The 121,093-nt window shown below is 46.5% G+C and overlaps 2 protein-coding genes and 1 long non-coding RNA gene across 3 annotated transcripts in view; 1 reads left to right on the top strand and 2 right to left on the bottom strand.

Moving 5' to 3' along the window:
- Positions 1-19,235: 19,235 nt before the first annotated feature.
- Positions 19,236-23,758, bottom strand: LOC144180560 (uncharacterized). Its single transcript, XR_013324457.1, has 3 exons — positions 23,527-23,758; positions 21,933-22,055; positions 19,236-19,382 (listed from the first exon to the last, which is right to left on the bottom strand). It is a non-coding gene; the product is annotated as an uncharacterized LOC144180560 (long non-coding RNA).
- A 22,226-nt stretch (positions 23,759-45,984) lies between these two features.
- LOC144180559 (endothelin-converting enzyme 2-like) lies at positions 45,985-88,307 on the top strand. The gene is made up of 10 exons (XM_077708888.1): positions 45,985-46,110; positions 50,131-50,341; positions 59,042-59,350; positions 68,613-68,936; positions 73,678-73,843; positions 77,575-77,673; positions 82,660-82,947; positions 83,585-84,021; positions 85,781-85,924; positions 87,737-88,307. The coding sequence occupies exons 1-10, from the start codon at positions 46,079-46,081 to the stop codon at positions 88,082-88,084; spliced, it is 2,358 nt and encodes a 785-aa protein (XP_077565014.1). The 5' UTR covers positions 45,985-46,078; the 3' UTR covers positions 88,085-88,307.
- Positions 88,308-113,382: 25,075 nt separating this feature from the next.
- LOC144179991 (uncharacterized) overlaps positions 113,383-121,093 on the bottom strand; it is a 21,923-nt gene continuing 14,212 nt past the window's right edge. Inside the window, exon 4 of the mRNA XM_077708404.1 lies at positions 113,383-113,536. Coding sequence (XP_077564530.1) covers positions 113,383-113,536 — 154 coding nt within the window. The remainder of the gene's footprint in view (positions 113,537-121,093) is intronic.

Raw genomic sequence — 121,093 nt, 5'->3', positions numbered from 1 at the left:
TGTGAAACGCGTTTACAAAGGTTTAACTGCCGTGTACACTTTTTGCGGACGATATCCGGGTGGGTGCGCTTTCAGTGGACGCCAGCTGGGAGCGTGCTTTGGCCAACGTAGCCAAGTAACTATTTCGCATTAAAAGAGCTATTTTTTACCCGCACGACTGTGGCCATATAAATTGTGCACTTCCTCAAAGGGGAATTGAGATGGACCCGGAAAAAGACGAAATAACAATGACAGAAGGCTGAGGAAACGCGTATGGAGAGGAGAAACGGGGATCAAATGCCGCGCAACCCGGTTTAGTGACGTCCGGGCGAATTTAAAAAAAAAAAAACCAAACAAGCAATAACAAACTCGGCATACAGAATCGCTGAGCATCGGCAGGTGTACATCTCTAAACCCCGTCATGCTCTAACCGTGGCGATTTATCAGCTATGAAACGCATATGAGTGAATACTTCCTTACGTTGTGTGATAGCGCTACCGCGGACACTGCCAGTGGTGACAATCTGAGGGCACAAATGAGAACGCGTGATTGTAATGGCAAACGGGCAGTCAGCCAGAATTATTGCGTGTGAATTTTTCTAACTTACTGCTCGCGGTGAAAGGGGACAGCCACAGAAACAACAGTATTATCAATCAATCAATCAATCAATCAATCAATCAATCAATCAATCAATCAATCAATCAATCAATCAATCAATCAATCAATCAATCAATCAATCGATCGATCGATCGATCGATCGATCGATCAATCAATCAATCAATCAATCAATCGATCGATCGATCGATCGATCGATCAATGTCGATGAATTGCCCAGGGACATCCGGCGCCTTTACCCGCCGCGTTGGCTCAGTGGCTATAGGCTTGTGCTGCGGAGCACAAGGACGCGGGTCCGATTCGCGGCCGCTGTGACCGCTCTTCGGACGGAGGCGAAAAACAAAAATGTCCGTGTGTACGAGATTTCGGCGGACGTTAAAGATCCCGAGGTGGTCAAAATTAATACGGAGCCATCCACTACTGCGCGCCTCGTCGCCTGCGTTTCGCCGGCACGTTAAACCTCACAATCAATTAATCAATTAATCTGTCAAACATCGGACGCCTTTGTCTTGGCGCAGGGATACAAGACCGACGAAGGCTAGGTTGACAGCTGAGAAAATACGCACGTAATAAACAATAAATAACAGGTAATTTCTGAAAATACAATGACAGCAATGAAATAAAAGAAGAAAAAAAACATTGCGCGAAATAAAGGGAAAACCGTCATTCAGCTAAATTAACCAAAATAATTTTGAAGCTGAAATGTTTGAACGCTCTCGAAGAATATAGTACCACGGGCACGTAATGTGAAGCAAACGCTGAGGTAGAAAAACACATTTACGAGAGCCTGATAATGTAGTACTGCAACAAACCATCAGTTTATCAAACAAAATCCTAGAAACTGTTTATAAGTATAGCAATTGGAGTACAGGAAAAAGTCAAGCAAAAACTGCACTCACCTCGTTCTCGACTCACTGAACGATAAAGGGTCAAGTGGTGTGCTACTATATGTAAAAATAATTACATAAGTAATGCTCACAAAATGAAAACCAATTAAAGTTAAATAACAACAACCAACATGCGTGAACTCGTGGTAGTCGTATGGGCGATCTATTAAAAAAAACACGCAGTGAAAATAATGTACAGCGGTTAACAACTTGTTGCGTACCTACTGAAAGAGTGTTGCAAGCTTTTCAGGACTGCACCCTTCGGAGAGTGCGCTACGGCAGTAAGAAAAGGGTAGTTTAATATCGTACTTTTGCGGAACGCAAAAACTGATAGGTGCAAGCTGCTCCTGGAATGAAATTAAATGACGAACACTTCGTATAGAAAAACAAAATCTAATTGGGTTCGCAGGCAATCTAATGAGGCAAGAATGGGGAACGCAAGAAAAACGATGCGTAAATCTTTCTTTGTGTGAATTTGGATGGTGCACTCTCGATGGGGAGACCAGTAGATTTACAGGTTTGTACCACTCGAGGGATGCATAATTTAGCGTAACTAAATAAAGGCTTTAGAGTATCGGCACTCTTTTCTCTCATTGTTATGTGCCGCCAAGATTTTCATTGGTCGGTCGACCCCACGTGATATTTCTTTACATATGGGCGCAGCCATTTTGTTTCTGGGCGCTTCTCCTCTCTTTCTCTGCTGCGCGGGCGCTAGAGCGGCCGGTGACACTCGTCCCGTCACAACCTGCGGTGGTTTTGTTGGGAGAGACGGCAACATGGCAAGCCAGAAACAAAATGTCCTCCAGAAGCTTCCGGGTGCACGAAGTGGAGGTATTCTTAAGCGTAGCTTATTGGGGGATGCTAGCATAATCCAATCGAGGAATACAAAGTGCGGTGATGAAGTGCGCTGACCGGATGTTTTTTGAAGACTTTTATACAGCCCCGAGAGGACGACGCACTCGTCGCACAAGTTTCCTGGCATATTGTAAAAAGGTAAGGCGCTTGTGAAGGGCACGCCTACGTTATCAATTTCGTCAACTCGAGGGAGGGCGCCACCATTTTTAGTGCAGGGCAATAAAAAGTGGTACCTTTTTCTGCTATAGGAAGTGACCTTTGTATTTGCTCTGCCCACACTTAGGTGTTGGCTGCGCACCATTTAGAAAACGAGGAGAAATCTCTCCGGAGGGCAACGCACACCTCAGTGGGCTCAAAGCGTTTCAATTTGTTTTTATGCATCAGCATAAATTGTCAAGCAAGGCTTTTGGATTGCAGCTGATACATCGTTGTTAAATGTAAAAAAAAACAAAAAACACAAGAGAGGACGCAGCACGAAGCCTTAGGGAACATGACTAGTCGGATGATTAGTATGAGTGATAATAATATTATCATAAAAACATATTACGAGTTCACAATAATGATATTACGTTACCAAATTATATTATTCCTTTTCTTTTGCACTCCCCTCAGTTTACCAAGAAATAATGAGATAGCGTGACACTAAAGTATTACTAGAATGGTAGTCTAGGCTAATACAATCCGGAAGGTGTGAACAATATGGCTGATAACATTCGAACAAAAAACTGAGGTCATTACTGAAACAAATCTCCCCGCGATGAAATTGCGCACTTATGGGTAGCGCACGCAGTCAATACAAAAATATCGGTTGCTGGTTGTCATTATACAGGAGACGGCTAGCACCCAGGGAAGGCCAAGAAATTTTCTTTACAAAAACGTTAGAAATCAGAAGTGCAATTTCTCTGCAGTGTATATTCACAGTTCACGTGTTTCAGCACAGTTTTCGGGGCAAAATGAGAAAATATGGAAATATTGGACACTTTGTTGCTATTAATACTCAATCATTAACAATGTTGCTGCGTGCGACGTTGCGTGGACAAGAATATTCTCGTGAAAGCACCGCCAAATTAGACGCAAACCTTTAAGGTTTTTATATATGCGCATCCTAGAGTTAGATAGGGAGGGGATATACACGGGTCGGGGTGGTGTTTTTCAAAAGCAAGGAGTCTTAAGAAGCATACTTCTGTTGCAACTACCTACGCATAAGTCTGGAGCTTAACTATACCATGTCCTCGAATAAAAGAAGGAAGGAAGTTAAGGTGCCTTTTAGAAAAGCCATCCAGCACGTGTTGGAGTCACACCACCTTTTTGATTGCTGTAGTTGTTTTTTTTTTTTCCAGCGCCTTGGCTCCTGTTGCCGACGTGCAAACAGCAGCGAGGATACTTTTATTCGCTTTCGAAGCACGTCGAAGGTGTCCAGGATGGACAGCTTCTGCAGTTATTTTCTTACAATGAAGTTGCCTTTCAAATAAACAATTTTCCAACATTATTTTTGCTTGTCCTAAAAAGACAATTGCGATTTTGCTTACAGAAAAAAGAAGCGGAATAGAACACGCGTGGCGAGCGCGTACCGCGTGTCTTTGCTCCGGCGTGTTGTGGCGCTGCTGTGAAGTAAAAAACAATGTTTTTTTCGTATATTGTAAATTCGGAATTTTGAGTTTTGCACTAGTGCGTGTGCTCGTAGAGTTAGAATACTTGCGTGATGATGGACGTGGTAAAGAGCAGTTGTTACCAACAGAGCACAAAATGTTATAACTTTCAAATGTAGGGTGTGAATAAAACGTCACTTCCAGTTGAACGCTAATTTCAACACCAGATGAACCCTGATTGCAGTAGGAGCACTTTTTTTTTGTGCAATACAACAACAGAGAATTTGCCCGCTTTACATGTACGGATATCATGCTAGGATCATGCCAATGCTCAAAGCAGAATGCTGTACGTGTGCACAAAACGAAGAAGTTTGACTACACGGACAATCACGTCGGACGGGGACGCGATGCACACAATGAATGTCAAATATAAAGTGCTCGCAAAATATCGCACAATCAGTCATGTTACGCGCCAGTACCATGTGTGCGTTGTCGAGCCATGGCGGCGGTCGTCGAGGGGGACGGTCTCAAAGCTCCGCAGAGCCTTGCACGTTGGAGGCATCCACACTTGAACGTCGAGGCAAGGAGTCAGCGATGCGATGCGATGAGGCTTTGAGGGGGGGGGGGGGGGGGGAGGTAGGAGGAAAAGGCTCAAGGAGTCAGCAATAAAGCGGTCGGAGCCCGAGCGAGGAACTGCCAAAACACCGCGAACTGAGGCTCAGCAGGAGCAGCAACGCAGGCTTGAGCCGGAGTGGAACGACATCCTAGCGCCTTGAAGCCATTCAGCTCCGTCTAATTGGATTGGATTGGAAAAACGTTTATTCGACCTGCAGTAAAGTAAAGCGCGCGTGCTTTAGACGTGGCCTACGTCCTCTTCTTGGCGCGCCTGCAAGTGTCTCGACTCGCCTTTTCAGGCTCGCCGAGTCCCTGCCTGGCTAACGCCTCGATGCAACACCTGCTCGATGACCCGCTGGATGATCTTGAGTTGCGTTTCTTGGTCTTCTGCCCGCGTCGCCCATTCAAGCGACGGCGGGAACATCCGTCTTCGTGCTTCATCCGGATGCTTTTTGCAATCCCACAGAATGTGTTCTGTGGTGGCTCTTTCGTCACGGCACACCTTGCACTTGTCGTCTGGGTACGCGTCCGGGTACACCTTCTGTAGTACTGCTGGTTTCGGCAGCGTTCTCGTTTGTAGCTGTCTGAACAGGACAGCCTGTCCCCTGTTTAGGCTCTTGTGTGGTTGTGGCAGTTCTCTCCTTGAGGCCAGGCTCAAGCGGTATATCGCGTTGGCGCCAGATGGTGATCCTCTCGGAATCCAGTGGCGGGTCGCGAGAACGTATTATGACTCAGAGGTCCGCCACTACACCGTGCCCTGTCCCTGTCGTGCTTGAACTTCCGAGTTCCAATCTGCTTCGTGCATTGCAATCAATTCTTCTTGTTCACCTTGTGCAGGAGGGGGAGGTTGTTTCATTGAGTGGCCGCTAACTTCACCAACGGCGTTATTTCATTTTTTTTAAATTTTATGGGCTCTTGACTAGGAGCTGATGACAACTGGGACCCTCAGGGCATACATTCGAGCTTTGTTAGAGTTTCGTTACTTTTCCGCCCGTGTATCTACCGTTACAGCATCTTGTGGTGTGCGTGCTAACTAGGCTCGGCATTTCTGTAAACGTTTTATAGAAATGCCACTGATTGTTCCTCTAAGCTTCTCAACTTTACGCTAGGACTGGAAGAACTCTTACTGAAATGGTCATCTGCATCCTGAAAACCCCTCTCTAAAATTTAAATATGTAAAGCCTTAAATGTTTGGTTGGCTGTTGTTTGGTGTAGATCGATTCTACGTCATTGATGTGTTTACACGTAATAAATATTGCATGATGTTCTTATAGATGTCCAATGTTTTCTGAGCAAACCTTGCCTACTAGTGAAGGCCGAAACAGAGTGTCCAAGGCAAAAATAATGGACAAAAGCACTTCACTGCACAACTGCTGCTGAGCACGAGGTCGCGGGTTCGATTCCCGGCCGCGGAGGCCGCTTTTCTGATGGAGGCGAAAAGTAAAAACGCACGTGTGTTTCAGACTTCGGCGCACATTAAAGATCCCCAGGTGGTCAAAATTAATCCGGAGCCCTCCACTAAGGCGCGCCTCGTCGCCTGCGTTGCGCCGGCGCGTTCAACCCTACAATCAATCAATCAATCAATCAATCAATCAATCAATCAATCAATCAATCAATCAATCAATCAATCAATCAATCAATCAAACAGCAGAACAACTGCTGCCAAATATCAGATGTAGCGACCAGCGAATTCGGTTCAACACCTTCAGTAGACACAGAATACCACGCACGTTCTGATAGCCATACTTACAAAGATCTAGATCCCTAGAACATTCATGCAAAGAATCCTACTGGGCCTAAATACACAGAGTCCACGCCTAAGTATGAAGCACTAAAATGTCCAGACACGCGAGGAACATAAAATGAAAGGACAAGTTCGAGACGGGATTGCTTGTTTAAGTATACAAATGAATAAAGTTATGCTTTGAGCTTCGTGTGCCTAAGAATGCAGGAATTCGGAGATTTTGGAAGAATATATATAATTGGCAGGCAGCGCCCTTATCGCGTCAATTACACAGGATAAGGAAAAATGATACATTTATACTACATACTTATACCGGAAACCTTATGCAAATGCAACTAATTCTTCCTGAAAATAATTGGGATGGGGTTGTGTTGCAGAACCGCTTCCTGAAGTTAAAATTTCATTTCTGGCGTTTCCTTATAATTTCCGTACATTCCGGGTATTTCCGCGGTTCTGTCGCAAAACTAAAAGCCAGTGGTAAAGTGCTAAATAAAATAAATCTGAAGACGTCGGCGCGCTGGGACCGCGAACAGAATGGGGATGATTCGGTCGTTTGCGTTTGTTCTGTTTTGGAAAACACCACAGGAAATATGTACTTCGGGTATATTAGATTTCCGTGGAAAGCTCTGCATTGGCGGGACCAGAAAGAATGAAATGTCTCATTATGAGATACTAAGCGAGATGGGATGGGATAACTTCCCACGCGAGCAGGAAACAAAAGCCATGGTACGTACTCGTGTAACTCAAGAGTTAAATTTCAGTTCGCCTAAGACGCAGTTTTAAAATAAATAGAAAATTGCAGCTCTGAACTAAACAGGTTTATCGCCGCTATAGATGAAGCTACTCATCAAAGACGAACTGTTATTGACGAAACAAATTTTCGCCACCCCACGCTGCGAAAGTGGATGTCCAGCAAAGCTCTTGTACACCAGTATACAATTGGTCATGGAGGAAGATCTGAAATGCTTCTCGTCGTCTCGGTGGGCTTGTCACTTGATCTTGGCTTGTGTCACTAGATAAGGGCGCACAGTATCGGCACTCGTTTCTCTTATTCTTGAGTGCCGCCGCCATGATCATTTGTCAGTTCGCAGTACTTGACGATTGTTTACACTGCGATGGTTGATGGGCCCGCCATTTTGTTGTTTTTGGTTTTAGTCGGTGAACTCGGGAACGCTTAGCTTGTCCTCCCTGCTCTGCGGCTGCGCGCCACTGACGTCGTTCTGAATTCGAATCAAAAGTAACGCATGTAAAAGCATTTCAGCAGCAGGAGTGTGTCCAAACATACCGTTTTGCTGCATCTGCGGCAGTGTTAAACGACCGGTCGGAGTTAACGGCGAGGCTGTAGATGCGGCGATCTCTCAACATAGATAAACAATAAAGCGGCCACCCTTGCTGATTTGCGTGCCTCAGTGGTGTTACTCTAATAATTTTTCTACTGACAGTAGGCTCGGCTTCTCTGGCGGCAAATGCTGGGTCCTGGCTAGGCTGGCGCATGCGCTAGGCGTCTTGGGCAAAAACTGGTCCCTTTAGTGACACTAGTCCTGCCTATCCCTCAAATATAATCTGCAAACATAACCTTTCCAGGAACAGAAGGTAGGGAGTCCCATTGTACACAGGTGCTTTACCATCCATAATGAAGTTCTGATCCTTGTTTTGTGGTTTTCCTAAACGAATTCTGAGCTCTATGCGGTATGCCTGATTAGCCTAACGCATGCGCTGGGAGTCTTAGGCCTTGGTCGCGTGCCGTGTTTACCCATAGAGATCGTTTTTGCCCACGGCGATGAAACCTTTCGTTGCAGAGATATACATATTTGCAGTAAAATGAGGTATATAATGTAGGAACACTGAATGTGGGACATGTTTCGAACAAATGAACGTGGCCGAAATCTCTGTGACGTGAATATTTAATAAAATCAGCGCCTGGCTATTTTTTTTACGTAATCTCTTCCATAAACAGTTTGTTAGGAGTACTGTAATTTAGTAGTATTGCCTTTTCGGTCTCATTTCTGGGGCTTCTCGAAGGAAAAATTGCAATAAATTCATACCTAAAAGTGTTACGTTATATGTGTTCAGGGAGCTTTCTTTTCATACACTGAACATTGGAAGAAACTGCCAAATGTTTTGTAGTTTAATGGTAGCATATATTTTTCGTTTTTATGAAGCAGAACAGGCTGGAAATTAAATTGTCTTTAAAACGGCAGGACATATCAGCATTTGTATCTGCTGTAACTGATACAAATTGGTCTCCGAATTTTTCGTGAAAGCTATTACTTGGGAATTCAGCAAGTAAAAGCAACCCTGGACGAGCAAATTTTCACCTTTGTGAGCCGTGCCGTCATTGCTCGACACGCCAATCAGAAGAAAAGGCAAATAATTGAGGTGGCTGAGATAACACGCATGGGGGACAGTCGCTTGAGAGGACCGTCTGTGGCCTTGTCTGACAAGAATATTTTCTATCTAAAAGGAGAGTGGGTTTTACGTTAGCCAATTCCTTGCGCTGCATCTTTTGTCGTCACGTCATTGTACAAGTTATTTTGTGTGCGAATTTTATGATGTCTTGCTTCTGTTTTCTTTGTTGTGTACGATATTGTCCCGCATCAGTAATTAAGTTCGCGGATAACGTGCCCGTCTCATATTTATCTGCTTGTTGGTCGTTCTTTGCTATACATGAAGTCATGGATCACCGATATCATTCAGCCCAAACTTACACTCTCGATAACCGCGTCGTAAATATTAATACGTCGCTAAGCATCTCACATGGTTCTCACGCCTTTATCCTGCGGCCACGTAACATTTTTACTGTAAGGTGCAGTATGTGTTCTACTCTTTCCTTGATTGATTGATTGTGGGGTTTAACGCGCCGACGCAACGCAGGCGATGTGGCGCGCCGTAGTGGAGGGCTCCGGATTAATTTTGACCACCTGGGGATCTTTAACGTGCGCTGAAATCTCGTACACACGGGCGTTTTTGCTTTTCGCCTCCATCAGAAAAGCGGCCGCCGCGGCCGGGAATCGAACCCGCGACCTCGTGCTCAGCAGCGCAACGCCTTAGCCACTGAGCCACCGCGGCGGATTCTACTCTTTCCTGGCCGCCCAAGCGTCGTCTCCTCTGGTCTCCTGTAGCTGTGTCTTGCAGGCTCTTAGATCGCGTCGGCATGCCCTAGCCCTGGTACGTCAGACACATGAACGTTAGCTATACCGGTGTCCCCGGTGTATGACCATCCCAGACCAGCCGAAAGAACCCCAGCCGCGGCCTAACATACGACGATGCCATTCCCCTACCCCCCCCCCCCCCCCTACCCCGTTCTCCGCCTCTACTCCAAGTGCTTTAGACGATGCTTTATTGCGTCGGCGGGCATTGTTGTGGGGGTCGACGGTGCACGGCGCGCCGAAGGCAACGCCGCTGCTGCGCGCTGAAGGCACTCTCCTTTTTGTTCCGATGTCTGTGACAACACATTCACAGTCTTCATCAGGGGCGCGAAGACTTCTTCAGTGCGTATTTTCTTGTCGTCTTTTGTTCTCACTACAATTGCCTACGAAAACAACGGCCTTGTCGGGTACGGTCGTTCTCGAGGAAGGTGCTCTGCTGCGATATGATGAAGTCGTCTGTAGAACATACCGCTGTGGTCCACACCATTTAGGAAGAAGCTTCCTGCGCGTGTAGCCGGCGCGAGCTCGCTCATTACCCGCTGCGGTGTCTTAGTGGCTCAGGCGTTGTGCTGCTGAGCACGAGTTCGATTCCCGGCCGCGGCAGCCGCTTTTAATTCCCGTGTGTACGAGATTTCGGCGCACGTTAAAGATCCCCAGTTAATCAAAATTCATCCAAAGCCCTCCACCACGGCGCGCCTTATCGCCGGCGTTGCGTCGGCGCGTTAATCTCCACAATCAATCAACGAATTCAGCTATTTCATTGCCACCTAGTAAATATTGTAAATGCATCGCTCCTCATCGACTATAGTTACCTAACAATATTAAAGTAAGACTGACTGCCAAGGAAATTGAGTACAGACGCAACTGTTCTTAAGCTCAAAGCTTCCGGAGTTTCAGTTATACCCCTGTCACACAGCAAATCTAATGTCACTCAAACTGAATGACATTAGCTGTAAACAGGGGTGTAAAGCGAGCTCTGAGACCGTACGCATCGCGGGCGCTGACATGATACAATTCCCATGGTTGTCAGATCAATTGTATTCAGCCTTCTACAAAATTGTTCCGCAATTATTTCACTAAAACAAATAACTGAAGCAAAATAGTTACAAATAATTGCCTCAGTAAATAAAACTAGCTCTATAAAAAACGTTTAGTGTAATTAAGCTTTAATTAGCGGTGAAAGAGTAAGTGCATAGTTCAGTTTTGGTTTCGGTTTTCTTTAAGTGTGCTAGGAAGTGGCGAGGCCCTTGCGCCTGACTTGCGCAGTGTGTGTGTGTGTGCAGTCTCCAGCTCAGATCTGCGTGCGTACAAAATGTGTACAACTGGTACAACTCGGATGCACGCGCTGAGCAAGTGCCTCCCCGGGCGCTTGCGAGGCATCATTCTTTCTTCACGTTAAGCACGCCGGAACAGCGATTCCAATCTGACCTTGACTACCGCAAGTTCACTACAGGCTACGGAGTGGCAGCCAGCGATCGTTCCCGTTGGAAGAGAAATAAAAGGAGCTTTTATTATCGTTCGGTTCCAGTTGTTTTATTCGTGCAACTTCTTAAAGCTCTTCGTGCTCCGAACTTTCGCGCAAGCGTTCGTGAAGGTATAACGAAAAAATAGGTAACTAAATGCGGTTTCTTTTTTAATCAGTCACAGTAAATCAATAAGTCAATGTTCTCTCCTTGCGCGCTCTCTGCGGTAAATTACTGTCCATTAAATAATACGCATTCAGTCCCGCAAGACTTCCCTTTGAAGTTGTGGAAAGCAGCTAGAACTTGACGAATAGAGACAGAAAGGAAAACGGGTCACGCCGCGGACTGTATTTCGCATGCATTCTTGGCATGCATTCTGCCACTCCGTTGGCCTGCGATCGACCGCGCTCTTCCGTTCCTATATCGCCGCGACTCACCGGCAATATCAGCGTTGGCCCATGCGATGTTTTTTTTGTCTGTGTGTCAATAAATGTTTTACATTGAGCTAAAGCCACAGTTCACTTCACTTCGTTTGAAAAGCATTTAGCGACTCGCAAAATGTCACAGAATGGCAAATAAAGCGGTACAGCGCGAAAATGCACGGAGATCATACGGAGATTCATTTTTCTGTGCGCCCAGTGCGGATCAGCTGACTCCTTGGCGTCCTCGCGCATGCGATCAGTCGCATTCGAGCTTGCGCTCAAAGTGTTGTGTACGCGTTGCCACATCTTGCTCAAATAACCTCAGTACATATAAGTCACACGTACGCTAAACCGAAAACACGTCGGTTACCTAGCCACAGGAGATAAACTACGCAATGCTGTCGACGCCGCCTACACAAAATCCGCCTGGCCAGCGGTCCGCCATGTTACAATTAATCCCGGCATGCTTCGCTAGCCGGACGCGGAAACGCCACAGTAGCACGTTGCCAGATTACAACCCATCGCTTTCGCCGTTTTTAGTAAGTAAAAGCTCAGCTGGAAACCTTCAAATCGTTGTATCATGTCTGCCACTGTGTGTCGTACGGTTCCAATGCATTGGCTCAGCGGCGCGCTTTCCCTCTAGAGTCAGTATATTATCTCTATGGCTGTAAATGACATTGGGCTCGGCCGTGCGGGTCTACACGGCGGAACAAATGTCATTTCATTGTGATAGCGGTGACGATTAGCGATCTCGCAAAACCGCAAAATTACATTTCAAGCGCATATAGAATGTTTTCACACGTAATATTTTTTTTTAAAACGTAACAAAGGAATATTTTTTTCAAATAACAACAAGAAAACCACCGATTTCGGTGACATCAGTAGACATCACAAGCTGAGACAAGTCTGCAAAAAATCCGGATTAGGGTAGCGCGCGCACTGGGGACGAGATTTTCTTTTTTGTTAGTACTTGCTGGTCTTTCTTTATTAGAACAACAATACAAAAAAGAAAATATAAGTGTACTGACAGTTTTTAGAAACAGTATTCTTTGGTTTGTTACTGAATTTTCCTGTCTAGGGGCGCGCTACTGCTGTCGAGGCTACTCATTCGGCCGCCAACTGAGGTGTAACTGAGGTCCGGGACCTCAGTTAGCCGGTTAATGTCATTCGCCTTGAATGTCATTCGGTATTCTCGTGTAGCGCCGAATTAATGACATTTAGAGCGAATGACATTTGCTGTAAATGCCATTAGATCTGCCGTGTGACAGGGGTGTTAGAGACATTTGTTTTCGCGGTAACCATGGATGTTGTTGTGTACGAGGGAGTGGCGCGTGGTTTGGCGAAGGAAAGAAACAACTTTAGGGGACTTGAGACAGACTGACTGTTTGCATGCACCAATCTCGCCATCTTTGACGGTGAAACCGTACTCAATTAAGCCACTGCATCTGTAGGTCGTGCAACCCTCCGACAAATATTTTGTTATTCTTAAGTATAAAGTGCGTTGCTGCTGTTATTGCGTTTGCTCTATTGGCGATGCAGTTTACTCCTACGAGTGCAATAAACAGGCAAGGCACGCGACGGGTTTCTTGTAACAGAATGCTGGAACGTTTCCTAGCTCGATGGACTCTCACTCGAGTCGAGGCACCGAGCGGGGGCGGAACAGCTGGCTCCACCTGTGAACGATGGGGGACAAGCGCTGAAGCAACTTCGTGCTTCACCGAAAGGCGGCTGCACAGGGAATAAAGCGGTCGAAGCAACTTCCCTCCTGCACCGAAAGGCGGCTGCAGAGGGAATATTTCAAAGTGTGGTGAAGTGCGGGAGCATAGAGCATACAGATGGAGTAAAAATTCCGAGTTTTGTTACCCGCAGTGATCCCGAATTTCGCGTGAGGGCACTTTCTCTCATGTCTGCCGCCATTGTTCAGTTGATTATTATATCTAGTTTTTATCTGCAAAGAAGAATTGAAGTATGTTATTGGAAAAAACGGCGTCTATTGTACAAACAATGTGACCTCTATGTGGCACACATGAGATGGGCGACTGCGCAAAAGCTCGTGGTTTTCTCCTCTTCTTCTTGAAGGTTTCCTGCAGCAACGTTTTCGCTGGTGTTTTTTTCTGTCCAGGCAAACGCACAGCACCAGCGGTCTCCGCTTTATGCGTACACAGGGTTAGGCCGGAGGAGGGGGGTGTGATCGCGTGAGCAGGCATCGCCTGTTCTGTGACGTTCGTGGGCGTGTGCACGGCTGCTGAGTGAAACCCACAGTGAAACCCTGCCACGTGGAGCTACATCGGACGAGCGCGCTAATTCAACAATTAGCAATGGGCGAATTGCAAAGCTGGTCCAGACTAAAGCCATCTTTTCTTCATGGTGCGAACACACTGCTGCGCGCTAAATCATGCGTCACTAAAAAACACTTTCTAAAAAAAAGACAGAAAAATGAAATAATAACGATAATAACATGACAACATCAGCCCGTTCTTATTTGGAGACTCCTGCTTTTGTATTCACGGCATCATTTGGAGTACTTAGGTGTCATCGTAATTTTTTATTGTGCACGTGAGGCGGGTTCACACTGTTGCCGCAACCGTAGTAATAACTACAAAGAATGACGTAATTTCCCGTCTCAGCCAACGGAACTGCGTGACATGCCGTTTTTTTACGTCCATAGATCACGACGTGGATTTTGCGTCGGCAGTCTGTACCTAGCCTTATAGCGCAGTTGAATAGGCCGTGACTGCTACGCCGCGACCACGTTTTTGGCGCGCTGCCAACTATTGTCGCCACGGCGCGATTCTTCAATGTTTGAAATATATGCTAACGCTTTAAAATAATTCTAAATTCAGCTGAAGTTCTGTTTAAATTCACTCCATTAAGCTGAATGGGATTCGTGAGCGTTCGAGCGTGGGCAGTACCGCTTAATTCGGCATGGTACCAGGCGGCATGCTTAGAACAATTTCGCCCACACTTCCGGACACCGACCATCTTGGCGCCACAGTCCGTCCTAATGCTAACATCTCTAACATCTACATTCGCTGGACACCGGGACATGAGTCTCTAGAGGGGAACACCGCAGTTGATGTTGCTGTACTCGCGCTTGTGTACCGGGTGTTTCCCTCCAACTCTCCAACGTCGCCGCCGGAAGAGTACCATTCTGCGCCTTGAAATATAAAGATACCCTCAAACACTACCGCCTGCAACGCCGCACCATACCTTCGCCCCATGACAAGGTCACTAAGGAGGAAGCCACCGCCTACCGCCGCTTTCAAATCAACACATACAAGCCCCGCACCCTCCGCCACACCGTCCACCATAATTCCTACTTCGCCACATGCAAGAACTGTCCTCAGCCCTGCACACTCTACCGCCTTATCTGGCCGTGCTCTTTCCCCGCCTCGCCCCCCTTATCACCTCCTCAACCATGAGCAGTGGGAAGGAATGTTAGCCAGCCCGGACCACGGCGGTCAGCTTCGGACGATTGAAAGGGCCCGCCAGGCATCGACCGCCCAGGGACTTCTGGACACAAAAAACACGCCTCATCACCACGGATCCCAAATTGTGATTCAAACAAACCGTATTCCTCCTCGACTACCTCCTCTTTGCTCGATTAACTGGGCACTGATCACTTTCCCACCGTCTCGTGAGTTTTTTTCTCTTACTCTGCTCCCGAATTTGTCGCCAGATGTCTCCCTCACGAAGACCCTCATTTCCTGCATGCTCTAGGATTTTTTACAATAAAGTGGCAGGCAATGATAGTGTGACGTGCGGTCTACACTCTCTCTTCCGAGATACCACGCATAGTCATTAACCAGCCCTAATCACCACTGCCAGATTGCCTCCTTTTCTTCATAACGATGGACGGACCTTCTCTTTTTTTCTTCTTCCCCTTCCCCAAGTACTGTCATATGGCCTTCCCCATCTCCAGGAAATTTTTTTCCATTATATTCTTGCTCGCGGCAATCGTTCCTTTTCTGACGTTGATTTGCTGACCCGCTCCGACACAACGACGTTTCCTATCAAAGCCTTTTCTTTGCTGAGGCCGACAGCTTTTGCCGGATCTTGTCAATGAGTTGTAACACGGAAAGATTCATTTTCCAAAAACACGCGTCATTAAAATTTTTTCACTGATTGACTGAACTTCATCTGCAATACACAGTTGGAACAACAAAAGTTCAGAGGCAAAGAAAGCACATGACCATTGCTGTGTTTGCGTCAGATATAGTTATTTATGTAACTATTATTTTACTGTTTATATATTCCTAGTTTATATTTCTATAAATATTTCTCGCTGTTGCTTCGGTATTTTCGGCGCGCTCGCGATGTCTTCAAGGTAAATCCCTATAGAAGCGCACTCCTCTATCTTCGATTGTTCTTGCTTGAGTGAAATGGTGGAGTCAAAGCCCTTTCCAACGCACCTTTAGAGATATGTGCCACACTTTGGTTATGTAGCGCTGTGCTGGCATCATACATTGGTGGAGGGCAATGAGTTTGCCCACCGACAGGCCCGCGCGTTAACGTACCGGGCAACGCCTGAGGAGGAGGCCAGAGGTGAACCTATGGTGACCTACAGAGAGATAGTGCGGCACTATCGAGAGGATAGGCAGATACTTCCTGCCCCGCACCCAGAACTCACGCGGGAGCAGCAAGTACTGTATCGACAGATTCAGTCAGGATCTTTCCCTCACTCTCGCTTACTGAATAGCATATTCCCAAATCAGTACGACAAGACCTGCCCGTTATGCAAGCAGCTCGGTACTCTTCGCCACATGATAGGAGAGTGCGACGTCAGCCCAAAACACCCATCCCTCATCAGCAACTCCTCCACTAAGAACCCCACCCTTACCCCTAGCGAGCGATGGGAGATCTTGCTGTTCAGCCCGGCCTTGGAGGATCAGCTACGGCTGGTTACCAGGGGCCAGGTGGCGAAGGCAGCATATGGAATCCTGTGAAGAGGGATCCACTCTCATCCAGCGCGTTTAGCGCTGACATGTTGTGCAATTAAAGTTATTCCTCTTCCTCCTACAGGCCGGCCCATCATACAGAAGGAGTCCAGTCCTAGGTCAGGCAAGCTGGTACCTAATTTGAATTTGCGGCATTCCAAGAATGTGAAGACCGGCATAGCTGCACATTTTTTACGCTGCATTTTGCCAAGTCGTGTGTCCATCGGTACGCCAACAGTTTTTCTGAATAAATAATAAGGCTGACATCGACCGCTTACAACAAGCATGTAATACGTCGTGCCGTCGCAGAGCGGTAAAGTTTGTGAAATCTGGTTCCGTTCCGCATGCGTGCAGAGAAGCTGAGCGCAGAAAAAAAAAACACACACACACACTGGTAATGCGTTATGTGCACGTGTTGTCCCATGGTTTGATGAATGCAGATGAGACGTCACGGTGTAAACGTCCTTTTCTCGCCGCCACACAAATTAGGAAAGATATGTAGCGCACTATATAGGGAGTTGTCAGATAGAGCTACACGTGGGCGCCGTGGTGCTAAAACATGTTTGAAGTTTTGTTTTGTACCTCGTAGTGTCGGCGTGGCGTATCGAATTCCTTTTTCCTGCGGCAAAGTTTTTATTAAGCTAACAGGCCGATGCCTCAACATTCGACTGACAGAGCATAGGCGTTCCCTTAAGGGCGCGGAATATTCTTATACTGCACAGCGTTGCAGAAAGTGTGGCTGTTTCCCTGTCTTTAAGGATGCCAAAGAAGTCGTCAAACATAAAGACCAGCATGTCAGAGAGATGTTAGAGGCTTTTCATATTCGAAGGAACGAGGGTAGGTGTGTTAAGTGCTTTAGTGCTTCTCCTGAGCATTACTGGACAATGAATTTTAACACGAAAGTGTTTTATTTCGGGATTCAGGAAGATTTCACTTATGTCATATCCGTCACGGAAGCGATGCCATGTACAACGAAGCAAGTGGCATGTAAAGGGTGCACCCCTGCACACAAGGTCTTGTTGCGGAGAAGCGACCTTATAAACTAAGGAGTACGTTTCACTCCGGGTTGTTCGATTTCAGGTTTTATATTTTATCACGAAAGTGTTTTATAGGGGGGGTACACCAACATTTCACCGACGTCATATCCGTCATGGAAATGACGCAAATACACCTTTTCCGAAGCGACCCGCCAGCAGGACTTTGCTCGCCAAGCACACCCACGAGACAGCCGCCGACCTGCAAATCATGGTCAGCTGCAGATTTCACTGCTCATTTCACTATCCGGTTTTACCGATTCCTATGACAGAGGAATCAACCACTTTTTTTTACTTAATATCCGCCAGCAGAGTGTAATCACTTCCAGACTGCGGAGCAACGTCACGTGCCCCACGGTTTGAGGATGTTAACTTGTGATTGATTATATGCACTCCCCGTGATATCCACTCACGCGATTGTAATTTTGTGTATAAATATGCCTTCCTTCTGTAATCAAAATTTTGTTGTGAGGTCAGCGCTCTGCCGCCTGGACCTCTTCTTTCGTCGCTTAGTTTTTGCGCTGTTTTTAATGCGTAGAATGCTTCACCGAAGCGCCCTAGCGGCCGGGACCGAGTAACGCCCTGCATTTCCACAGTAATGCAGATTTCGCTAGAGTACCACCTTTATTCCTTAAAATAGCGCAAATGGAGATAATTGGTCGAAGAGAAGTTCGAGAAACTAGAAAAAGAGAAAAATATTAAAAATTGCTGAGAATGGCCAACCTTGTAACGCCTGCATTTCCACAAAAATTCACATTTGGCGGAAATAACACCTCTAATCGCTATAATACCCGAAATGAAGATAATTTCTCGGACAGAAATTAGGAAAACTAAAGGAAATATCTATCACAAACAACTTCACTGTTGACAAGCGGCATAACAATAGTACGCATCAGCAGAAAACGCTCTGAATTTCTTGAGATTTTTTTCATATTGAATTTGAATCTGAACCCAGTAGCCCAACTTGCCATCTTAATCCTGCGAGAAGCAAAATCACTACCGGAACTTCATATCCTCGTTCAATCAGTTACCAGTCACTTAAAGGAAACGATGCGGCACACGCCGCTGCCAGTCCTCATTCACACCGGGCTGTTTCCCCAGAACGAAGGCAACACTGGGACCGGAACTCTTCAACTCCAGGACCACTCCAAACGTACTAAGACAATTTAACCCACTACCAGAACGACCACCGTCGCTTCCCAACGCCTCATTCTCAAGAAGCGATGAAGGCGCCTACAAACCAATCCATATACCCATGCCACCATAGTACACGCCATGTACGCTACCCAATACCCCGCTACCTGTAACATCTGCGCTGTTGCTGGCACGCTATAGTGCGTGGTATGTAAGTGTCAGCGGACCCCTACTTCAAACACTTATCATGAACCTGTTTATTAGTAGTGGGTGGAGCAGCAGATATATAGGTTCGATCTCACTGGTTGATTGTGTGGTTAAACACGCCGAGCACCGAAGTCTCAAACACACAGGCGTTTTGCTTTTTCCCTCCAACAGAAAAGCGGCCGCCGCGGCCGGAAATCGAACCCGCATCCTTTGGCTCAGCAGCACATCGCCTTAGCCACTAAGCCATCGCGGCGGCTACAGCTGCAATCTCTCGAACCTGCGCCGACTCGTGGAGCGGGTTTGGGCGACCGGCCATCGCAATGGCATCTTGAACTAAGGATGCCTCTCATGGGTTGAGGCCCTAGAAACATCCTCCTGCTTACGAATCTATCACATGTTAGTCTCCCTCTCTTTCTCAAACTTTTTTGCTTATATCCCAAGGTACCTCTGTTGGCTAAATACATTCCTGGTTTCTTACCTGGCTTCATGAAAATTCTTCGGTACCGAACCCTTTTATGTTCCTTCTTGAAATTACGCCAACAAAAACAATGGTATATTCACCCTTCTTCCCAGCATAATGCGTTTTTTACGCAGATAACAAAGACAACACTCTTTTGATTTATATGTTTATTCGGCGGTGGAATTGGCGCAGCACCATTTTCCAAGTGGGCAGGTCGCACGCTCGATGATTTTGCACCTGTGCCAAGGCCAACGACACGTGCCTCCGCGGTCCTCACAGCGAGTCGATTTTGCTGCGATATATGAATAATTCAGAACTAGTCAGTTAAATAACGGTGACTTAAGAAACGAGATAAAAATTAACGAGAACTGCCGGAGCACGTTATGGCCTCACTGGCGTCGAATCCTGAACAGATGTCGACACAGAACGGCATCTCTAGCCAAATATTTGAGGGCTTTGGATAAATCTGCATTTCATTTACACGGCGGGTGCACTGTGAGTGTAGATACGGGCTAGCCTCTCACCACCCAGTGCTATGTTGTACTTTTTGCATTAATGTTATCTCTTGTGCGTTTTATAGTGTAATAACAGTCGACTACACTGTTCGGACTGAATCGGCGAAGCCCACTTTATCTGTCATGATATCAGGCTGCAAAACGGCTAGGTGCCCTTTATTCTATTTCTTTCTGGGCTCAGTTTTGGCCACACCACAATGCTACTCGCATATTTTTACCTCTCATAATTGTGAAGCTTTCGCCCTAGTCTATCTGGCACCCATATGCTATGCAAGTGTTCAGGTGTCTCAAGCCGTTACGTTATGGATCTGGTTCCTAGATCGGCCGGTGCCTTGTGTGTCCACATTTTTTTTTAAATGGCGCATCTCTCGTTTTCGATATTGACTGTGTTAAATGGTCTTAAATAGACTCCATATAAAATTAGCCTTGAACAAGGAGAAGTTGTTACGAAACGGCAACGAGAAAAACCAAACAACGTAAACGCAATTGCGTAACAATATTTTCGGAAACTCCTTCCTCCCAAAACACCAATTCCATTTAGTTGACACACATAACACCTAATGTAATCAGAAGTGCAACAAACAATGCTTTGGGACGCACGGTGAAGTGTTCGATAGGCGGTTGGGGGGCGGCATTTTTCGCGTCAGGTTTATCATGCAAGCGCGAGTAAAGATAAGCCCAAGAAATCTTTCCGCATACTGTGAAACTTCCGAATACTCTGCAGCCAGCGCAAAAGCACGTGAGTGCGGGAAAATGCGCAGTGGTATGTACGCCACGAATGCCGAGTGAGTTGGAGGGGCGACTGTAGGGCGAAAAAAAAAGGCGCAGGTTTACCGTCTGAACATAAATAAGACACGCCAAAGTAAAGACTATACACACAGTGTTTTATGAAAGTTCGCCGTTGCTTGAGATTTAGCAAGCCTATTAAAAGTGGTTCCACTTTATTTAACCTACCGTCTAGCTGTATCTACCGGATGATTGGATTCCTTATTTCGCTTGCCCTGAAAGGCACGTACAGACCGCACAGCCCGCGCGCATTCGATAAAAAGACTGACCTGGAACCAAGCGCCGCACAGCAGCCGGAGAAGCAATGCTTTCGTATGCGTGCAAAAGCGGCCGCGGCTGGGAATCGAACCCGCGTCCTTGTGCTCAGCAGCGCAACGCCTTAGCCACTGAGCCACCGAGGCGGGTGCTAAACTCTATAGTGAAACTGCCTGTATGAAACAAAAACATGACCTTCTTGGGAAATGGAGGTAATTTTACCTCCGCGCCAGGACTGTCGGTGCCATTTTTTGTTGATAGCACGCGGACTAAGACGCGCACACGAACGGGCTTCAGCCCTTCAGCCGCCACCGCTTCATGCTTTAAGACCTATAACTCATGGACGGTTCTTTCCTGTATGCTATGGCATAGTAGACTGTATCTATGCTGCTTGCGGTTTTATGAACTCGATTAAAAGCGCCCTGGAAGCTAGCGGCCTGCGGGAACACGACGGCGGATATTTCTGCATATGTAAGACATTCAGGAAACGTTTAAAAGAAAACAACCCAATAAATGAGCGAAGTCCGGTTTCCGGACATTATTTTTTTTCATTTTCGCTGCATGGCTTCTGGCATTCCCTGCATCTAATAAAGATTCTCTTTTTCCATTTTGGCTATAATTACCGCCGAAAATTTCCAGAAAATGATAATTCCCGCACAGAACATCTCAGTGCGGGGGAATGAAGAGGCGGCGCGCCAGCCGTAGAAAGACCAACAAGCGCGAACGGAAATAGACATATCCAAACACCTAAAAGAGACCGACCGCGTTCTACTTCAGTGGGCTAAGTGACACAAAATAACCAAATTAAGGGTGGTAAGCTACCGCACCTACTGAACGTAAATGCGTATTGTCGTTCTATAATGCTTACTGCTTAATTTTTGCTTCATGTTTACGCCAAGACTCAGCCAACGGAGACGATGCAAAGCTGTCACGTCTTACAACCTTGCACGTCATCACAGCTACTGAGTTGCTCAGGGCTGCGGCAGCGTCGGTGCGTCTAGATCTCTGCTCTGGGTGCCTGGTAAGAACGCCGCTGGAGTCGTGTGTGGACGGGAAGGGAAACGGCATAAAGTGCTTCACAGAAGCGGCGTTGCCCCAAAGACTTACGTTGCTTTCATTGGACTACAACTTGGTGGCACCTATAAAGATTGTGGTGTCAAAACATGTAAAATAACTTCCGCGGACGCTTACTGTGTTTGCTGCTCAAGTAGGTTTTTATCCAGGACCTAAATTATGGCCATCGTAGTGACTTTTCTGGGCTTTGGCGTTATTTCTAGCAAACTTACAGACGTCACAGCAGACAATGTCTTCGTAACATCCACCAAACTGGCCCTTGAAGTGTTCACAGTGTTGGTGATGTGTGCACTTGTAGCCTTCCTGTTCGCAGTCGCCAGCCGCACGGACACAGGCTGCAGGAGAAAGGAAGAAAAAGAAGCCCCAGAACGTTTTACTGACTTAGAGAGTTTCCGACAGTGCCACCACTTCTCATTTTTTAAGCAGTTCTTGTTACGAAGTGGAACTGTAGTTTTTAGTAAAACAAAGGAATTGATGTTCTACTAAATCTTTCTGAACGGCGACCCTCTTTTCGCCAACAAGAGAAGTGCTCTCCAGCTAAATCAACAAAAATTAAATACGTACTGTAACTTTCTAGTTACGCGCACTTATCTATATCTGGGTGAGGCATTCAGAGACACCCTCCTTACTAAACTATAACAATGCTACCGTACTCTGCACCCACAAGCGGGGGCGCTACGGAATAACAACGGGAAAACCTACAAATGGAATATGAAAGTGCTTGAGAAAACAACGGGATTCACTGAGAAGTATTGACCTCGATTTTTTTCAAGGCAAGGTAGGCAACTTCCTTTACCTAAATTATGGGATGTGATCAGAAAATAGTAGTTTTCATTATGCGTGCTTTCAACAGGGAAAGAATTGAGCAGCGTTAAATATAGAACGACTGTCAGAGCAACAGGAATTATATTTTTATTGCTGGAGATAAATGCGTGTGTTGAGAAAGAAATACCTTGGCATGAGAATTACGCGAATAAGTTAGGGAAAAACTAGATGGGAACATTCTCAGCGTTATTCACACTACCAACATCAAAAGTGGGAAAATTTATTGCATGCCCCTTAAAAGTTGCCGGTTTTTCACATACAGTGTCGCCAGCAGGTCCAAGATGGGAAGGATATCGCGGTGTGGGTCTCCAAGCACGTTTTCTGTACTGACCTTTAAAAAGCAAATTTCGTGGTTTTAAGTCCCAAAACTGCACTTGGGTTATACACCACTTTCGATTGGTGCAATGTCTGTGATCATCACTCGTGAAAGGTCTACCGCAACGTCCTCAAACAAGTACCTTTACCCCACGGAAACGCGGTGCATAAGAAGGAGTGCCGGAAACTTTTGGAGGAATAGAATCTGCCATGTCCTTTGCTTTCGAATTCACTACATCATGACCAGTGCTTCGTTGCACCAGTTTTTCGGCTAAGTGTTGTCAAAACAATTATGCTATTTGCTAAGCCCAAATTCTCAGAGTGACATAATATGATTTAGGCATTGCATGCAGTGTGTAATGTAGAGTGTTTTATTTTTAACCTTGGATTTTGCAGTAGCCTTACGGTGTAAGAGTCAATAGGATTACGGCATGCCTGTAAGTTTTAGGAGGTCACCGTTTATTGTTGAAAAGCACATCAATGAAAATGTACATTATTTCCCTACGCTATTACAAAATTTTGTTAAACAAGTTCTCAAATAGCCCTAAGCTAGGAGAGAGAGAGAAAGACATAGAGAACAAATGCACCAACGACAAGTTGAGTATTCGGCAAAATAGATATGGCAATTTTTACAAAATGAAAGGCTTGAATAAATGGTGTACTCACAGAAAAGCAGAATAACACAGACGACGGCATACAGACCAAGACACGCCAATGTAGAAACCTGCTTCTGACATGCCTTCATGGCTACAATTCTTGTTGCAGGGAAGCTGCGACACATTTAATTTTATCTATTTTGTGCCTTTTAGGCAGGATGCACTGAAAGCGAAGGAATATGTCAGACACGCTGTATGAAAGCATGTTCGCTGAAACGCCTGATTGCTTGCGACGGTAAGAGCACCAGCGCCAGTTGTTTGCTTTCCAGTTTGCAGACAGCTGTGCCGTCACACTAGCGTCATGTTCATTGAAGGCTCCTTTTGTGTTGCAAAAGAATGATGTTTGGAAATGGACTCTGTGAGTGACATAAAAAGAAAGCGAAATATAAAAAAAGTAACAGCTTGCACGCCGCTGTTTTGTGGGCTATGACTGAGTTAGCTGTCTTGTTACTCCCTGAAGTCCCGTAACGGCACTACTCAGCCACTAAAACAACTAGCGGTGGTTTCAACGTTTGCAGTTTACACATTATTTATGTCTTTATTTGATACCTTATTTTCATTACGAACAAGAGACTCTATATTGCTTTTCCTAAAGGAATGCCAGCAGTGAAGAAAATGGATATGTACAACAGAAGTGAATATTTCGTTTCAAATGAAGGGGGCAATTTTAAAAAGTTTGGAGCAAGGGTGGAGGGTAAACATCCACGGTTGTGTATCAGCAACCCTAACCTTTAGACGACATGTTCAAACGCGGGGATATCTCTTCCCATTTGACGCGATGCTCAGGTTTAAACGTAAAAGCATTTTAGGTGACCCCCTAGTAGCGTGTCTGCTTTTCCTTTACTCACCACATCAGGAAACGCCGCAGGGGACTTTATCATGCGAGGACCTCTGATGAAAAATTCCTCCTCTACTCGTCTGTCCCGAGCTCATGAAACGACACGCTCCATTGCAATAGATACACCAGGCCACCAATGTTCTAGCATTCTTGGGCTTCTACACTAATAATCTGTCTCCATGGAAGTCCTTCCATCTACCAGGAACGAACATAAGATGCGTTTCTTAAGCATTCATGCACCATATGGGCCATACGAAAGGTCGTTTAGATGGCATCTCATTCCACAGTAGTTCGGATCACGTGACTGAGAATTCCCCTTAGTCCGTGAAATGGTGTGGCGTTTTGTGTGTACGTGCGGTGGTCGTACAGGACTTTGTTGCTGACAAGTTGGTTCATGACAGACGAAGAAATAAGTAGTGCGGGAAAGACGAGGATGAACAAATTAAGGCGGCAGAACGAGGGCAGTGGGGATTTGTGCGGTGATTTGCAGGAAGGAGCCCCTCACGTAAGGGTAACAACTTAGGTGCACGCGAGCTCCTGGTACAGCGTGTATGCTGAGAGTGAACCGCGGGAAAGAATGCGTGCGTGCGCACCGTGTGAAGTCTCCCGCTGTAGAGTGTCTACGACAGCCAACAGCCTATATACAAACACACACACACACATACCAAGGTTTAAGGCCAGCATCATTCGCGTTTTTGCGGCATCTTTACATACACCAGCCCCGCGTTCTCTATGGGACGCTTACCATGTTACGAAAAATTCTAACGAAGGTTTAGCTCATGCTCTGTCGGGAAGCAACAGCCAAGCGGAGTTCATTAAAGACTGCTTCAAGATGACATACTTTCACAAAGCATCTCAAGGAAGAGAGGACAAACGTCTTCAGCAGGCTCCCCAAAGTGGGTTGTTAGCCAGTGACCTTCTCTGAACCAAGGTTTTTGCTGCGATCCCCAGATAATGTCGGACAGCTCCGGCTGACCAGGTGTTCACGTCGTGGACACAGCGGATGTCCCGTCACAAGGAAGGGAGGCCTTACGCTTTGGCCGAAACGCCGCTTTCGCCCTTGTAGCACTCCTTACGATGGCGTTGTCAGCCAGCGCCTTAGCGTTGGTTGCAAAAGACGTCGAGAAAAAAGAAAATATAGAACCTTCCCCCTACTGTGCGGATGGAATACCAGCTAAGGTGAAGTGGTGAATAAATATACTGCCTTATGTATGGTGACCTACTATATTCATCGTCTGAAGGTACATACACACAATTTCCTCTGAAATATTTCTAAATTATTTCTCATATAATTTATCTCGTAACAGCGTTGGTAAAACCAGTGTTTCCGCCGTTTTCTGCTGCCCTATGCTCCCGCAGTATGTAAAGACGGCAATGTATTGACAGCAGACGGAAATTCCGTAACGTTTCCACCCTGACTGTGAACTAGCTATTTATGACAAGTAAGTGAATTCGGCTAAACGACGGAGCTGTGAATGGTAATGTAAATTGTTTCTGAATGCTTTTTATTGAAGCAAGAGGTACTGCCATTTCCTGGAAATATGCTTCCTCTGTATATGACGATGTATTGGCCGCATACCGTTTTTCTGCAACGACTACAACTTCACTGTGGTCTGATTGTCACACGTGAATAAAGCTGGGAGTAATGGTGAAGTCGTCCGCACAGAACACAAACAACCCAAAACGAGTAAATGGCTTGCGCGTAACCCAATCCCAAGTCGGAGTATACTATATTGCTTCCGGTGAGAGTATCGCATTACTCCCAATATCTCGAGAGTTTGTGTAGTTGTGTATAGCAATAAGGTTTTACTGCCACTAAAATGAGAATTTTGAAGGGGGACAATTCGGAGTATATTATTTTCTCTAACTAGGAGTTTTTAGGAGGCGCGTTCGGAGTACTAATAAGGCGCATTCGACGTATTTTTTTATGCTTTTTAGGTGCTTTAAAGAAACACTGTTGGGGAATTTATGACTGCATTTGGAAGTTGTTATTAGGCACACAGTCCGTATTTTGTTTTCTTTCAGGAGTGCCGAGGAACTGCATCTGGCGTAATCTTTTATTTAATTTTCAACCTTTCAATTCAGAAACTTGTGAGGTTTGTTTTGTGCGCACAGAGAATTAATTGCATAGGAATTGCATAAATACAAAATGGCGTTTGAACACGTATATAACAACACAACAAAAAACCCTCAATCGAAAAAACACGCACATCGAGAATACAAGGTATCTTGGTGATAACTTTATCTACTACAAACATTTATTAAGAAACAGAAACATACGGTGCAACCTGCCCCGATAACCCAACTTATTAACAGTCACACAAAATTGTCCATAAAAAATAACAATCTACATCAAAATAAAACTTATTAGGTAAAGTGCGCGCCGTTGCCGCCGCAAATTCCGGCTCTTCGATAGGTGCGAATCCCTCTCGGATGATTTGCCCCCTTAGAACGACAACGTGAGCAAATCTTGTTCAGCCGAAGGGCTTTGAGGGCGACATTTTCGCCATTGTATTTCACGTCCAAGCACGAGAATATAACCGGTTGCCGGTTTGTGCTAGCGCGGGTAGAGAGTGGAAGGATGGAGGGGGATGCAAGAGAGCTATAGGTTTCATTCCATCACTTATGACATGTCCGCTGTGCTGGCGGAAGGTTTAAACGCGGACGTCAAACGGGCAATGCAATTTGTCCAGTGCCCTCAATGGTCGAGTGAATAAGCTCTTCGTTTTACAGTCCGGTACTCACCGCGGGCTCCCAAAGCAGCAGACCCAGTTTCCGTTCCGGTGAAGCCGCTTCACTCGGCGCCGCTCCGGCGTACTTTCTCGCTACCGCCGACTCCTCTTTCCCAACTGTTATTTGCACGAATGCATAATTGGCAGAAGTAACTAGTTGAATTTGTGTAATAGCTGAAATAGAGGTGATTTGTTTGAGCTGAATTTCAAAAGCCGGAAAATAGCAAGAACATGGAAAATTCTGAAATAAGTTTACGAAGTAAAATATGTAGATCTTATACACCTCCCTTAAACAATAAACACATAGGTAAAAAGATACACAGTTGCCCTTCTTTTATACGAATCGTCAAAACACAAAAGTGAAATGTGCCCTCACAGGAACATTAGAATGTTTGTTGTGCATCGATATGAATTTGCACATCGCTATTTACATTTCGTCGGTATTTTTTTTTTTTGCGAAAGATTCCTCTACGGCGTAAAACAATATTCTCATATGTACAACACTGCACCCGTAGCACGCAAAAATTTGGTATGGCACCGTTAGACACAACAACATGAAACACTGGATTACACGCGCCGGAGAATCGCGTAAATCCGACTGAAAGTCCAAGCGCTCTCAAACCGTGCAAACGACACCGAACAGGGTCTCAGCGAATCGTTTGGTGTAGTCACGGTCCGCTGCAGAGAAAGGAGCATACTTGTTTGGTCGGAAGCAGTCCTGTCGGTGTGCTTAGCCAGCGACGTCCTGCTAGCGGGTCGCTTCGGCAAAGTTGCGACCACAGCGGTCCTGCTCCGTGGGGTGTACGGCCGTGGCGTTCCACAAGCTGAGCGGCGTTCCACATAGGCGCCGGATGGATACACACAGCAGCTTCCGCTGCTATACGCTGCCCTGTCGAGGCGCCAACTATGGGCGCTCATTAGCCTCATGACGCACTACTTCGTTTCACCTCCCCGATACGACACAACCACCTGAATGGAAAAGTCAGAGGGGAGGAGATAAGGTGCGTTCGTGTACAGCTATCCGGGCCTGCCTTCATGGCTCAGTTGGCAAGCGTTACACACCTCCCGTTGCGGTCAGACTAAAACCTTAGCGCTTCCGCGCCAATGGAACTGTTTCTGGTGATGTCATTTCCGTGACGGATATGACGTTGATGAGGTTTGTGTACCCCGGCATAAAACACTTTCGTGTTAAGAAAACCGGGAAACAACTACGTACACACGAAAAAAAAAAGAAATCGAGAAAGCGGACCAACACTGCAACGCTTCGCTTTTGAAAATGCGCATAATTGGGGGAATAAACACTTCATACAAACACATCAAATCGTTATAATGGTGTAAAGAGAGATAGCTGTTTAAGCAGGATTTTAAAGAGCAAAAGTGTACGAAACATATCATAAAAAACAGAGGAATTGTATAATGACTTGCGAAATAAAAAAACTATAAATTGTATACACTTCTCCGAAAATTAACACGAAAATACAAGCTCAGAAAGAGTCGAGGAAAACACACATGAATAATCGTAGCAACGAGCGTTAGAGCAAAATTTTACAAGTGGTGAAGGCTATGGACTAGGTATCTATACCGATGTAATAATTCAAACGCACATTATTTTCAAAAAAGGAACTTAGGAAACCTCTAAAGCAATACAGTTAAACCTGGCTGTAACGAAGGTGACAAAAGTTCACAATTTTTCGTTACATGGAAGTTTCCGTTACGTGCAGGTTTCGAGTTTAGTATCGCGGAAAAGAAGCAAAAACGAATTAATCCAAAATGCTAGACATCAGTGAAGGCGAACTCGCCCTTCAAGGGTTTATTTTATAATAAAAAACTCCGCGAGTTGCGCCTGCTGCTTTTGCACATGCTATGGAACTACACGACTTTCCAAAAAAGCAAGGTCACTTACCTCCTATTCACAAACGTAACTTAAGTATCACTTTTGCGTTTTGACACTCTTTCGCTGCCTTAACGCGTTTCAAGAATCAAACGTGTGCTTAAAGGGTACCTTTTCCGGGAACTTGATGCTCTTTTCCGCCCTCAAAATCGTTGCGAGGGTGCTAGCTGGGATACTCTACCAGGCGGCGACATTATTGTTTTCACCCGCGCAGACGGCATTGAAAATTGGGAGAGCGTCTTTTCGTTTTGTGTCTGCTGTACTGATCACCGACGCACAGATGCACCAGACAGCGGTGGAGATGCTCGACTATACGCTGACAGGGCGGCCTAGCCCCTCGAAAATTCAGTCGCGAAGCAACGCCACACTCGCACATCGAAACGCACGTTGCGGTATGGTCAGAAAAAAAAGCGAAGTCATAGAGAACAATGTAGTATTGTTACTCTTCTACCTGGTGTGGTGCCACGCTTCACAAGCATAACCCGAAGCGCATGCTAGGTTAGCCACGAGACGGCGTAAGCCGTTTCGTTCACAATCATCATCACGCTGTATTTCATTTTTACACGATTGTGGACGTTTTCTATGCTTCTGGCGCCTTATAGTGATGCTAATATTAGCTAAGTTAATTTCTCTGGCCCACTTCTCAGTAAAAATAAGAAAAATAATAACTGAGCAGCTTAGCCACTTCGGTACATCAAGGCTAACCGCATAAAGGTTTTCGTTGCAAAGAGGTCGCAAACACGTGGGACTCAATGGGGGTAGCAATTGGGAATTGAAAAACTTCGTTAAATCCAGGAATTCGTTACATCGAGGTTCGTTACATCCCTGGGATAATTGTAAAATAATCCATTGCATTTGTCTACTCACTGCCAAATCTGGCCATAGAAACTCACAATGAAGACAAGCAGCACAAGGATGCTGCGCATTAGTGGACAATTCTATAAACTTTTGCACAATTTTTATCTCTGCTCAACTCTATAAGATAGTGGCCACCGTGCACTACAAACAAGGTCAGAGAGCGCAAAGATTGGGAAAGCGACCGCTGCTGGTCCATGCCCTCTTACGTGGAAAAGATAATGTAGACGCATCTGGGAGTACATCGCTTCAGAACTTGTATTAAGAGAACCGTAGCAAGCCGCGTAAAAATACGGCGCTTACAATCACCCTTCCAAAATAAAAGGAAAGTACTATTGGAAAAAAAAATTGGCCATGGCCTGGACGCCGCTGCGCCCATGTATTAGCTTACTATACTACAAAATGAAGTGCCCTACTTACTGACTGACTGACTCGTAAACGCCCAGACGTGGGGGCTCACTAAGGTGGGCTTTCAGAAAATATGCCCTTACAGAGGAATAGGGGGAAATTGTGTTTTCCCAAACTCGTGATTTTGTCGCTCATCCGTTAAGATGCTGAAATACGTTTTTCTGAATATAGCCAGTGAGATTATCCAAAAACAAATTTTACGATTTTGCCCTCATGACCATTATGGGGTGAGTCTGCAGTTCGAAGTAAATTGGGTGTTTTGGAAGATTCATAATTAAATGTTTCACCGCTTGGGCATACTGTTGGTTTTTGCTGATAAATGTTACTCGATCCTACACATGCACCAAACCAATTTTATGGATTTCACCTTGTGGTGCCGCTAATAGGTCGAAAAGGACTTTTTGAAATTGCACCAAAAAAAACGGGTCCGAAGGGCTAACATTCCATGTTACGTCAAGCCAAACTTGTGGCTGTAGAAACTTCAGATTTGGAGAGCGCATTCTTAAAATGGTAGAGAAGCTCAATACGAAAGAGGTTTTTAAGAAATTACACACCTGAGATAGTGAGAACCACTAAAAGTTGTACCACAATTTCATTTATCGCTTTTTGAATATCGACTTTTTCGAATTTCCGACAAGTTTTGTTGATATAGGTAACCAATACAAATGTGTATGAACTGCTTTGCCTGATATTTTCTTAACGGCCACCTGATAGGGTGAAACAGGATTTTATGGAAATGACGCGTTTTTACTGATTTCTCACTAACTCTTCAGCCGTTGGTAGCACTTCTTTTTTGCTTAAAATTCTGCCCCTACAAATCTGCAAAAACTACATTTCACAATCTTCTCCCAGGAAGCAAACAAAGAGGCGCATTCTTAAAACTGCACCTTTGAGGTAGTGAAAATCAGTACAATATCTGCGCGCTGGAATAGCGTGCGCCATCTCTGTGAACTTTCTGTAACCACATGGCCCCGTAGGAGCCGATGTTCTATATTATAAACTGCAGTATTTATCCAACGTACTTACTCCCATCACTACCATACACCACACCTACTTTCTGTACACTTACCATGGCTATATATAGAAAGAAATAACATGTATTTGACATGAAGTATTAGGGCACATAAGGCACCGAGCTACATGGGTCGCGACTACATCAGCCGCTAGAGTGACGAGCTCCCTATGGAGTTGCGGTCTGAGTGGCCCGATGCCTCCATCAACTGGTTAGGGCAAGTAATAGGAGGGAATGGGTCTTCTGCTGAGACCAACATTTGTTGCTGAACCCCGCCCTTTTCATCGCAGGGGCAAGGGTACGCAGTCGTTTGAGCACGCTATCTTGGACCGATTTCTTTCAGGATAGTTCCAATTAAACACTTAATCCAAGCATTTCCAAAAACCGTACGCCTCAGGTAGGATCCCAAGCATTGACAGAACGTGGGAGTCCGGAATCGTCTGAATATGCACGATGAACTAATTATGATAAGTCAGGTACAACATAACGTGCTTACCCGGGCATCACCGGGTACTACCGCTACTACAGTTATAAAGCTATTTCACCAAGTGGTCGGTGCGGAAATTACCAATATGGACTAGGCTCCTGTTAAGACGAACTCCTCTTAACCATCTCCAGTTTTGGCGAAGGTGAAGAGGAGACCTCCGTCTGCATTCACACGTCAGAGCACAAAGCGCCGGCTGTCGCCTTCACGGGGACAAGGCAGACTTTGAAACCTAACATTATGAAGAATGAACATGTTGGCATGCCATACTGTTTTTCCGTAGCAGCCAGATGATAGTAGCCATTTGGGCACATTTTTGTCTCAGTTTTGGTGCAAAAATGCAAATTGTACTGTAATAGAAATGTTTTTGGCACTAATTGTTCGAGGCGGTTCTTTGTTAAGGTTTTGCAGACCACCATTTACGAAGTAGGTTCTATGGCCTAAGACGTATTTCGGTTCGTAGAACTTCTGGGGAAGTCATGATTAAACGTTGTTCAACCCGGGGACAAAAATAAGTATTGTATTTGAAAAAACGCAATTGCACAATAGACGACGCAGTGTTTTTAGCAGTCGTTGTAAAGTTAGGAGGATGCGTGCAGCTGCCCGATTTTGCATTGTCTATCTTATGGAACTAAGAACGGAGATGTTTTTATCACGCTGTTGAGGTAGAGAATTGCAGGAAATACATTTTTTCAACTTGCTTGAGATTGCACAAGTTGGGTTACAGTCACTGGAACTTTCATCTTCAGCTTAAAAGAAGAATGGCTGAGAGAAAATATTGACGCAAAACAGCATTGTGGCCGTGTTTTGTTTTCTTGGCCGTCCTTTCTTTTTTTTTAACGTTCAACTTCAATTTCTAGGAGATGCATTAGTTCCGAGTAACTCAGAAGAGCCCCACCTTTCTTGAAAACCGTGTGTCAAACTATACACAGAAGAACCGTAACCCTATGTCGGAACCAGTTGCTCCTTCCGCGGTATGGCTTCCGCGTACAGTGGCCGTTAAAATAACGCGGTGTTTGTAGGTACACCAGATGTTCTAAAACAATAAAACAACGAATTAAACCCGTAAATTAAGCAGGCCATCGCCAGATATTTATATCAGTGTGACGCACTCAATTAGATCTTATAAAGCGTTTGTGTTCTCCGTCAAACTCTACAGCTTTCAACCGGGAGGCTATCCCCTTTTATGGCCAGCATGGACTTGTGTTCGTTTTATCGAGGAGACAACGCAGTTTGCTCAAAAGAAACACAGCTTGATTGATTGTATTTATTTAATAGAAAGCGATTTTTTGTGTTATAAGCCATCGGCACAAATGCTTTTGAGCACTTGTAGTGGCCACCAATTTCAATAGAAACGGTACGCAATAAAATGTAAACGTCAATCATAAAATGAACCCCATGAGTGAACTGGCTTTCTCTCTTCATGATCTAGGAAAAAATAGGTGCAACAGCTGCTTTTGTCATTTTTGGGTAACAAGCGCTTTCCGTGGATGCGCTCATTGCATTGATGCTGTCGCTGTATTGTTCGTAGTAAACTGGAGACCATCGAACACATTTTCTTGAACTGTTCTGACGCAGTGTTCTACTGGAACCTTCTCCAGCGGACATTAAAGAAATAACTGCCGGTATCTCCGTACGGAATACATTCTCCAGCGGACATTAAAGAAATAACTGCTGCCGGTATCTCCGTACGGAGTACGTTTCCTTCCAACACGTAATGATGGAAGCATGCCACTGGACACGTTTGCGACTTGAGCCTGCAGATTCTCCGGAAACCTCGTAGGGCCGTGCGACATGCAGGCCCGGATGCACGACCACCAATGAAATATTTTATTGAAAGCATTGGTTATATCAGGGATGTAATGATAATACAATACGAGCAACCAGACCGGGCTAACATCTTGGATGAATTAGTTAAACTGAAACGTTTTAATACGCACCACCCAAAGTAGCCGGAGGGTTTTTATCATTATGTGGTGTTGGAGCATGTGCCATTGTTTTGTTTGTGTTTTGTTTAATGTACGAAGCCGGTAGTAAGCAAAATTCTAAGCGGCTCAACTTTCCTAATGCTGAGGGCAGTTGCCTGTCATAATCGAGCCGACACGACAAATAGAAGGCTTTCCAGACGGAACGCAATGGCCCCTTGCTGCTCACCTGGTGTTCATATTGTCGCGTTTTCGTGTGCGTGTCGAAATTACGATTGTTCTCTTTCTAAAGCACCACGTTTTCAGGTTTCGGATTCATGTTCCACTGGTGCTTCTTTAGTGCACATTTTTATTCCTTTGTTCAAAGTTTTCACTTCCTTCTGCTTCCTGTTCTAGGTGAGATCGCATCGGAACAAACAGTACAAATGCGTACTCAGCAGAAACTATTCCATACGAGGTCAATGTAATAGGTGCTTGGTAAAGCGAAGCTTTCTAGCTTTGCCAGGACAGGGTTCTTTCGTGGCGTGCGGGGCAACAAACCCCCAACGCGGCGGAGGTGGCGGTGGTGAGGAGGAGGTTGGAGGTGGTGGAGGTTTTCACTCACGGAACCCACTGTGCATGGCGCGGCGAATTTACCCAGCGTTCTTCGCAAGGAAGTGCCTGCTCGCCGGCGGTGGCGTCGGCAGTACGGCTTTGACGTGAAGCATTGGTTTTCAGGGGGTGGGAAGGGGGGGGCGGAAACAAAATGTACAAACCACATACAGACATCTGGCTGCTAGAGAAAGGCTACCATTTGCGCACTGCTCGCCACGAATGGGACTCCGTTTGCTAAATTGGTGAATACAAATTCGGTTGTGTTTTCACAGGTATTACAAAAGGCGAAAGTAGCAACTGGTTCTGATAAATAGCGATTATAAAAGTTCCGTCAGCTTTCTCGCAGTTCTCAAACTCACCTACTAACTAGTTTAAATCGGTATCAACGGGAATCACTAAGCTCCCATGCCGTATTGTTTCGGTGTCTACGCTTGTGTCGCGCGGTGGTGTAGCCCCAAGCTAGCACAATAGGATGGCTAGGTTCCGCTGTCTCACCCTTCACAAAACGCTCCGTTTTCTTTCTGCCGTATCACGGCCGGGCTACAGCGGCGGTGTCCGTCTCTCTAGCCCCGCCGTGGCCGGCGCTCTGCTGTGTTCGGGACGCCGTACCCGCGAATTCCAGGTAACGGCTGGCAGAATCTCTGGTTCACTCTTTGTAGAGCCACGTGCGCGAATTCAAGTTACGTCGCATGGGCAATTGTTGTGGTTGTCGTTTTAAGCTTTGCTTTCCAGCCCAGTTCACAGCGTGAATTGTAGCCATTTTTTCACATAAACAGAAGTGTGATAATATCACTTATCTCAGTGTAGGAAAAAGTAATGTAAAAGTTGTGTCTACTGCTGAAACCTGTATTTCTACGTATGAAAAAAACATTTTCCTTCGGCAACGATCGTGCCAATGGTCAATAATTTTATGCCCTAGAAAATTTTGAACGCAGAAGCAAAGAATGGATAATTTATCAGCTTGCATTTGGCAAGAATTAGACCGTTGCCTAATTTAGGAACCCACGTGACGCCTTAAAAGCCACTCCCGAAATTATAAAACGGGCACGCTCTTTACCGAACGGATTTACTCGTCGAACATTGGTACATATAAGAAATAAATCCCTGCGTATTTTGGGAACATACATGAATTCTAAAAAGTCGCCCCAAAAATATGAAACGGGTACGTTCGGACCGGACAGACTTAAGGGCCAAACAGTGGTACACATGTTGCATATCACGTTCCGGTACAACCAGGTTCCGGTCCGTCGCTATAGGCAGTTCTTGGAAACAAAATTACCGTAAGGAATGCGGCGGGCTTGTGTTCAATTGGATTGCGTTCACCAGGAACCAATAAAGACTTATCACAATTAAAGAGGAAAAAAATGGCCAGACATGTCAATCCTCATGCCTCGTGTCAATTGATCAACTGCAAAACAGTTAAAGAAAATATGACTTCAGCGTACATTATAGTCTAAACTTAAGTAAGGAGCGTGTCAAAATTGTTACACAAAAGGTAAATGCTAGTAACTACAGCTGAGCCATGATCGCAAATAATCTTCTGCGCACATTTACGGATACTCGGTCATATTTTTCAGGGCAAACTTTCAGCCACCTACTCAGAACCTTAGTAGTATGAGGCACATACATAAAAGCTGTTTTTTTTCTTTCTTTCCAAATAACATGGTATGTTCCAAAAAAACAAACTCAGGGAAACGATGTGTTTGTTGAGGCATTATCTCTTTTAGGTTATAGATAGTTTTTTGGGCGTCCTCTAGATCCTCGCGGGATGATTCTTTCACACGAGACAGTCACCTGTGTTCAACAATACTGTCCAGAGAGAGTTGCGTATAGGGACTCGGAGCCAGGTTACATGCCGTTTCAGGCTTTTTTTTCCTGGCTGCCTCCAAACTGGTCCCGGTTACCATCGGCGGTACAAGCGCTGTCGATATTTATTTATTTATTTCCAAATACTGTTAGCATTTCGGCTGTTATAGGGGTGGAACATACTAAGAATGTCAAACATCAATACATTCAAATCATACAGCGATTTAAACAGCAACACACCAATATTGAGATGTCACATGGAATGCATTAGAAACACCGACATTCAGGCTAAAGGAAAACAGTGCAGTCGTAGTAAGCACACAAACAAATTACAATAAATCAAAATAGTAGACCATGCTTACAGAAAAAAATCTTTGAGCCCTTCCTCAAATTTTTCCACTGAATCACAATGCACCAGTGGTACTGGCAAAGCATTCCAGTGAAAAATTGTTTTTGGAAAAAACGAATTCGCATATACATTGACACGTTGTTGCGGCACTTCGTATGTGCAATAGTTTATACCTCTCAAGTTTCTTCCGCGGCGTGGCGTTAAGTATTTTGTTGTGTTTATGTTTAGACTTTTTTTTTGACAATGAAAAGAACTTCATTCTTGCCAGTTGCCGACGTTCGGCTAAAGTGGGAAGTTGAAGAGAGCTTACAGTGGATAAATTTTGCCGGAAACCATGCTGATTAGGAAAAAATATTTTTGTACCCTCAAGATACGTATACATAGCTTTGGATATAATATGCTCTAAGAGCTTGCAGCATACACAGGTAAGGGAAATTGGACGGTAATTTTCCACCTTTTGTTGAAGCGTGGCACCTACGAAGACTGCATGCGTCACGCTTCAGAAAAGTTCCCTGCAAGAAATTGTGGCTGTGCCGTACCATTTTGAGCATTTATGGACGCACGCGAGAATTCTCCGCGTGAAAAAAATTTGTCCCCATCCCGCCCAGTGATAGTGGATGTCCAGAAATTAAAGCCGTTGTGCACCACTAGAAATGGTGATGGAGGAGGGTATCAATTATTTCTCGTCGTCTCCCAGGGCTTATCGGCTGCGCTGGGATAGTGTCACTAGATAAGGGCACATAGCATCGGCACGCTTTTCTCCTATTGTTACGTGCCGCCGCATTGATCTTTGGTCAGTTCGGGCACCTTGCGAACCTCACTGGCGGTACTCTAATAACAGCGCTACTATCGACTCCCCTGGAGGGAAATTCTGGGTCCTGCCTAGCCTGGGTCCTAGCCTGGGTCTGGGTCCTGCCTAGACTGGGTCCTGCCTAGCCTAGCGTCTTGGGAATGAGTAGCTCTATTAAGTCGCACTAGCCCTGCGGAGTCTGCAAAGATTACCTGCAAACGCAATCTTAACCACGAACACATGATAGAGGGGTGCTATTGTTTACAGGCGCCTCATCATTCATAATTGGGTTTCAATGCTTGTTTTGTGGTTTCTTTAAACGAATTCTAAGCACTATGCTGTATATCTCATTAGGCTGACGCATGCGCTCGGCATCTTAGGCCTTGGCGCCATCGCGTGTTTACCACGGAGATTAAACCGCTCCGAATACAGGCGTACAGCATTGCTGTAAAATGTTTCGGCGAGTCGTTCAGCGCTTTCATGGGACGCAGCTACTCATCCTCGCAGAGAGGGAATGGGACCATCTGAAAAAGCCACAGATAGGCTGTGCCAGTTACGTTTAACCTTCCCAAAGCTGCATAACCTTTCCGTATAAATTGCGGTCAAATGCCTCACTGTGGGTTCGCGGTACTTCGTTGGGATGTACGATTTGAGGAAAAAAAAGGTGTGTGTATGTATATATATATATATATATATATATATATATTATAGTGGGGTTTATTGGCAGGAAGGCAAAGCAAGGCCTGACTATCGCGGAGTCCAAACGCCTCCAAGCGAGCTCTCGGGTCGGGGCACCAGTTTCGCGCACAGCGCTCTCGATGGGGCTGTCTAGCCCAGATTCAAGCACATACCCACTTGTGGTGGATTGTCCCATATCCAAGTACATACATCGTCGGACGCGAGACGTGCACGGCACACACCCATTTAAGGAAGTGGCCATGATATCTTCATTACAATCACCCCCCGGCAAAGAGAGGAGCCATCCTGGCGACTCAAGGGGATGCGACGACGAGGGGGTCATAGTAGGGCTTCATACGCTGGACGTGCACTGTTTCGCGCCCTCGGCGACGAAGATCGGTCGTGGCAGCGATCAGCTCAACTACGTAATTGACGGGGGACGTTTTCTCAAGAACTCTGTAGGGTCCATGGTAGTTAGCATGGAGTTTCGGTGAAAGACCGGGCGTCTTGGACGGTATCCACAGCCACACGAGAGATCCGGTGGCATAGGTAGGCGAGGTGGCTGAAGCGTCATGACGAGATTTTTGGCGCCCTTGATCCGCAGCGGTAAAGGATCGAGCCAGTTGAAGGCACTCTTCGGCATGCTTAGCTATCTCGGAAATGGGCCTGCACTCGGAGGCGTCGGGTCGGTAGGGCAGTATGGTGTCTAGGGTGCCGGAAGGCTCACGCCCATAAAGTAGAAAGAAGGGCGAGAAGCCCGTCGTCGTCTGTGTCGCCGTATTATACGCATACGTGACAAATGGCAGAACTAAGTCCCAGTTTGAATGATCCGAAGAAACATACATTGAAGGCATGTCGCCAAGCGTGCGGTTAAATCTTTCAGTCAACCCATTGGTTTGCGGGTGATACGCTGTAGTTATTCTGTGAACAACTTGGCACTGGGTCAGCAGGGCTTGTATTACGTCCGACAAAAAGACGCGTCCTCTGTCGCTCAGAAGCTCCCTGGGCGCACCATGGCGTAAAACAAACCTCTGAATGAGGAATTGTGACACGTCATGGGCTGTAACGGTGGGGAGTGCGGCTGTTTCCGCATACCTAGTCAGGTGATCCACTGCAACAATAATCCAACGGTTGCCTGCAGTTGTGGTGGGGAGAGGCCCATAGATGTCGATTCCAACGCGATCGAAGGGCGCGCGGGGCTTGGTAGTGGCTGCAGAGGTCCTGTAGGATGTTGCGGCGGAGACTTGCGGCGCTGGCATTCGGGACACGAGCGGATGTACTTCGTAACAAACGTGTATATCCCGCGCCAATAGTAACGGATGCGCAGCCGCTGATATGTTTTTAGGACGCCAGCATGGGCGCATTGCGCATCAGCGTGGTAGAATGAACAGATGGCAGAACGCAAATGACGGGGAATAACTAGCAGCCATTTGCGGCCCTCGGCGATATAGTTGCGCCGATATAGGAGGTCGTCACGAACAACACAGTGTGAGGCCTGGCGACGCAGTGCACGGGACGCCGAAACGGTGGACGGACTCGACAGGTAGTGCAGTATGGACGCGATCCAGGGGTCTTTTCGCTGCTCTGCGGCCATGTCGTGTATGTCAAGTGACGCCAGGGCGCAGTCCGTCGAGGAAATGCAGTCATTTCCGACTCGACGGGACACCGAGAAAGGGCATCAGCGCCCGTGTGTCTGCGGCCGGACCGATACACAACGCGAATGTCGTACTCTTGGATGCGAAGAGCCCAACGACCAAGTCTGCCGGACGGGTCTTTCAGTGACGAAAGCCAACACAGCGCGTGATGGTCCGTGACAACATTAAACGGGCGTCCATAAAGGTAGGGGCGGAATTTGTGAATCGCCCAAATGATCGCCAAACATTCTTTTTCCGTCACTGAGTAATTTCTCTCCGCCTTTGTGAGAGTACGGCTGGCATAAGCAATTACGTACTCCTTGGCGCCTTCTCTGCGTTGTGCGAGCACAGCGCCGAGACCGACACCACTGGCATCAGTGTGTACCTCAGTTGGCAGGAGGGGGTCGAAATGTCGCAGTATTGGGGGTGACGTAAGCAAACGCCGTAAAGATACGAAAACTTCTTCACAGGCAGGCGACCAGTCGACAGGTTCTTCACTGGATCCACTGAGGAGTTTCGTCAAAGGTTCGATTATGGTGGCAAAGGTCCGTACGAAACGCCGGAAATAGGAACATAATCCGACGAAACTTCGGAGGTCTTTTTTCGTGGTTGGTTTCGGAAATTGGGCGACTGCGCGAAGCTTCTCCGAGTCGGGAAGGATGCCATCTTTTGATACGACATGACCCAAAATGGTCAGTTTGCGAGCAGCAAAGCGGCACTTTTTCAAGTTTAGCTGTAACCCAGCAGATGTGAGACATGTTAAGACCTGTTCTAGGCGCTCCAGGTGAGTGGTGAAATCGGGCGAAAACACGACAATGTCGTCTAAGTAACAAAGGCATGTTTTCCACTTGAGGCCTCGTAGAACACCGTCCATCATTCTCTCAAATGTTGCGGGCGCGTTGCAAAGTCCGAAAGGCATGACGTTAAATTCGTAAAGTCCATCAGGTGTCACGAAGGCAGTTTTTGAGCGATCAGATTCGGCCATGGGGACTTGCCAGTAACCTGAGCGTAGATCGAGTGAAGAGAAAAATTCAGCGCCTTGCAAGCAATCAAGAGCGTCATCGATACGAGGTAGTGGGAAGACGTCTTTGCGGGTGATTTTGTTCAGACGCCTGTAATCGACGCAGAACCGGATGGACCCATCTTTCTTTGTGACAAGCACGACGGGCGAAGCCCAGGGGCTTGAAGATGGTCTAATTACGTTGCGCGTGAGCAGGTCAGCGACGTGTTCGTCAATCACGCGTCGTTCGGAAGGTGACACTCGATAAGGTCGCTGCCGCAGAGGGGCGTGGGATCCGGTATCTATTTCGTGGGCAACAGTCGACGTGCGGCCCAAGGCGGTCTGATGACTGTCGAAAGATTCACGGAAGCGATCGAGAACGGCAAGAAGTTGGTCGCGTTGTGCTGGGGTGAGATCTCCATCGATGGATCGTTGAAAAACATCGGGAGTTGCCTTGCTAGGATGAGGGCTCAGGACATTCACCGAAAACGCGGATGATTCCTCCGGGACGGCCATGGCCAGAATGGGGTCGGTGCTTCCACGTACCCGAGACATTCCCCACGATATAATGTTGAAGGGCAAGACGACGGGTTGCCGACAAGCATCACACTGGACCCACATTGGACGTCGAGGACAGCAGCGGGCAAAGGCAGGCATTTCCGAGACGAAAAAACACTCGATGGTGTGAAAACAACTGTTGAATCAGGCTTGACGTCACAAGAAACAGGCACAAGCACGGAGGAATTGGGCGGAAGGGACGTGTCGTCCGTCACGATTAACCTGACGGGCAGGTCATTCGATGGCGGTTCGCATGACGGAAATAGTTCGACCTGAGCACGAGCACAATCAATGATGGCGTGATGACGTGAAAGTCCCATCCGAGGATGATGTCGTGAGAACACGAGGGAAGGACAATGAACTCGATGATGTACGTGATGTTTTGGATAGCTACACGAGCGGTGCACATGGCCAATGGTTTCGCCTCTTGCGCGCTTGCGGTTCGGAGAGTAAGGTCGGAGAGTGGCGTCGTCACTTTTCGCAATGAGCGGCAGAGGCGTTCACTTAAGACGGACACAGCGGCACCAGTATCGACAAGCGCTAATGCGGCTACACCTTCAACAGTCAGTTCAATAACATTGGCGGGTGAGGAACGAGGACTTCGGCATTTAGACGTCGTTGCAGTTCTTGCCTCGGGAACTGCAGCCGTCAGTTTCCCTCGGCGGGTGGATTCTGGCGAGGGCGCATGGGGGAAAGGGAACGGGTACGCGGGGACGAGGAGCGGCGGCGTGAAAAGGGCGGTTGGTCCGCAGGGTATGAACTCGGTGCCGCGCCCGTGTCAACTCGAGCGAAGTACTTCTGGGGTTCATAGTTGGGCGCTCGATGTGGGACGTCGTTAGAAAACGATGGCCGCCGGCGGCACATACGGGCCACGTGTCCGGGAGTGCAACATGCGTAGCAAATGGGGCGGTTGTCGGGAGTGCGCCAGGGGTTCGGTGTTTGAGGTGGCAGTCGGTTATACGCCATCGTCCGCAGATCTGTCGTGCGGTAGTAAGGCTGGAAAACGCCTGGTTGCAGCTGTCGGACTATTGCAGCATAACTTAACGGTATCGTCCCAGGAGAGGCAAGAGGTGAGGCCACCGGTGGCGCAAGGGGCACTGCCACCTGGGGTTCGAGTGATGCCGCTACGGATGGCGCGAAGGACACCGTGGAAGGCGAAGCAAACGGGGCTGCTGCGGCGCGGGCACAGGCGCGGGCACAGGCGTCGGTTGGCCGATTGAAGGGAGCGTCTCAGCAACCTGCTCTCGGACTAGGCGGCGCACATTCGCAGGAAAAGGACAGGCAGGCTCAGAAGCACTGGGGAGCAGGGACAGCTGCCGCGTAACTTCTTCGCGTACGAACTGCTCAATGTGGGGCAAGAGGCACGAAAGGTCAGGAGGCCAGGTTAAAGACGATAGCGACCCTCGAGATAAGCCATCATCCGGCGACGGACGCTGGCGTGTGAAAACGCGCTGCTTTCGCAGTTCGTCGTAGCTGAGGCACAAATTTGTAACCTCGCTCACAGTCTGCGGGTGCTTTCCCAGCAGCATCTGGAAGGCATAGTCCTCAATGCCCTTTAAAATGTGCTTGATTTTATCGCACTCGGGCATCTCCGGATTCACTCGCCTGCACAGGTCCACGACGTCTTCTATATAGCTTGTGTATGTCTCGTTTTCTTGCTGGGCTCGCGTGCGTAGGCGTTGCTCAGCGTGAAGCTTGCGGACAGCGGGTCGAGCCAACTCCGCCAAGAATCGGGCCTTGAAATCCGACCAAGTTCGCGCATCGGTTGTATGGTTACGGAACCACATTCGGGCTAATTCGTCCAGATACAAGTCGACGTTGTTGAGCTTCATGGTGTCATCCCATTTATTATGAACGCTCACCCTTTCGTAGGAGGACAACCAGTCCTCTGCGTCGGTATCGTCCTTGCCGCTGAAGTGGGGAGGTTCGCGTTGGGGCAGAACACCGGAGCACATGATGGGCGCGGGCTGCGGCGACGCCATTTCCTGGTCGATTCGTCCAGCTGCGGGTGTTAGCACTCGCTTGCTGCGTAATTCCAGGTTGGGGACCTTATAAGGTGTACGACCTCCACCAAAGTATAGAGGGGTTTATTGGCAGGAAGGCAAAGCAAGGCCTGACTATCGCGGAGTCCAAACGCGTCCAAGCGAGCTCTCGGGTCGGGGCACCAGTTTCGCGCACAGCGCTCTCGATGGGGCTGTCTAGCCCAGATTCAAGCACATACCCACTTGTGGTGGATTGTCCCATATCCAAGTACATACATCGTCGGACGCGAGACGTGCACGGCACACACCCATTTAAGGAAGTGGCCATGATATCTTCATTACAATATATATATATATATATATATATATATATATATATATATATATATATATATATATATATATATATATATATATATATTGTAACGCTACATAACTTGTTAAATGTTGTGCACAGTAGATGACATTGACTATGTCTCAGGCCAATCCCGCCGGTGAAAACGCCGGGGCGACGAAGAGAAGAACGAGGTGCTTTTTCGCGTATCCAGGCTCGGACACGACGCTCAGCGACGGTCCTCACCCAGGTTTTTTAAATAAACCCTCAGCTCACCCCTCAACGCCTGAGCGTCACCGTAACAGTTTTTGGTGAGAGGTATGGGGTACGACGCCGCGGACAACAGAGTCCCAGGATCTGCGTCGAAGCCGTCGCGTTGCTGGCCTCCCGCCCATCCAAGAAACGATGGCTCCGCCTGCAGGCAGTTCCAGACACCACTGACGGGCAGCTGGCAGCCCCATCGGGAACACCGGTCATTTTCAGGGAAGGCTGGAGAAGACGTGGATGAATGGCTCGCTCATTATGAAAGAGTGAGTAAATATAACCGCTGGGATGCTGTGGCCCGACGCGCGAACGTCGAAATCTACTTGGCGAGACAGCACTGACGTGGTTTGAAAACCACGAGGCAGCGTTGACCACATGGGAACGGTTTGTTAAAAAGAAATTACGAAGGGATTTGGTGACTCGATAGCGAAGAAGAAGAGGGCCGAGCAGACGCTTCTCCAGAGAGCGCAAGTGCCCGGGGAAACATGTACAACTTACATTGAGGAAATCCTCAAGCTGTGCCGGATCGTTGACGCCAGCATGCCAGAAGGTGACTCAGTTGGGCATGTCCTCAAGGGGATCGCAGAAGACGTATATAATTTCCTTATCGGCAAGGACAACTTGAATACCGTCACCGATGTGATTTGCCACTGCCGTGCGTTTGAAATCTTGAAGGCGCGCCGGATTACGCCCAAGTATGACCGACTGGCCGACGTCACAACGGTGGCCAGCGTTGACGTCAGGTCGTCTGCCGACCTCTCTGCGACTATCCGACAAATAGTTCGCGAGGAGCTCCTGCGGCATGGAGACGTAACTCGTTGCTGGACACCCTCTTGCGACGGAAGGTTCCTCCGCGATGCGTCAGCTACTTGTTGCCATTCAACAACACATTTTGGCTCCTCATCGCCGTCGGTCAACGTTGCTGACGTGGGCGACTACCAGCGAAGGGGCGTGTACACTATGGCGCCCCACTACCAGCCACGGGAAGATTTTCATCGTGATTCCCATCGTACACAGGGCGTCTACTACCCGGAAGAGCACCATCGCCCGAGTTTTCCAAGAAGGCAATTCTCGCCTGGTCAGCAGTAGTCCCGTCGCGAACCACCCACCTGCTATCGATGTGGACTAGTCGGCCATATTTCGGCCACAGGAAGTTGGTTTTCCTGCCGGGCGTAGCGGCGTTCAAGGGCATCAGTGAGACACTAAAGCTTCGCTTAAACAACTAGATTTCAGGAAGCGCGGTGCGGGTGTAGATACGGACGTCGCTGCGCGATGCTCCAGTGTCGCGCGTTCCCGTGGACGCCGTCATTGCGAAAGCGCCTTCGAGGCTGGTGATCAAGTGAACAAGTATCTTTAATGGTCTTTGATTAGACAAAAGTGAATCGTAAAATCCACACGTTATCTGTCGTACAGAAAAAAACGGGATGTTTTCTGTGCACACAGAGTTAGAGTGGATGACTGCGGAACACGGTTTCCTTTACTTTACGGTTGCCACGCAAGTGTAAATGTTGATTAAATGGGCTGGAACTGCTGTTGTCACCGTCTTTGCTTGGATGGGTATGAGTATAGCTTGTTGCAGTAGACGCCAACTTTCGTATGACGCTATGTATTCTGGATGATGAGTTTGTAATTTGTCTAGATGAAATAGGAAGCACGATTGACGTCACGGGAAAAATTTAACTTCCCAGCTGCTTAAGTAACGTTCAAACATGATTGAACTGCGTGCATTACGTTTACCATAATAATTTTGCACAGGTGGGTGTGACAGAAAAAAAAAACCAGAATGGAAGTCATTCGGCGCACTCATTTTATACGGGCGTTTTTCTAATAAAGCAACCATTAATTTGTTTGTGTAAAGTAACCCAGGATACCTTTATATTTTGCTGCGCTTCATCACCACAATATAACACCGTTCGCTCACGTGCAATAAATCAATACGAATTCTTTTACTTCTCTGTGAGAATGTGGCGAATACTTTCGCTTAAAAATATCGTTCATTTGTGCTTACTTAAGACATGGATCCTCCAAAAACTTTGCTGACATTTTTTACACCTGTTTCACATTCCATCTGTGAATCTCTGCAACGGAAATTTTATCCTACAATTTTGAAACTGCTTTGCATCGTTTTGTATATTCTTAGCACTTGCTACTTTTTCAGATTACTTCCCTGATAGCTTCAGTTTCCCTAAATGAAATGCACCAAAAGAAAAGTCATTCAAATTGAGGCTGATAATACCATCGCAGATATTTGGCAGGACGTGATGGTCGACCCGGTCGACGGAGTTTTTACCAAAACATAGTGTAGTCTGATACTCCGCTTTTTAGCGATGCCAGGTTCGACGGTATCTCATGGGCTAAATGTCTCGGCAATGAGAAGGAGAAGAGGAAGAAGAAGAAGAACAACAACCCGGGATACGTCGACCGCATCATGAGTTCGCTTGAAACACCACTGCCGAGGAGGTAAGATACCACTTCGTTCAGCTTCAACAGTGAAGCATTTATCGCCTAAGCCGCGACGTTGTTTCGGAAAGGGAGACGATATCACTTGCCAAAATAAAACTAATTAGACACACCTGCAGGCTCTTAATGAACGAAAGGTGTGATCGGGAATAATTGGAGTAAAACATTGGAAACTCTCCGCATTTGCAACAAATTGCAAGCTTTTAAAGGTCACTAAATAGAATTCCGAAGGCTGGCCTAGACCTTTCCCCCTCTCCTCGCGCCTGAAAGCGTTGTGGATGCTACGGGCTGATAAGCTCGGAGCAGCACAGCCTAGAGACACTTGTTAGGGCCCTTGGTCTCCGAGTTAGGTACAGCTATTCGCTCCGCTCAGCGTTATGTCAGGCTTTTTTGGTGAAAGCCACATTGACCTTGTAGATGGAGTTGCGCCGTGCCCGAGAAATCGATCTTGAGGTGATACCACTTTGAATCGCTGCCGCTGGAAGTGCCGCGCATCACCGAGCGGCAAGTGCTGCCGCCGCTCCAGTGCTGCCCCTCCTCCCCCCTTGACGGCCCGGGCGCATGAAGGGAGAGTGAAAAAAGCAGGAGGACGAGCGCAGTCGAGGCGTAAAGGAAGGAGTGAGGACGCCGGTTGACATGTGCCAAAGTTGTCTGCGCGGTGTCAGTGGTGAAGGCATTAAGCTGCTTCGGCTCATCGTGAAATGTGCCGCTGGGCTTGGTAATTTCTTAAGCGAAAACGTGAGCACGACTGCGCTTAGCTAAGGCTAAAACTAGTTAAGAACGGGAACTTCCGCGATCTAGTTGACGAGACTGCTTTTTCCTATTAGGTAGCCTTCTTAGCTGTTTGCTGAACGAAGGCGCCTCCTTGTTACATATACTGAAGGCGCCTCGTTGTTACATAAATTTTGCGCAAATAAATGTATTTTTCAGGTCGTTAACTTTGTTTTTAAAAGAGCTTACAGTCTTCTTGAACGGTGCGCGCATCAAAGTGCGACCAAAAATGTCCAGGAAACAGCCTAGTTTCTTGGTAATCGTTTCAATGTCTGTTCTTGAGTAGTCGCGACTTGGCTGGGTTGAGGTAGTGATGTTGCTTAATGGTAGATAGATAGATAGAACTTTATTTGAGCCCTTGAGGTCACCGTTGAGGCAGCCTCCGACGGGGCGGTCCCTTATTCACAGGGCCCATAAACGGCCAGCACTCCCAGGCCCCGGGCCACTAGGGCCGCGTGGGTCGTTGCGGTGGGGCTGGACCGTAGGATCTCCCATCGCTTTTTGGGGGAAGGGGTAGGGGGGTGGTGGTTGGGGATGGGATTTGTGGGATGGGGGCTTTGAGTGACGTACACTCGGCGATGACGTGTCGCAAGGTGCCTCTTTCTTGGCGACAGAAGGGGCATGTGTCTTCATATTGTTGTGGGAACATGGCGTGTAGTAATTTTGGGTGGGCCAGCGACTCCGCTTGAATTCTTCTTAATATTGTATGTTCCTTCCGTGTAAGTGTACAATGGGGTGCCGGCAGTGCGCGCCTCTCCTCCCTGTACATCTCTGTTATCTCTTTGAAGCTCGTGACGGGAGTCGGGTCGTCTTCTCCTCTACTCGCCTCCTCTTGTGCCCGGCGTGCCATCTCTCGGGCGTAGTAGTCGGCAATTGTGTTGCCAATTAATTAGGAGTGAGTGGGTTTCCATACAATCTCGACTACCCTTTCTGGTGGCTCTCTCTTATTCATAATGTGTGCTGCCAAGGAGGAGATCGTGCCTTTCCGGTAGCTGCTGTAGGCCATCTTGCTGTCAGTGACAACGACCTCGACGCCGGGTTGAAGCAGCGCTAGTGCCATGGCCACTTCTTCCGCTGTGGTTGGGTCTCGTGTCCTCGTAGATACTGTGGTAATTAGTCTGTTTCGAGACGTTACGGCCACTGCTGTTCTGTCGCTTCCCTGTAGTAGGGATGCGTCCGTGTACAAGACGTGAGGGTTGTCGCCGAATCTCCTCTCCAGAGCTGCTGTTCGCGCCTTTCTTCTTCCCTCGTCCTCTCCCGGCGTCATATTACGTGGAAGGGGCTTCGACGTGATTTTTGCTCGCCAGTGTTCTGGTATGAGCCTGGTGTTGGCATCAGCTCTATCTTCCATCCGATCTTCTGGAGGACCCTTCTGCCGTGTTCGGTGCAGTTGAGTCGCATCCTCTGGTTGGACAGGTGGGCTTCCCCAAGCTCGTCCACGGTGTTGTGGACTCCCATTTCATGCAGCCGTTGGTGCGTTTATAATAAATGAGAGGAGCCAGTGGTTTCTCAGACCGGGTAAGTATGAAATCAGGGAGGCAAGTTCCGCACGTCATAGTTAATATATAATCCACTATATCAGTGGCTTCTTGTGAGGTTCTAGTCGGTTCAGAAACAGGCCGGGAAAAAGAAAATAAAGAACAAAGCTTCATGATTTCAGTACTTTGAGATGAAGGTGTGTTGTATGTGGGGGCTACTGAAGACCAAGAAATATGCGGGAAGTTAAAATCCCCTATAGGAATATAGGACCAGTGGGGTGTCGTGCAGAAACAATACTCAGGGAATCGTGTAGTTCAGAGACAAAGTTTGGGGGATAGGAAGGTGGGTGATAACATACGCCAAAAACCAATTTCGGGTGGCCACTGTCAACGCAAGACCGTACAGACTTTAGACCAATATGAATGTGAATTTAGTGAGCTGGATAAGACTTTTTGACAGCAAGCAATACACCACCACCTTGACGCGCGGTTCAATCCCAGCAATAAATGTTAAAAGAAGATAGGTCGAAGATTTTGCTATCACAAATATGAATCTGCACTCAAGTTTCAAGGACTGCTACGATATCAGCGCTTAGAGTGTCAATGTCAGAATAAAGGGAGTCGTGTTTGCGAGTTGCACTGCGAGTGGATAGTTACTGAGACACATGGCATCAATGACCAGCTCCCTTCGCATTTTCCTTGCTGGTCGGGTTTTCCGACAGAACAAGCGCGCACTCCAAAAGCGGTGCTGCGGACGCAGTCGTTGAAAGCGGTGTAGTAGGCGGTGCCTGTTTGACTTATTTGATGCTATCAGATCCGGTATCTTACATGAAGCACTGGCCTTTTATGATTAGTTTGTTATTCCCTAACTGGTATTGGGGATAGTGTGGTTCACCTTTGCCGAATTGTAGAAGTTTCAGGGGCGAAACTCATCAGGGGCTCCAGCTATCGGCGTCTCATGTCGTCGTAGTATCCTCTAGTCCGGTACTAAAACAACAGGGCACTTGTTTTTCAATGCTTCGCTCAAGAACATAACGCGTACTAAAAGAACACACTGAGACACTAGTTTTTCATCACCTCGCGCTAGAACGCTTCGTGCTTAAAAAACACGAGACTTACAGCAAAGCTGTATACCTCTACCCCCCAATGGTTTCATCTCCGTGGGAAAAACGCATAAGCGCTGAGAACACACTTATACACTGCATGCTTCGCCCCTCCCTAGGTTTCCCGTTAGTTGAAACGACGCGGGATTTTCTTTTCTAGCAAGCTTAGTTGCGGCTGAGTAACATTCCGAGACCACAATGTCTAGTTTTTAAGCACCGCGAGTGGAAAGTATCGCTTCCTTGATATTGAAGCTGCGAAAGTTATTTATCACAGGACAAGATTTGAACCGTCACAGGTGCCCATGCCGTGAATGCGATTGACATCGATTCCAGAAGTTTACTTTCCCATCGCAAAAATAACCGCCTCGTGTTCGTACAAAGAAGCTCACACGAATAGATCGTGGATGAAATAAACTCGCTTAGAATATTTAGGGTTCAAGCCTTGGTTTGGTGCTGCAAATTCTTTCCATTGGTGCTGCTTGTTTGAAATGCTATATCGACAAAGAAATTCATGCTGATTTAAAGCACCTTACACATCAAACACGGGCGAAGTGATCTTTACTGCAAATGGACAAACATGCGTAATGTATCCGAAAGAAGTTTGCCTGCCTTATTGCCCACGTTCCTCTTATAGCTCTCGATGAAACGTGCGTTGCCTTCGTTTTCAGGGGCCCCGCACGTGCTAGAAACGTTGTGGTGGATGTGGATAACGAAGCGTCGCAAACCAACGACTCCTCGGAAACGTTGCACACGAATGGTCACGAGAGCACTCGAGCATATTTATGCCTCTGTTACGGCGTATACTTCATCTGCGGAGTTTTACTACTCGCCTTTATCTTCATCACCACCATTTTTGTGATGAGAATTGCCGACAAAACGGTAAGCGTTGGCTGCAGTGAGATTTGTTGTTGTTATATTAGTATTAGTATTTGTAGTAGTAGTAGTAGTTGTAGCGGTAGTGGTGGTATTAGTAGTAGTAATAGTAGTAGTAGTAGTAGTAGTAGTAGTAGTAGTAGCAGTAGCAGCAGCAGCAGGAGCAGCAGCAACAGCAGTAGTAGTAGTAGTAGTTGTAGTAGTAGTAGTAGTAGTAGTAGTAGTATCAGCAGCAGCAGCAGTAGTAGTAGTACTAGTAGTAGTAGTAGTAGTAGTGGTGGTGGTAGTAAATATAGTAGCAGTAGCAGCAGCAGCAGCAGAAGTAGTAGTAGTAGTAGTAGTAGAATTAGTAGTAGTAGTAGTAGTAGTAGTAGTAGTAAGAGGAGTAGTAGTAGTAGCAGCAGTAATAGTAGTAGTAGTAGTAGTAGTAGTAGTAGTAGTAAGAGGAGTAGTAGTAGTAGCAGCAATAATAGTTGCAGTAGTAGTTGTAGTAGTAGTAGCAGTAGTAGTAGTAGTAATAGTAGTGGTGGTAATGGTGGTGGTGGTTGTGGTGGTGGTTGTAGTAAATGTAGTAGTAGTATCAGCAGAAGTAGTAGTAGTAGTGGTTGTAGTAAACTTTATTTCGCCCAAAAGTTGGGGTGATCGTAACACTGAGTTATTCATACAGTTATGTTGACAGCGGGGCTCCCGATGTTTTGGGAGCTCGGTGTCTTCAGCTAACTGGGGGAGGGCTTCTTGCATAAAAGCAGCTGGCTGGAGATGGCAGCCTCCAACTCTTGGAAGGACAATATGTTATCAAGGATGGGTTGAGTTCTCCGTAATGCCGGTATGACTGGGCATAACCAAATTATGTGGTGAAGTGAGGCCCATTCAACAGAACACAAGCGTCAAGCGTGTTTTTGTATTCCGCTGGATATAAAGTTGACATAAGATGTGGAGTGGATAATAATAGTGTTTGAAGCTGTTCGAGAATGCCTGAATGCATGCGAATGAGCGATGGATGCGGTGGTATGAAACAGGCACGCTTTCGGGTTCGGCATACGCAACAAAGCACACAGCTAAGGTTGCACTTGGTTTATATATCTCTAAATCCTTCTACACTGTGCGACACTGGTTATACTAGAAATGGTGAACAAGAAAGGCTTCAGAGAACATTCACTCAGATTCCATTAACCTGGGTAGTCTAGGAGCCCCTCAAGGATCGGTACTGACACCTTTCCTGTTTAACCCCGCCATTAGGGAGCTTACGGCTCTCGTCTTGTACCTACCCCACCTACATCATTCCATCTATGCAGGCGTCATCACCTTGTGGGTGGACCAGGTTTTTATTCGCAAAAGAACTCGTGCGGAATATTTGATGTCCTTCCTTTCCAGAGCACATGTACTTAGCACAGGATGTCCCAGCTATCATGCACCAAGATTTAAAAAAAGAGCAATGGCGTTACTCAAAGAAAACCAAATGCGTAATGTTTGCAGCACTGTGGATAAGCGGGCATTATTTTTTCATTAATGAGACTTAACTTATTAATTGTAATTAATTATCGAACTCGAAAAGTACTGTCCTAATCACTAAAGTTTCGATGAGGCACTTGTAGGTACCCACGAAAGGCATCTAACTGCGGTAGCTTCAGCGACGAACTAATTGCGTACTCGTTTAAGCTGACTGATAAAGAAAACCCGCGAAATATGATAAATACCACGGACGGCGCCTCCTCGCGCATTAGCGCGCATCGTAAAGCAATGCCCCCAAACAGGCGGCCTCTGAGTTAGCCAGAACGAAATAAACAAAAGAAAGAAAGAAGAAATTGCGACTGAGTTTCTGCCTTATCTGCACATGCACGCCGCGAATCTTGCTGTTGCTGCTCCTTCCATGCATGCCATTATCAAGGTGATGCGCTGTCTCTTCGGGTGGGTGACAGGCGAAGCAGTTGCTTTCAATCAGCATATTTGGGGACGCTGCTTTACAATGCGCGCGGAAGCGCCGTCACGTGGTATTTTTCATATTTGGCGGGTTTTCTTTGTTAGTCCGAAAAAATTGGTACGCAATTAGTTTGTCGCTGAAACTACCGCAGTTAGATGCCGCTCGTGGGTACCTACAAGTGCCTTGTTGACACTTCAGTGATTAGGACAGTACTTCTCGAATTAGATAATTATTTACAAATATTATGTAAGTATCATTAACGAAAAAAATACTGTCCGCTTCTCCACAGTACTGCAAACATTACGCACAAGGTTTTCTTCGAGTAACGCCATTGGTATTTTTTTAAATCTTGGTGCATGATAGCTGGGACACCCTGTATAAGCGTCGTGCTCATACAGATTAACCTGCGCGGAAGTAACGACACACGCAACCTCCTAACGTTTCTAATGAGTTAAAATGCTGCATCTTTCTGCCTCTTCCCACGCATTGATAGTATATATTACACACAAAAAGACGACGTCCCGGCAGCATTTTAAATGAGTGATAGGCCCTCCGAATAACAAAACACAGTGATGATGATCGGCCACAGTTCTGGTAAAACTAGCTTGGTGCCACTGCATGAAGATGTTGATTTCACCATGATGCAGGGAAAAACGTGGTGCAAATACGTCAAAACACCAATTATCCAGTCTGGGTTAAGTGCGCCGCCTGCATATTGTTACGGGAAGCAGAAAAAGGACAGTGGCACCTAGCGCTCGGGGATCTACGCCGACTACGATGAAGCAGTGTGTGGCACGGACTCAGCTCGAGCTGTCATGGCTGGTCGTACATGGTTCATCATGTAAATTGATCGCTGCTCCATCGTCCAATATTCGTCTTGTCTTTACCTTGTCGCCAAGTAACATTTTGGTGCAGGGTGCGGTCTTCATCTCCATACTGGTCTCCAGCTTCACCCCGTCACGGCTCCTGAAGTGATCGCCTCGATGCTCTCGGATCCCTTGTCATGGCTTGCATCGGCTTGTCACGATGACCCAACTTCGGAACACCTCGGTTACAGCCGCACACTAGCACGATTACGGGAGAACTACTGTTGGCCATATCTTGCCAAAGCAGTCCATCGCTACACCAAAACGTGCTGAGAATGCCAGCGACGAAAGAAACGACCAACCCATCTTCCCGGGCTTCCCTTCTAAACCCGATCGAACCCAAGACCTCTGTGTAGCAGGTGTGGAGAGGCGCTATCCGTAGTTCAGATACCCATTGAATGCAAGGCACTTGACACAACACGTCGCAAACACTTCCCACAACTACACAGACTACACGTCCCACTAACCCAGCGTTTTTCCTGTCTGACGATCCCATTTTTTCTATCAAGCGCGGTTTTAAATGTTTAGAAGAAGTTAAATTTTTGACCTAATTTCGTACCACGCATGATTACTCCCTGGCCTTATACACCAGCCATGCTCATTGTCGGGTTCTGATGTTTTTTTTTGTTGACTTATTTTAGTGTTTACGGTTTCACCTCGAAATATAACAATTGTTTTCGTTCTCTTTGCCACAGTTGGCCTTGCGCCATTAACATCAAACCATCATCATCATCATCATACACCCTATCGAACCACCGATGGCTCCGTATCAACATGTGGGAATGGAGATTTCTTGGCCCTGTGTCAACGCCAGACGCAAGAAACCGCTGGGTCATCGTTCCGACTGACTACTTGACTAGGTTCGCCGAAAGGAAGGGCGCTTCCATCGGCTACCACATCTGAAGTAGCATCATTTCTTATGAAGAAAATAGTTCTTCGACGCGGTGCGTCTTAGGTTATACTCACCGACCGCGCTTATGTGTTCTGCACCAAACTCAAGTTATACTACGCTTGAGCCACACAACCCAGCGCAGAACTACGGCATATCATCCGCAGACAAATGAATTGACAGAGGGCCACACAATACAATTACGGATATGATGGCAATGTTCGTCGACATGGAGCACCGTACTTGGGACGAGGTGTTACCGTCCGTGACCTTCGCATACAGTATCGCCGCCCACGAAGCACTGGGATTTTCTCAGTTCAAACTAGTCAACGGCCGGCAAGTGACCACATTGTTCAATGCTATGATGCCACTTCTCCCTGATTACGACACTTACGAGGGTGCTCAACTCGTTTCCTAACGCGCGGAGGAGGCCTGACAACTGGCCAGGTTCAGAATCACGGTTCAGCAGCGCAGAGACGCTTGCCCGTATAATGTTCCACAATGTGACGCACACTTTAATACGGGAGATAGCGTTTCAGTTTGGGCACATGTACGGCGCCGCAGACCTATTTAAAAGCTTCTTAAGTGCTATTTCGGGCAGTATAGGATACTGCGTCGTATCGGGGGCCTGAACTACGAGGTGCTCCCTGACGGAGAGCGTGTATCGGCCGCCGGCCTCTACGCCCAGAAGTCATTCATGTTGTGCTCCTTGAACCGTATTTTCATCGTCAGAAGGCGGCGATAGCTTCCCAGATGCGACAATTATTCCTACCGTTTAGCAGCACCAGGAAGATGCTACCTCCTCTATGAGGGGGGTAATGGCACAAGCCATAACCAGGTGCTAGCTTCGTCAGAGAAAAATGGCCAATTTTTCCATCACCATCCTCATAATTTCATCATCAGTATCATACCCTCTTGTTTCATCATCAGCGGACGAGAAGAAGTAGAAGCTGTTGCACGGAATCAGCAAGCGCTCGCATGCTATCTTCACCTCGCGACCAGTTTGTGCATAAAACCAACGCTGATATCATTCAACCACTGAGTGGCAACGTCTTATCTGTGACAATGCAAATACGTTGGTACATATATGGTCTGCGGTAAGCATTCTTGTTTGCTGCCCCTTCAGTACACCGCAATAATGCTGATGTGATTGAGGCTTCCACTTCCCTCCTAGCCGCGCAATCTTCATTCTTAAGGAATAGTAGAGATAGGCAGTGACAACGAGTTCAATATATCCTGTCACTGATTTGTTCGGAAATCAAGCAACCCACGCAATGCTTGCAATGGGTTTGCCCCATTACGTATTAGGTAGCTCCCAAGTATCACCGCAGCGCCAACATTGCGTACGCCTTTACGTATGCAAATAATTTGCGACGCCGGACAACCTCCCTCTTGAATGCTGCTCCTGGGGTCATAAATGACAACTGTAGTGAAAATAGACTCCATTACACCCAATTTTTGTATTTACATACTAAACAGACCGGAAGGTACAGAAATGACACCTTAAATTTCCGCATGCACCCCGCAAGAATCAGCAACTATTGACGACTTTAGAGTCGGAGTACAGGTATCCATAGTCGTTACCACCATGTACAAGGATGTCACAGCCGACAAGTGTGGCCGTGCACGGCTGGCTGTCCGCTCGGGTGTAAAAGGGCGCCAAGTCGCTATACGTCCGCGCTACTACCTTAAAAGGAGCGGGCCAAAGAGCGCTATGAAGTGTACTGGCCGCCTAGCTGCTAAACATATTATAGCAGCAGTACAGTCACTTCGGTCTTATGAATTTTCTGCCCAATCTACCGAAGGGTTGAGCGTAATCTGCTATTAAAATATCTTCAACACTTGTGTTTGATTAACGATACATTTCAAAGGCTTCCAGTTATAACAAGATTGCTAATACGCTCCCTACTGCACGCCCAAAAAGAATTTTGCTCGGATGACATGGTGGGTTACTTGGATTTGTATGCAGGTACTACAGCATTGCCGGCATATACTGAAGCTAACTTCCATGTGGCCCTTACTTTCGAGGACTTTAGTTATTGGAAATCATTGGTTCTATTTCTTACTTCCCTTACTTTTGTGTGCATCGTGTTTTCCGACTAAAGTTCTCCCCTCATTTCTTGCTAAGATATGGCTTACGGGAAACACAACCTCGGTTTCCCGCAAGGAACTTTCGAAATTGTTAAAACTATAACAGCAAAACAACGTAAACGGCTTTACCTGGTACACGAGTAAGTAGGCAGTAGGAGTGGGATTAATTTTTGCCAGAACAATTTTCGAAGGAACGTTTATATTCACGGATATTTCCTCTGCTCCAGTCAGAGATGCAATACATTTTATTATGTATAATCAAAGAAAGAAGATTACATTATGCACATAGGAGATATTTAACCAGTTTTAAAGAAAACCCTTAAGGTTGAGTAAGTTCCAGCGAAGGAAAATCTGACATCATCTCACATCCACCTGAAATCGGAGACGAAGCTTTCCTGGACCCGGACGATTTTTAAATGCAGAGCATTTCTTTAACTCACGATGACACGCGTTCTAGTTGTCCATCGTCGTCCGCACCCCTCCCCCTACACTATATAAAAAAATAATACTTACCGGCGCCTGGTTTCGATCCCACGACCCTGCGGGCGGAACGCAAGGTACATGGTGCTCTACCCACTGCGCCACAACGCCGACACAGAATGGAGGGCTACGAACGCGCCTTATATCCTTGACTCATTCAAACTACGTCAAGAAGCTGCGGATACAACGCATTCACTACCTGTGGGCGGAACGCGAGGTACATGGTGCTCTTCCCACTGCGTCACAATAAGCATACCCACCTGCTAATAAATGATGTCACGTAACCACGTAATTACGTCTCCTCATTTAATTACAATACAACAACCAACAGCAAAAAGTGCAACAACATTAACGTAACGCAAACTACCTAACGTCATGCGCCCCCGGAAATGCTCTGCATTTGATCGTGCCCCTCGCGAGGGGGATGTTTAGTTTCCTGCCGCAGCAAGAACCAGGCGGCCTCCTGCGCAGTTTGTGGCGCATACCCACTTGGGGAATTGGCAAGGATCATTTTTTTCCCTCTACTGCGAGGACACCTTTAAAGCTCTGTAGCTTTCCCTTACCGTATAAGCCTGCATTTCAGGTGAATGTAAAAGTTTCCTTCACACAAAAAAAATTAAAATATAAAGCGGCTGTGAGGTCAATCACCTCTAAGTACCCCGTTCGCATTAGGGGCTGAGAGCATATGCATGCATCTATTTATGTGAATACATGCATGCTCCCCAAACTAGCGACTAATTTTTGTATAAAACACTCATGTAAAACTGTATGCATTCGCGAATATCACAGTACAATCTAGAATGCGGCAAAAGAAGTTGGTGAGTGCTGTATGTCACGGCACGACATTCCTGCGTTATGTTATTCGTCGAATCTCGTATTCCGGAATACAAATGTCGGTCTTTGTGCTGACCTTACAGTGAAAAAACGTCAGTTCCTCGCTGGCCGACAATGCCCGCATAGGCATCGGCATCGGAAGCCGTAATCTGCTCCTAACTTACATGCCGGTGAGGCGTTCTTAAGCGAAGACTTCAAAAGTGCGAGCCTAAACTCGGAAGAAGTAGCGATAGCTGGCTCTCCATGTCACTTACACGGCAGATAAAGACAGCGGAAGAACTCACCCAAAACAGTAAAATGACCAGCAGGAAAATTCAACGTCTTTGTAAACTCCCCCATTACACAGCTGCAGTAAGGAGTTGAAGTGCAGCGTGTGGGACATAGATCGAAAACATTGGAAAGCGTTAAGGAGGACGGTTCTCTCGAGGTACACTTTTAGATGCAACGCATCTCATGCTCGCCCCTCTGTCCTTCCTGCGTCTGTCCGGCGTTGTCCGCACAGCTGTGCCTCTCCTCTCTCCGATAGCGAACACTCTCTCCCAAACAGCTGCGGGTTGGCGCAGCGCGCTCTCACTCCGTTGCTAGGCGCCGGTGGGCGGCGCTGCGCTCGGTGCTGCGCTCGGCGCTGCGCGCGCTGCGCATGTGCAGTACTCTCTCTCTCCGCGCTCTTCTCTCCTTCGGGCAGTGTGAATAAAAAGCGGCATGCCGCGCTCTGACGGTCTCAGTCGACGGTCGTCCGCATTACTCTTGCACTCTCTCGCAGTACTCGACGATGGCGTGATGCAATCGTCGAACTGTGCACTTTACGGACCACAAGGCACTCATTCTCGTCTGCAATAAAGACCGTAACTGAGCATACGTGTACTGCATGTGCATTGCATGGTGAAAATGAAAAATTACGCCCGCCACCTCCCCTTCGCGTGAGAAGCCCTGCTATAAGCGTAATCAATACGATGGAAAACGCCAATGGAACCCCCCATGAGATGCGTTGCATCACACCAGGGTTCCCACGACGGGAGGTGGGCGTAATTTTTTAGTAGCGGAATACGAAGCCTTTGCGCACGCGAGTCGCAAAAAAGAACATCTAACACGTTTACTTGGAAATAATTCTTTTTACATTCACAATGCGTAAAAAAACGTTTCCGTGCCCCAAGAGTTTTTATCATTTTTGTAAAACTAACAATTCTATAAGGTGCAGCACGAAATCTCAGCCCCATAATTGTTTTTCAAAGTTAGGCTGACAACGGCATTGGGTTGTGGTGAAGCGAGATGCGATAATCCTGCACAACACATCCCCGGTTGCTGCAGCGACATCACTGCTGTTGAAGAATACCTCCCCGTGGCTTAGTTACATCCATAAAAGAATTTCTTGCTCTTACTGGCAGCTGAGCAAACGCTGCAGTTTGTGAACGACATCCAGCTCCGGACAGATCGCTAAACGGGGCAAAGCAAATTTGTGCAAATGAGAACAGCATAATATAGTTTATGTAGATCAGAGTCACGATTATTTTTTCTGCTGCACTGACATTTGGCTCAAGCAGGGCATGCGTGTGATTTTTCGCAAAACTTATTCTATGTTCGTATTTAAGAGAAGTTGTTATCTTTGTGTCTTCGTGTCTTTGCAGTTGGATGTCATTTTTCTGGACAAGGCGGCCAACGAGAAGGCCCCAACGGTCTTTTGGACTAATTCACCGTTTGATTACCGGTGGCAAAATCCTCCCCGAAAGACGCACACCAAAAAGAAACTCCGGGACACAACTACTGGCAGAAAAAGTACAGCGAGCAATGACAGGCCAGCAGACGCATGCCACACGGGTGACTGCACCACACTGGAAAGACTTATCAGGGAAAGAACGGACTTCGGTAAAAACCCGTGTGACGACTTTTACGAGTACGCCTGCGGCAACTACAAAGGTACCGCCGTCTTACCTCAGGTAACCACAGCTTCACTCGGATATGATGAGCTCTGCCTTTTAGGGCGCTCTACGCGTTCTCTGAAGACCCATCTCCGTATTCCGAATCCCTCCTCCACTCGAGTCAGCAGTCGCTGAGATGCTTGAAAGCAATTCTTCCACTCGTCCGAGTCGAGGAAACACATGGAGTGGAGGACAGACAGAATACGGCCGCCATTGTACCGGTGACTATTGGAACAATTGATTTAAACATTGCTTCTGTTTTACGTGCTCCAGCACAGATGCCCATATAGTAGTAGAATGTTTGGGTCGACACACTCTGGCAGGTACCTACATAGATATGATAAATTTTTCACTGCAGCCAGGCATACATTTTTTTCCTTCGATCTGTTTCACTTGTTAAACACCGGTTTATTTCCGCTGTCCAAACATACGTGACTTCCTCCTTTCACCAATTTGACCTTCTCTCCACCTTTTCAATTCTTCGTGTGTGCAGCATCTTATAGGTCCAACGCGTTTAAATAATTATAAACGCGTTAGCGTTATTAAGCTCATTTTTTTATTCCCCCTGGGAACCTAGCCGTCCGCTATCAGCCGTGCTCACTACGCGTCCACGGAAATACGTCACCGCAGCCATCAGGAAGCTACGACTGATGCAGCAAGGTTCGAGTGCTCCGCTGAACATGTTATGTGCCGCTACGCAACAGAAGCTTAAAAAAGGGGACAACAATACACGCCCGTTACGAAAGAAAGGACCCGTGTTTTCCTCAAGTGCGGCGTCTGGGCGGTGAAGTTTGTTCTATGCTCAGTCAGTGGTAGCACGCTCGGCAGACATGGTCTCCAGCCGTGCCCGCAACTTACGTCATCACACAAAACCGGTTTTCCTCCAGAACATCAAATATATAAATTTCCGGTAATACACGCTCGAGGCTGCTCGCGGGCTACAAGGCATAGCGTAGTGGAAGCCTCCGGAACAATTTCAACCACTTTATAATCTTTAACGTGCGCGGAAATCTCGACACACTGGTGTTTTTTTTTCCATCAGAAAAATGACCCCCGGGGCCGCGAAATAAAACTAGCGGTCCTGGGCTCAGCAGCGAACGCCTTAACCACTGAGCCACCGCGATATGTTTCCCACTGAAATTTATGCCGGCTCCAACAGTGGGTGACCTAACTAAAACAGGGGACAAATGATCAACGCCGGTCTCTCAGAACTCAAAGAAGGCATAAATTATAAGACGAAAAAAGCCAGAAATAAAGTCTACTATATAGCGTCTAATCGCATAGATTTTCAAAATACTTTTCAATATTCCCACGGTTATGTCTCCGCTGAAAGCTCGGTTGGTCAACTACAGATGACGCCACGTGGCCAATTTAAAGATTCCCCGAAAAATAGGTACGAATATCCTCCCAGAGAACAGCCACGTAAGCATGCTCGACGGGGTTCTAGACAAGCGGATAGTTCCCAACTCACAATCGCCATAAACAGAAAAGCTTTGAGCAATTATTGCCCTCAAGGCAAACTTCCAACCAAGAAACAGCAAAAAAATTAGCAGTGGCTAAGCTGGGCTATGCCAGGATATACGCAGCGTGAGTTAAGGTTGAGCTTGTTATTCTTAGGTTTCCTGGTTGTCTAGGATTAGCTGATTATCATGCTTACTGCGGCTGAAACGATTTCCAATCCAATCCAGTCCAATCCAGTCCAGTCCAGTCCAGTCCGGTCCAGTCACTGCTCCACGCGAAACTAATATCAAGCGGTTCCAGCGCAGCGACAGACTTGGCTACTGCGTAGCAACGGAGGCGACAGTTGGGCACGCGCCGGCGCCAGTACGTCTGCCGCGGCTATGACGTCCTTCCTCTGGAATGTGCAGACTGGCGAATGTGCAGACCCAATTCTCTACACACCAGTACTCAAATTGGATTAGATTTTCAACACAATCCAATTTCATCCAATCCAATCCAATCCAATCCAATCTCATACTCCTCGCGCTTGCGCAATACGGCCATTCAAGGTCCACGCGAAACTGCTCAGCCTCGGCCAGTGTAGCTTACGCTACAAAGAAGAGACAAGAAACGGTACAACTCATGCAACCACTGATCATGAGCAGAATATTGCACAGCCTGCCATACCACAAATTTACCCGTACCAAAGAAAGTGAAAGGAACACCATCATTAGGACAGCATATAAGCCAGTTCTTAACTGCGCCATTTTGACCATGAGACGAATTAACAGAAGTTGGACCACCAGGGTAACAGAATGAACATGCATATACGGGTCTAGAAGAAGGGGACGGCTACGTACTCCATGAAGGGATAAAATAACAGTATTCGGAGCAAAGAATGGACTCGGGAAGCCCAGGGCAACAGCGGGGATGGTCAATAGGAGAGGCCCTCACGCTGCAGTCGTCCTAAGTAGGGTGTTTGTGATAATGACGATGAATCGAATTGAGTTGAATTTTATTTCATTTTGTGTTCCAACAACAGTGGGTATTATAGAAGGTATCAGAAAGAGGTCCCAGAGTCAGAGGCTGAAGGGGGGACCTCCTGTTATTCATTAAACGGAAGGAAACATGTTATACGCAGAAATATATCAATCAACGGAACGCAAAGTAACATCAGCAAGATAAATTACGGTAGATGTGCGAGAACAATATCTGGAAGAACCATTTTAGCAATGCAAGGGAAAATGAAACAAAACTAATATCGGCAAGGTAAATTATGGTATATAGGCAAGAACATAAGCGAGAAACATATTAGTAATGCAAGGAATAAAAAAATAAAACGTAATATGATTTAACGAAGTCAAATTATTCAGTTTGGAATAAGAACGCCCGAAAATATTTTTAAATGTATAGACGGTACGGGATGTTTTAATAGAGAGCGGTAGCGTATTCCAAAACTGTATAGCCGAAAAGTTAAAACTTTCCGTAGTTCGTTGTTACTTTCGGCAATAAATAGTTCATGTTTAAAGAAAACCGAGTGGAGTTACCATGAGGAACTCGGTCAGTACTAATTAACTGAAGGGGGAGGTTTCCATTAATGTTAACAGTTAAAAAGTTTTAAAACCGACAAGGTGCTATGCGTATGAAGCAAAGAAACTGCGTTCGATTCGAATTGGTAAAGGTTGTAATTAGAACAACTTGAATTTGAATTTGTTGCAGTGGAGATAAATGAGTTTTGTATTTCCGCGAGATGATATGCCATATGCTCTGTGACGGTGTAATAATACATAATAATGTGAGATAAGGATGCGTTCATTAAAAAAGGAACGAACTTTATAGAGCACTAAAATACCGTGATCTGTTTTTTCTTCCTATTGATGCGATATGTTTTTTGAATTTCGCGTTCTTTTCAAATTTTACACCAAGAAATGTTACACTGTCATACGGAAAGAGTAGACTAGTATTAAGGGTAATGCAGGGACGCCGGGAACGGTTCTTTGATGTGATCTGAAGATCATGAAGTTTCATTTGGCATCATGAATGCTCAGTAATTTATTTTTAAACCATGTCACCTAATTGGATGCATCTGTGTAAAGACTATGTAGTAATAAAGCAAGGCACGTATCTGACGTAAAAATCGTTGTGTGATCAGCTTAAAGCATGCTTTTAGAGTAATTAAGAAAAAGAGGAAGATCATTATTATGAATTAGAAACAATAATGGGCCAAGGATTGAATCCTGCGGGACACCAATATTTATTATCTTAGTCCGAGAGTAACAATTTGACGCACATACGACTTGTTCTCTACTAAGCAGGTAACTATAGATGAAATTGAGCGTAAGGCCGGTTATTCCAATCGATTTCAGTTTGGTAAACAATATCGTATGGTTGATAGAGTCAAACGCCTTTGAAAAGTCAATAAATAATGCGCCTAAAAATTCTCCTCTATCTATTCCTGCTTTGATTTGATCGGTTAAGGAAATCAGGGCGAGATACGCTTAGTAGCCAGCCGTGAAGCCAAATTGATACGGCGACAGGATATTAAATTTACGTTCTCAATAGGTCTGTTGCGGATTTCGAATACCCCGCCAACATGAACAGTCATGATGATGAGAGAGACGCCGGCAACGAAGTGGCACGTACACGCGCCACCGATGCGTGCTGGCACGTGGGCTCGTGATTGAGTTCGGAACGCTGCGCTTGAACGACCATGCACGGCTTTGCGTCGCTCTCTCCACGGCGCCAATAAACCCTGAAGATCGGCTTTCCCGACTCGTAACACTGGTGCCGAAAACTCGGGAAGCAAGCCAGCATCGCGGCGAGCCTTCTTTTTACGAGCTGGGTGAGCCTTTTCTTCAGTTGCGACCGGCATGGAACGTATCAAGAACAAGCGCGCGTCACGGCGGGCTATGAACACGAAGATTATCAGCGAGGTGGACCAGCTGCTGCAGTCTCAGCAGTTGGACCTTTCCGCCCTTAGTGTCATTCACGGACGTCTCCGAGCAAGCAATTCAGCATTGTCTGCGCTCAACGCCGAACTCGAAGCCCACCTGACCGACGACCAAGCAGCCGAAGACTACGCTTCGGTCATGGAGTATGACGACGCAGCGACCAGCACACTGGCTTTACTCGAGCATCACATGGAGATGTTGAGGTCATCTTCGACGCTCCAGACTGCTTCTTCATTTGATGACGCCAGCGGAGACCGCCGGGCTGCGACGTCTACCGGACAGCCCGTACCACCGACTCGTGAGTTTGGAGCACGTCTCCCGAAGCTAGAACTGTTGCGCTTTGACGGAGCGATAACGCGGTGGCAACCTTTCTGGGACATGTTTCGCCATTCCGTACACGAGAATCCCCGGCTCTCTAATATTGACCGTTTTCACTACTTGGTTTCGCTTCTTGACGGAGCTGCTGCTGAAGCCGTTGCTGGCCTGCAAGTGACAGAGTCCTGTTATCAAGATGCTCTTAATATCTTGAAGAATCGGTTTGGCAATTCCAAATTGATCGAGCTGAAGCATTTTGAAAATCTGCGGAAGCTCAGGCCTGTCGATTCAGCCAGCAACGTGCCCGCATTGAGGAAGCTGTACGACCACGTGCAAACGAACCGGCGAGGACTGGAAAGCTTGGGCGTTGGCATTTCTTCTTACGCGGCAATGCTGAATGAAGTGCTTTTAAAGGTGATACCTGGCGACATTATTGTCGATTACTTCAAACAGCAGAGCCTTGCAGCCAGCGCCGCTTCCACGAGCAGTCAGAGTTCTTCTGCCCAGGACGTAGAACATCTGCTGTCTTTCCTGCGAGTGGAAGTAGAGTGCAGGGAAAGAAGCTTCCAGATCAGCAAGCCTCAACGAAGTGAGGAGGCTGACCGAGGGCCCAAGAAGCAGCAGTCTATTCCTACCGCTGCCGTCCTGCACAACAAGGCACAGACTTCGTCTTGCTTCTTCTGCTCCGCCAAAGATCACAGCACGGAAGAATGTCCGAGCGACATCCCTTTGGCCGGCAAGCGAACTCGCCTAGCAAGTGACGGCCGATGCTTCAGATGTACTGCCAAGGGACATCTCGTACGGAGGTGCCGAAGAAAGGTCCGGTGTGGGGCATGTAGGCGACGACATGCTACCACGATGTGCACTGCTCACAGCGCTCGAAAACTATCCGAATCGGCTGCAGAAACGCGACATGCAGCGATGCACGTCAACACGCGCAAACCAGCCATCTCGCGACTCTCCAGCGACGTCCTACTACAGACGTTCCGGGCGTGGATTATGGCATCGTCGCATTGCTGCTACGTCCGTGGAATTTTTGACAATGGCAGCCAGCGGACTTTCATCCGACAAGACGTCGCCTCTGAGCTCAAGTTAGCTGCAATTGGAGAAGTCGATCTGGCCATCAGTGCTTTCGGCCGATCTGGAGGTACCAAGAAGAAGTTCAAAGTTGTCAGAGCGACCCTCCGCAGTCAACATGACAGCACGTCTGCTGAGGTCGACGCCATCGTCGTGCCTTTCATTTGTGAAGACGTGGCTGAAGCACCGAAGGGCAACACGCTTCTGCAACGCCTGGTCTCCGAGGGGAAGCCACTGGCTGACACCATTGCTTTCCCAGGAATAGAGTCCAAGCAAGGAGTAAGCCTTCTCGTTGGATCCGACCAGATCTGGAAGTTCATTCCAAAAACAAGCCAGGTACAGAGGGAAGAAGCGAATCCTGCTTTAGTCGCTGTGAATACAGGCATGGGATGGACCTTACAAGGAGCGTTATCCCTGGAAGATAGCGACAAATGCAAAGGCAGCAGCCTTGTGTGCGTTCTCCGCACGGACGCGCACGAGAATGAAGACTTCACTTCCTCCCTTTGGCGGTTTCGGGAGGTAGACACAGTTGGCCTTATGAACACGCCGAACTTGCGTCCCAGTGAACTATTCGTACGTAGATCCACCGACTCAACTGTGTTTCAAAAAGAACGCTATGAGGCACAAGTCCCACAGAAGTCCACACCGGTCTCCATGGACGACGATGGCAAGATTGCCCTTTCGAGACTTCACGGAGTACCTCGGAAACTTTCTTCAAAAGAAGAGGACATAAGACCTTTCGAAAAGGCTGTGAGGCAATACCAGAGGGATGACCACCCGGAAAAAGTTGTAAAGGAAACGTGTGGCTCAGATCATGCCTGCTACATGCCTCACCGTGAGGTTCTCCGAGAGGAGTCAGGATCCCTTCGATTTCGTGACGTTTATACTGCATCCTTACATGTTTTCGGAGCCTCTTCCTGGAAGAACGACCTTAAACAGGGACTGAATCTCAGCGTGACCCCGGAAGAAGAAAGGCGCGTGGTACAACTGCCAGAAGATCTGCGTTGTACCCACCTAACTAACAGTGCTCGTAAGCGACTTCCTCATCGTGGAGTCAGCAATATTGTTGCTGAAAGACGCAAGTCTGCCCAGGTAGTTCAAGACACCGACAATGTGCGAAGAAGATCCTCCGACGCTGCAAAACCTGCCCCTGTGTTAAGGTGCAACCTGCGGCGACACTCGTTTCCCCGTTACAGAGGGACGGCGTCAGCAATATGTTTGTAACACTTTAGAAACTTGGACAATCGGTAAAGTGTAATAGAAAACAGCGGTAACACTAGGACCGGGCAAGTGCAGCTAGTGTGCGTTAGAGAAAGTGCTTAACTATAGTGCAAATATTGTGACTGCCTTTGTATCAATGCGAGTGAGCATTTGGTGGGCGCGGAGGATGTTGCGGATTTCGAATACCCCGCCAACATGAACAGTCATGATGATGAGAGAGACGCCGGCAACGAAGTGGCACGTACACGCGCCACCGATGCGTGCTGGCACGTGGGCTCCTGATTGAGTTCGGAACGCTGCGCTTGAACGACCATGCACGGCTTTGCGTCGCTCTCTCCACGGCGCCAATAAACCCTGAAGATCGGCTTTCCCGACTCGTAACAAGGTCCTCAACTCTGTCTTCCTAACGCATCTCAAGAAACAGGAGAGACAATGCACTCTCCTACCACCAAGAAAGCGAATGTAAAAACCAATTCGGGAGGGGCCATCTTACTCCCTTTGAAAAGAAACAGGCACCCCCAAACTTCAATGAAAGTACATGCACCCCCACCCCTTTAAAAGGAAACCAGTGCATGCCATGATAGACATGGCACCGATCCAGTGACCCCACAAAAAAAACTCTCCCCTACCAAAAATATGCATTCAAACCTACACAAAAAAGGCGGTATGGCAGGCTGTTCGGGGAAAGCTTCAGTATCATGAGACCACAGTACGCCCCGACTCCGGGATGTACGAAATCACGAGGTCCCAATTGCCGTAGTTTACTACTCTTGCAATATTTGTGACTGTATGACCCTCCAACATAAATGAACAAAGTGTAAGTTGGAGTCGTCCTCTTAGCAATTCGAATAGCGGAAGTATCAAATGAAACAATACATCACTACAGGTTCACGAAGGATGTTATTTAGTTTTCTGGAGGCAGAATACCAAGCGCTTTGGTAAGATAATCCCATCCATAATGCAGAAAGTTAACAACGGCACCTGGACAGCCAGATCCAACGCTATGAAAGCCAACATCGCACTACGCAACAGGCACGCTAACTCACATACCGTGCTTCTTGTGACCACGACTACCACACTGCCCTCTTCGGAAAACGTTAAGAACGAATCCTCATCCTACGCCTAGGAACACAATCCTTCCCATTGGTACAACGAATTCTCAATGCCCAAGAATCGCAAACTGTGTGGACGAAACACCAACACAGTTATCTGAAAATCCATGCGCGTTAAGGTGTTCGTTGGAAACATGAAAAATTAACTGAGCCCCCCTCTTGCTGGCCACCTAGTCATGTCCAAGGTTATGGCCAGGGGAGAACAGCTCAAACACAACATATTCCACTTCTGTGATGCATGGGAGAGAGGTTTGACCAGCTGGTTACCTCAAGATCAGCTCGAGGCGATTGAGAGGGCAAGGGAAGAAGATGCTGCATCTGGTGCCGTAGACACAGGTTCCACCTTTGAGCTCCCTGTCATCCTGTTAACCCAATTTTCTTAAACCACAGCTATTTCTTCATGAACAAAGGTCTCACTCTCTCTCTCTCTCTCTCTCTCTCTCTCTCTCTCTTTGAAAAAAAAGCAAAATTCTTCAGACCGGCCTAGGCATCACGGGATAAAATTTTGATACACTGCCACTGACTCCTCTCTCAAACTTACCAACACTTAGGATTTGCAACCTTTCACGCTCACGTTTTAAGCCACAGAACCCCAGAGAGCCTTTGTCTCTCCTGGTACACGGCGATTAATAACCCTGGTTTCTTGTCTTTATTTTTTCAATAACCTTTTTTTGCTCGTAAAGCATCGGTGTGAAATGCAGCAGCTGCGTAGGAAATCGCTCCGTGTAGTCGAAGCGTCGCAATCGCGCCTTACATCTAAGGATACAAACGTAGATATCTCTGCAACTTTTTTTCTTCATCAAAATATTTCTTCCCTCATCGCGCTTCGTTTGCGAAGCCGCCATAGTTAGACTAATGTAGGTTTCCTCCCTCCTACTTTCCCGCAGGTTAAGTTCCATCCCGCTCTCTATACATTTCTTCTTCCCCCTCGTGCTCACTTGACGAATGAAGATTGGGATCACCTCCAAATATGAATAGCCTATGATCCTAGCCCCCTGAACGTTAAACAGTTGCTCGAAGCCCATTTGAAGCCAATCAAAAGTGTATGCGTAAAAGATACTCGAGAAACGAAAACTACAAACACAAGATAAGATTTTTACATCACAACTCGGCATAAAATTGTCATACTCACCATTTCAAACGTATGAATTTTTTTCTATCCAGATGACCGCCGAGATAAGAGCCACGGTGCTCTCGTTGTTGCGATCGACGACTCTACCAGGAGGAAGCCAGACCGCTATGGAAAAGGCCACCGGAATGTGGAAAGCCTGCCTGGAAGCTCCGAAAGATGCGGGAGGGCAGGAAATGTTGGCGGTGAGACAATTCGCGCATTCCCTTGACCTCGACTTCCTCGACATCGAAACGATGGACCCTAAGCGCAGTGTGGGAGAACACGTGCTGCAGCTCTGTTTGGAGTACGGGCTCTCCGCCTTCATATCAATTCAAGGACGGGAAATTGTAATCGACAAGGGCAAGTCCCTCCTTGAGGTGAGTTCTTTTCGGTGAGACCGCACTTGGGTGTCGTAGTTTGGTACAATTGGCATACTCAAGACACTCTAATTCGAAAGGCGAATAGGCAAAAACATGTCGATGTTTCGCGTACATTTTGTGTTGGTTCGAGCTTGGTTTTGGGCTCTCTATTGTGCACAAGTCAGCTTTTAACCAGTAAGTAGCGCAATGTGAAATAAGGCAGAATGGAAAGTGTGTTCGTATTTTTGAGCAGTCTCAAAGCTTCCATCAAAAAGGACACGTCAATATTATGTAATAAGGCCCCCCATTTGCATAACCTGTCCCTAAAGGGACAGTGAACTGATTTGTAAACATTGCGGCATTACTAACGCAAATTGTAGTCTGGGGTCTCTAGGTTTGTTTCGATCAATCTCCCTGTGTTTACGTTCCTTTATTCAGTAGAAAAAAAATCAATTCGAAAATGCTGTTCTTCTCTCTGCATGCTCATTTCGGATTTCCTATGTCCTTTTGTGTGACGTCAGAACAAGATGGCTTGGCGTCACTGCGCTTCTGCACGGTTCGCCGATCCTCCGACAGAATCAGTTGGCCCAGTGTTTAGTCGGCCGGCGGCCTGTAGGTCGTCGCAATTTGTTCGATCAGTTGAAACTAAGCAACCGCATGTTCGTGCCGGGAAGAATACGCCTTTGGGTCATTGGTTTATAGACTGTACCAAGCTTGAAGTCCAAGTCTCTGAAGGCAAGCGCTCACGCGACGCTTGGCTGACTGGTACGCGAGTAGGAAAAAAACCAAGGCCAATTGAATGCGGGTGAAGATTCATCGAAGTTAATATAGGTACCAAGTAATTAAAATCAACCGAAACTGTTATCGTACAGCGTAAAACCAGGGTTGCGAAAGCACTTTTCTCGCTGGCTAAACAACCACAGCGGTCAGCAGCACGACCACACAGCTTTTCTGTCGAAGAAATACAGCCGCTAGACCTGAGATGTTGTGGGGATTCAGGAGACTCATACTGGACGGGCGCTATACAAGAAATAGCCATCTAAGCTGCTTGAAGTGCTTAAACTAAATAAAAATGTAAACTGGCGAATCAGCCGACCCTTGGCTTGGTGCGAACACGCCTCTTACGATACAGGCACAAGCCAGGCAAGCTCTGAAAATGGGGAAAAGCGCATCGCATTTGAGCGTGTGCCGGTACTCTGGGAGCATTTATCCACTGCGTACGCCGCGGCTAGTGATAGTTACGATTCCCAAGGTGTGCTGGTAGGCTTATCTGAGGTTATTTAAAGCCGACAACATGGCAGAAGCGCGGTATGCGGATTACTGAGATATCGAGAATGCCCATCCGACGATAACGTCGGATGCCAAGCCTATTGTTTCATAGAACCAAAACCGAAACTGGCTCTAAGTCAATCTTTGGACATCGTCCAATCAGGTAGCACCTTGTATTGACGTCACTGCTGTTAGTTGGTGTGGCCGCCGCCGCGCATGGTAGCTTTGCTTCTTTTGGGCTTTATAAAATATATATCACATCATCGCCCTGATCAACAACGAAAAAGTGCACATGTGTGTATTTGAGGCAGTCTACTCAGTGCAAGCAAAAACAGGAACTTGACAAATTCCCCTCAGTGTCCCTTTAAAATTAGCATTGCAAAAGTGACGCAGTCAAGCGCCGGCCTGGCGTTGTGGCTGAAGCGGTGTGTATCTTGTCACCAAGAAGATTCTGCTTTCCGCGGCCATTATTCTGATATGGGTAAATGACTAAAAACTTCATGCGTTCCACTTTCGGGTTAAGTAAAGGAGTAACAAGTACAAAGATAGTGCAGATTGTCATATAGCCCTAACTAGGGCGCGCAGCAGAGCCCTAGTGTAGCTTTGACGCACAAAAGCACAGTTTGTCTGAAACACCTGCAAAACACCTGCAACGTTCGATTTCTGCAGCTAAGGGAAAGATTACATATTCTTTTTTCCTTCATGACGTCACAGTGGTGCGCAATGTTTTTGGTGTGACGAATTATTTTTGATTTTATAAAGTAGTCTCATCTATACTAAGGAGTCTATTGTTGAAGGAGACCTATACAAATCATTTCAAAAATAGTTACGTTTCTGAATTCATTTTTACCAGGCGGAGTCTACATAAACGGAGCCATGTGATCATTCCCCACCGATTTATAAGTGTAAAACTGTTGTGTGGCCGCGTAGGGTTCACGAAATGAACGATATTTTCAAAGCTTGGGCGTAGGCTTGGATGATTAGCCTACACAACACCTATTACTGAAGCATACCATTTTCCGACGTTCAAAAATCACTTTGTTGCGGTTATATTATGTGACAGCTGTATGAAATTGCGTGGCCACTTCAGTGTCCAAACTAAAACAGCCGACAGAGACAATTAATAAACTGACGCATACTTTGCGACATTCATGTAGACTGTGAAGGAAAGTTTGACATCCACCTAAATGCAGCCAAACGGCTACAAAGGAAAGCGATACAGCTTTCTCAGACTTCGCAGTTGAAGAAAAATTCGTCCTGGTCCAGGATTCGAACCCGGGACCACTGCTTAACCGGAGCAGTCGCTCTACCAACTGAGCTAACCAGGAGGCTAGTCGTTAGTAGCGCGAAAGCGAATTGATCAACAACTCGAAGTGAAGGACACTTGTTAATCGACCAGATTTAGGGGAAATCCCCAAGGTGGAGTAAGTTTCTGTGAAGGAAAGTTTGACATCCACCTAAATGCAGCCAAACGGCTACAAAGGGAGCACGAGGTCACGGGTTCGTTTCCCGGCCGCGGCGGCCGCTTTTCTGATGGAGGCGAAAAGCAAAAACGCCCGTGTGTACGAGATTTCGGCGCACGTTAAAGATCCCCAGGTGGTCAAAATTAATCCGGAGCCCTCCACTACGGCGCGCCTCATCGCCTGCGTTGCGTCGGCGCGTTAAACCATACACAATCAATCAATCACGGTTACAAAGGAAAGCTATACAGCTTTCTCAGACTTCGCAGTTGAAGAAAAATTCGTCCTGGTCCAGGATTCGAACCCGGGACCACTGCTTAACCGGAGCAGTCGCTCTACCAACTGAGCTAACCAGGAGGCTAGTCGTTAGTAGCGCGAAAGCGAATTGATCAACAACTCGAAGTGAAGAACACTTGTTAATCGACCAGATTTAGGGGAAATCCCCAAGGTGGAGTAAGTTTCTGTGAAGGAAAGTTTGACATCCACCTAAATGCAGCCAAACGGCTACAAAGGAAAGCTGTACAGCTTTCTCAGACTTCGCAGTTGAAGAAAAATTCGTCCTGGTCCAGGATTCGAACCCGGGACCACTGCTTAACCGGACTTTCCTTCACAGAAACTTACTCCACCTTGGGGATTTCCCCTAAATCTGGTCGATTAACAAGTGTCCTTCACTTCGAGTTGTTGATCAATTCGCTTTCGCGCTACTAACGACTAGCCTCCTGGTTAGCTCAGTTGGTAGAGCGACTGCTCCGGTTAAGCAGTGGTCCCGGGTTCGAATCCTGGACCAGGACGAATTTTTCTTCAACTGCGAAGTCTGAGAAAGCTGTATAGCTTTCCTTTGTAGCCGTTTGGCTGCATTTAGGTGGATGTCAAAGTTTCCTTCATAGAAACTTACTCCACCTTGGGGATTTCCCCTAAATCTGGTCGATTAACAAGTGTCCTTCACTTCGAGTTGTTGATCAATTCGCTTTCGCGCTACTAACGGCTAGCCTCCTGGTTAGCTTAGTTGGTAGAGCGACTGCTCCGGTTAAGCAGTGGTCCCGGGTTCGAATCCTGGACCAGGACGAATTTTTCTTCAACTGCGAAGTCTGAGAAAGCTGTATAGCTTTCCTTTGTAGCCGTTTGGCTGCATTTAGGTGGATATCAAACTTTCCTTAACAGAAACTTACTCCACCTTGGGAATTTCCCCTAAATGTGGTCAATTAAATTCATGTAGACTGTTTGCCCTAAATTCTGATACTTTTTCGCGCTTAAAAACACAGTTTCAAAAATTGTGATTAGAAACTGGCATTCCTATTGCAACCGCCCTCTCAAAATCATCTGCTGAGTTCGGCTGCAATGAAGTTATTGCAAGTAATCTTGGTTAAATTCAGAGCCTGGCTACAGTATTCAGCTTTTAAAATCTACGCATAAGGAAACAAAACGTCAGCATTAGGAAGAAATATTAGAAAAAACCTTATTCCATGTATTAATAAAAGATAGCGACAAACAATTTTGCGACCCAAGGCGAGGTCTTTGACGTGGTTCGCCAAGTGCATTGTATTTTCTATTTTCTTTTATTAACAATCAAACAATGCCGTTATCTTTTCATCTCTAGAGAAATAAACAATTACATTGCTGGGTTACATTACATTACATCACAGGACGCAGCCATAAATTATAGCCCATTAATTTCACTACCGCATATGTGAGACGTAGCTGCCAGCGTAGCTTTGGCGAAAACCGCGGGAACCATCTTCCGCCCCAATGTGACACGAAATTGTCTTGCTCAATAATTTAGCCCACAGAAATTGTTGTTTCTAGTACAGCTTTTTTCGAAAAAATGGTCGCTACGGGCGAGTTGAAAGCGAATTGCACTTATGCCATTAGGTCAGTGAACCAAATTGAGAGTAGGTCTAATCACGGTGTACATTCGAAACCAAACAAAAAGACGAAACGAAAAAAAATATACAATAACTTAGTGTGTTTGAAAATTTTCTGAAACTGTACCTTGTGTAACCGCCATTATGCACACTTCGGATATTTTGCAGGTTTCTGTAGCAAAAGACGATAAAATGTGGCTACAGGAGCGGAAGCGCATGAAATCTGCACATATTGACTCGTACTACACGGCAACACTTCACCACTACACAGCCGGGACGCCCACCGAAAAAACTAAATCATTGATATCTCAGCTCAATGACCTTGAAGACGAAGGTAAGTGAGCCCAAAGACACCGTATGCACGCACCCATCCTCGCGAACACCGTAGGTAGGTGTGGCAGCAAGTTTGTGTTCAGTCGGGGCAACTATTAATTCTAGGGGTTATTATTTTCATAATGCCGCTCCCACCAGCGTTCTTGCTTTCTGGCCATGCCCACTTCCCAACGTGTAGGCTTAACAGCTTGTCTCCTGGACGGCTTTCCCACATGGCGGTTTACCAACGTTCCAACAGGCGGGCTGTTATAAAGTTTCTGGGGGTTTGCAGTAATTATCAACAAAGCATTCATGAAGTTCGAATTAGTAGCCCAGGGGGGACAGCCAGCTGTCTCGGTTCCTTTACTTACCAGTAAGAGTTGGTGTATAGGTAAGCGTACTTACGTTTAGCCTTATAAACACTGAGCATTGAAATCTCTTAGCGATTGAGAGAAATTTGATCATGCTGTCAAATGGTGAACAAAATGGGGAACATCAGGCCAACCTTCCCAAACTGCTCCCATTATTCGGCGCAAGCAAAGCCCTTTCATCCATCTGATTCTTTTGTTTAAGACTAAATTTTTCCTGCTAAAATTGTGTTAGCAGTCATTTTTTGTATCTTCATAACTTCTAGACTGCTCTAACTGACAGTGCCGCGGTGACATCCATCTCTGCCCGTATGCGAACAGCGAATTCGACGCTTTACTTTAACCAATGTCATGAATTATTTAACGCGAGCAGAGGGCAAATATTTCTCTTGAAATTTTTTTGCCGGCATAACGGCTTCATTGCAGAGTCCTGCATTCCTTTATAGTATCATTACATACGTACCTCAAATTTTTGGTGATATGAAACATTGAAACTGTGATACTCAAAGCTTCCATACAAGGCGGAATCGGGACTTTAGTGTGGCCTATTCGCAGTTGTTCTTATAATATGTCAAAATTGGATCATAAATACGAACAACCAGTTCTCTTGATCGAACAGATAACATTCAGACAAATGTCAACATGATGACAGTTTTTTTTTTGGCGCAAAGGCTTTGCGCCAAAGATTGCCACTACTATAATGGCTGTCATCTTTTTAGGGTTTTAAAATAGAAGGTGCTGCATAAATATATAAAAAGTGTTAATTATGTTTGATGTAAAAGGCCTACTAAAAATAAACTGTCGCGACGATATCGTGAGCGCTTCTCTGTGGAACCCGCGGTTTGTTTTAACACCAGACAACCATGAAGTGTAGTAACGGGCTTCCGTTCGTTCGAAGAATTCCTCGCCTGTACAGGGGAAACAAAAAAGTAAACGGAGCATGGCTTCGTTCATTTAGAATAGTCTCTATTTTAGGCGGCTGGCAGCATAAGTAGAGTATGTAGGGCCGGATTTGATATATTATAATGACTTTTTTGAAAAGTCACGTCTAGGTCGTGGTTAGGCACATGGCCGAGGAATACCCTCAAAATCTGCAACCCGTGCTTCGTTTACATTTTGTTTCGTCTGTACGATCCATCATAATCCTCATTGGTACATTATCACCTTCGTGAGCAGCGAGGGTTCTGTCCAGTCACTTCCTGATTGAATAAATCGTCACCGTTGTAGCTACTTACTTGGGCAAGATTCTGCTTTCTTATGACCATATAAATATACTATACGAACCCCAGCTACCCCATGGCGATAGCAAAGCGTCCGGTCGGTTCTGGGCTCACGCGTTAGGCATTGACTAGGCTTATAACTATGCGGCTTAAGTCACCCAGAACATGACATAATCAAGTCAGAAAATAAAATATGAAAGGCTGCTAGTCGAGCAGCCACTTTCCGGTTTTGAACCTACGACGGCACAAAAGTAATTCTTACGCCTTGCGGCCAGCAACAAGAGCTCACACCAGTAACCGTAAACGGGTTGATTATAGTTGTGCACCTGCTTCCCGGGATGGCAAGACTTGAATTCCATCCTAGTAAAAAAACTCAACAATCTGCTTTTTAGATAGATGGCTGGATTTATGGGCCGCAAGGCCAACTCGTGCTAAGAGCGCCAAAACCACTTGCTATGAGATGAGTAGATAGGTAATAAAACCGCGGTAATTAACATGACAGATGAAACCAAATAAATACACTGAAGACGGCTGGTGTAGAGTGCCAAGTAGTGACTACGCATGATAACAAATGAGGTAAAAAAATTTATTATCGGCTAGAAACTTAAAAGTGAGTTTTAGAGGGACCATGGGATCATCCCCTGAAAAAAAAACTGGTGGAGCAATATATTTCGCCTGTGGAGTTTCGGAAAGTGTTTATGGCGTCTTGTGTAAAGAGCCTTGCATTGAATAAATGTTTGAATTACCGATACGAAAGTGCGGGAATTACGAAAAGAAACACTCTGCTGTTGTTACCTTTTTATTGCTGTCACGGCTGACATTACACTGGGAGGAAGTTTTTAAGCGTCCTAAATATGAGGAAAGTTTCAAATTTAGTAAAAACGGCATATTTCGGAGCGGTGTGGAGTTGAGTAATTTCTCGAAGGCATGTGCACTGCGACAAAACAGGGATGTGCGTTTCATGGCCCTTGATTAGTAAGCAGCAAATTGCTGGACAATTTAATGCGGGACAGATTCCTCCTCTGAAACATCCTTCGAGATGTCCATTATATCACAGGGTCGCTACGAATTTCCTGTCTCCTATTTCTCTGAATAAGTGGCGTGCCCGCGTTAGTGGAGTAACCAGGCTCCATTCTAATCCTCATCAAAGGCAATTTTAGAGCAAAAGGAGCAAAATATCTATTACGCCATGTCTCACAAGGTCATTAATCGCGTTGCAATGACCTCCTTGAGCCGATGATACGCAGAGGCGGTGGTAGTGACGGCAAGCTACATCGTCTGCTGTCGAGAGGCGTCAAAGCTGCGCTCGCTTTAAGCCTCGGGGTTGCGGTACCACGTGACTAGGTGACGGTATATAACGGCTGCTTTGCCGGCGCTTGGTCGCTTAGTCTCACCATGGATGCCGCGCCGCCTGGGCCTTCTGTGTGCGCGCTTCAGTGCAAGCGAGGGGCTGAATGCAATTGCCCTGTAGATATAGCGAGACGGCAAGACGCGAAAAAGCAGCGATGTAAGCGCTCCTCTCGAAAGATATACTGTAGTTGGCACAGCCAAACTGTCTGACATTTGTTAAATTGGGTTATTTGTTCCCAAGCAGCCTAGCTATTCTTTTAAAACTTATAGCTACTGTTCACACGCAGGTCAATCATTCTTTGCAGAACGTCAGTCGATTTGGTGGGATTCACCAAAACCATTCACTATTATCCGATCTAACCGCAAGGAACTAAGAAAGGCTGAAGCATACGAGGTTTACCATAAGCCCGATTAAAAACATTACAACGCTAAACTAAGTTTAGGTATGGCCAAGAAATGGGGTCATTTTTGCCCCTATTTTCTAATTAAGTTGTTTTTTCCAGGGCACGCGAAAATGTCTTGCGTAAACTATTACCAGCTCCTATATTTCCCTGCTCAGAATTCACACATCCGGGGACATAGAATTATAATTAAATCAAGACTGCATTCTTTATGCTCACAACAGCTGGAAACCATGGCGCGCTTCAATTTTCCGAACGATAATCGTGACGCCGCAGGCCTAACAGCGGCACATAACCGACTGAAGAGGAATTGCCCTGCATATCATGCGACGAAAGTCCGAACACGCAGTTTCTTTGAGTAACAACATGGCGCTTAAAAAACGCGAGCTTAAATACACCCGTTTTTAATTTCAGTTGCAGACTTCCTGGATGAGATGCCAGAGAACGTTACAACAGCGGCGATGAAAATTAAAATCAGTGACATTCCCGGCGTAAACGATTCAGTAAGGCAGGGTAAGCCCAGTTCAATAGTCATTCTTCGCCTTGAGACTTCTACTTTCATTAGTCACAGGGGGAATGCTTAGACGTGCACTCCACATACCACAGACTTGCTGACGTTTCAAATTTTGGCGTTTTAACGGGCCAAACCTGCCGCTGGGGTATGAGGTGCGCCGGAGTTGAGTATTCCGGATTAAATTTGGCCACCTGGGATTCTATAGGTGCGCCTAAATCTCCTAAATCTCGACACAGGGGCGTTTTCGCTTTTTGTTTTCATCTATAAAGCAGCCACCGCGTTCGGATAACAACCCGCGTACTTCGGCTTAGCAGAGCAATAATATAGCGACTGCTATACGGCGGCGGGCTATTGATGCTACCGTTCCGATTATTTGTATAATATCCACGAAGAACTCCCAGACTGTAAATATTTTCGATACTTCAGGTACCTAACCAGATTGCAAGTATGCTGTAGTGATGATTTCATTACGAAAACTGCGCTAACTGGTGATGCAGAAGAACGAAGACTAGTCTTGCGCAACTCACAACTATTTTCTCTAAATTAAGTTTCCCTAAACAGGCCACTACATATACATAAAACTATAAAAGCAGATAGTAAGTGGGATAACACCGCAATACTAAGAGTACGCCTAGGGCATGCTGTCTAGAAAACGGAATTCATTGCTGAAACATGGTAATGATGGTTCACTGCTGCACCCCTCGCGTTTTCTTTAAGGAAGTACACTTCTGAAAGCTCACGCGCCGCAGAGTCACGGCTTCCGTCAATGACAATAGTTTCTTTGAGGCGCGGTGTACAACCACAATCACGGCAATGAATAGGCAAGTGTGATCCCGTGCCGTTCTTGATTGACAAATCGCGTTCTCTGAGGAGACCATTTATGCGACGTCCATTTTGTCCAGTATATAGCTTCTCACGTCTGAGCTGTACCTGGTAAATCATACCAATTTTGCAGTAAAGCAGTAAAAACCTTCAATAATTTGGGTGGCAAATTGAAATTTACGCACGAAACCCAAGAAGGGCAAAATGTTCGGTTTTTATACATTGACTTCTGCCTAGCAGAAAAACGTGTGTTGAATGTTTAATCCACGCGCGACCAAAGGGCTCCTGTCCTTTGAATAAGTTCGATCGAAAAATGTAAAACGTGCGATTGCCTTAATGTGCTTGGAGTCCTTTAGTACAAAGACCTGTACCCATCGTATCAAAGCTAGTTTTGATGCACATGTCTCCCGACGATAGGTAGCCGGGTAACCACGTTTATTACTATCATCCGTACCGTAGGCGCTGCTTCGATAGCTGAAGCATAAACGGGTAAATCTTCAAGTGGCAGCAGGAGAAAAATGAGGCCTAAGGTGGTATCATATTCCCTTAAAGTAGCTCACAACCTTAATCAGGCTGCGAAGAATTATCGGGTGTCCGCTTTGTTTTACGGAACACGCAAGTTAGGTGGGTTGTGCTGCCGTATCAGCGGAAAAAGAAGCCTAGTCCATGCGGGAAGAAACACGCCATAAATTACGCGGGATGCAAAGTTAATATTTTTTACCAGAAACCGCTCACATGTGACAAGGTATATATTGGGCATAGTGAACTTTGCATAAATGATCGCCTTAGAGACTACTATTTATCAAGCAAGAACGGCCCTGGATCCCACTTGCCCATTCGGTGCCGTGACTGTGGTTGTACGCCGCGCCTTAAAAAAACTATTATCAGGGACAGAAGCCGGGACCTTGCCGCGCGTGAGCTTCTAGAAGCGTAATTCATTAAAAAAACGTGATCTGTGCATCAGTGTACCGTCATTTCATTTTTTAACAATGAATTACGTTTTTTTAGAGAGCATGCGGTAGGCGGACTCTTAGTATTGTGTTGTTGTTATCACGTTTACTATCTGCTTATATAGTTTTATGCATGTGTAGAAGCCTAGTTAAGGCAACTTAATTTCTTTCAAATAAATAGTTGTGAGTTGCTCATTGTTTTTCTTCCTTCCGGTGTATGTCCAGTTACCGCAATTTTTGTCGGGCATAACACACCAACTAGCCCAAAATGTACATTTTACTTAAAAGAAGATTTCACCCTGTCGATATTTGGCTACACAGCAAGAGATGTCTCAATATCTCAAGACTACATGGCATCATAAAGAACTAAACAGACTCTTCATTATTACGTTCAGTAACCCGCCGCGGTGGCTCAGTGGCTAAGGCGTTGTGGTGCTGAGCACGAGGACGGGGGTTCGAATTCCGGCCGCGGCGGCCGCTTTTCTGATGGAGGCGAAAAGCAAAAACGCCCGTGTGTACGAGATTTCGGCGCACGTTAAAGAACCCCAGGTGGTCAAAATTAATCCGTAGCCCTCCACTACGGCACGCCTCATCGCCTGCGTTGGGTCGGTGCGTTAAACCCTACAATCAATCAAATTATGTTAAGGAGGCATATATTTACACCTTCCCACAATGCCTTCACTTCCAAAGTCGCACAGTCTTCATACTAAGAAATCATAAATGCTCAAAATATATTGAGAAATGATTATTTTCAACAGACGAAATTGAAACACTGAGAACATAATTCTGAATAAAAACTTCGAGTTATTTAAACACTGAAAATTTAGAAAAATTCAAATTATTGCTTATATTTACCGTAGCGAATAAAATACTGCAAAAGCTCCGAATTGGCAAACTTGTAGGCAAGATTGATAGTGCTCCAGATAGTGTTGTCGTTCTTTCCAGGTGAGAAAGGGACGGACAACCGATTTTTTTCGCGTATGAATTGTTTAGCTCATATGAAAGCCAGAGTTACCACTAGCAATTTATAAACAAATTGGCGGAAATAATTTTAATTTGGCAGCAAACTCTCTGAAATCGGAAAGGTTGTGGTTCGTAGTGTCGAAATGACACTACAATATGTGTCCTTGTCACTTCGTCTGCAAACCTAGCAGCTACTGTAAGTGCTGAAACGTTCATTCACTTATTGAAAACCTTTTAACACAAGCATTTGTGTAAGTTTAAATCGTTCATGTATTTTATACCTTATTTTGAAAATTTTTAAGACACGCCACCCGCCGCCGCTGGGTTGATCTCAGTGTGGCTAACTGAGCCTCCATGACCAGAATCAACGGCAGCGTTCAGTAAACAGACCCAGTGAAGGAGCTTTGACGATACAGCCTTAGTCAGGGCAGTTTGTTCTGCCAAAATACGCGATTTCAGTTTCCAAATACGCCAACGGCAGCTTAAAAAAGAAGGACGCGCCCGGGGAGAATCGAACTTCCGACCTCCACAACGTGAAGCCGAATTCAACCTATCGTCGATCCAAACAGATGGCGCCTTCCTGCAAAATACACTGCTGAATTAAAAAAACACACACACAAAGGAATAAGAAAGCTTGCGATTCACCTTTTTTTTAGCTCGGGACAAGTTTTTAATATCGCTTTTCATTTCGCCTACAGACAAAAGTATGTTGCCACGCTACTGTATATCATGGTTGCCGGCATTATTTCTGGAGGTCGCACACGGCTCGTAGATCTAAAAATTCCGATTTAAAAAGTTTTACGGCGTTACCAGCAAAATCGCTTCAGGTTAAGGTGCTTTAAGTGATGCCTTTTCATTTGGGATAGAGAATATATACTCTTTAAAAATCGGTTGTCTCTCCCTTTAAGTGTTGGTCCACAACCAACTACTGTTGAATTTGGCTTACCTTCTGTGAAGCTTTACCACCACGAACGTTAGTGCCATGTTTAGTCGCATAGTCATTTAGATCAAAGTATAAGATGGAGCAGGTTGGTTTTCCCCTGTCACATGTTTGGTTGACATTTTGTAATAGGGTAAACTCTATTGTTGTAATACTGCCCTGCCAATTCTTATAAAAACGTTATTTTTACTATGTACCAAAGCATGATTTCCTGCGTAACTAAGATAGGCACGTTTTCACTTATGCATAATGTCCCCCGAAAACGTTGCACAGCTGCTCTGGATTGAGACAGCATGTCTGTAAAACCACACCCCTTGCCATATTGTGAGGGACAGTAGTTTCTTGTAACACCCCTGGACAATCTTTATCATGGATGCGTATTTCACGCTTTGGCGTTTTGGGTATTTTCCTGCCAATTAGAGCACTGAAGGATCATTCTTTTTTTTTCTGAAAACCGCATACCCAGATTATCAAGGTATTCTTTGTGTGACACGCTACTAAAAGCCTGAAAATAAAGCCCCTGAGACGGCAAAGGAGCATGAATCGTAGGGCTGAAAACTTGATTTCATTCAAAAAGTGACCAAAGCGTGAGAGGTGTAATTTAAAATTCTTTCAAAGAAGAGTTTCCTGGAGTTTAATGTCGCTTGCAACGAGAAATGGAAGCAAGATGGTACGCTGCAAAATGGTGTACTTCATTCGCATATTAACGAATCGCGAGAAAATACTTTTGGGACATCCATTTTAAATGCATAGCATTTTAGTAACTCACAATGTCACGCGGCGTTGGCGTGCCTTGTCGTAGTCCGCAGCCAGGCCACTACACTACAAAAGAAATAACAGTTTCCGGCGCCCGGTTTCGAACCCATGACGCCGCGGGCGGAGCGCAAGGTGCCCGGCGCACTACCGACTGAGCCACGAAACCGACACAGGTTTCGATGCACCGAACGCGCTTTATATCCTTCACTCATTTCTGGTTTGTTTCGAAAGCGCCACAAGATGTCCCGCGCCTCCGAAAGAAGGCGACACGGGTCCCGCGATCGAGAGATACGACTTGCCGGCGCACCCCCTCGGAAATGCTGTGCCCCTCGCGAGGGGCACATCGTGCCCCTCGCGAGGGGGGTGTCTTTTTTGTACATAGAAATCCCATCTCCAGAAGGAAAGGTGCATGGCAGCATCGAAGCTCATTTCGGCTTTATTTTAAACGGAAGCTTTCTTATTTCTTGCGTTGGCTTATTTACCATACTGGAACGAAAATCACTCGTTTTAGTGCTTGAACGTGATAACCTCGTTACGATTACATTGTTTTGCAGGAGCTTGGAGTCGCGCCGTGGCTTGGTATACGCACGGACACTACAAGGGTGACGACAAGGCGTACGTCTGGCTTGAAGCGCAAGCTCTGCTATCATTCCTTGACGATGCCTCTCGGCAGGTGCCGTTCCGCCGCCTTTTAGCATGGAGCATCGTGCGACAGTTGGCAGGATTCGGAAGGCATCGGCCTTCCTTTAAAGAGCTCCTCCCGTCCATCAACGAGCAGTTGTGCATTGAGAAGGTTTCACAGGTCATGGAGGCATCGCTCATGGGAGTATATCTAATGAAAGGTGGGTTGAATGAGCCTTGGTGGAGCGGTTTTAGTATGCACATGCAGCCACATTTTTACTGCATAGAAAGCATACTGCTTTGTGGAATGATCGGAATAGGGAAGTTGTCCAACGCAAAACCCACCAACATTCATTATTCCAGCGCCAGAAATTGATCAGTGTTGTTTGAATTGGTGCATATATGAAGTTATCTGCATGTCCTGTAAAGGAGAGTTTAGGTTTGCAATTTTATTATGCCGCGTGGATTTGGCAACTAAAAAACCAATAAACTAATGAAATGTATAAGTGCTTCTTTCAGTTCAACGGCCAACGTAGCTAGTGACCCCCACAGCGCCGCGAAACTAGTAATGCCACGGGTCTCCCTCAAGTACCGAGAATCTTCGAATACGTTCCGAAGAGCTGGGTGACCACGATCTTTATTCTTGTATTACCCCAGCTTCTTTATGTTGTTCTGTGCAGCTTTTTGCATGCGTAGAGAGTACATAGCCAGGTGACTACGAGTGAAGTATAGCTGAACTGCATAACTGTCGAAGTGTGTGAAAATTTAGAATATTTCTACATATAATTATTACTCGGTTAACAAACAGAGACAAGGGCGGCAGGGTAACTAGCACTTTTCCCTTCATGCGCCATGAAGTCGTGACTGCAGATGCTCAAGCCATCGTTGAAGAAATGTTCTCCAAGCTGAAGACGGCGTTCGAGCGTCAAGTGCAGCACAGCTCCTGGCTAGACGAACACTCGGCAAAAGAGACGCTGGTTAAACTTCGCGCCATGGTTTTGCTCAGTGGCTTCCCGCACCGCATTCATTCCGAGGAAGACATGAACAAGCACTACGCCGAGTTCCCAGAGTCAAGGCGAGGGAAACCCTTCTGGGAGACCTGGTTGCGTGCGGCTAGCCTAGCTCAGCGCCAGCTGTTCCAGCGCAACGTTTCCGACTTGAGCTTCGAAACAGCGGACGCCATAGCTTACTACGGGCCACTAGTAAATACAGTTTTCCTCCCAGCGGGGATCATTCGAGAGCCGCTGTTCCTTGAGGGAGGCCCCTCAGCCTACAACTACGGCGCACTTGGAACGGTAAGTGACGAAGTATGGGCTTGTTCTGTGCTTTAAAGGATTGTTTTTTAAATGCGAATGCATTTCTTAGTCAAGCCATGTCAGGCGGCGTGCGGCGTCCACGCGCCCGCAGGTGTTGTCTCTCCGCTCTCACCCCCTCTCCCATAGCAACAGCTGCGAGCGCGCGCGCTCCTCCTCTCCCCTAGCAACCGGAGCAGGTGGTGCGGGTGGATCAGCGGCGAGTGAGTGGAGAGGAGGAGCGCGCTCGGGCGTGTGAGGGCGCTCGCATTGCGGGATCTCGCCGGAGCTCCCGCGTGGTGTTAAATAAATGGTTACGCTACAAATCACCGTCTCCTCATGAATTATAAATTCCGCGCACTCTCGCGCAAAAGAAATGCATTCGCATTTCCTCACGATTCCCTTCGGGGAGGTGGGGTGAATTTTTTTGCGTACTGAGGCATGTACTACGTACTATAGCGATGCCCAAAAGGCGAATATTTCGGAAGCTGACTTTGCCGGTGCTCAATAGGTTGAAATTTACTTGTAATCATAGAACAAAATACTACTAGATGGGACGAACCTATTTTTATTACACCCCCAAATATCAATATAAAACATAATTATTTATGGAGGATCGTCACAGTTCGTCATTGGAGATCATCAATATGACATCTTGAAGCCAAGGATCTACAACGTCATTTCGTATACAACGAGAATTAATAAAAGGTACCGTCAGAATAGTCTGCACTGCCTGCGACAAGTATATACTTGTATGGACGGAATTTTGCTTTTGGAGTATTTTCCAAGTTACATAACAAGTTTGTGCTTTTATAAACAAATTTGTTGCTAGGTGATGACACAACCTCTACGATCTTATTAAGGAGAAGAGAACTTTAGGTTCCTAGACCGCTTCAGTGCTGCAGTAGGTTTGTAGCCGAAAAATTCCAGTTGAGCGGAGATGCAGTTAGGAGCAATGAATATCCACTGATGGTTTGGAATGCAGACCACCCCGTTATTGGCTGCGCAAAAACACAAAAACCCCGTGGTACCTCATCAGTATGAATACACGTTGGCACACGTCAGCATTGTACGGAAAAGAGCCATGAAGATATAGCAGCTGCTGTTAGAGAAACCGCGGAACCATCTTTCTTTCAGTATGAATATTATGTGGGATAATGCCGGACATCCCAGTTAGTTTCGTTTCGGCTCATTCCGAGGTATAACAAAGTAAATCGGCACTTTACAACAGAGCGAACACTTTATTGCAAATAGTCTAGTACCGCCACACAATGTGTATGCGTATCTTATGGTCGCATAATATTTCCACCCAAGGAAACTTATTTGATACTGCTGGTTAAAACGGGAGGAACAGTCGTAGAACAGTTATTGAAAGAAGTCTCAATAGGTATGAGGTCATTAGAAAAAAAATACAATTGACTTTTTTGACGAAAAAAATTTACAAGGGAACAAAGAACTGATCTCCCCTACTGAGAAAGCCAGCAAGAAAGCTAGAATCCCATACAGCGTTTGCTTGAGGACTCGTCTATCACGGTCAGGCCGTGTAAAAACGGTTACAAAATGATCGGTTTTCACCCTCTAAGCCGCCAAGGAAACCCTTTATTCCATTCACCTCAGGAACGACGTTCATGAGGAAGTTCCAGCAGGAGCAGTTGTACCGTCTACGCATTATTTATGGGACCCTCTATGTTGGAGTCGCTGTCGCAGGATTCGGCTAGGGTGTGCTTCATGCTCTCTCTAATTGAGATGCGCTTCTGTGCAGATAATGGCGCACGAGATGACACATGCCTATGACCTGAACGGGATTATAGTGGACGTGAAAGGCGCCGAAAAGCAGTGGATCACCAACCAAGCTCTTCTTAAATTTGGCGGGCGCATCGCCTGTCTTCAGCTGCAACACGGAAAGGTGACCACACAGTAATTACTGAATTCGATTTTAATCATTCTTTGTTTTCTTCTCGACAATACTTTCCTTAAATTTGAGGACGGCATGAAAGAGTGTCGTGCTTAAGCAGTGAATTTGATGATTGGGCGCCATACCATCTAGTCACGTAGCAGAATAGATTAGATAAAACACAGGCTACGGACCAGTATAAAAATAACGATGAGTTTTGGGGTGCTACCGCTCCTTTCTTCACAAAGAACATTCTAAATAGGGAGTAATAGTACCCCCGAAACGAATATTTTTGCGTGATCAGTGACCTGTGTTTACCGTATGTATTGCTTGAGAAATAACATCATTGCCGCTGCCAGTTAACCTTTTTATCGCAAGGTCACTGTACTCCTACCAAAACGTCCGATCTCTCTGTCTCATTTTGTTTGGTCACCATTAAAGGGACACTGAAATTTAAATATACGTCACTCTAGATCAATAGAATAGTTCACCGAGAACACCAGTATACCACTCTCACGCGTAGCTTTTTTTAAAATAATGTAGAAAGCCCCGAAAACGAAGAGAAAGGTGCTTCAGACGCTAACTGCTTAAATCGTGCGGCGTGCGCTATATTTTTCCTGGAAGCCACTGGATGGCGCTTCTCCTCTATACACTGGGGCGGCCGTACCGGTTTTCGAAGAAGCGTTTGAACTACGCACGAGCTGTTGCTTCGACGCTAACATTCGTGCGGCCTCAAGAGGATAGTATCTTCTTTATGAACAAATCGTCAATAGTGATCACAGGCCCCATGAAGGAACATTTTGTTAGTTAGCAAGGACGCGGGAGTTCGGTAAAGCGGGACTGATTTGACCGAAACTGACAAAATCGTTCCGTAAGCAGTAGTGGTGTCCTGGGTTGCTTCTATACACCGCTACTCATCACCGATGCCTCGCTTGCTTCCAGCTTATCGTGACCCGAACGGAGATGTCACAGTTGAGCAGCGTATGATTATCAATTTTCCAACAATTAATGCATCTTTCGCCACCGTATCAACGCTGAAATGGTTATTGGAAGGTCAGACTTTCATTTGAAACTAACTTACTTGTTTCCTCTAATGTACCTTTAAGGCATGCAGAAAGGAGACCTCGAAGTCTTAAATACTAGCTTTCTTAAAGCCGGCGATTGGAATATTCGCAGTTAAATTTCGGGACAGAAATGTGCCCGTAAAGGACGGAACTTTCACGAGAGACAGCATGGGCAGTTCCATCCGTTAAGCGCAGGTTTTTGTGCAGCTTGTTACGGTCAGCCAGACACCTAGCTAAAATATCAGATTCCACTTTCACGTAGAATTTTTTAAAGCTTCTGCTGAAGAACTGTTCACAATGGAGGAGTACCTAACTTCCGAGAAATGGAGCAGTTATGAGTCAATTTCCTTACGCAAGGGTAGGAATAGACGATAGGTGGGTAAAGCGCTGCTCTAGCTAAGATGGAAGACGGGTGTACAATATCTAATTAATTGCTCAAAGAGTTGCAACACAGCGGAAAGCAATGCGCGTAGACATATTTTTCGCAACGATAAGTGTAAACACGGAAGCAATGTTGGCAGTTTTTCGTATTATTTTTATTGCATAAGAGATTAATATCAGAAATGTCGCTTACTGAATGGCGATCTATATAATCCCCAAAGAGCAGCGACTTCCCCTGGTTAGCTTCCTCTAACATTAATATTTAACTCCGCACCCTATACGTTCTGCCTTTCCATTCCAGGTATTGTGTGCTAGAATTCACATAATTGCCAACCGTGACAAATAAAACCTCATTCACAATTATTCATTTCTGGAGCAGGCGAGTGGCTGGGATATCATGAATCTGGAGCCTTCGGAATACTTGGCCGACTTCGTTGGTTCTCTGCTGTCATACGACGCCTTCAGCGCGCTTCCCGCAGCAAAGCGCAACACCATCTTCAGTCTGAAGCCTTACGCCAACCTCACAAGTGACCAGCTGTTTTTCGTGGCCCGCTGTGCCCTGTGGTGCGCGACTACAGGCGTCCAGGAAAGGGATCACGGCTACGCGGGCTACGCCGCCAAACGTGCTCGGTGCAACGTCCCCGCGATGAACACTCCCGGCTTCGGCACCGCTTTTAACTGTCCCATCGGCTCCAAGATGAACCCCAAGAAAAAGTGCCGCTTCTAATGAACTGCGCAAGGGACCGCGAAGTAACAGATACCATTGCATTTTTACGTCAAGGGTGGCACCAAGTACTAGGCTCAATACAAAATTTGTGCTAAGGAAGGTAACTGGTGCAGTTGCCTCGAACAACGGTTAACATCGAGTGTTCACCGTTTTATGAACAAAGTTCGGAATCTAGGTACGGTGACCCAATAGGTGTAAATATTTTTGTCATACTTTTGCAATATACCTGTATAAAATGTATTATATATACGAATTTAGTACTCATTCCTTATGTATTCCTTTGGTATTAGATTTGAGAGCTCCGAATAAATAAGTGCCTTTGAAGTGTCGCCATTTTATATCTCCATCACGAGGACTCCTCAATCCTTCGAAGAAATGTTAGCCGTTCAACCAGCAAACCTCCGACAAACATACAGAGTATGGACGAAAACATGAAATTATTGTCAAGAGCAGTTCGCCAGATGAAGCACTTGGTCCACGTAGAAATAAAGTGCAATAAAACAGTTCTTGCCGCGCCCGCTTAAAACTCAGCAATTGTCCTCGGTCAACGCGGTTGCGTAAGTATGGTACTAGTTAATGTTTATCAAAAAAAAAAACTGTGTAAGAGTATTAAGATTACAATTTTCAGTCCCGACAAAGGTCAGAACGAATGCTCAGGTAAGTGCTATCTCTTAGCCATTACTCGGAAATATTTTCCCTTATAAATCTAATCACAGCTTATAGTTTGTGCAATACAGTTAAACCTGGATGTAGTGAACCTTTAGGTAACGAATTTCTGGATTTAACTAAGTTTTTCAATTCCCCGTTACCCCCCCCCCCCCTATTGCCGCCTATGTGTTTGCAACCGCTATGCAACGAAACGTCGCGGCGGTTACTTTGATGTAACGAAGTCGGCGAGCTCGTCAGTCATTTCTTCATTTTTGCTTAGAAATCGACCGGAGATATGAACTACTTTAGCGAATTCTAGCACTACCGTAAGTAGCCAGCAGCAATGTGAAAACGTCTGGAATCGCTTAACCACGACATTCGTCGTGATGATGATGATGACGACGATAAATAATATTGTTATTGTTATTGATATTATTATTATATTTATTAATATTATTATTATTATTGTTGTGGTTGTTGCTATTATTATTATTATGAACGGAGGGGCTAGCACCATCCTGTGTCAAACGTAGCAGTAACGTCTGATTTTGCTTGTGTAGCGCGACAGCACACCAGCTACCAAGAGTAAAAACATTTTACGTTTCGTTTTGCGCCCGTACAGTAAACTACGGTGCGTTTCCGCGTGTGAGTGCGGTTTCCGTTCAGGTAGAAGTTTTCATGCGCTAGGCCGGCCTCTCGTCGTGTATACTATAGTCACTAGTCTCCACTTCTATCTGGGGTATTGGGTGAGTTCACCTTCACTGATGTCCAGCATTTTGGCTTCGTTTCTGCTTCATGCTCGCGAACACTAACTCGAAACCTGCATATATTGAAAACCTGGATGTACGAACAATTGCGAGCTTTTGTCAACGTCGTTATCTCCAGGTTTAACTGTAGTGGCATCAGAGATCGGGCCATGGGGGAATTGTAGCTGTGCAGCTAAAAGTATATCAAGAAAACAGGGAAGTTTAAAACTAGCCATCCTCTTATCAGCTTTGGTCATTATTTATTGCAGTGAAGACATGGCAAACAATGTTCATGAAAGGCCTTCCTTGAAGTGTACAACTCGCGCCAATTTTGCCGTGAAGTCACACAAAATTTCTCCAACCCAAGCTGTAAAGGTGGTTTGAAAGCAGAGCTTTAGACGACACCCACAACAATTGGCCCCATGCGACGCCACTTGAATTCACACACGGGGCTCTACAAAGAGTGAAACCAGAGATTCTGCCAGCCGTTACCTGGAATTCACAGGGCGGCGTCCCGAACACAGCAGCAGCGTCGGCCACGGCCGGGCTAGAGCGGTGGACGCTGCCGCTGTAACCCGGCCGTGGCCGACGCTGCTGCTATGTTCGGGACGCCGCCCCGTCGCGAGTCGGGAGAGAGAAAACCGAGAGGAGCGCCTTTCGAAGTGTGAGACTGCGGAACCTAGCCATCCTGTTGTGCTACATTGGGGCTACACCACCGCGAGACACAGCGCAGACACTGGAACTATTCGGCATGTGAGCTTAGTGATTCCATTTATACAGATTTAATCTTGAGAATTGCGAAAAATCTGAGGGAACTTTTAAAAGTCCTATTTATCAGAACTTGTTGCTACTTTCGCCTTTTGTAATCCCTCTTAAAACACCACCGAATCGGTATTCACCAATGTAAAAAACGCAGTCCCATTCGTGGCAAGCAGTGCGCATAAGGTAGCGTTTCTGTACCGGCCAGATGTCTGTATGGGGTTTGTACATTTTTATTTTCCCGCCCTGCAAACGAATCTTTAGCGTATGTTTGCCGTACGACCACTTAATTCCGTCGGGTGCGGGTTACTCCGGAGGTGCAGTCGAACAAGTTAATGAAGTCGTGAGAAGGCCCCGCGCAATGCACACGAAGCTGCACCATAACAGGACCAAAACAACCGCCGCTGAAGCAGACTACAAAGTCGTACCGCCGATGCCGCCGCCGGCGATCAGGCCCTCCCGCGCGGGGAACGCTGGGTAAATTCCGGCGCCACCTCTAGTGGGCTCCGTGAGTGAAACCGTCCACCCTCTCCTCCTCCACCCGTCGCCGCCTCCGCCGCGTTACGAGTTTGTTAGCCCGCACGCAACGAAAGAACCGCCGGCTGGTAGAGCTAGAAAGCTTTGCTTTAAAAGCGCGGGAATCTTCTTCCATGTAAGCGTTCCGGGCAAAATAATTTTGCTTAAAATTATTTTTGCTGTGGTAGCCAGGCCTCTCGCAAAACCGAACCGCCGCCTATTTTATTTTGTGAAGGTTATTCACATACTATGTGTAAAAATATTTGTATACTAGTATAATGTACAGCATTGTTTCTAACTCTTATAGGGCTTCTGTGCTGGAGTCTTGGCGACATGCAGCGCCCCTAGTGGCCGATGCCTCTGGGTAGTACAAAAGCAGACGGCCCTCGCCGCCCTCCATCCGTTTTCAATCACAAGGCACACTGAAACTTGGTTGTACTTAGTTTAATCGCTTTATGGTGCGTTTAAATGAATGCATACTGTATGAAATAGCCCTGCATGCAGTTGTAAAAAAGTAGTAGTAAAGGCTAAACAAAATAATATCCGCTCGAACAAGCCGATTGATTGACTTTCTTTTCAGCGAGCTGTGGCGGTAGTCGCGGCGTGGGACAGTATCGCCAGGTCGGGTGGTCTAACTTCCTGACGACGACTACTGTTCTTTCTTCTTGCGTGCGGTCGGCAAAGGAAAGTTCACGAGTAGCATAAACACGGAATGCTGCTCATCCTATAGCCTGAAGTAAGTAACTGCAAAAGGTTGCTTCAGCTGGAGCATGCAAGCGACCCCAAGAATTGCGCAGCCTACTCAGCTGGCACTCCTGGCCTGGCACCACCTTGAAAACGAGTGGAAATTTTCTTTTGTATTTTCGCAAAATAAATGATCCTTGCCTAACGTTTTACGCCGCACGATTTACGAACGGCGGGGCACATGGATACTAGCGAGTAGGTGAGGCATTGCGTTAAATAAACAAATTAAGCGCTATTAAAACACGCAAAACAATCACCAAATCGTACGCCCGCTGCCTTCAGAAATGTGTACTATATTTTCATAACATAACATAACACAGCCGCATACACGGCGCTCGGCCCCGAATATTTACATACGATCATCACAGACTCTGTTCGCTATCTTCGTCGCTAACAATCTGAGCGCCGACACGCCAGTTTGGTCTTCAAATGGTGTTAGAAAGCGAGACAAGAAGAGAAAATTGGTTGCTTCCAGTTGAATTGTCCCCCATCTTCACACTTCGCCAGGTTATTGTCAAATATTATTGGCGATTCGCTTAATTTTTTTCGCTTTGCATTCAAAGCCCCCCTTTTCCTCCGACCCGATTTTCCGTCCAGCCCTCCGCCGTGTCGGCTGCCAGCAACTCGGCTCTGCACTTCAAAACGTTGGTGACCCTCATTCTAGCCTATTAAGTGCGAACTGGGAATATATGATGCAAGAGCATAATTAAGGAAACTGAGCACAAACAAGGAAAGCGAGCGGCCTCTCGGTTAGCCCGACCACTTTGTTTTACGGTCAGTAATTTCGGAATCGCAAAACCGATTTCATACTTCTGACGCTCGCTGAATTTTGTCACTGAGACACGCAACAAAACGGCAAACGCTGCACCATGTATTCGTAATGGCGACGCAAACGAGCACTATTTAATGAAAGTGCACGCATAGTGCGCAGGTATACGCCTGGAGCTTCGCGATCGCTGCGCCGCCTGCCGCCGCTTCTCCGCGGCGCTCACGGCATGTACGCTGCGCAGCTGATAGCGGCTCATGCAGTGTTTTGGTTCTCTTTCGCTTCTTTTAGCCTTTGCGCGCCCTGAACATCTGCTTATGGTGATGTCTGTAAGCAAATAATACGTTTAGGGCACTTCAAAAAACAGCTGCGTCCTGATTAGAGTGCTCGAACTCCAACAGGAGCTAACCGGGGACGCGGTACTGCGCGCTTCTTTGCCGCCCTTACGGGTGTCGGCGACGGCAGCGGCATATTACCGCTGTCACCTACAAATATCTCAGGCGCAAGTGAATTCTATTGACCCTCGTTTAGACCTGATACGGGCACAGTGAGAGGTTGGTTTCGTTTTGCCGCGCGGACAACCAATTCGGCCTTGTTTTGAATGCACACGTCGTAGAAAAATAACATTCGGGGAGGTGATTACCTAAGACCTGACAATAACGTGTGCCTTTTATAGAAATAGAAGCCACGCGAACATGTTAAGTATATTCCAAATCTGTGGGTCGTTAAATATGTGCCCACTCCCGCCTGATAGCGTGAACCAAGGACAGTAAAGAAACCACGGAAAAATAAATGGTCTGCCAAGTCCGGAAGCAATGTAATAGCTCGTGCGGGAATGAAAAAAAACCCAGTGCAGTTTCGGAAATTCTTGAGACATTCGTCCTACAAGCAAGGTTGAAATCACTAGGCCAACTAGATGCGAAATGCACTGGCATTTTCCAAGGCAGGGAAGCAGAGGAGGGAGGCGCATCACTATCGTTGTGTACAAATGCGGAGCGAAATCAAGGAATGACCGTTTTAGTAATCGCACTCAAGCTGCGCGTGTACCTTTATTTTGTTTTTCGACTTTAACAGCTGATCACTCGGAGGACACATTTTTTTGAAGTATACAGTAAGTAAGTTCACAAGCGATAAAACGGGTCGTTCGAAGAGTGTGGTACCTGATAAGGCCCTCTGATTTCATTTTTGTGCTAAATTCTGCAGGCTCCCTGTGTCATATGATGATGTTTCGAAAAAGCGTTTAGTCACGGCCGCGGATATAACCGGATGATATATGTAACCGATGACTGTTTGGGAATGCTCACCTCGCGACAAGACGACCCAGCGGTAAATTCTTTGTGCTGACTCCCGCAAGTCATTTTGCATTATCCATCGTACTTATTGCGTAGTACGTCCGTGAAATTTATGCCACATTGGCTTGTTTACGGCAGGGATCAATATCTGAGACATGAAGCGTAACTGGTGGGCTTTCATGTATGAGTGCTCCGCTTGATTATGAAAGCACACGAAACCGACTTACATCACAGTGTATAGCCGTAGCATCAGCATCTGAACTGACGCTGCTTACGGAGGTACCGTTACTAAATTTCTGGGCATTGTAATTACAATCAGCTCCATTCATATATGCCGGTTTCGTGACGCCGGCCTGTGACACACACCTGGCGCTACTGCGGACCGAATGTACCGCAGTGAGATCGCGTCAGAAGCATTTACACTCTCGTAAATACACCACATTTGCAAACAGACTGACCACTCCACATAAATATCTATTTCCAATACATACAAATGGAATATATCAGTCGCGAACGTGCTGCAAAAGCAACGGTGACAGTGGTGAGCGGGCCGGCAACTCCCGCGACTGCTTTGGAAACGGGCCGCTAGGGGGATTTCAGTGGCGCCCCTACAGGCAGCGCTCGAGGCGTATACGCAAAAGAGCGGCGCACCGCAGCAGGCGAGCAGCGGTCCGCCGGACTCGCTGGCTTTTTAAAGCGCCATCATCGCCGATTGCCTCACTCTTCTTTTTTGATCGGCTGTTGTTGAAAAGTCCTTGTCACATAGAGTATTACTTTAAACTAGAAGTTTCGCTTCAAATTTCACTTCATACAACCATCGATCGGTGAACCTGCGAGTGGTAGAGCGCCGTCACCGTCCCGGCAGTTTAGTCGGTGCTGTAAACGTATTTAGCGCTGCAAAGCTTTTCCCCCTAATGACAAGTTGATCGGCAGAAGAGATCGGACTCGTCAGGGATGGGCTGGTGACCATGTCGCAAAACAATCTGGAGTATCGAGCTCATTTTGCTTCTGTCAACACGGGTTCCTATGGGACCCGCGCAGCTTTGTACTACCCAGAAGTACTGCCCGAAAGCCGCTTCCGCAGCGCCCCCTGGGCAGCGCATGAAGCCTATGTATGGATTCGTATCCTACTTAGAGCTAACTACACAACGATGAACTTTACCATGCGTAACAATATTTGCATACTAGTATGATGTACTGCATTGTTTCTAATGGTTGTGTGCGGAATTTGTAGCCTAATTAGAGCTATCCAGACAACGATGAACTTTGAACTCCTTCGTGACGTCAAGGGACGACATTAGTTACGACGACGCCAAAGTGCAAACGCTTCAGAAGGCAGCGGCCGCATTGTTTCCCGTGTGACTAACACCTAGTGACTTGTATGCTAAGCTTTGAACACTTGACAAGGGTAGTCGCATATACAAATATGTGCTGAGGCAACGCTCTAGTCTAAGAAAAATTCTCCGATCACTGCGCAGGAGTGTCACGAACGAGCCCTCCGAACATGCTTGCCAGCTTTTGTGTTCAGAAAGTGAGCGCGAGTACCATCAGCGATAATTCACTTGACTGAAGGTGCAACGGTGCCTTGCAGCGGCAATGGTCTAGTGTCGCATCATGGCGGCCATGGGAGCAGTATGTCTTGATTTTTACGCAATCAGTCGAACCCCTTCCTCGCACTGATTGGCCAGAGTCAGTGTTAATTATTGATACTGACGCTGGCTAGTCAGTGATCGGAAGCGGTTTGCCCGGTTGCGTAAAAATCAAGACATACTGCTCCCTTCCAGTACAGCAATACTCGCCGGTGTCGTTGCTAGACGGCAAATGATCAGCCTGTCTTGATTTTACCCAACCGGAAAAACCACTTCCGCTCACTGTCTAGCCAGCGTCACTATCAATACTTAACAGTGACTCTGGCTAGTCAGTGAGCGGAAGCGGTTGGTCCCGTTGGGTGAAACCAACTATGACTGCTCCTATGGCGGGCATGATGCGACACTAATTAGACCATTGCCGCTTGCAGCTTCAATATTCGGGCTATCCCGTAAAGTGACATTGCGGATAGGCGCCCAAATCAGCACTCTCATCAGGCGCATACGTGTTAAAATGAACGGATTCGCCATTGATTTCTTGGAAGAACAGCGAGTGCCTACTGACAAGTGGAGGAAGAGTAGTGCCACCTTAAGAGCTGAGCGGGAATTGTGTGTGAACGTTTCTCCGTCTCGAAGGGAGATGGCGCAAGCGCCGCGCGCTCCTACGCGTACCCTGTCGTACACTCCATGACGAAGAGTAAAAGTAAGTCTCGAAAAGCCTGCGTGCAGTCGTAGCAGAAATGGTGTTGGATCGAATAGAGCGCTGCTGCTAATTTCAAGTTGGAGGGAAATCTACACTGCCCTCAACATAGTATCACAAACAGTTAAAATCTCAGAATAATTTTAATCAGTGAAAAGTGCGTTTCTTCGTTCCTCTCCCCCTAGATTTTCTTACCTCTCTGGACGGTCCAGGTAAAGAGGAGAGAGAAGCAGAAGTATTTTCCTTAAGCTGCTTTTAATGCGTAGCATTCTTTGCCGTGTACCGCCACAGCCAGGACCGTGTAACGCCCTGCACTGCCACAAAAATGCAGATATCGCGGAAGTTCCATCTGTAATCGCTATATTGGCGTAAATGCAGATAACTGGTCGCACAAAATTTTGAGAAACTGAAAACAACACAAATAAAAAATACGAACAATGGCGAAACGTGCATGCCCTTCATTTTGACAATAATGCAGCTATCCGGAAATTTCCACCTGTAATTGTTATAATAGCGTAAATGAAGGTAACTGGTCGACGGAAATTTTGAAGAACTAAAAAAATATGTAAAATAATTTCCGAAAATGGCGAACCGCGTAACGCCCTGCAATATCTACAATAATACAAATTTTCGCAAAAGTTCCAACTGTAATCCTTATAATAACGTATACGGAGCTAATTTGTCAGGCGAAATTTTGGAAAACCCAAAAATGAGAAAAATATTACGAAATTACAAAAAATGGCAAAACGTATAATGCATGGCATTTCCACAATATTGCAGATTTCATGAAAGTTTCACCTGTAATCGTTATAATGGCGTAAGTGGACATAATTGGTTCAACGAAATTTTAAAAATTAGAAAATAGAAAATAGGAAAAATATGAAATAATTAAGGAAAATGGCCAACCGTGTAACGCCCTGCATTTACACAATAATGCAGATTTCGCGAAAGTTACAAACGTAATCGACATACAAACGTAAATTGAAATTATTGGTTGGACGAAATTTTTGACAACTAAGAAATAAGAAAAGTATTTAAAAATTATGGAAAATGGCAAAACGTATACCACATGGCATTTCCGCAATAGTGCAGATTTCGCCAGTGTTTCATCTGTAATTCGTATAACAGCGTAAATGGAGATAATTGGTCCAACAAAATCACCAAAAACTACAAAAATAAGAAAAATATAAAATAAGTCCGGAAAATGGCGAACCGTGTAACGCCCTCCATTTCCACAATAACGCAGATTTCGCGAAAGTTCAAAATGCAATTGTTACAGTAACGTAAATGGAGATAATTGGTCCGGCAAAATTTTAATAATTTTGTAATCAGATAGTTGGTAGAAAGAAATTTCTAAACACTAAAAGAATAAGAAAAATGTAAATTAAATTACGGAACATGGTGAACCATGTAACGCACCACATTTCCAGAATAATGCAGATTTCACGAAAGCTGCACTTCGAATCATTATAATAGCGTAAATGTGGATAACTGGTCGAGCAGGATTTACATAAACAAAAAAATGGCTGGAAAAAATTCACACTCAAGACAATAGGCATAAAAATGCTACGCATTAGTAGATAATTCTCTGAATTTCTGCAGAAGTTTTGAAAGGGACGTCTACGTGGTGATATGGCGTAAACAATGAGTTCCTGTAGCATCAATCGGTACCCCTTCACGTAAATACAATTTAACCGCCGTGGTGTCAATGAAGTATGGACGGGTTAATAGCAGCGCAACGCATTACTGCATATTCTTTATCAATTGCTTTGCGCTCAAGAGGTGGGGGGCATTACACCGATGCGTGGTGCCTTGATGCCAAAGGCAAACGTTCAGGAAGTAGCGGTGCTTAGTTCGGCGAACCATGCTAATCGTATTGATAGATAAGTATTACTATGACGTGATGACAGTCATCACAATATCTTGGCAAGACACATCTGTGATGTGATTGCAACTGAAATAGGAAAAACTCAGAAAATAACATTTCAGTGGATTCCCGGGCACATTGGAATAAGAGGAAATGCACGAGCTGAACGATTAGCAGCAACCGCTCATTCAAATTCCACGTGTAGCGCCGTGCCTTTTACCAGAGGTGATGTTAAAAATTATTTGAAAAAACTAAGGACACACATTACTTTGGAAACCAGGTTGACCGATAAATATCGTTCATCGCTGTTATACCAAGTGGACCCGTACCTTACATACCCGTGTGCGTCTCACCTGGGTCGTTCCGTCGACACGTTAATACATCGCCTTCGCCTTGACGTGGCCTACACCAAGAAATTTCTTTACCGTATTCAATTCGCTGATGACACCTGCTGTGCTTGTGGACACCAAACTGAAGATGTACATCATGTCCTGCTTGAGTGCCCTCTATATGCGACCGATCGGAAAAAACTAAGTGATAAGCTTAACCTGCTATCTCGGACACCCCTATCCTTGCCGAAACTGTTGGGTCCATGGGACAATGTACGCAACCAAACGAAAGCCTTCCTTGCCTTAAGGGATTTTTTTCAAATGACGAAGATGTGTGAACACTATTAAATAAGTGCACTTTCCTCTGAAACGCTCTGAAATAGGTGTGGAAACACACAAGGGTGTTATGTATATTGGCGAAACTATCTGTGTCACGTCGTGGATGTCGTCTGTATATAGATGTGTATAGTTCTCTTGTTTTTTTTTTGTTTTTTTTTAACTTTATTCCACTGCTGTAAGGACCGCTGCTGTCTCAATGTACTTAATCTAACCCCTTGTGGTTCTTTAGGGCAAGTATTGTACCTTTTGTATACTCCAATGCCTGGAGTAGCCAGCTCCTGTTTGGGTTGGAGCTAAACTCTCCAATAAATAATTATTTCTCTCTCTAGCTTGCGGAATTCCGTATAGTGTTAGTCAGCTTAGGAAGTTTTATTTCCAAATATAACCGTGGTTTCTTCCACATTTATATATAAGATGCCACACTTACAATTATCATGATGACAAATATTCTATTATATTTGGTGCAAAGAAGGACGACTTCATTTTTTGCCACTCAAGGACTCCGATATATCAGCTCATCCTGCACGCACAAAACAAAGCCCAGAAGCTCTGGAGATGACTTGCCAACTCAAACGTTGGCCTCTGTGAAATGCTTCGAACTAAGAAGATAGAATTCAGCATTTAATGTACTACCTAAACCACCGCACTTGACTACAATTGCGACGAGGTCATATGCAGCTGATTGGTTATTGGGACAGCTGACATTTGAGTACTGTAAGCCAAGGTAAAAACAGGAGGTGTAGACTCAACGCATTCTCATTTCGTGGGAACATCTTTTAATGCGTTTCACGCTGCTGCAAGTCGTAATCGTGTTCGTAGTCTTTTTTGATCCTATAACGCTTAATCTGCAGGAACGTCAACATTTTTTCAGCATTTACGCACAAAATGAATTGCAACTCTCAGGAAAAAAAATCATGCATGAGGTAAAAAATCGAAACTGAATCCTCCGAGGAGACTTTATGCTTAAATGTATTTCTTAGACGGACTACATGCCGCTTTCGCTTTCAATAACGAAACGTTTTGCTCAGTTACAAAACTGCAGGCGGTCTATAACCATGGTCGATAAGTGTCGCACGACGCAAGTGTCCAAAAAGAAAGCGTAACACCTGAGCATTTTTAATAACTCGTCTCAGCTGTGAAATGCAGTGCATTTCACCATCCGTAGCGATTTTGCCATGAAAACACAAGTGTTATCAAGAAAGCTTTGTCTGCCATAACCTAAGACTGCACCAAGAACGGTGTGTGAATCTGTTTTTGCGTGTAAGCCCTTCGGAGGTAACCGGTATTACTGCGCAAAAATAGTGGGACTGTAGTAGGCAGGAACCTCGCAACAGCCGATCCTCCTTTTCTTTGATTTTAGGACGGTCATTTGCATACCATGCATAACATTATTTGTATACTATTATGATGGACGGCGCAGTTTCCAGCGGGTATAGGCACACTCGTAACCTAATTAGAGCTTACCATATGACGATAAAGCCTGAGTACTTCCATGACGCTATGGTTCTACGACAGTAACGACGACGCCAGACAGCTAACATTTCAAAAGGCAGCGGTCACCTCTTTTGCCTCGTGGCTAACACCGATTCGTCTCTACGCTAGCCTTTGAGCACTTCTACCAGGGTAATTACGAATACAAATACAGGCTAAGGCAGCGCTCAAATCCGCAAGAAATACTCCAGTCAGTGCACAGGGCGTCATCAAAGACGACCACTGGTAACATGCTTCTTAACTTTTATATTAAGAAATGGAGCGCCAGTATTATCAGCGGTAGTGCCCTTGACCACGAGGACAATGGTTCTTTGTAGCTTCAATATTCGGGCGGTCATGTAAAATGACATAGCCGTTACGCAACCACGTCGACGCACCCAGCAGCGCATACATCCTCAAATTAACGGGTTCAAGAATATTGATTTCTTGGATAGTTTGAGAGTACCGACTGACCAGTGACGGAAGAGTGGGGCCACCTTACGGGCTGGGCGCGAATCTAGTGTGAACGTCGCGGTGTCTCAAAGGGAGATGTCGTTAGTGCGGTGTTCTCCTGTGCCACCTCTTTCCTCCACCTCAGACGAAAGCTCAAAGTGATTTTGTTTGAACAGGCCGGTAGCGGTAACAGCCTAGGTGAACAAATGGACGGTGTTGGGTCGAATAAAGCACTGCCGCTGCTTTGAATTTGTATGGGTGTCCAGAGTCTTCAACTGCCACCCCAATATAAACACATTAAAATCTCGAAGAAATTTAAAGTAAGCAGGCAAAAGTGGGCGTTTTTCTATTCATCTCGCTCTAGGTTACTCTGACTTCTCACAGGACTAGCTGCGGGGCGTAGAGGCGGTGAGAGATAAGAGAACAAAGGAAAAGTAATTCTTCTAAAGCCGCTTTGGTTCAAACTCACGTGCACCTGGCCTTACGCAGTAAACAAGCAATTCCTATACCAGTTAGAACCACTTCGCGTAAATAATATTTCACTGCGGTGATGGCGACAAAGTACACAGAGGGTTGTTTTAAGTAGTTCGTCAGTTAGTGATCATTTGGTGTGTTGCTAGATTTGGTACGATATCAAAGCGGTTTCAATACCGGCCACAGGAAGGTCAAGAGCAGATAAACAATCTCTCTCCCTTACGCGGTCGCTGAGCCTTGTACAAACAGGATACCTATAACCCTCGTTTGGAACACGGCCCGCTCAAGGTAGATATAAATTTACACGATCGGTTGCGTGTTCCACGTATTAAATGGAGACTGCCGAGTTCAACTTAAGGGAAAGTCGGCTGCTTCTTCAAGCGAGAATGTATAAAAAACAATTGCAGTTCTTTTCATGTTCTAGTCAATAGTATTCATTTTCGCACCAAGGGCAAGGCAGAGAAAAATTAGTGGGTACAGGGCGTGTCAACCTGCTGCCATTGCTAGGGTTAAACTTTTGGCACTGCAGAGTGCGACGAAACATGTTCTAGGATCTTCCGCACATCTCTGGGAAATATTTGTGTAATAAGGAATGATCGGCAGACTCGTTACGGTAGAAACATCTAATCATGATGGTGGTACACGCGAGGAAGGCAAGACGGCTTTTTTTAACATCCTGTCCGAAAATCGATGTCAGAGTCCCGAGAAATAAGACTCAAAACTGCACAGTCATTGCAGGGTGCCTAATGTTCCTTTAGATCCTCAAAAACACATAGTTTTGCAAAGGGTCGTGCTTCACATGCTTCACTAGGGTCGAGCTTACGTTCCGTAAAGATCCCGGAGCACGCAAACTAGACGTTAAATACTATCAGTTGCAGTTGTTGATATTGCAAGCGTGACTTCCGGGGTACTGAAACCGCTAACTAGATGTGCGTTCCTAGGTGGAACGGATGCAAACCTGGATACAGCACTCCTTAACGCTGAAGTCACGACATAATGGAAAGTCAGCAAAAAACAAAACAAAACAAACGATGCAGCAAGCACAAGACCTCTGAAATAATACTTCTAGGCGCCAACGTACGTAAGGCAAAGAAACGAGTCCACATTGACGAATGTGATGTCTTCAGGCAGATACCCAATGGTGCCGGACCAATAAAAGCGACCGCAAAGAATGTGAAGACAGTTTACGGAACGTCTATGTAAAAAAGCAAACACGACGACACGGAAGAAACCCCGTTCGTACACACACGTGTTGTACCTATGGAAAACAAGAAACTGCCCCTTGAAGGTTGCAACAGAAACAAACTGATTAGGGATCGAGAAAGGCGGGTAGAAGACCTACCAGAGCAAGAACATAATTTCGCCGATAACGTGACAAGGAACAGTTGATATAGCAAATGCCGATCATTTTAGTTTACGGAACGGCTATGTAAAAAAGCAAACACGACGACACGGAAGAAATCCCGTACGTACACACACGTGTTGTACCTATGGAAAATAAGAAGCTGCCCCTTCAAGCGTTGCAACAAAAACAAACTGATTAGGGATCGAGAAAGGGGGGTAGAAGGCCTACCAGAAGAACATAATTTCGCCGATAACGTGGTAAGGAAGAGCTTATATAGCAAATGCCGATCATTTTAAATTAACCTTAGTGCCAAAAAAGCAGGAACTTCTGTACGATTGTTGCTTGACGAGATACCTTGCTGACTCAAAATGTTTGCAAAAACGATTGCACTTCCCGTTAAAGCTTGACTGTTAAAAATCACAGGACAAATACCCGTTGTTGCGAGGCAACGCAGTAGGAATCAATTAGAAAAGTATAACCGCTTCGCTCCTCAGTCGATTCCAGACATCTTCGTACTAATTTCGCGCTTAACCTAAGCCCCAGCTTAACCGGCTACATAGCGAAATAAATTAATGCACACAACGTATCTAGAGAACCTAGGTAAACACACACGAAAATACATCAAAAGATAAAAGAAAGCACTTTCACGGCGTTAACTTATTCCCTGCGGAGGTTCATTAAAGCGTTCTTCGACTGACTGCACTCAATTAGGCGCAAGCCATCGCAAGAAAACGGCTTTTCTTTCCTCCTGCAAAAAACAGGATGGGTGTCACCATAGATTGAACTGACGCTATTAAACAAAAAAAACTTTTTTTCTTTTTCTTTCCCCTTTTAATTAAAGAGCGCGATACTTGTGTTACTGGAAGGAAAAAAAACTGACAATGTAAACTGTGTCATTAAGGCGACCTAACTAAATACTTTAATGGCCCTACCATAATAAAAGAACTTTACTTCAAGAACTTCATCACCTACGGTCTGCTTGTCACTAGAGTTAAATTTTTTTTTGCTCTCAAGAATTTTTACCCAGTTATGCTCTTTCTTGCTAAGGCATATTCTTAACCTCACAAAAGTTTTCCTTCGCCTTCCCCATACAAGATTCAAAACATTAACACTTGACAAATGAAGAAAATGAATACCGTACTAGTCACTGAAATTAATGACAATGTTTTTTCTTCTCCAGCCACCGGGTGTGTATTTGTAAGTAATTTTTATATCAATATAAAAGAAGTCCCTATATCTCACGTAAATACCATCTCGTACACAACTTTGTCAATTTTTAAAAACTAATTCGCAGGAGTTTAAAATCTACACAGATTTAAATAGGCAATTCTCCGACTTCGCACTATACGAAATACAGTATAGAGTGGCGCCTTCACATCGTCTTGTTTAGATCAAAGCAAGGGTTCCTTCGGGGTACCTTCAAGAGAAGGCTTATATGGCCCGTCCTGTGGCTTTGGCAGTGTGAATTGCGCTCAAGTGCACCCATTATAACGTGGGGCTACCTTCGATGATTACGTTGTGCTATCAATGTGGCTGGGTGCTAGTTTTAATTCCGAGTTTACTTTGAGCACGAGACGCAGCGTGCTTACTCGGCCTCGTTTCCTCCTGGGATCAACATTGCGTCTTAAAAGTCGTGCCACAACGTTTACTGTCGGTATCAGTGTTCCGCAGAAGCGATACAACAGGTAAGAGTGTCGCATAGTTTCCACTTGCGTTACGAAGAACTGAAACCCAGCGAGGCCTCAGCAGATTGCGGCGTGCTATGAACACGCAATTGTTGAGCCCGGGTCCTCGAAGACGACGACTAGATGAGTAGAAGCAGGCGGAGCCTTTTCGGGAGAGCTCAAGCACAGGGTTTCAAGCGCGAGCGCCAAAGCTCTGAATGACGATGATGAGAGAACACGTGCACTCAACCACTTCGTCGACACAGTTACCTCTTCGCACCGGTGTTAAAAAACACGTGACAATTACCCCCCCTTCCAAAGGAAGCATCGTCCCTATGCTTGTGTGGACATGCGGAGAACCAGCGCGGATGTGTTATGACCTTGAAAAAGAAGGTTTCATGCGCACTACGTGCACAACGTCCAGCCGCAAGTGATGCCGTCTGGTTGAAGTGCAGTCTTGTGGAATCACACTGTTAGTGACGTCGCTAAGTTGTTCAAGGCCCCGGTAGGGACCGACGTAACGCTTCAGAAGCTTCTCCGACAGCCCTGTGAGTCTTATTGGGGTCCACACCCATAAACGGTAGCCGAGAAATCCTGTGGCGGGCGTTGTACTGGAGAGAATTCTGCAGCTGCTGTTTTGTGATTCGATGGCACGTTATCTGTCACGCTTCTTCGGCTTTCTGGATGAACCCCTGGACGTTCTCGTCGCTGTCGCCGTCATCGAGAGGCAGCATTTCATCAAGCATGGTTTCTGGCTCGCGTCCATAGACAAGTGCAAAGGCTGTCATGCGCGTTGTCTATTGCCGGGTGGTATTATCAGCAAATGTCACATCGGGAAGAATTTTGTCCAAGCATTTCTGTTCGACACCAATGTACATGCTCAGTATGTCAGCAAGGGTTCTGTTAAACCGATTGGTCAGGCCATTTGTATGCGGGTGGTAAGCGGTTTGTTTCCGGTGGGAGGTACCTGTGAGTTTCTTTATGGCGCGTACAAGATCGGTATTAAATTGCGGTTCCCCTGTCTAATAAAAATAGACAGAGCTCCATGCCGAAGAACGATGTTTTTAATGAAAAACTGGGCCGAGAGAGAGCTGTGCAGCGCTGAAGCGCTTTCGTTTCCACGATGATGACGGAACACGAGCACTCAACCACTTTTTTGTCATCACAGTCGCTCTTGGGGCCGGTGTTAACAAACACGTGGAAATATATATTTATAATCCAATAATACTTATATATGTAGTAAAGTAGTAATATAATTTTACTTTTGAGAATTAGTTATCTAAGTTTAGGAAAGGGCGCGAATGGTGTAATAAACTCCATATCGCGTCATTTATACCCACAGTAAACGATTTCGACACACATTTCCCCTATAAAACAATAGATGGACTATCTTGGAGCACAATACGAGTTTCCCAGTGCTGGCGTTCCCAAAACATTACATTTGATATTCCAATCAAAGTGTATCTATTCTTTGGGAGTATATAGCCTTTGGACTATATATCTTTTCCTTTTATCTCTCCTACTTGCGTGAGACTACGCGTACCCTTTATAAATCGGTGCTGCATATTTGAAACTCCGAGGTGTTCGCGGAACAAGCAATAACCAACGTAATTTAATAAATATATTTAGACCAGAAAAGCACCATGCTGCACACTCCGCCGCAAAATGTTTTACGCTGTATAGTGAAAGTGAATAATAAAATTATTGCATTTGTTGACGTAACAATCTTTTTGCGACACTGTGAACGAAAAGCTTAGCTTTGCTAGAAGCATACAGCTTGCTGTTTTCTTTCCTGTGCCGTATTTTCATAACGCTGCATCAAAGTACGTAAGCTACTACTTAGTTCTCGATAAAGGGACACTGCAAGCAAAATTCCGCGCAATCATCCACTCTTTCAAAAAGAGAGTAGAGCTGCGGTGTCTGGAAGCAGCTTGTTACACTTGTTAGTGACTATGTTGAAAGGCAGCGAACATCCTGTTTTCAGGGCCCTGATCATCGATGTGAAGGACTTTTAACCCCCTCGCCCCCCCCCCCCCGCAAACCTTGTGAAGACATCGTAGATGGTTTGGGCAACTAAAACTTAGTGACATGACTGCACCCTTCTGTTCGTTTCTGTTCTCACGTTCTCATGACTTTGATGTGCCGTAAGGAGGATGGAAAACATTTATTATTGGTAAAATTTCAATGGAGTACCCAGGAGGTGGAGTCCCCAGCGCACATTACAGAGATTTGAGGTGGAAACTGTGCGGTGTTTTAATTTAAGAGCATTGACAGATGCGGCAACAAAAAAAAGAGAGAGAGGGAGAGAATACCTCGAATGAAGACCAGTGCCACCGGCCTGGCTTGCTACGCTAGATGAGAGAATATTAACAAAAAGAAAAGAAAATATGAGTACGAAAAGATGTCATTTAATGCGCCCAAAATTTCAAATCACAAAACTCTGTCCAGTTCTGGGCTCCGAAGAAACTCTACGAGAGCCTTAATTGCTCGTGTGGCCTGTCTGGGGCCCGACCAACGATCCCGCACCAGGCTGGGTGCACAAAGATAATATGAGTTTCGGTCTGTGCACTGTGTACTTTCGACACACGCATATAACATGATAAATGTCTTCTCGTGAGTGACATGTAGAACGAAGAAGTGATAATGCCTGCTCGATTTTGTACAGGTAATCTCCCATGTAGGTCATATTCAAACGTAGCCTATGCAGAATGGCTTCCTCGCGCTTGCTAAGTCAAGGTGGCATTCTGAAGGTGCACTTGGTATCAGTCGTGTGAAGAAGTGCGTATTGCTGCCTTGCATCAGTCCAGATAGACATGTACGCTTTCCATGCGGTTGATGATCCGAGTATTGCCGCATCCTTCCTCGTGAATGGGATCGGCAGAGCTTGAGTGCGGAGACTGTGGGCAGATGAGGCGGCTTTGTCAGCTGCGTGGATGCCGGCAACTCCGCAGTGGGCAGGAAGCCACTGCACACCTACTCTGTGTCCTCTTTGTATAGCTTGTAAGTGCAAAAGATTGATTTCCTAAGCCAGCTTTTCTTTTGAAAGTGACGTTAAGCTCTCGAGTGCTGACCTAGAGTCTGTAAAAACAGCCCATTGATTTGCCGGCTGCTTTAGAATATACTAAAAATAATCGTGGAGTTCAGCAACTTCAGTAGCTGTCGTAGAGCACTTGTGGCTTAATAGGGCGAAGATGGTAGTGGGCGACGAAGGAATCGAGATCCCTATCGCCGATGATGTAGCCGTCACTGAGCCATCAGTGTACACATGAAGGTGGCATCTGTATTTGTTGTACTATGCTCCAAGGCTAAGAACATTAGAGCCGGGGATGGTATATCCGCCTTCCGCTTAAATCCGGGTAACATGGTGACAATTTCCATGGAGGAAATAGCTACGGAGGGTGAGCAGAAGAGGCTGAAGGCTCACACTGGGAAGGCAGAGTGTCCTGTACTTCAGAGACCCCGGTGGCAGCAAGGGGGTGCTCGTTTTGCCTCGCCACAACGCGCAGGCGTGTGCGAAGCTGTCCCATTGCCTGCAAAGCAGTGGGCGGAAGCCGTCTGCTCTGTGTCATGGTTCCCATTGTGGAGGTAGTCTTCGGGACACCAAGACATACCCTTAGTATTCCGTCGTGGAACTGCTCTAGTATTTTACCATTCCCTTTGGAGGGAGAATCAGGGCTGGGAGGCTATAGCGAAGTAAGCCATCGCAGAGGGCGTCGTATAGCCGTAAAAGAGAGCTGACGCTACATCCATCATTGCTGTTGGAAAGCATGCCGAAACTGTGCACGAATAACGTCAACATCTCTTTTAGGCTTCGGATGTGCGGCGTCAATGTCAGATGGCAGTCGAAGTTAACACCTTAAAACCTGTTATTGGTGACATACGGTATCGGTAGGCCTGCCGCCATTAACTGGTAGTTTGAGACGTCCCACTTTGTAAAGGCCATGAAGGCGCACTTGGCCGGTGATATCGCAAGGCCACGTGTCGCGAGAAAGTTTTCAATGCAGCTCACTGCACGCGGAAGTATCGACTGGAGCACATGCCTGTTGCGGCCCGATGACCAGATACAGATGTCATCAGCGTACATGGAGATTTCAACCGATTTTGCAGACATCTCTCAAGGCCAATCATTGAGATATTAAAAAGAGTCGGGATCAATACCCCACCTCGAGGGACACCACGGGTCACGTTATGAAGGGATGTCTCACCATCCAGTACAGACATGTAGGTGATCCTATCAGAGAGTTAATCAGACATTCAGGCGTACATTCGTCCCGCGATGCCTACAGACCTCATTGTTGTGCGGATAGCTTCATGGAGAATACAGCCGTATTCCGATTTATGTCAATGAAGACTGCAATGGTAAGTTGTCGTCGGATCGTTGCGTGCTTCACATGTGCTGCAAGGGCAATGACGTTGTCAATGCTGCTCCGGCCCTTGCGGAATCCCGACATCTGCGCCTGATATACGCTTCTGTCAGTCAGATGCCAGTCTAAGCGAAGCAGTACCATCTTCACCATGAGTTTCACAATTCAGCTTAGAAGCGCAATAGGCCGACACTAATAATATTCGTGGGGTCTTTGGCAGGTTTCCGAACTGTCACGATACGAGCTCGCTTCCACCCAGGCTCCAAACGGCCGGTCTGGCAAGAGCGGTCGAATATTGACAAGAGCCACCGCTTGGCATTGCCGCCTAGATGACATAAAACCGTATAACTATCCCGTGTGGACGCGGAGAAGAGGCGGTGTTAACTGAGCACAGAGAAGTTTCAAGTTCTGCCATAGAGAATGGTTCGTCCATGTAGGGTGTGTTCAGTGATGGGTTAGCAGCCTTCGAAATGGTCGTTGGTGAAGATCCCGGTACGGCAGTAATTTTAGCACAGACTGCTTAAAGGGACACTGAAGTGATTTGTAAACAATGCGGGATTACGAGCGCAAACTGTAGTCCGGAGTCCCTGGGCCCTGTTTCGACCACTCTGTGCGCGTTTACGCGAATTTATTTAGTAGAAAAATCAATTCGAAAATGCTGTCCTCCTCTCTTTACGCTCGCCCATTTTCTGTGGCGTTTTCGTGTGACGTCAGCAGGAGAGGAGCTGACAATTGGCTGCGCTACTGCACGACTCGCCGACCTTCCGCGACCGAGTCAGTCAGCCCACCGTTTAGTCCGCCGGCCGCCGACGGGTCGTCGCAATTCGTTCGATCAGTTGAAACTAAGCCACAACACGTTTGGGAATGGAAGAATGCGCCTTTCTTTACTTCGTTAGTTTGTACACTGTATCTAGCTCCAAGTCAAGGTCGCTTCGCACAAGCGCTGCACAAGCGCACGCGACGCTTCGCTGACTGGTACGCCAGTAAGAAAATATAAGGCCTCTTGAAGGGGGAGAAGAGTGAGCGAAGTCAATATAGGTACTGAGGAAATAAAATCAACTGATATTTGTACCGTACAGCGTAAAACTAGGGTGCGGGAAGCACTCTTTTGCGCTGGGCGAACAAGCAGAGCGGTCAGGAGCACGACTACGCATCTGCGAACGCTTTGCCGTCTACGAAATGCAATGGCTAGATGTGAGCTATTGTGGAAACTCGGGGGACGCTTACTGCACGAGCGCAATACAACAAATAGTCACCTAAGCTTCTTGAAATACTAAAACTAAATAAAAGTGTAAACTGGTTATACATTATATACCTAATATTTTCGACTGCCCCCAGCGGCATCCTGTGGCCTAGTCGTCTAGTGCGCTAGGTATGTCACCGCAAGTGTTTTGCCAGTCACAAGTTCGAATCGCCGCGGGTACATGCTTTTTAAGTGCGAATGCACTTCTTAAGCGAGCCTGAATCGTCCGCCGCCGTAGTCCGCATAGCAACAGCTGCGGGTTCGCGCGCTCCTCGTCTTCCTCCTCGTCTTCCCTAGCAACGGGGGGAGATGGGCGCGCGCTACTCTCCTCCTCCTCTCTCCGCTCAGTGACTGCGGGTGTTGGGCGCCTCCTCATGGCACATACCCACGTGAGGGATTGACCAGGAATCGGGCGTGAGAAGGGCTAATGCACCCGCTTAAAGGAGTACTGACACGAAATTTCAAAGCTGAGATAACTATGTAAAACGCTTCCTTTTAAGTGCGAATGCACTTCTTAAGCGAGCCTGAATCGTCCGCCTGAATCGTCGTAGGCGTGCGCGTCGACTGGGGTAAGCTCGAGACCTTCGACCAAGGGGACGACGACCGAGTCGACGAAGAAGGAGAAGAGGCGGTGGCTGCGGCCGTCGACGACGGGGACATCGAAACCGTCCCGGCCGACTTCGACTTGGAAGACCCGCTGCAGCTGGCGATCGCCCTCAACGCCGTGTTCAAGACCATGTTCTTCAACGAGGAGGGCGACTGCGGGCCGAGGCGAGTCGAACTGGGCAGATCGGAAGAAGGAGGAGAAGGAGCGAAGCGACCGCGCGTGTTCGTGGTGAGCGACGACGGCAGCGAGCGGAGGAGCGACTTGGACGCGGCCGACGCCGCGATCAAGTTGGTCGACCAGTCTCAGCCTGCACGTGGCTCCGGGCGAGAATCGCGTTCCCATAAGTGCGAATGCAACCGTGCATTCGCACTTACACACTCTCCCCCTCGGGGAAGTGCGAGGGAATTTTTTTTTATGAGTTAACTTTTTCGTTTTTCACCGATGTTTTCTATACTGAGCACACCTTTGTTTGGGCCGCAACGTTCATTGCTCCACGAACTAGTCCACAGAACTCGCGCAGGCTGGCACTGCCGCGCGAGCGAGTTCTCGTTGGCGTGCTGTTGTCATAAGCACCGACTGCTTGCGGGCAGTGGGCACAGGCCAGAATCAACAGACCCTTGGCCTGTTGCGAACACGCTTTTTACGATACAGGCATGAGCGAGGCAAGCTCCAAATATGGGGGAAAAGCGCATGCATTTGAGCGTCTGCGGGGACGCGGAGGGCGTTCATGCACTGCGTAGGCCTCAGATAGTGAATGCTACGATTCCAAGCCGTCCTGGGAGGCTTATCTTATGCATTTTACAGCCGACAACATGGCAGAAGCGCGGTACTACGATAACTGGCATATTGAGAATGGCCATCCAACGACGCCATCGAATGTCAAACATGTTGTTTTACAGACCGAAACCGAAACCGAAACTTGTTTGATTGCTAACCTTGGGCATCGTCCAATCACGGCGCCCCCTCCTCCCAACGTCACAGCTTAGTTTGTGCGGCCGCCGGAAACCGCGCATGGTAGTTTTTCTTCTTTCGCGCTTTGTAAAATAATTACTGATTTGTCAACCGGATAAACGATGAAAAGTGTGCTAATTTGAGCCAGTATGCACAGTGCAAGCAAAAACGGGAGCTTGACAAATTCATTTCAGTGTCCCTTTAAGCGACATGTAAGTCGCTTACCTTTATTCTCAGAGAAATGGAGTTGATCTGAGTTCGCGGTGCACGAAGACCACGCACTAAACTCCTATCCTTGTGAGCGGATTCCGAGGGTCTAGCTTTGAACAAAAGGACACCCATTCATGTTTGGCCAGCTTCTTCAGATGTCTCTGAATGGGCTTTTTGCGTGCGTCTGACTAATTGTATATCTTCCACTACAGAAGTCTTCCGCGCGCGCCCCTCTGCCCTTTTACGAATGGCCCTGAGATTTTCATACTAGACGTCAGCGGTTGTATACTCCTTGGGCAGGCTCGCGGTTTTACTGCCCAACCTCTGGGTATTTGCGATGCTGTTAATTGCGTCATCGTATGACGAGAAATCACCAGCGCTTGTCTCGACTACTGTGGTTAAGTTACCCCAGTTGACAAATGGAACGGCAGCTTTACGGCGACCAGCAGGAAAACCGTCGACAATAATGTAGGTCGGTACATGGTCGCTTCCATGAGACCAAATGTCTGCATACCAGCTTGTGGCTGTTGATAATGCTGACAAAACCATCGTGATGTCGATGGCACTTGACATCCGTCCACGATAAAACGTTGGTTGCCCAGTGTTAATAACACAAAAACTGAAGGGGTCTGGAATGTCCAACAAGCGACGTCCTTTGGCCGTCCTTTTCATGCTTCCCCATGACGGAAGATGAGCATTGAAGTCCCCCGTGAGGATATGTGGAGGTGGTGTATGGCGAATTATGTCCTCCAGGCGCGGAGTGTTCACCGATGCGTGGGGCGGAATATACGCAGCGATGACAGTAAAGGAAACGCCTGCGTGTAGCACGGTATTAGCTGCGAATTCATTCAACGCGTTAGGCGGTAGGCTGTGCTGTCCAAAGGCGAGGTCGTTTCTCACACATAGCAAGACTCGACTCTCGTCTTTGCCACACCAGTTGATGAACGCAGGACTGCGCAACCCGATATTCGTATATCTGGGAAAAGTTCAGACTGGGAAGTGGCAACAATAGGAAACTGGTGTTTTGGCACAAATCTGAGGAAGTCTGGAAGCCGCTGACCAAGTCCACATGCGTTCATTTGCAAAATTGTTGCTTTTTGCCGAATTTGCTGCACAGTGGGAGAACGTGCAGGGATGGTTGCCGCTACCGCCATTGCATTAGTAGAGGCGAAACAAAGTCTAGGAGCGTGCGGTCTGTACCTCACAATATGCACAGCCATAGCATTGCACAAGGAATGCACTCGTGCACACTGCGAGAAACCACCGCGGGTTCGAGCTATTTGAGCACGCTCACGAAACTGAAACGCCGCCGCGCAAGCTCGACATCGCCTCTGTTGGGCAGGTGGAGTAGGGGCGACAAAGGAATATGCACAGTGTACGCCAAAAGAAGGCGTTTATTTGCGCCAACCACTTCGGCTACATTTGAACATCTCCGTGCGTGGAAAGGGGTGATGGCCGACGTGGCGCCACGCGCAAGTTTGCGTGTCATCGGTGCTCTGAACCAGTGGGCTCAGCAATACGGGCAAAATCTGTGGTGCTGGCAGATGAGCTCGCAAGAGAAAAAAACTGTCCGTCCGTTCCCAGGCACGTACCGCACGGCATGATCGTCGAGTGTCAGGTACGGCTCATATGTGAGCGAAGGGACTAAAGATCAACCTAAGGCACTTGCCCGCTGCCGGAAAAGTTTGTGGCTTAGAACCGATGCCAAAGAGCTGCGACCGGGCGGTGAAGGAAATCGTTACGCACCTTAGGCGTCCTGCTGAGCGTGTCCCCGAACGGAGCCCACGCAGGGCTCGTGTCCCGCGTCCCTCCGAGGGGGAGTTCGGTCGCTGTTCAAACACGTCAATGAAATGAGGTTAAGCAAGATCCCGGGTTTACGGCCGTCGAGCTGACAGTGTTTATCACGCAACGGCCGCCAGCGCCTTCAGCTCTTCAGGAATTTGAAGATATGGCTAAGCCCAGGGCAGGGGCGCAGGGGCGAGCTGGCCCTTCAGGAGGAGAGGGGGGGAAGCCCCGCAATGACGGCCCTAAACGAGCTCTCACGCAATTGGTCGGACGCCAGGATCCTCACAAGCGTCATGGCAGGTTTGGCCACTGGGTATGCAAGAGAGCCGAGATAGAGGCGCACAGCTTCCACAATGGAGTACATTGCAGAACCGAGGCCTGCCAACTTACGTTCAGCATGCGACTCTCGTTGTCCTTCCAGGCAAGCATGGGAAGGAGCTCTAGAAGACCGAGCAGCAGGGATAGGAGTGACAACTGGTGTTGACGCCGGTGCCCCCGTAGTCGTGGACATTGGTGCTGATCTGGGAGCTGGTGAACGGACCTCCACTGAAGCCAGATGAAGTGTAGTCGCAGGAGCAGGTGCCGCCGTCGTAGCTGCAGTTTGAGCTTTTGGCGGTGCTGTACATTGTACGGGTGATAAGGCAGGAAAGTCTTTATCCAAGTCCATAGAGATGGGCTTGTCTCCTTCTCGTGCTTCCGTACTTGAAGATTTCTTGGGCCCAGTGGGCCGCTGCTCTTGTAAGCTGCTTTTGCAGACTTACAGTCAGTCTTGTGGACTAGCTTATATTTGTAAATCACCTGTTCCTCACGGCGAGCCGAGCAGCTTCCAGAAGTCGCTTCATGCTTCTTCCCGCAGTTAGCACAACAGAGACTCTCGGCGTTGCACGTGGTACGATCGTGGTTGCCACCACACCGAGTGCATTGCGTTGGAACCTGGCATACGTCCGACACATGGCCGAGTCGCAGACATTAAGTACGCGGCCTGGGCGTTTCAACATATCCGTAGACAGGGCAGTGCGTGTAGCCTATGATAACGTGTTCTGGGGTTGACTCTGTGGCAAATACTATTTGCACGCTTTCAGATGTCTTGCCAAATCTGCGGAGTGATTTGACTGGGATCCTCTGACGTAGTGCCTGAAGAATATCAGGTCGTGTGATGTGTCTAACTACACCTCGAATTACGCCGGCACCACACTTTCTTGGTCGTGGTTGATAGGCTCTCACCGGGATTTCCGCAACGCTATGGCTTGTCCATTACCATATGTGTTCACGAAATAGGCGACAATATAATCACACGATGCACAGAAGTGTCCATAATACTTCTATAGAAACTTCAGATGTTCTTTGTGCGTTACACGCCAGCTCACATCTCCTCGTAGGGAGCTTTTACAAGTAATTATGGCGAGGTGACATTCCCAAGTGGTGTCAAGAACCAATAAAAGCCGAAAAGATGTGATTGAAAGTACTGCAAATCAGGCAATAAGGTAGGTAGCGATAAAATATTGGCTCAATTTTACTTTGTTTTGATGTGCGCTTTTCGGACTCTGTCGTTGGAACTGAAGATAGAGACAATTTGACTTTAGTGGACAGACCTTGCAGTAATTACGTATTTTAATGATGAAAACAGCGCAAGGTACGACGAAGACAGAGACAAGGGTAAACACAGACACTTGTTCTGTCCTCGTCTTTCATTGCGCTGTCTTCATTGAACCTACACCAACTTTCCCAGTTTGCCGCACTCGTAAATGGTAGATGTTTTTACTGAGTGGTTTTTTTACTGAGTGGTGATGGTGATTCTGACAATCGTTTGTCACTTTTTCGCCACAGCATCACGTTCTGTCGTTTTTGAATCGGCATTTTGTTAATGCGGAAAATTCCAAAGTAACTGCGAGCGGGCCCGATGTCACTCCCAGCTTGAAAAAAACAGGGCTATAAGGTATCCTAAGTGTTTCCTTTTCGGTAAAAAAGATAAATATATGCAGCAAGCCAACTGTGAGTTTGAGGAAACCTTCAACCTCCGGTGCTGGTTGCACTCTATTTCGAACTTGCGAACCGTCACTAGGCTAACGGCACCCGTCCGCAGTGACATCTCTCGGGGTGCACTCACGGTCCACGGGGCGCCGGGGGCCAACGTAATCCCCTGGAGGCCCCGTCTAACATCCGGTGGTCAGGACAGACGATGAAACGAGGCCTCTTAGCTCAGCGCCAGCAGTCCGCATCGGAAGTCGAGGCTCAGAGCGGAGCGGAACCGCAAGGATATCTCCCGCACTCCTACCGAACCTACGACCCTCTCCTTTTCGGCCGCTTCCCACTTTTTCTGGTGCTTTGTCGGGGCTGACATTTTGTTTGCTTGAAGCACTGGGCCATGAAATCCGGAGAGCGGATGAACTTCCTGAATTGAAGCGAGCGTCGTACACATCCACTTTAGCTATAGCGGATAATGGCTACTTTATGGCGTCGTTTTATTGACCCGCTAACGATAAAAACGTTTAGAAAGGTTCGTTGGTTGCCGCCTTGAGACAGCTATTTTCTTTAGCGAAGACATTGGTCACGAGTGCTGCAAAAGCGAGTTTTCGCAATGGTTCATGAACATGTACAGACGTAATCAATGCGGAAGTTTGTTGTTCACTGGTGATAATTAGAACATAATCAATTATGACAAGTTGGAAGCCGATTTCATTGCCCACGCGAAACATGCGCCTACGTTACCGGCATTACATACCATTTCACTTTCGGGCAAACATCTGCCTGCTCGGTTTCACTGGATTTTTAAGTTTTTTGAACAAAAGCATTGCAAGGTTGTTTCCCGGGCCAAATCGTGCTCACGCGACAGATCTTTTGGTAAAGAGCGCGCTGAACCAGTTTCTAGTCCTTGTGAGCACGTGCTCAACATCCCTGTTTGCTAATTACGGTAATGTGTTTAGGCTACGCCGGTTTATACGCATCGCCTTTCTAAAAAAGAGGGAAAGTATCCTATGTAACGAACAGGTTAACAAACCAGTATTCAGCCGTGGTAAATGGGACAAAGAGATGAAGGCAAGAAAAAAAAAACGAAGGGTTGCCCTACAGGAGGGAATAGGGGCGAATTCACCACCTTGCCTGCTTTAAAAACTCTGTATACATATTACCCGCCAACAAAAAACAACACAAAATGTCGCCTTATACCGAATATACATAAGTTAACAAAGAAGCACAATGTGAAAGACAAAGTACTTGATAAATTTGCAGGTGCCTGGGACAACCAATCAGTATCGGATTAGGTCTGGACATAAAGGTTACAGGGTCGTACTCTTGCACCCGAATTTTCCATCTATTATGGCGTCCAGATTGGTCCTTCACGCTTGCTGGACATCGAAATTAACTGCTGTTGCTGGAAACACTAAAAGTCGTCCCTTAAAGCTATGGCCGGAACGTGGTGACACCACAGACAACGGCAAGACACGGTTTCTCCGTGGTACTATAATTCGGAGCGCTCTCTAAATGTGCACATGAAAGAGGTCAGAACAGGAGGGATACGTGATACTGCGATGTTTCTCTACGTCCTGTTGGCCATAGATTTTGCTCAATAGCTGTCAAATGACGCCATTTTGCGTGAAGTCCCCCTGCTAAGTGCCTCTTTGCTGGTTACCCTCTGACTTTGTCAGTCGCCGTGGTGAATCAGTGGCTAGGCCGTTGTGCTGCTTTCATGAAGGACGAAAATAAGCAAAAAACGTCCCTGTATGCAGATTTCGGCGAACGTTAAAGACCCGGTGTGCTCAAATTTAATTCGGAGCCCTTCAATATGGCGTCTCTCATAGCCCACGCGTACTTTCGGCGCGTGTAATCCCACAATCAGTCAATCTCACTTATTCCACATATCTCACCTGCCACATTTTATTCGCATCAGCTTAAGCGCATACCGACATGAGATGTCACAGCAGATCGAGACGCAGGACTATCGGTTTCATCCCGAATGGTGCGACATATATATGAAGCCGTTCTCTACAACAACTTCGCAATGCGAGCTCAAAGCTTGTACAGTGCGCGTCAGGCTTGTCTAGGGCAAGCAAGCGCAGGGCTACGGAGTGGGGTGGCGACATCTCCTGGCGGCTACTGGTTTGGAGATAGCTCGCAATTCCGCGTCCGCGGATCTGTCCGCCGCTCGTCGTTTCGCTTGGGCCACTCGAATTTGCAGACACCACCACCCACGAGGGGCACTTGTCTTCTACAGTGCCAGCCATGAGCGGTAACAGACCTGAGAAACACGTCGTTCGACTCGGTGAATTGTTTGATGCGGTGCACAACATAACGTACGCTATTCTTCGGAATCTCACGCGTAGCAAGGTAAAGCACCCAACAAGAATGCGCTGCAGCGCTCTCAGTCGAAATTTCTGTTCGATTACGTGTCAGCCTGCGGTCATAATCATAATCATCAGCCTGTCTCCGCCCACTGCAGAAGAAAAGCCCCTCCTATAGATCTCCACTTGACCCGTCCTGTGCGAGCTGCTACCAATTTATCAGCGCAAACTTTTGATCTCATCTGCCCACCTAACTTTCAGCCGCGCTCATAATGCATCCCGTCAAATAACCCGCCCGTCTTCTGTGTCACCGCTTAGGGCTGTCACTGCTAGGGTGCCTCGATGCCAGCGCCGCCGCACACGGTGGAAACACCCTTTAAACGTGCCGTATCGCCGCTCCTTCCTAATGGCGCCATGTTGGGGCAAAGTGCTCAAAGTATAGTGGTAATACAACGCTTAGCGTGGTCGGCCCCGTGTCTCACTGTGCGAAGTTACATCTAGACATCTGGTGCAGTGTATACGCTCCACTTCGAAGGTGTACTCCATGGCCAACCAGGAGTTTCTTATGATCAGTAACAACTAGCCAGAACAATGGGCCGTTGCATTCCGCAGTGCACAGGCTACATAAGGAAACAGCTGACTTGTTTCCATTTCCCACAAGACCGCAGCAACATTAAATAAATATTGACTAGTTTATTACCACGCCGCACGACACTCTCGCTTAAGATCAACTCAATTCCAACTTCAAATCACAATCAAAGAAATGGCAGGTTCTTCTGCTGGCATGGAGACAGCTGAAGTAACTGGCGACGCGCATGTATTAATAAGTAATTATGGTAGCTGATGCTGCTCCCAGACCAAATTAAGCTGCGATTGTTTAGTTCTTCGCATATCTCAAAGCATTCTCTGTGTCCTAAAGAAGGGCGTCCACAGCAACACGCGACGCGCGGCCGTCGCCTCGCCCTCTTTCAACGGAGAAGATATTAGTTTCAGAATACCTCAGCAAGCAGTGTCGTGCGTTGAGGACAAAAAGGTGCATATATACTTCGAAACAGGTCACACGAAGCAACGAGTGTTTTCAGACAGTCAACCACCGATGCACGAGCCGGCCTGCAACACGTTACCATTTACCAGAAAAGTTCTTTACGAGTAGCCTAAGAACGCCTAACTGTCTACCGACGTGCTACGTTGAACCGGTCGTGCTTCGGGCCACTGGCCTTAGCAAAACATGCAAGCATGCAGCAGGAGAGGAGGAACGGCCGTGGCATTTTTTAACCAAAGCGGAATTCTTGTATAATCAGAGATGGTGAAACTCCAAAAGTAAGCCACCGCGAAGGCTTGTAGTCAAGTTGAAGCCAATTAATTAAACTTGCACAATTTTAAAGACGCCAAATTCGTGTACTGATACTTCGTACTTGTGAAAAGCCCCCCGATGACAGTGCAATTGCCAACTTGTAAGCAAAGCCGGACATTTGATAAAAGCTGTATTACAGCGCTGCTGTATAGTTTAGGTGTTCATATTGATATAAAATCACCATCTACTCTAAATATCACAGGTATTCTCGACATCGCTGTTTTATTGCCGCATCTATCGGTGTGGGAACGGCCCAGTAGACATTAAAAAAATTTTAGCGAAAACAGCGACGACCAGGGGCAGCACTATTCTATTGCTTCATTTCTTGTTCCTTGAAACTTCTAAATCCGAAGTGCGAAGTAGAGAGGAGCGTTCTGGGACTCAAATCACAAAGTTACATCGGAGGAAGTTTCTAACAAAACTTTCACCACTAACTGTCCAAGAAAAACCATTCCGTTTCTATACTACCATGTTCTACCAAAAAGCACAAAAAAATCTCAGAAAGTAAACGCCGCGATAAGAAGAGGAATGAAGTAATCTGCGTCACTTAGCTGGGAGAAAGTCGTCTCGAGCTGTCGAAGTTTCCGCCACGTGGAGATAATTAGGAGCAGTTACAATACAGGTACAAGAGAGCTCAGAGAAAGCAGAGGACGTGAAGCTGGGAGTCACCAGGGCATTACGGGAAATGAGCAACGAGCCTGGGGAATCCCTGAGATAATCATTAGTCCCACTTGGGGCTTCATCTGAACCTTTTTCGAACTCCTTCACTTAATTACGCTGCAGAAGTCACAGCAAAGTAGCTTTAAACTACGTTGAAGAACGAAGAGTGATTTTAAACTCCGTCTTACTCAACTTCCCTTTTAACTTTGCCTTTTTCTTCCAGTATCTCTTAATACTTTAAACTGCACGCATTTTCTTCAAAACGGGCCTGCCGTGTTGTGCTCGTGTCGTATCGCGTGCCACAAAACAACTGCCTATGTATTTTTGCAATGTTTTAAGGGGAAGCATCCTTGCTGCTAATGGTTAAAAATGGCTTGTCACATCGTATTTGAAGCTTTATAAAAAAATACTCCAGATTTGAAACAATAAAAACGTCTTTATGACGTGCCTACTCATGCTTTGTTGCCACACTTTGCCGTCTCTGTCTCACACACGCACACGCACACACACATGCACACGCACGGACGCATGCACACTTCACGCATGCACGCACTCGCCTACGCACTAGAACACTTACGCGCAAACACACGCACCCAGAAAGAGCTTCGCGAAGCAAACGCCATCTTATTTAAACACGTTTTTCTACACAGTAGTTGCTACTGCAACTGCAATATAGTACGACATGAATTATTTAAGGGCGTTCCACTTTCATCTAAGTTCTCAAAATAACTTTTCCTACATAAAAAAATGTCAGGTTAGCTTAGACATCGTATATATACGTCAGAGAGACAGTTCTTTTCATTGTTTGAAAATTACGTTCCCGCAAAAGAATTATTTACCGATCTTGGCCGTCACGTGCGTCTCAGTGCTTATGGGGACATAGGACATAAATTATGTTTATTTGGTACATCACACTCATTTAGCAAGTTTTGTTCTCAAGGGTTCCAAGCTCGGAAAAAAGAGAGTTCGGTTTCTTTCGGTCCGAATGCAGCATGTTGGGTGAGAGTTCCTTGAGAGTACAAAGCTTCAATTGTACTGAAGGAACCCTAAGCGCCGAGGGAACCCTAAACCACTCCGCTGATGTATTTGTATTCTCTTCAGGCGTTGGCGTGCGTGGCTTCCATGGGGTCTTAGGATATGTGCTGGTAAAGTGTGCAGTTGGATTACATTACGAACTTAAGCATTTCTCTTATGGGGGAATGGATAATGGAAAAATATATTTTGTTCGCCGCCCAGTATTTGGCGTGACTAGTCGAATCAATATTATGAATAGTTTTATCGGCGTAATGCTGGTTTGCACTACGTAGAACAAGTTATTTTATTATTCGGCTAAACACTTTGGTCGAACAATGTAGAGGTGTGTGTTACGGTGAAGTTCTGAACGGTAATAGCGTTAGACACACTCTGTGAACGAGGCTGTACATTCGTAATAGCCGAAACACCACAACAATACTCAATGGACAAAGACAAAGGACTCGCGAAGAGGGATCTGCGGTGAAGCGTCAGCGAAAATCAGAAAAGAGTTCTAGCGAGCGAAAAATAAACACAGTACGACTTTGTCACTTGCACATTTTGTTGCATTTCTAGTCCTGGGGAACAGTTCGTGGCGCGCGGCTTTTCGCGGCCAAGTCGCATTTCTTCATCCGCTGTTGTACAGCGCTTTATTAGCCCCCGTCGTGGCTTGCACCTTCGGAAACTCGACGCGATGACTGAATTTTACAGGAGAGGGTGAGGGGTTTTGCAGTGGATGTCCTATCGGACACGTCACGGGTACGGGTGCCCGACTGCTATGGGACCATTTCACATCAATTTTGAGAGACAGACAATCTTACTGAGCCAAAATGTCTGGTTTATCTAGCC

The sequence above is a fragment of the Haemaphysalis longicornis genome, unplaced genomic scaffold (assembly GCF_048455015.1).
Source record: "Haemaphysalis longicornis isolate Haplotype H1 unplaced genomic scaffold, Haemaphysalis longicornis Haplotype H1 scaffold_4, whole genome shotgun sequence".
Taxonomy (NCBI): Eukaryota; Metazoa; Arthropoda; class Arachnida; order Ixodida; family Ixodidae; genus Haemaphysalis; species Haemaphysalis longicornis.
Note: the sequence above shows the minus strand (reverse complement) of the source record. Positions and strands in the feature narration are given on the sequence as shown.

What these genes read in the sequence shown, in the direction of transcription:
- LOC144180559 (XM_077708888.1), top strand. Translation starts at nt 46,079, where the DNA reads ATGAGTTCGCTTGAAACACCACTGCCGAGGAG. An exon ending in ACTACGGCGCACTTGGAACG is followed by an intron (nt 84,022 to 85,780) that starts GTAAGTGACGAA and finishes GCTTCTGTGCAG; the next exon opens with ATAATGGCGCACGAGATGAC. An exon ending in TTCAGCTGCAACACGGAAAG is followed by an intron (nt 85,925 to 87,736) that starts GTGACCACACAG and finishes TTTCTGGAGCAG; the next exon opens with GCGAGTGGCTGGGATATCAT.